The following is a 144,179-nucleotide window of genomic DNA, read 5'->3' on the forward strand; positions in this document are numbered from 1 at the left end:
TATCACAATGCTCCCAAAAATCAGAGAAAAGTGATGACATTACAAGAAAAAGCTGATTGCTTGATAGGTATCATGTTGAGGTCTGCAGCTATGGTTGCCTGCCACTCCAGACAGACAATTCATTTTATAAACAGATGATATACACTTATAGTATGGATAAATACAGTAAATGTATTTTCTCTTATGATTTTCTAAGTAACATTTTCTTTTAAGAATACAGTATACAATATATATATAATACATCAGTAAGGCTCCCAGTCAGTAACAGGCTACTAGTAATTAAGACTTCGGGGAATCACAAGTTATATGCAGATTTTTGACTGTGCGAGGGGCGGGTCAGCACCCCATCACCTGCATTGTTCAAGCGTCAACTATATATGTACCTACACACACACACACACACACACACACACACACACACGTGTATTAATTCCTCAGAAGCCCAGCCAAGCATCTTAGCTTGGCTACTTTTTAATTAGAAACAATTATTTTATTCAGAAAAGTATAAACAGTTATCAATTAGAATCTTCTTATATACAAATATAACTTGCAGAAAGTTAAGTCTGAGGAGGCTATTCTGGGTACTTTTTACAGTCCTTTTTAGTTCTAAGAGTCCATGATACTGCATTTTTATGGCCAGAGAGCAATCAATTATGCACCTGGTTGTCTCAATAGGCAGTAAAACCTAATATAAATAAATGGCAAATTATCTGCCATAAAAAAATAAGAAAAATTTTTGAAATGTTAATTTCAACTCCAATGAAACATATACCTAATTAAAACAATTATTTATTCCCTGCTAGAATATAAAGGGAACAACAAGCTTGAGCTGCAAGGCTCAAGCTTTGAGAGCACAGAAAGATTTTTAAACTAATCATGCATTTTAAGTCCAAGAAATGGAGCCAGCCCATAATCTCATGTTGGAATTCCCCCAGGCAAAGTTGGGAACCACATCCTGACATCGTCTGCAATGTGATCTTCTGTTATTTGGTATTTTTAAGATGACGCCAACTCTTCTGTGCTTAGTTTAGGAGTCCTTTTAAGGAAAAAGTTAAAAAAAAAACCCACCACATTTCACTTCTAAGTCAATGTTAGAATCAGCTTCTCCCTCTTTTTCCTCTTCCTCTTCTTCTCTTCCAAGTGGCTAGTAGCATCAGCAAAAAACATAACTTCACTTTTTGCCTCGCATTCCCTCTTGAGATAATCAAGACCAGCCATATTGAAGCCGATAACATCCTGGAGTGCAATACAAGAAATATTAAACATTTTTCTCCCACTTCAGTTCATCACAGCAGCGTATGAGAGTTAGGGGAACCAAAGCTTCAGGTGTTGTTACTTATCTTTCCCTCATTAAGAACTTTTCTTGTTTGTTTTTTCTATTCCTACTAATTCCAATGAAAACTATCTCAAATATGAATTTATCGGTGGTAGGTACTGCTAAAGACAAAGCACAGCAAGACTATACTACTTCTTTTTTTTTTTTTTTTTTTTTTTTTTTTTTGAGACGGAGTCTCGCTCCGTTGTCCAGGCTGGAGTGCAGTGGCCGGATCTCAGCTCACTGCAAGCTCTGCCTCCCGAGTTTATGCCATTCTCCTGCCTCAGCCTCCCGTGTAGCTGGGACTACAGGCGCCCGCCACCTGACCCAGCTAGTTTTTTGTATTTTTTAGTAGAGACGGGGTTTCACCATGTTAGCCAGGATGGTCTCGATCTCCTGACCTCGTGATCCGCCCATCTCGGCCTCCCAAAGTGCTGGGATTACAGGCTTGAGCCACCGCGCCCGGCCAGCAATACTATACTACTTCTAAATCACACTAGGAATTTGCCTCATTATTTTATCTCTATACAAAGACACTTACCCGGACTTGGCTGACTTTTGAAATAGTTGTTTCCCTTAATTTTTCTATCACTGGCACAAGCATTTGATTGCTAGTGATCTGTCCAAAGTGAATCCTAATAGAAAAACAAAACACAGTCATGTTGAACCTAACATGGCTAGACACAGTAAACAGATAAAATATCAAAGCAACAACAAAATATACATTATAGAAATGTTTCGAGCAAAAAAAAAAGCCAAAGAAATTTCTTTCTCTACTATTCAGGTCAATTTGATGATAACTTAAAAAATACTGTCCTAAACCTTATGACACATTCAACTCATTTGCAAAGGCTCTTTTCCCAGCCCAGCAACTTGCCAGTGGCTACAGATTTTGAGTGGTACTTTATGGAAAACTCAAAGACAGAATGAGCCTTCTAAGAAATGCTAACTCAAAAAAGTTGCATTAATACTTCTAATAAAGCCATAGCAAAAAAGAGAGACATTCATGAGAGATTCAAACTCTGACCCAGAGTACCGAGATATCCTTGATGACCCTGCTGTACCTGTCAGGTAGCACCCATCTATAATCCTCTGATACGCTATAAGTATTCAGGGTTTCTTGTAGAACCAGCGACCCTAATTCAATAGCACATATGCCATAGCAGTAAAAGAAATTATTAGTAATATGGTTAAATATGAAGTTATGTCTTTACAACTTGCCCCAAATTATGAATATGGCAACAAAACATACTCTTCTTCTTTTCTTGCTACTATCCTGGATAGAGTATAAGAAATGGAGGGTTAAGAATCATAAAACCAGGCCAATTCATCAAATACCTATTTGGTCAATTCACTAAATATACCTGTTTAACTATCTGGCACTGGCTGACCAGTTTTTGTCTTCATAACAGTATTTGAAGGAATATTCAATTTGTCTCCATCTCTGTTCTCTGCTGTAACAGCTTGAGAATGAGGGTGAGAGATGAGTAGAATATCAAGTCTTTGTACATCTATTCTTCTCAACTACCTATTAACAGAATTCTTCATATTTAAGAATACAACCTAATGAACATATTTGCTTTATGTTTCTTAGTTTACCTCTATATATGCCCCTACATTTCCATTTGCACCTGTAGAGACCAAGATAAATAAACTGACTTCCTTAAAATGTTGGTATAAGGACAAAGCAAAACCTGTTAGCTTACACTAAACACTTTAAAACAGGAATGTCCACCCTTTTGGCTCCCCTGGGCCACATTGGAATAATTGTCTCGGGCCACACATAAAATACACTAATGATAGCTGATCAACAACAACAACAAAGAAATCATAAAAAAACATAATGTTTTAATAAAGTTTACAAATTTGCATTGGGCCACATTCAAAGCCGTACTGGGCCACAGGTTAGACAAGCTTGGCTTCAAATAAACAACAAATGAGGCAAATTGGCCAATCGTAATTGGCTTTTGCTAAACTGACTAGAACCAAAGCTATCTTAGATTGTAACACAGAGGCCTATGACTGAGTAAGGATTCCTGAGCAATGTATTACCATGACTTCTTACTTAAAGAGGTGGGTCATCATGATCCTTGTTTTAAAGGCAAGACTGATTGCTTAGGCTGGTAGCAAACTCCTAGGCTCCACCCACCTCGGCCTCCCAAAGTGCTGGGATTACAAGGGTGAGCCACCGAGTTTGGCATACTATTTCTTAATCCCCAAGTGTTGACAGCTTCAGTTAAGGTAGTACTGAAGCAGTTCTGCTGAAAAGACATGGTATTCTTTAGAAAAGGATGTTACCTGAGGAGGAAGAAGAGGCACCTGCATATAAGTTCAACATCAGAGCCCAGCTGAATGAATTCGTTAAAGAGTTTAAGAATGTCTGGGACATAAGAAAAAGGCAGCACAAGTAGAGATTCTTCCAGTTCACTGAAAAAGAAAAAATAGATATAAAAATGCCGCATTTGTTAACATTGTTAAAATGGTCAATTTTTAAATCTTTCCCTTTATTACTTTTTCTACTGATTTTATACTTGAATACACCTTGTGTAGAGTTAAATATTCATCTATAAGCTAGATGACTCCCTTTGTTTTTTGTATTTAACATCTTAATCTATTTGGAATGCATTTTGGTCAATGGCATGATGGGAAAATCTAACTTTTTCCCTCCAGATAAACAATTTCTCCAAAGCCTTTTGTTGAATATTCCATCTTCATATGATATTCTTTTACCATATATTGAGTCCATTAGAGTCTATTATGATGACTTATCCTGACATGATGATTGATCCTGATACCAATCCTACACTATTTTAATTTTGCTAATTTTGTAGCCTTTTAATCTGGGAAAATAGTTCCCTCTAGAACTAGCTCAAGTATTATTTCATCAATTCCAATTTAAAATCTTAAGAGGATATCAAATGGGATTACAAACCTATTAATTAGGAAACATTAAATCTTTAAAACACAGAATCTTCCTATCTTCAAATGTATCATAACCTCCACATTAATCAATTTTCTTTTACATTCCTGTAGTGAAGTTTCATCTTTATCCTAAGACAGGTGTTATTTCTTGTAAAGAATATATATGTTAAAAAAAAAAAAAAAGAATATATATGTAGATATTGTGGTTCATTATGAAAATGATAGCCTTCAGTAGTTCAAACTCATGAATGAAATCAAAAGGAAAATCACCAATAATATAACAATTATTGCAAAAATGTATGACAAAGAAAATAAAGTATGGTGCCCAGGCTGGTCTCAAACTTCTGGTCTCAAGCGTCCTAAAATGTTGAGATTACAGACATGAGCCACTGTGCCCAGCCAGAGTTCTTTAAAAAACAGTAAAATAATACTTAAGAGCAAAAAGAGATAACTAAAAATTCACAAGAAAAAATACAAATGGTCAACAAATATGCTGAAATTTTAACTTCATTAATAGTCAAAAGAAATGAAAATAAACAATATTACCTTTTGCCTCTCACACTGGCAACAAATTTTTTAAAGCCTACTAAAAATCAGTATAATCACCCTGGAAAGTAATTTGGCAATATAAAAAAGCTCATGCCTACTGGTCAGTTATTAGGCTGCTAGGACTCTTAAGAAAAATAATCAATAATGATGACAAAGATATATGTGTAAACATATTCAGTGAAGGCATTGATAATAGCCAAAAAGGAGAAACAAATGCAATATCCAGTAATTATTCATACAATGGAATAATTCTGAATCCAATGAATTTTTTTTTTTTTAACAATATGAACAAACAAATGTTCAGGAAATATGTGAAAAAGAACAGAATATAAAACTTTATATATTATTCCAATTGTGTATGTACATAGAAAAGAAGCCAAAATATAAAAAAAAATTAACAGTTGGTGCTTCTAATTGAATTATATATTATTTCATTGCCTACAACATAAATCACTCCCTTTTATTTGTCCTTAAAAGCATCTCTCTTCATACTTTAGAAGGAACTTCCTAGTTCTAGCACTTGAAAAAGAACATTATAAATTATTTCCCATCAAAACTTTTATATAGTTAAACCTATAAGAAAGATAACCATCAATTATAATTTCTATTTATTTCCCATTCAGATAAGCATTTCATAAATGCTGACAGATTATAAAAATTGTGCACAAGGACTCACTCACCTTGACCTGATGCCTTTAAAAATCTCTAATACATAAGCTGAAGGCTATAAAGGAAGGATTAACACCATTAGTGAGACTCTTGGTTGGTTTCTACTAAAGTTCTCTAATTTCTATCTCCTATAAAACAGGAACCCCTCTTTCTTATTTCAGAAAAAGTATTCTAAAATGGTAAGATCTGCATGAGTTTAGAGTAAGCCAGATCTCGGTTCACAATCAAACTATGTCCCTTACCAACTATGCTACAAGTCAAGCCAGATTCCTTATCTATAAGGTGAAGATACCCTGACTCACAAAATTACTGTGATGAGACATGCAAGTAAAATACTAATTAGAGATTACTAGATAAACATACATTCTCCCATTATTCTTCCCCTCTCTCTTCTTTATCTCATCAGACTGGTTTCTGTCAACTTTCCCTCTGAAGGCTGATTCGAAAGTTAATTTAGATGAACAGAATCTTCACAGGGCTTTGGACACTAAACATAAACAAGCACTAGAAAATAGAAGAATGCCAGTCTAGTCCAATCAAAAAGGCTGGCTTGGGAAGTTACACTAAAGTGGTGCTTTTGAAATACAAAATATCTTAGAGAATGCCAAGATTCAAAAGAGACTTTTAAAGACGAAGTATTCCCAGTAATCCATCCCCAAATCATAATGCCTCTACTTCCTTTCTCGTCCTTGTAAGTAACTTTGAATAACCAAGGGGAAACCATTAGACATTTTACTTACTGAGATACTGCCATAAGCCATTAGGATGGGGTTGGTGGGAAGTGGAACCTATGAAGAAATTATTAAATCAAGTCATTAAAAAAACTGAGACTTGTATAGCATTTGTTATAGACAGAGTGGTAACAGTATTTTATAATTTTGAAAAGAGAAAAAAGAGACCCTAAAAAACTGACAGAGTGTAAAAGAATTATCAAGCCTGTTAGTTTCTATAGTATTCATGAATGAGCTGGAACAATGTATTTTATCTAGAAATCTGAAATGGTTACCCTGCCTCCCAAACCAAAGTAGGAACGTGAGTTTCTACTCAAGACAGTAATCACCTCAATCTGTAATTTCCTTTCCTTCGCTTTCACTAAGACCAAGTGCCCTTCTTCCCACAGTTCCTCAATTTCTTCTAATGTAGTGAGTTGGAAAGATTCTACTCCATTTATTGCATATCCTGATCTTAGCTAATAAATCCCAAAACAATGGTTTTTCTCCTTGGGAAATCCCTTTATTGATACTGTAACTTACTATACTCTCTTATTACCTCTTTCCCTGCAGCTTTACAAATGTCTTTGTGTTCCTTCATTTTTGCAGTTTCTTCTCGGTACAACTCAATAGCCTCCATAATCCTCTCAGCCTACAGATGATGACAAAGGAAAGAAATCATCACAACACACTCCATCATCCCAGGACACTGAAACTGGAAGAGCTGACTAGAAATTTGCCAAATGAAATAGCTTCAATCCGTTTAATAAAGATGTGCCAATAGAGTGCCAAAAAGCGTTTAAAGACATTTTTGGTTTTCTTATTTTTTAATGTACAGGGAGAAGACTAAGTGTCGTGGACTCAGGTGGGATGATACCTAGACACTCTGAATAGGGCAGGTCCCAGGAACACCTGAAAGGAGCACATACTGATCAAAGAGATTCAGGACTACTCCCATCTTTGGTTACAAGAGAAGAAAACAGGTTATAATCCCCATCTTTAAATCTCATGAACTTTTTGCCAAAAAATGGCTTTCGGGTTGATACAGAATAAAACTTTCACTAAAAAGTTGAGATCTTATTAAAAAACGAGAAACCACATTCTATATCAACTTACTGCTTTCACTGTTTCGATAGTTTTTTTTCCAGTAAAGTAACTGTCGCCTTGAGTCTCTCCTGGAACCTGCCAGAAACAAAGAAATCTTTGAACAACACTGTTGACCAGAGTTAAAGAGCTGATAAATTAATCTTACATCCATATAAGAACAGCTATTATTATTTTATGAAAATACTAACAGTGTTACCAGCTACCAGTAACAGTACTTAGCATATGTATTATCATAAGAATATCTTGCACATGTTTAAAAAGAGAATATCCAAATTTTCTAATGTTTATTTTTGCTCTACAGTGAATAAAATAATTCCCTAAAGCCTCAATTGCCAGAATGATAATTATTCAATAGCAAATTTGGTCAATCACTTGAACCACAAAATTGGGATATACAGCTGAAGAGAAAGAATCACACAGATTCTTTATCGGCTGGTGATACCTTCAACTTCTAGCCTCAATTTTAATCCTATTAGAAATTCTGGACATTATAGTCAATTTCAATAAGATAACTATATATGGGGCATAATCTCAAGGTCCCCCAAATTTACTTACTGCTGGTTGGTCTTCTTTGGCCACACTCTCCTCATATTCTGCTTCTCTTTCCTGCCATGAGATAGATATACATTAATTTGAGAGGAAAAAACATGGTCTCTATATAAAGAGAAATGAGGCAGCAAGACGGTGCTTCTTTGACAACATAATCCCCCTAATGGCATCTTTATCTCTGCCTAGCTTCTGAAATGGGTGACAATGGTCTTGAACAGATCTCCTGAAGGTTCTTGGACTTGTAATGAATGAGGTATAACTGCACTACACAGAAAACTTCAACTAGGACAGCCTGTCAGATACCCACTGGCATATTTGTAACCAAGCCTAAAGTTCTTACCATTTCCCTTTCTTCCTCAAGAATAAGAGGCTCCCTTGTTCTCTCCCAAAGTCTCAGAGATTTGTCATGGGACGATGATACAACATAGTCTCCACTGGGGCTTACAGCCAAACACCATATTTCCTGGTGATGCCCCTGGAGGGGAAAAAAAAAAAACAAACAACAACAACAAAAAAAAACACCTCAAGAATATCTCATTCATAGACCACTCTTAGTGGGTAATGTAAATATTCTTAAAAGTATTTTTTAAGTACTGAGCAAGCAAAGCAGGCATGTGGTTACCTCCAGAGTCTGTATGTGTTCAAATTTGTCTGCATCCCACTGTTTAATCTTATGGTCTTTTCCAGCAGTGAAGAAGAGGTGAGACTTGGGTACAAACTGTAGGTACATCACACTGAAAAATGACAGAAATATTAAAATGTCAACAAATTCCAGGTTAGTAAAAAGAGTTTTACACACATAAATAGCTTTTGACTAGCTAGTTCTAGACTGTCTAACTGTATTTTAGAACTTATATCACTGCCTGAGAACACTGAAAAATAGATGCAGATGCTCAAGGAAAGTGATACTTACAGATAACTCAAAGGGAGGCATCTGAAAAGACTATATGTACCTGTCATCATGCGCAAAGAGAGACTTGTGGCAGTCCCCAAAGTCCAAACCCCAGATTTTCACATTCCTATCAGCGGAGCCAGTTGCTATAAGTGCTCCATCCTATGGCAAATAAAAGTAAAATATTACCTTGATTTTTGAATTCTGTATATGAATAAAAAGGTAACCAGAATATTTAACCCATTTCTTTCAAACACATTAAAATGAAGCCAAAAAACTGATTTCATCTCTACTAAAAACACTGAATTCTTTGCTCTTACCTACAGAGATACTTAAAAAGCTTGTTAAGTAAAAGCATGAACACTGTGGCTTACATACTTTCATATTGCCACAGGGCAGTGCTATGCCTTGATGTAGGGTTATCTATTTACTTTTTTAGATAGGAAAAAGATTCTCTAATCTCTGGCAGGGGATTTGGAAAGAAAGTGGGAGAGAGAAACAGAAGAGAAGCCGAGAAAGCCTCTATTAGAATGTTTATGTATCCCACGTTCCCTATCACTATTTCTCTTATCTCTCCTATTTCAATGCCTGGTTCAAATGGTTGTCAATATAAAAAAAAAAGAAAGAAAGAAAGATATTTAACACTGTAACTTAACATTGTTAGTACATGATCACAGACAGCTATGAGGTCAGCTCCTTTCACACAGAATAGACATTATTTTTTTGAGATGGAGTCTCGCTCTGCAGAATAGACATTTTTTTTAATATACATTGCCACTTCTAATCAAAACTAGATATTGGGAAATAAATGATTTTGGTCAAGAGACCAAAAGTTTACATAGTGTAAAATACCATAACTATCCAAATATAAATCCAAGCTCCTCAGCAGCATTATCCTTCAGAACAAAACGGAATGCCTTTTTAAAAGTCTTTCATATTTTAGTGTACTCTACCAATTATAGTATTTTAAACAACAAAGTACTATTTGGGAGAGCTACAAGAAGGATAGAGATAATATTTGCAAAATTATTCTGAAAACATTAAAGTAATATATATAAGACACAATATATATTAATTTGAGACTGTTTTTAAAGAAAGAATGATGATAAAAACAAATAATCTAAAATGAAGATATCAAGCCAGAATTAAGAAAGTATCTGCTTCAGAAAAGACAACTATTACTGAGACACTATTTGAACTTTACTTACATAAGAGATGTCCATGCATATAACAGGTAGTTTGTGTCCATACAGTGAGAGAAAAAACTAAACATTAAAAAAAATAATAATTAATGTCTGTCTATAAAATATGGGTATAATTTATAACATGTAGGTCTAAAATATAACTTTAAACACATTTTTAAATTGCTTTATATTTGTATTTTCAAAGACAACCCACAAAAGACAGCTTTGTAGGAGTACCTGTGTCCACTACACAGATCCTCCATGCACTTGCCAAAAATACTGCAGTATAGTGGAGGCAAGGAGGCCCCCAGAAGCTTACTGCCTCAGTCAGATCTCTGGATCTCTTCACTGAAAAGATTCCAGGGCACTTGTTTCACAAAAAAATTCCCAGGCCCAACCTGGTCCTCTCAACTCTCTGGGTATAGGGCTCAGTAATCTGTATTTTTAAAAGCAATCTAGATGATCCTAATACATAGCCAAGTGTGAAATCACTGCCCAGGACACCTAGCAATGCTCTATGACTACTTAGTATGACAGAATTTTCTGTCCACAAGATTTTTTGAACACATGAAATATAACTTGCTTTAAACAAAATTCATGAACGATAGAATTATTTTAAAATGCTAGCTTCCCTAGTATACTTACATTGCTTTGATTCACACACACATTTTTAGAAATGTACTACTGCTGGGCACAGTCAAGGCCACTTCTTTATAGCCTCAACCCAAATTCTTAAGGTCAGTGAGTCAGAAAGGGAAAATATCCCCGGGCATAACCACTCTACCTTTAAAGTATCAACATAGAAAATTTTCACAGTACAGTCCAGCAAAGACACAGCCAATAGCTTTTGATTGGGAGAGTAACTGACACACAGAACATCTTCATCTAGTTGCAAGGTTCGGGTTTGCTTCACAGAAAGTCTAGCACCACAAAAAACATCAAGAAAAAAATAAATGAGTATACAAATTCAGAAAAATCCTAACTCTTTAGAGCACAACAAACGATACAATATGTCAAAAGGCCATTCAATAGCTCCCAATTTTCACTCCAAAAAATGGGTACAAAAAAATATCTACTCACCTCTTTTGGGTACTATTTTCATCTTTCACTAACTCAAAATCCCAGAATTTGACAGATTTATCTGCACCACCTGTCACAAAGCCACGCTGAAAATCAAATGAAATTTCAATTAAAAACTACTTTAGCATAAAAACTTTGCTATGAAGATACATTTTAAAAGTCTAAGAAAGTATTTTCATTTAATGTCCTGGGATAAAAATTAAGAAAAATGTGGTTCTCCCTAGCTCCTTTCACTGCTCTTTTGGGTCTGCTGCCACAAACCTTATGTGAAAATTCCTACCATCGACTAACATAGGCAGAAATAATAATAACTTATGAAAAGTTCTAGTTATACTATTATCTAGCATCAAGAAGAAAAAAAAACTCTCAGTAAACTAGTTTGAAAAATATACATAGAATGGAAAATCTACGTTTGTTTAAAGTATTCGCCTCAGAAGGATATAAATTTAGTCTGCAATGTCCCTGCTTAAAATATGTTGGAAGCTGTTTTCCATTATCAAGAAAATTAGTCTCGTTACATGGTAGTGTTAGTGTAAAGTACATAGAACACTGGATCTCAAGTGTCTGTTCTGCCACCTCATAGATTTATAACACAAGGAACAACCTTTCCGTAATCCCTAGTTTTGTTGAAAAAAAGACCACACAGTTTATGGAAAAGATAGAACACTCTACAAATGCAAGATTTATTACTATTTTAGACTCACGGCTGTTTTGTTTGGACCCCAAGTGGTATTAAACACTCTAAACTTCAGAGATTTTTTTCCAAAACTAAGATCTACTTTCAATGGATGAAAATTTTCTACCATTGAGAATATTTAAATAAATGGGCAAAATTTCTTAAGGTGTTGTCAAAAATAAAAATCTCAAGATTTTCTTTTTTTTTTTTTTTTTTTGAGACGGAGTCTCGCTGTGTCTCCCAGGCTGGAGTGCAGTGGCGTGATCTCGGCTCACTGCAAACTCCGCCTCCCGGGTTCACGCCATTCTCCCGCCTCAGCCTCCCAGTAGCTGAGACTACAGGCGCCCGCAACCACGCCCGGCTAGTTTTTTGTATTTTTAGTAGAGACGGGGTTTCACCATGTTAGCCAGGATAGTCTCGATCTCCTGACCTCGTGATCCACCCGTCTCGGCCTCCCAAAGTGCTGGGATTACAGGCTTGAGCCACCGCGCCCGGCCTAAAAATCTCAAGATTTTCTAAGCAACAGCCCCATTACTAGAATAAGCATACTTTTGCCAGGAACTGCTCTGAAGGTGAGCACATATTTATTGACTTGTAAGGGCTAACGTACTTGCTAAAATTACTAAATTTGTACAGTCATAGATGTTTGTTTGGGAAAAAAAAGGAGCAGCAAAGTCTACTCAGTTCTCTGCATCATGTTGCCCAAGAGAATATTTCCCCTTAAGAAGTATTACAAAACATTGGCAAAAAAAATCACGAGGGTGAGCGATTGATGTCATGTTGCTGATAAGCAAAAGTAGCCAAACAAGATTTCATTTCATAATGACAGCTAGTCATTTACCAGGTATATAAGAAGGCATCATGTATGAACACTAAAGATTAGACCAAAACAAAAAACAAAAAACAAAAAACAAAACTCAGGCTTTCTTTAAAGAAACCCTGAGAGAAATCTTTCTTAGCAGCAGTAAATCTTGATATAAGAATTGAGAACTGTGGCCAGAGGGCTGAAGTCCAGGGCTTTAAAATCTGGTTTAGTTACCTGATCTGGAGAGAGGGACATGGACCATAAAGCTCCATCATGTGCATCTATTGTCTCCAGCAGATTCCCCGAGGCCAAGTCATAAAGCTGCAGCTTCCCTGTCTGGGAAGACACAAAATGAGCACAGCTCCAGTGAACATACTTACAACCTCCATGATTCATGCCTGCACAATTTAGAAAAGACTTCATAACCAAGCTGCAAAAATGTGATCCATTGCTTAGGAAATGGATTCCACATTCCATGTTCTATATTTCCTATTTGATTAAATACTATTAAATCCCCTACTGATGTGCTGAGTTAACCTTGGCAGGGCTGCCATGTGTATAAGTATGGAATAATACCACTGTGCAGTACTGGACGCATTACTTTCATTGGTTCCACAACTTCAAAAGGAAAATATCATGACCACAGGCAAATCAGAATAAACAAAATAGCAAATGCAAACCTAAAAGCCTTTAAAGTTTAGCCAATCCTTTAAATGGATGATCCTCTACAGTTATTGGCTTAACCAACTCTTTTCCACCTGCTTTTCGTTTCCTCCTCTGCAATACATTGACAATAAGAAATGGGATCTACCTACAACACTGAAGAAGGCAATGAATTTTTAAAAATATCTTAATGGCATGAAAGCAATCACTTTAAAATTCCTATTTAGAGGTCTGTATATGCCATAGTCATGGTGTCGGCATGTATGCTAACACACACACAGAGGCAAAGCCTGCTCTACAATGAGCTTCTTCTACACAATGTGGTACAGACAGCATAAGCGTTTCCATGTCTGCTTATTTCCACGTGGCTGTCTCCCAATCTGACTAGCACCTAGGAATGAGGACTTGATCAGTTTGTCTTTACTGAATGCTTCTGTCTGCCAAGCATGATATTAGGTACATAATAATTATTACCCTTAATATATTTTATCATTCATTAAAACACAATTACATATGTGCTCATAAAAAGATGCATGAAAGGATGATCACCAAATGTTAATGGTAGTTATCTCAGGATCATGATTTTAATTTTCTTCTTCATAATTTTTAACAAAGTAAAACTTCAGTAAACAAAATATGTAATAAACTAACATCCTCCTAGATTACTTAGCTCCAGTACATCTCCAATATGCTAAAAAGAACCAGATTTCTTAATTTTATGAATTTTTAGTAGAAAAGATCCAGATATCCCAGAAAAAGTCTCCATTTACCTTTGTTCCTATGACCACCTGTCTATCACCAGGTACAAAGAATGAGCAAAGTGCATATTCACAGGTCATTGTGCGAATACACTGCAGTGTAGACCTATGAGAAAGAAAAAATAAAGAACTCATGTTAAGAGAATCTGCTTCCCCATTTTAGAGGTCAGTGTGTAGGTTTCGATGCACTTACTCATGTTGACAGATCAACATAGAAGAAGACAAAAGTCTTAAAAACCCTTGACTCACATACAATTATAGTCATGGGAGAAAATACTAAAGAGCACCAAACTTTGTTTACTTTATAAGGCCTCCAAATCCTAAGGAACAGAAATCACACAAAAGCAGGGTAGAAGTGTCTGTTGGGCTCCACAGAGCCCAATCTGCCATTACCAAGAAGTGAGTGAGTCTGAAGGGTTACAAGTCAAATTAGTACATCATTACAAATATCCCTACATTTTTTATAGGACCACAAACATTCATTAATTAAACAAATATATATCAAATGTCCACTTAACACACATTTACTGAATGCCCACTACATACCAGGTACTGTTCTAGGTGCTGGAGATACAACAGTGGATGAAACAGCAGAGGTTCCTAATCTCACAAAGGTTAACATTCTTTGGGAATAATAAATATGTAAATATTTGGTATATCAGATGATAGGTGCTACAAAGAAACATAATGCTGGGAGAAGGGGATGAAGAGTTCAAGGAGTATGGTAAGAATGATAGGACTGTCATCTGATAAGACACAGAAAAAGCTTATGGATAAATGGGGAAGATGGATCCAAGCAGAAAGAACAGGGACATTCTTATTCTGTTGAAGGAATAGCAAGAAGGCCAGTGTGGCTCTAGTGGAGGAGAAAAGGAGAGTAGTAAGAGATAAGGTGTGTAAGGTAGGTAGAGTGAGATGGAACTATCGGAAGTGATCTAACTTCCACTATAAAAAGATTACACTGGCTACTGTGTTGAGAACAGACTATAGAGGGGCAAGCAAGAAAGCAGGGACACCAGTCAGGGGGCTATTACAATAACCCAGATGAGAGATGACAGTGGTTTGAATGGGGCAGTGGCAGTGCAGGTGGTAAGACGAGGCTGGATTCAGGATCAGTTTTGAAGGTAGAGCTGATAGGATCTGCTAATAGATTGGATGAATATGGGATATGAAAATCAACAATGGGCTGGGTGCGGTGGCTCATGCCTGTAATCCCAGCACTTTGGGAGACCGAGATGGGTGGATCACTTGAGGTCAGAAGTTCGAGGCCAACATGGTAAAACTCTGTCTCTACTAAAAATACAAAAATTAGCCAGGTGTGGTGGCACATGCCTGTAATCCCAGCTACTCGGGAGGCTGACACAGGAAAACCACTTGAACCCAGGAGGTGGAGGTTGCAGTGAGGCGAGATCACATCAATGCACTCCAGCCTGGGCGACAGAGCGAGACTCTGTCTCTAAATAAATAAATAAATAAAAGAAAATCAAGAATGGCTACAAGGTTTAGACTACAACAACTGGTAGCAAGTAATCATTTATTAAGATAGGGAAGTCTGAAGGAATAGCAGGTGGGAGGATTTTTGGAGACATGAACATCTAAGCTTGGTTTGGGACACATAAAAGTTTGAAATGCTTAATTAGACATCCAAGTGGTGACACAAAGTATTTGTATACATGAGTTTGATGTTTAGGGAGGAGGTTAAAGCTGGATATAAATGTATGTGTCATCACACAGAGAAAGCTACATGACAGGAGATTACATAAAGTGAGTTTAGATACACAAAAGGCCCAAAGACTCTACCCTAAAGTACTCTAACACTTAGACGTCATAAAGATAAGAAGGATGGAGCGAGGACTGAGAATAAATAGACAGCAAGGGAAGGGGAAATAATGAAAGTCAAAGAAAGTGTTTCAAAGAGAGGAAGTTATCAATTCAAGGAGAGAGCATAAAATAAAGCTTTTAGCTCACTGGACTTGGAAACGTGATCACTGATGACAATGACTGTTTTGCTGAAACAGTGGGGACAAAAGCTTGATGGGAGACAGATGAAGACAGAATGGAAAAAATGGAATCAGAGAATGGGGTAGTAACTGGAGAGCAATGCAGGGTGAGAGGGGGTTATTATTTCCTTTAAGATGGGAGATATGATCATTAGCTTAAAGGTTTTGGAGATATTTGGTTTGACAACAGAAGCAAGGTATAAAACTGTCATCTAGGAAAGTAAAAGAAGGGTGAAAAATTAGGGTACAATTACTGGGCAGCACTAACAGGCTGCTTTTTATTAAGTTTAAAGAGTAGGTAGTATGGTTGTGTGTTTTTCTCTAGCCAAGTACAGTTACAAGCGCTAGACATGGAATAAGCTTGCCTTTTTTTTTTTTTTTGGCACATTTTAAAAGGCAACTTTTTCTTCTCTAAGCTCTACAGGCTAATGGCCCAAACACACTAAAGACAATTGTATTGAGGGCCTTAAGAAGTTAATAACTAACCCTCAAGAGTACCAAAAAAACTTAAAAGTAAAGAAATACTACTAAATACAGCTATATAAAACATGATTTCACAAACCTGTTCCATATTTTAATGGAATCAGCTGCAGCTGAAAGAACAGCAATATTGTCTGAGCTGAATGACAAAGTCCGCACATCACTACGATGACCCCCAATGGTGATTCTGCTTGTCCTGACAGGCTGAGGAGTAGGCAAGGATGGATTCAGTGAATACAGTTCCACCAGGTTGTTCTGCAGCAAGAAGACAGCCTTTAACTCTCCTTGAGGTGAATGAATCAAGTCAAAGGATCTGCATAAGAAAATAATCATAAATGTTCTAGCTACCATCTTAGCTCACAAGGTTAACTTTTTCCAGGAAAAGGCTTTGCAATGTCCTCTATCTATATAAAGCCTGAATAACTATACATAATTTTTCAAATAAGAGTGCTGTAAGGCTGGGTGTGGTGGCTCACACCTGTAATCCCAGCACTTTGATAGACCGAGGTGAGTGGATCACTTGAGGTCAGGAGTTTGAGACCAGCTTGGCCAACATGGCAAAACTCCATCTCCACTAAAAATACAAAAATTAGCTGAGTGTGGTGGCACAAGCCTGTAATCCCAGCTACTGGGGAGGCTGAGGCAGGAGAATTGCTAGAACCTGGGAGACTGAGGTTGCAGTGAGCCGAGATCATGTCACTGCACTCCAGCCTGGGCAACAGAGTAAGACTCCATCTCAAAAAAATTAGGGGAAAAAAAAAAAAGAGTGCTCCGAGTATTGAGTAGGCTTTTAAGTCAAAAAAAAAAAAAAAAAAAAAAAAAACTAGGCTCAGATCCTGGTTCTGATACATACCTTCGTTTTGTGTATGTATTCTTTATAAGTGACTTTATATCCTTTCTGAACGTGGGGCACACTTTTTTTTTTTTTTTTCAATTAGCCACAGGAAAAGACAGTAAATGACTACCTAAAAGGGTACTACAATAATCCAAATACAAGACAAAAAGTGGGCCCATGGTTAGGGCGACAGGAGCACAGTGTGACACAGATGTCTCACGACCACTGTCTCCAAATATATAATTCATAGACAGCTTACAAATAGCATGAAAAAGCCAATAATACTTGGTAGCCGACTATTTCTATGATAACTTCAGATAATTTATTTTTACTTACTTGATTTTGGCAGAAGTTTTGATATTAGTCACCCGCTGGATTTCATCTTGCAGACTCATTTCAACATTAACTTCAGGATCTTCCTCCTCTCCTTTGCAAGAATGTAATCTAGAGGGAAGAAGAAAAGTGTATCATGCTCTTATTTTTCTAGAAGCAGCTTTGCACTTTGAGTTCAAAATCTGGCCCCTCGACCGACAAACTGTGTGATTCTGGAAAAGTCACTTAACCACACAGGATTACCATGAGAATTAAACAATGTAGTATAAGTGGAAATGCTTTGTACACTACAATGTCATAAAGTATTATTTCACTTAATAGCTACCCTTAAGAAATGGATTCTGAATGCAATAGCCCATAAAATTTCTTGTAACAAGGTCCTTGTAATTACAACTATTCCACTGAAACGTCTCTGGTTATTTTTCTAATTTCAGGACTTTTTAGAAAACTCATTAACCTGCACTTAACAATCCAACCATGTTAAATAAACCAGAATAGGTCTCAAAAGATTTGCTGAATCAGATGATTTTCTGTCTCTCTGAGATTTGACAAATTTGGGTTATCGGTACCTCACAAGTTCTTCTTTAACTTTTAACGGTAATTGATAAGAGAGTAAATATTAAAGAAGCCAGTTTTTTTCAGTAACATGGGACCTATCCAGGATATTTCATTATTAATATAAGTATTAAGAAAACATACTTTGCTTTCTTTCTAGCTTTCTTCATCTTCTTGTCCATTTTCTTCTTAATTTCCTCTTTGGAAAGGATACAAAACAATTCTAACACAGAATCAGTTCCCTAGAAAGGCAAAAGGTTAATGTGAGTCAAGGAGAGGTAATCTGTAATTTACCTAATTCTCAAAAGTAAACAACAATATTTATATTTCTTCCCTTAGTTAATCTCTCTGGGTTTGCTATCTCATCTGTAAAATGAGGATATCACTTCCTACTTGTAGCATTGCTCTGAAGGCTAAACAAGAAGTTAAATGCTTTTAAATTGCTTAGAAGAGCAAGCATTTAATAAATGGTTGCTAATAAAAATAATATTGGTGTAAAAGTAATTGCGGGTTTTACCATTACTTTTTAAATTACTTTTCCAATTACTTTTTCACCAACCTAATAGTAATTATTATTTCTGTTGTTATGCTAATAAAGCTAGAGATTATAGGTCCACACAGTGAATTATTAACATGAGTCAAGAAAAAGTCATCTTTACATTGAATATGAAAGAATGAGTATTTGAAAGGAACAGCCTAGTCCTTGTTATTTTCTCCTAAGTATGGTACTCACATGGCAAGCAAGAATCCTGCCTGTCTTCTCGACTGCAAGGTTTACAACTCTGTCTCTTCCTTCCCGCATTATGGAACCAGCTTTTCTACATGAAAGGATTCGCTACAGAAGAAGCAAGAGCAGATGAAGGTTAGATGTAAGTTCTGCTGAACTTCTGAAAAAAATATAATTCTATTAAGTGCAAGTGACAAAAATATTCCCTAAAGTGATGATTCCCTAAAAATCTGCAATTCTTACTTTCCCACTATTCAACACAATTAAACTTAAGAAACGAAAATGAATTACATCCTCAGGGGCTTCATCCATCTCAAAGGTACCATCCTCTGCCTCAAGAGTATCTTGTACTCCAGGAGAAGATCCTTTGATTTTCTTGGGGTCTGGTTCTTCCAGGTCTTCAATCTGTTTTATAAAAATGGGAAAATAAAAGCTGAAATAGTATGTTCCAGGAGGTATTTTGTTGTTGTTGTTGTTGGAGACAGAGTCTTACTCTGTCGCCCAGGCTGGAGTGCAATGGCATGATCATATCTCACTGCAGCCTTGATCTCCTGGGCTCAAGCCATCCTCCCACCTCAGCCTCCCAAATAGCTGAAACCACAGGCACCGCCATGCTTGACTAATTTTTAAATTTTTTGTAGAGACAGGTTCTTGCCATGTTGCCCAGTCTGGTCTCAAACTTGTGTGTGGACTCAAGTGATCCTCCTGTCTCAGCCTCCCAAAGTACTGGGATTACAGGCATGAACTACTGTGCCTGGCCCAAGAGGTAACTCTTAATCCTGAAGACTTAGAAATCTTTCTTATGGCCAATAATAGCTTCTAATCTGTGATCTCCCTTATCAAACCTCTTCAGTAGCAGGGCAGGTATCAGAACTTATTAAAAACTGACTACATAATATACAAACAGAATACTACTCATTATACTATCTCCAAAAACTTTCTATAGCATATGGACTACTGTTTAGTGACAACAGTGAAAAACGACCCCACTCTTCACTAACTTCAAAATTTTCTCTGTATTTAGGTGAAAGGTCGACCATATTGTAGAACAAAAAATTCAAATTGGCATTAGGAACTGCAAAGGCATCGCAAGACAGGTTGATACATTTTCTCCTTAAATAAAAGATAACCCCTAGCCTACTAATGTAACTCCCATCAAAATGGCTGCTGGACACCGCACACACCGAAATTCAGCTAAACCTAAGGTCTGCAAGCTTTTCTTCTATGTAAATTCTTTGAATGTCTAAGAAAAAGTTACAGATCTTTTCAGAATATACATATTTATAAACGTAAAATTCTACATATATGTTTGAGGAGAAAGGTTCACAGATATTCTGAAGGCCATCCAAGGACCCCCAAAGGTCCAAGAATATCTGATTAAGAGTGCCACAAAATAAAACATTAGTATTATAAGAAACTGTAAGCCTAAAGCTAACCTGAGCTCAAATAAATGAGGATAATGAGCATACAAGGAAGAAAAGCTTTTTTAGGTGTTGCAGGTTATTGATGTGATAGAATTCCTTCTAATACTATGTGAAGTACTCAATAATTACATCTGATTCTAAAACCAAGGTGCTTATGAAACTTCTAAACATGACACTGCCCATGATTTTAAAAAGTAATTACCTCTTGCAGATAAGCTATGTCCCATACCCTCAGTTCACTGTCTGAGGCTCCAGTGATGAGTCGCTTTTCTTCTGACACCAGAACCAACCCCCATACCTATAGAATATAAAAAGATTTGAGTAATACAACTTTCAAGAGATTCCAGGTAGTATATGATGTTCCAAAAGTCTAAGTTACCCCGTAGTGAAATGTCTTTAGCACCTTAAAGGCAAAGAAAAGGCATAGCGACAATCCTTTCAAAATGCGCTAAGAGAAATCTCACTATTACAGAGAAAAAAAAATGGCCTGCGGTGAAACTGTTACTTTTGTGATACTACGAGTTTGTCTCTAACCTCCTATAATCAAATTAAGATAATAGCTGTTAAGCATAAATCTTAACTGAAATCCACTCAAATGATGATTTTAAGTCTCTATTTCTTTGCTTTTAGCAGTGTCTAGCAAATAAAAGGTGCCCCGCTAATGTCCATGGCATAACTTTCAGCTTCAAGTATCCAGGAATTAAATAAAGAAAATAATATTGTTGCAAATCAACAAATAATTTAATATTCTTGTCATTAATTCTAGGTATTACCTTCCTGAATGCCTGATATGAATAAAGCACTGAGGATGCAAAGATGTATAAAAAACAGTCCCTGAACTCAACTAATTAGATCTGTGTTCAAGTAACTATTATAACAGCTACCATATGCTGCTTACCTATCAGTAAGCTAGATGCTGCACACATAATATTATTAAACTTCCCTACATTCATAAAAGTGGACACTTATTATTTAGAAATGATGAAACTCAGGAATTAAAAACCATCCAAGGTCAATTTTTACTACATATCAGAGCATCAGTATCTGCTTCAATGGCTGGCATTGCTTCCATCAAACCAGCCTCACTATCCCTCAAGATGGCATGTAATTATTGTGTGCAGTAAAAACAAAGAGCCATGAAAGGGGAAGCGAAGAACACCACCTTTTCCCTTTTGCCTTCCCATTATTTCCCTGGGCCCATGACCCTCCACGTACCTCAGTCCGGTGGCCAACCATTGTTTTAAAGCAGTGCTGAGTATCAAGGTCCCACCATTTCACCATGGTATCTTTCCCACTAGAAGAAGAAACAGGAGAAAAAAAAATATATCCTGTTTAGGAAAACTTATTCAACTAATAGGGAGATCCAAAACTCACTGTTGCTTTAAAAGGAACATATGCTTCAATAATGTCTAAAGTTCCGATTCTCTCTGATCTTTCTTTTGAAAAGCAAAGAATCATAACTTTCCTTGTAGTTATTCCTGTGCAGAAAATAAAATGTTCCACCTACAAGCACAAGAATGACTTTAGATGCAGAGTACCAAAGAATACAGAATTTGATCCATCATGGCTTCCTCCTATCATTTCCATCATCACAGCATTGGCATTCCCTCAGACAATCTACCATGGAAACATCTTAGACTTCTCCCATTCCCTTGTCTTCCTGTCCAGTTAGTCTCTTGTCCTGAAAATGCCTCCTCTGTGAAGTTTCTAAGTATTGACACCTTCTAGTCCGTTTCTGTACACTAACCTGAACTTAAGTCCTACTACCTGGATTATTTTAACAACTTCTCATTTGGTCTCTATCCATTGCTGTTCTTTCATCCCATCCAATGTGCAACTGTCAGATAACCTTAATTTTTAATATTTGCACTCACTCAATGTTCCCTGTAGAATGAAAATCAGGCTCTTTGGCAGCATTCTCAAAATTTCCCATTTATTTGTTCCTAACCCCCTAAATATAAGCCCTCCCAGCCAATGGCCTCTACTACTCCTGCTCAAACACCTCTTCCCTACCTCTTCACTACATAAATCTAATATAATCCTCCTTCATGAGCAAACTGGAAAAAAAAAAAACCCTCAAAAACCTGATTTACAAAGTCCATCCCATATAACCCCACCTTACAGTGTTATTTACTTTCCTTTATATTCCCTAAGCTGTAATATATATATTTTCTATTAGAACTATAGAATCATTCTCTTACAGAACCTGTGTTATCTGAACAAGACACTAATTTACCTGTATCCTATCCCATAGAAACAAATCCACCATTGGTAAAGCATTTAGTGCTCACAGCTTTTTCTGAGTTATTACTATGGTTCCTCTAATTAATGCCTGGCAAACCTTGGTATCCCAGCTTTTCCTAGGTGGCCATTCTTTAGGAATATTCATTATTATGTTAGGTTGAACAATATAAGATTGTTGATATTTGATGATTTTTTATGTACACAAATAAAAATTTCAAATGGTTCATCCTAATAGGTGTTTAGGAGGACTATGAAGTACAGTATATCTCTCCTCAAAAGGCGAGCTGAATTTAACACCTGGTATTCATATCTTCCCTCTGCTCCATATTCTGATTCTTGGCTTTCTAGATATCTAGAAGGTAGACAAAGCTCATTCTATAATGAGCTTCAAAAGGCTAAGAAACATGGAAAAACTGATATCAAGAGAAAAGAATGACAAATTAGAAAAATTATTTTAAAAATAATATAACTTTAGACAGCTCTACAATACTACTTAGAAGAAATGGAAAAAAGGAAAGCAGGAGAACAGGAGAGAACACTAATGCATAAGCATAAGCACACTGCTCATGAGAGAAATGAGTAAGGAAGAAAGCAAATTCTCTCTTCCTAAAAAAGAACTGGAAATTAAACCATTATTTTTTTACCTAGTAACTAGCAGGTTCTTTTCTCGTAGAAACAAGGCTTGTGTGATGGCGTCCTTGTGCCCCTTTAGACGGTAGAGACCACTTTCATTGATCACATCCCATACAATAACATCTGTGTCCTAAAGGGATCAAATAATACAGATGAAAAATAATTTTCTTTAACACATATAGCCTAACTTGACAAACAATGAGACTTAATTATTACAAAGGCAACACATAGTCCTTGCAGAAAATTTGGAAAGCATGGGGAAAGTACAGTGGAATAAACACCAGCCTTATTCCCACCATCCAGAAATAATCCCCAGATATTGTTATTGCTCTAGTTTTTATGTATAATCCAGGTTATTTTCCTATTAGAAATCTGAGATCATGCCATTCCTATCATTTTACAACCTTTTCTTTATTCATTAAATATTATTTCCATTTCTTCCATGTTATTCTAGAGTGTTCACATTTTTAATGCTCACATAATAATAAATTCTAAAACGATAGCACAACTTATTTTAAAATGTTTCTATTTTAGACATTTAGGTAGTTTCCAACTTTCTGCTGTTATAAATATGCAGAAGTGAACATTCTTATACACAAATTTTTGTATGTATATCTGATTAGAAAAAACTGAAATGAAAAGTTCTTGGGTTGTATGATATGTTTATTTTTAAAGTTTTAGATTGATACCATCAAAATGATCTCCAGGTTGGGTAAATCTATAGAACCAGCAGGGATATGTATGACAAGCCCTGTTTCCCATTCACTTAACTCTATTATTAGTTTTCTCAGAAACTACTACCAAACTCATAAGTAAAAAATGTTCAGTCTTAGTATTTATTTTAATTTACATTTATGAATACAAATGAAAAATATTTTACATGCTTTATGATGATTACTGGCCATTAGTATCTCGTTTGAATTGACAATTCATGTGTTTGTCTATCATTCTTTGGGTGTCATCTCTTACTTGACTGTTTGTAAGTTATTAATAGATGAATGATACTAATTCTTTCTTTTTATAGTGAAAATATTAAATATTTTAACTTTTTCAGTTTCCTCTGACTTGTTTTTAATGTACAAATGTTTCAAGTATTCCAATCTACCAAGTTTCCTTTTTATTTCTTTGCTAATACATTTAAAGTCCTTTTCTACCTTGCCATCAGATATTTACTTATATATTTTCTAGTTTACTTTAAAATGCTATTTTTTTATAGTTAAATCTTTAATCTTTGTTTTATTTTGGTATATAGCACAAGGTAAAGCTTTAATTTAAAATTTTCCCCCAAATAGCCAGTTGTCTAAGGACTGTTTTATAAGTAATCCATCATTTTTCTACTTACTAAAAATGTCATCTTTAAAATATACTAATTAGGAATGTAAACGTGGATGTGTTTCTGAGATTTCCATTTGGTTGCAAAAATCTATTTTGCATTGATACTTGCATTGAGGTATCAATATGATACTTCTTAAATTTGGGTTTATACGACATTTTAATATCTGAAACTCCTGTTTTATTATTCTTTTCTTCCCAAATGTTGGTGTTTCCAATTCCTTTGCTTTTCCATATTAGGTCAAGTTCTAAGTAACAACTAAAACCTTTACAATATCTATTTAAATATATCTATATCTATATATAAACATATGTCTAAACATAGCTTTAGCTATATAAATCAATTAGAAAACACTACCATCTTTTCAATGCCTTGTCTTCCCACTCAAGAACATGGATTATATCTCTACAGAAGTCTCCTATTCCATTCTTCAGTAAAGTTTCATGGTATTTTTATGTCTGTTACTTAATCTGTTGTGAATGGAATCTTTTATATTTTCTAACTCATGACTTTTGAGATATAGGAAACCCTACTGACTTTACAGAAAATGGCAAACAATTATTATTTTGTCTCTTCTTTTCCAGTCTTTGTTTTATTTCCTTATTTTACTGTTTTGGGTAGCACTTTCACAATAAGAGTTATCATGGCTATCTTCATCTTATTCTTATACTTAATAGGCTTTTATCAGAGAATATGATAAAATGAACAAAAGGAAACAAAATGAACTTCCCAATTCACACCCATCCTCCTCACTCTATTTCTACCATTATACTACTTTGTATATTGGCAGCCCATTGTTTTACCTGACAATTTTTGTCAACAACTTGCTTCGGCGTAAGCCTTACATTCCTTTAATATACCAAAGTCTGGGTTGATTCAAAGGCTCACCTTGGACCCAGATGCCAGTCTGCCTCCTAGCTGATCATACTTCAAGGTAGTGATAGCTGCTTTGTGACCATTGAAGGTCACATTTCCTTCCCCACTCAGGAGACTGAAGATTCGGATCGACCCATCCTCATACCCAACAGCTAAGTGTAGCCCATCTGGGGAGGGGCACAAGCAAGTAACTTCTTGTTTAAGCCCCTGAAGGATAAGAATCTGAAATTATAAAAATTAAAAACAATATAAAAGAGTTAAGCATGAAATCAAGGGAATAGCATAGGAATACTCAGGCACAGTAAAATTAAGAGCACCAATAATTCCAAATTACTCTTATGAATAAAAATGAAACTCTACAATCCATTTCAAGTTTTTTAATATAGAAATTAGTATTTGTACTAGGCAATTAAATATTTAAGAAAAAGCTTACTTATTTTCTCCAAAGCCCTACATTGGTGTAATACATATAAAAACTCCCTAGGCAATAAAATAAATTTAATACCTTTAATGTAAGTCTTGATCCTAGAACAACACTACGTGATTTTCAATAAAGAGTTGCAAATTCCGGCCGGGCGCGGTGGCTCAAGCCTGTAATCCCAGCACTTTGGGAGGCCGAGACGGGCGGATCACGAGGTCGGGAGATCGAGACCATCCTGGCTAACACGGTGAAACCCCGTCTCTACTAAAAAAATACAAAAAACTAGCCGGGCGCGGTGGCGGGCGCCTGTAGTCCCAGCTACTCGGGAGGCTGAGGCAGGAGAATGGCGTAAACCCGGGAGGCGGAGCTTGCAGTGAGCTGAGATCCGGCCACTGCACTCCAGCCTGGGCGGCAGAGCGAGACTCCGTCTCAAAAAAAAAAAAAAAAAAAGAGTTGCAAATTCCTTTAACTGAGACCCATTTTATAAGAAAACAATCTGCATGGCAATCGAGTACTACAGTGGTTTTCACCACAAAGGACTCTGGGTGGCAACAAGAATCAAAGTAGTAATCTCTTGGGAATCACAAAATGAGTGGACAATATCAAAATGCCTATATTTGGTTTGGCAAAAGTGGTAGGCTTAGGGAATTCAGTCACACAAAGTATTGAAGTCTAGTTTAACAACACTCGGGCCTTATCCACATTAGAAAAACATTCTGCCAACATAGAGTTACCATCCTTTTACATGCCTAATATTTTACAACCAGCTATAAGCATAAGTCGAACTTGAAAAATAGAATTGGTAGAGAAAAAATACATTAGGAATAAATAATTACTACAAATAATGACCTGTAAATATTCCAACAAATAGACATCTAAGAAATAAGTTCCTATTTCTTTGTGGTTTTCAGAATTTAGTGGAGAAGAACACAAAGGAACTTGATGCTTGGCTAGCTAGACCTGAAGGAAAAAGATTTCTCTTCTCTTCTAAGGGCACACACACACCAAAAAAACTCATGATAAATAAATCAGAGCTCCCCCACTCCTACTACCTCTCCATCCTCAAGTACCAATAAATCAATATCAAACTGGTCATTTTGGGCTCACCTTCTCTCCTTTCCTTAAGTCCCAGATGAAAACGTGTTCACAAGCTGGTACTGCCACATAGCGTCCTTTCTCACCACGAAGTGTCACAAAGACAACATTACCTTTTTGGCTGCCAATGACGCCAAAGACGGCACTAGCAACATAGCGTAGGTACTGCTTGGTGAGCCCCATGTTATGATGTCTGATACCACAGGTGAGGCAATCTGTGCACAGAAACAAAGAAAACTCAGCTCCTTGGGTGCCTTGGTTCTACTAGGTTAGTAAACACCAACTGTTTTTTGTTTTTCATTTTTGAGACAGAGTCTCACTCTGTCGCCCAGGGTGGAGTGCAGTGGCGGGATCTGGGCTCACAGCAGACTCTGCCTCCTAGGTTCAAGCGATTCCCCTGTCTCAGCCTCCCGAGTAGCTGGGACTACAGGCATGTGCCACCACACCCGGCTAATTTTTGTCTTTTTTTTTTTTTTAGTAGAGATGGGGTTTCACCATGTTGACCAGGCTGGTCTCGAACGCCTGACCTCAATTGATCCGCCCGCCTCGAAGTGCTGGGATTACAGGTGTGAGCCACTGCGCCCAAACAACACCAACTGTTTATCATGTCATTAAAAGCATGTAACTTGTGACTTCTTAATCTTTATTTACTCTGAATAATTCATTGACCTAAAATACCTAGACATCTTCATTTTATTCCTGTTGACTCAATATAATCCCTCTTCCTCAAGTTCCAGATTAGTCATATTGTCATCCCCAACTCATGCATATCTGACATTATAGGCTCAATGCAGCTAAACTAATTTACTTCTGCCCATTCAACCAGCATCAAAGCTTTTACATAGAGATTGGTAGTCTGAGACTGAACATATTTTTCAGTGACTATTTATTGAAAACCTACCAATTAGATAGGCACCGTTCTAGACACTGGATATACACTATTAATAAGACAAAATCCCTAACCTCATATTACTTAACCTTCTTGTACAGTGGTTCTCTAACTCTAGTATACATCCAAATTACCTGGAGGGCTTATGAAAACACTGCTAGAAAACACCATCTCATCTCTTCTCCCAGCACCTGTTTCTGATTTCATAAGTCTGGGGTAGGGCCTAGAATTTTTCATTTCTAACAAGTTTCCAAGTGATGCTGCTGTTGCAGTTCTTGGACCACACTTTGAGAACTATTAGTCCATGAAAGTCTGTCCTTCATTTCAAAATCAGAGCAGTCACTTACCCTTGGCATAGAAAATGGGTGAGCAACTTGGCACACTATTTTTGGAAAGATGCCATAATTTCTGCACTTTTATTAAATTCACTGAAAATCCATAATCCACTGGTTATGTATAAAAGGGACAAGAGGTGAATGAAGGAGATAACAGATCAGTCCCATCTGTTCTTTACATGAAGAGTAAAAAATATACCCAAAAAACACCCATGCAACTTAAAACACACAAAAATAAAGAAGTTACAGTCTTTTATGAGGAGCTGTTTCTTTTTGCTATTGTTTTTTGTTTCTTTGTTTGGTTGATTTAACTCTACAGGGTCTTTCTAATTATCAAATGCTGTTTTAGTCTACTTCAACAAAAAAAAATTCAATCTCAACTCTCTGATAATATTTTCTGTTAATAATCACTTACTGGCCTCATTGTTTCTCTCACAGGAACCAACATAAAGCCAATTTAAAATCAAGGAAAGATAATGTTAACAGGATAATAATGCTCTTAGCCTAGGCCATTTGATTAATTCCTTCGCAATTCCTCTTATTCCTCCAGACTCTGTAGTTGTTCCTTATGTTTGCCTGTCTTTGTACATCTACCACCTCCTTCTATAGTATCTTCCTTGGAGAATTCATATAGCATGCCTAGGTCCACAGACTCCCATATGTCTATTTCCAGTCCTGCCCACCTACATGAATACTAATTATAGAGTTTCCAATATTTACTGAACATCTCCACTTGAATATCTTAGAGTTTCACATTTAACATGTCTATAACCAAACCTACCTTACTTCTGGTATCCCTCTCTTTTTTTCAGACACTAAGACACAATTTTCCCAGTTACTCAGGCTCAAAACCATTTAATAACCTTTGAATCATTAATAAAAAATATTATTATAGCAGCCAAGATTTAGCGAGTGCTTATGCTATAGTAACTGATAACATTAAATGTATATAACTTCGTAAACATATGCAACTGTTTAATTACATACAGCAATTAAGCAATTAATGAAATGAGTTAACATATGCAAAGCACTTAGAAAAGCCTCTAGCACATTGTAAATGTAAGTATAAAAAAATTATCCTCAAGCCTGTAATCCCAGCACTTTGGGAGGCCGAGACGGGCGGATCACGAGGTCAGGAGATGGAGACCATCCTGGCTATCACGGTGAAACCCCGTCTCTATTAAAAAAAATACAAAAAACTAGCCGGGCGAGGTGGCAGGCGCCTGTAGTCCCAGCTACTCGGGAGGCTGAGGCAGGAGAATGACGTGAATCCAGGAGGCGGAGCTTGCAGTGAGCTGAGATTACGCCACTGTACTCCAGCTTGGGCGACAGAGCGAGACTCCGTCTCAAAAAAAAAAAAAAAAAAAAAAAAAAAAAATTATCCATAAGGACCTGGTGTGGTAGCTCATGCCTGTAATCCCAGCACTTTAGGAGGCCAAGGCCTGGAAGTCAAGAGTTTCAGACCAACATGGGCAACACAGCAAGATCCTATCTCTACAAAACGTTTTTTTAAAAATTAACCATGCATGGTGATGCACTCGGGAGGCTGAGGCAGAAAGATCACTTGAGTCCATAAGTTCGAGGTTGCAGTGAGCTATGATCACGCCACTGCACTCCAGCCTGGGTGACAGTGAGACTCTATCTCTAAAAATAAATAAACAAATTCTCCACAATAACACTACAAGGGAAGTCACTCTTCCTATCTCTATTTTACAGACAAGGAACTCAGACCCAGAGATGGTAAACTGCTAACCCAAAGTCATTCAGCAGCTAAGTGCCAAAGTCAGATCCCAATCCAGCCAGTCTAACTCCAAAATTTCTGCTTTTAACCACTATGCTAAACTGCTTCTATTTGCCTCTTTCTCTGTAGTCAACTCCACCTGACTGTTAGTCTGACACAGGATGCCTTTCCCTCCAGCACTTTCAGTTCCAGCTCTTTATCACTGGGTTACTGCACTGACTTTCCACCTAGCACCTCCGCCTCCATGTTTTTCACTCTTTTCATTTAAAAGTCATAATACTACCGACTAATCTTTTCAAATGAGCTTTCCCATCCTAAAGCCTTGAAAAGGCTGAATCGTTTGCCAGTTTTCAAAAACTCATCCTGTCTAACCTCCGTATTTCTCGAATAAACGTTCCTGTCGGGCTGGCTAGTTTCCTTCCTCGTCCTGCGACCTTGTATTCTTCATAGTATTCGTTTTACTCAGAATAAATGCATTTTCTCCTCTACTTATTTTAATCAATGTTATCCTCTGAGGCCCACTTCTTTTCGAGTAAACCCAATTCTCGCAGCCTTTTTTCATACCCTCGATATTTAAACTACCTCCCAAACAACTTGCACTGTTCACTTTGTTCCACGTGCACAGCTTTCGCCTCCTTTCGGACAGTTCATGACCAAACCTTCTTCCGAGACCCCATCATCTCCGCTTCCTAATCCACAGCCCCCAAAACGATGTTTTCACGATGCACTGAGGGCCTGGACCGTGGTAACAGACCTGCCACACATTCCTAAACTAGTCTTCGGTCAGGAAAGGGTGACGGAGGGTTCCACACATCGAACACACGGTCAGATCATCCTCAGGCAAGCCCGTTCATACGCACGGTCAGGCAGCTCTGCTCAGCACACGCAACCTCGCCGAGTAGCTGAGGGGCTTCCAAGTACTGCTGTGGGGACGCCCGTAGTTACCTGAGTTCCCCCAGCCCTAACAACAGGCCCTAAATACGCCCGCCTCGGCTGCTGCTGACATCACGAACGCCTCAGACAGAATCTGCAAAATCGGAGCCGCACAGAAGGCTCTCAGCTCCAAACTTGAACCTCCAGGACTCACCTCAGCCTCCACGAGGCTCCCAGCCGACTGGGCCCGCCCACAAGACCTGCCCCTTCCGGGAACGTTCCGGAAGCCTCTTTCTCCAGAGGTTCCCTTTGCCTTCCAGGAGGAAATGACGGAGAGAGCCAGGCGCTGATTGGCGAGCTCTGGCCGGGAGCGGAAGCCGGTGTTTCGCAGCCGAGAGCATTTGCAGCTGGTCACTCCAGCCTCCTGGGACTTTGACTCGCCCTACTCGGTGCGCTCCTGCTGAGGGTCGTCGGAGATGTCGCTCGGCCGCCTTCTACCGGGAGCCTGATCCGTCCCGCCCGCCGCCCGGATGGGACCGCCGGAGTGCTGTGAGAGGCGGGGCGGAGACCGGGAGGGAAGGCGGGGCGGAGGGGGCCGGGGGCGCGGCCCGAGGCGCACGGGACCCGGCCCTGGTCGGGATTGCAGGCTGAGGTTTTAGTTCTGTCACTTCTCTGGAAGAATGAGGCTGGCACCACTTCCTCGCCTGTTGGTTAGGTTCTCGCCCGAGGCGTTGTCGGGGACGCCGTGTTGACGAGGAGTGAAGGGGTAGGCAGTCGGCGGGCACTAGGGACAGTGGTGCCCTAGCCAAGAAGGCGCGCGCCCTAGGGTGCAAGTGTATAGGGCCGGCGGGAGCCCTTGCTGGTTGTAGCCCCAAAGACAAGTCCATGTTGCCGCTCCTGTGGACTGGACATTCCACGAACCGAGAGCACCTCGGGTGAGGGGTAGGTAGACGCTGAGCCCAGGATGGTGCGTTGTCTAGGTCCCCGCAATCCCTGGAGTGACACTGGCCTGGCTTTGTGTTTCCGCTCTCTGGCCGCTTGAAGGGGAAGTGACCAAGGCTGACTCCTCCTTGTTTGCTCCCTGAGATTTAAGTGCTCTGTCACCAAGTGGGAATTAGCTGTTCTCTCTTGCATTTCTACTACTTTATTCTTGAGCTGCATAGAAGTGTTTAGAAATGAGTTCTGATGTCTAGAGCTGTGCAAAATTAAAGCTAACATAGCGGTACAAAAGAAGATCCTACCAGCGCTTCTTGAACAAGGTATCTAAAGCCAGCCTAGAAATTAGACCTTTGTCTACATAATCTGATTTTGTTCAGAGTTTCTTGAGCTTAAGGCATGTTCAGCTAATCTTTCGTATTCAAGAAAATTGCAATAGCAAAGAATGCGTATGATGAGACTGTGGACAGCTGTAGCAGCATAGGAGTTTTGAAACAAGATTGCCGTGTATTGGATGAATGACAAAGGAAGAAATTGTGGCCACAAACTATTATTTTAATAAGTTGGGTGGGAAAGGGAGCGTTTGAGTGGGTGTGTATGGTTAATATCCCTGACAGGTGCTGTGCATTATATTATTATGGGGGAAAGCGTGTGCTTCAATGGAAAACTGCATAGTTTCGAGTCTATCTTACCCCTTGGATTAGCTAATTCTAAAAAAGCCATTTTTCAGTTATGTAAACTAGGTAACTGACATCAATGCTAGATAATTTTTGTCAAGACATGCGAATTCGCTCTCTGAGAGGTTCAGTGGAAGTTTTGCCTCCTTTTGCATGTTTATTTCAATATTCCTGCTCTAAGGTGTCTAATTCTGGGATTTTCTTTATCTTCTGCCTGGTTCCCTTTTGAGTTAAATAAAATCTTGAACACGGGTTTGGTTTTATATTTGAAGGAGTCATGATTTTACCTTTTCTTTAAAAATTATATTAATATTATTAAATATTATGGGATGGGACAACCACAGATGGAAAAAAAATGATTTTAATAAGAGTTGGTATCAGAGCAACTGTGAGTGGTAAGATAATGCATCTTATAAAATTCCCTATACAGTGTTTCAAGGATATAACTCTACCTCCTTATTTAAGTTTCAAAATGCTCAATATATCAATACTTACAATTAAAACATAGTGCAGTTCATTTAATATGAAGGGGTACTACTAATTCACTGTGAGGATATGTTCTTTGGGTGCTTTTGAGTGATGATGTTAAATTTGACCCAAGCCGTTGACAAGCTTAGGAATGTTCTTGTTATACTGTGTTTATTGTTGACATACTTGACTACTTCAGTTAGTCTTCCAATCTGAGAATCTTTTTAAAAAACTGTGATTCTCACTGATGGCATAAAATGATTCTTAAGTATGGTGTTGGATGGTGGCATAGAATGATTCTTAAGTATGGTATGCACACAAATCTTAGTGTACTCTGAACTGTTAAATATTGAAATACAAAGTCATAAAGAATGGTAAACCTGGGAATTAATGGCCGTCAAGTGCATGTACCAGCTGTCTTTGTACTGTTGTTGTCCAGGCTGGTCTGATCAATGTAAGCATTTTGAAAGACAGGTAAACAGGTCAAAAGTTACCATTTTTCATTCTTAAATGATATCATTTTCTTTTTATCCAGACAAAAAGGTTTTTTTGAGATGGTGATCCAAGGTATTATGCCCAATTTTTCCCAGTTTTGAACAATAAAATCTGATCTCTCTAGCCAGTCCAGTTATTCATATTAAGCAGTATTTAAAGGACTTCTTAAACTAAAAGATGACAGGATTTGAGAAAGAAAAAAAAAAAAAACAGAAGTTGCAGTGTAATGAGAGCTGTTTACTCTGTACTGTTTGAATTATAAAGGATACATAGTGGGTTATCTTTGTCTTTAGGTCCTCTTCACTAAAGTACTGAAAAGCATATGGCTATGGAAATAGATCTGATTCATTATGGAATCTTCTGTTTGTCCCATGTAGGCTTTTTGATCCTTGGAAATTAATGTCTTGCTTCAAGAACCTTTTTTGTTTTTTTAAACTAGGGCTTAGTGTTTATGAATTTATTCAAAGTACAGAGCTGATCAACTGATTTTCAGTGGACAGTCTTGCTCTCCTTTAATGTTATCAAAAATTCTGGCTGTGACTATAGATTACTGGGTATAGAAGCCTTCTCCTCCCTTCATCACTTGAGCAATCTGTTTGCATTCTATCACTGAGATTGTAATTCAAATTTATTTACAAATCTGCTTGTATGAGCTCATACACAAACATTTTGGGGAGTGAAAGGATCTGTATCTTTCATGTGATTCTCAAAGGGGCCTGTGACCTTGAGAATGTTAAAAACCACTGTTCTCTTAGGGATCAGGTTTTCCTGCCTAGCTTGGGTTTGTGGCTCCAGTTACTGTATGTATTACTAAGGTGTATGTGTGTTTAGGGGAGGGAGAGATTCGAACCTCTTTTTGGTGAAAAACATCAATGTTTGTTTAGAGATGGAGTTGAAAAAGAATTCAACCTTTGCTAAACACTGTGACACTTCATAAAATGCCATTAAATTTTGTCCTAAAATAAGAGCTATGAGCATTACTTTTACTTATTTAACATCCAAATCTTGTGAGTCACAATTACTTAAAAGCTGGGAAAAGGATCCAACAAACCCTACTGACCAGGTCTGATCAGGGATATAGGAGAACCACCAGGGTGTACTGTCAAAGACGGTAATAGAGTTTTGAGGAGGAAATGATCAGTAATAAATGTGGATAAAATTGGATTAGTTCTTGGATTTGACATTTGGGAAGTTATTGTTGACCTTGATAAAGCAGTTTTAGCATAGCTATAGAGCGGAAGCAAAACTGCAGTAGATTGAGCAAATGTATGAAGAGAAAACAGAGCTACAAAACAAATTACTCTTAAAAAGTCAAGTGGAAAAAAAAGAGGAGTTTAATATTCTGAAGAAGAAATGAAGTAGAAGAAATAAAGGAGGAAAACCTTTTTGAGAACAGGAGGATTGAGAGGAAGGAAAAAGTAATATGTAATTGTAAAAGGAGAATTTGTGTTGTAACACTCACTTAAGAGGAGAAATGGTCAAATGAAGGAAATTGCTTAAATTAAGGTGATTTAGCAGGCTTAAAAGTATGGAATATACCCTCAAATCATCACTTGGAAGTTGGAAACAGTGAATGATTTTGAATTGGAGGGAAGTTAAGGTAATTGTTCTCCTATGCAGTTTTGACACCAATTATCTCATTTAATGCTCACAATAATCTTAGGAGACTTACTCTTATTTTAGAAATAAAAAATCTGGTTTAGAGTCAAGGATAACACAACTATTGGATGATCCAAACTCAGACCCTGTGATAACAGAGTCCAAACTCTCACATTGAAACATACTGTCTCTGCCTCACTGTGTAATTGCACATGGAAATATTTACCTTAAAATACTAAAGAAGCTGGATTCAAAATTGTATCAGTATGATTTTACCTATCACAGAAAAATGTAGTAACTACATCAAAAGTTGAGGAATTTTTTCCTCCCCCTTAATTTTGGTTTCTTTTCTTTTCCTTCTTTTCGTTTCTTTTCTTTTTTGAGATAGGGTTTTGCTCTGTCACCCATGCTGGAGTGTGGTGGCACAATCTTGGCTCACTGCAACCTCCACCTCTTGGGCTCAAGCAATCCTTCTACCTCAGCCACCTGAGTAGCTTGGACTACAGAAGCATGCCACCACACCTGGCTAATTTTTTGTATTCTTGTAGAAATGGGGTCTCACTGTGTTGCCCGAGCTGGTCTTGAACTCCTGCGCTCAAGTGATCTCCCCGCCTCAGCCTCCCAAAGTGCTGGGATTACAGGTGTGAGCCACCGCGTTCGACCAATTTGATATTTTTCAAATGTTCTGTAAACATGTATTACTTAGAGTCAGAAAGAAAAGTTATCTTAGAAAAGCAATTTTGTCCTGAAAGTTGGCCTTCAAGTTTACAAACTGAAAACTGTTTGTGTTTAATGGATTTGTTTTTAGATTATAGTTAAGAACTTTCAATATTAGTCATTGTCATAAAAAATCTGCAGATAATTTTTTGAAATTATGAACTTTTGCTAAGTGTCATTCCATTGAGCATGAGGCAATTTAACCGTGGTTGATGAGTATAGTCTTCATTTGTCCTCTGTTCAGCTTGTCTATTGCAAGTCTGAATGCTTATGAACAGATAACAAAACTTGTGGAAAGGCCAGTTTGATGGAATAAACACCGACTTTTAGGTAAAATTAATTTCTTTATTTCAAAGTAATTTCAAAGGTGTATTTAGTATCAATAAGAATAGTCTTCTCATACAAATTTATCACTGTGTAACCTACAAGGCCTTTCTGAAATTATTATATAAATGATTATATTTCCTGTTCCACAGCATTGATTTAGGCATTAGCATATTCACTGGATCCACGTTTTGTTCCAATTAGCATCCCATGTATCTCAGCAGGAAACATCACGGAATGTATTGTGGAAGGGCATGCTTGTTTTATTTAATAACAAACATGAAAACCATACTGAAAAACTCAAAAAACTTCATGAGATCATGTCCTTTGCAGTAACATAGATGGAGCTGGAGGCCATTATCCTAAGCAAACTAATGCAGGAACAGAAAACCACCTACTGCATGGTCTCACTTATAAGTGGGAGCTACACAGTGAGAACACATGGACACAAAGAAGGGAACAACAGACACTGGGACCTACCTGAGGGTGAAAGGTGGAAGGAGGGAGAGGATCAAAAAACTACCCATCAGGTACTATGCTTATTACTGGGGAGATGTAATAATCTGTACACCAAACCCCGTGACGTGCAGTTTACCTACATAACTAACCTGCACATGTACCTCTGAACCTAAAAGTTAAGAAAGAGAAAGAACTAAGAGAAAAGAAGAGAGAATCTGAAATTACGTGCCTCCTGATGAAAGACACACCATCTCATATAATCTTGCCAGAACTGACTACTAACAAGAAGTTTTCAAATAACAGAGAAACTTATTGAACCATACATGAATATGCAAGCAACAAAATCCAGACTGTGGAACACTACAGTTTCAGGATATAAATTTTACAGAAAAGGAAATGTTGGATGGGGGACTTGTAGATTAAAAGAGATTTAAGATATACACTAAAATGTTTTAAATGGCTAATATTAAACTATGGTTTCTGGGGATGCACAGTTAGGTGAAAAGGCCATATGAGTATATAAGAAAGTGATTAAAAGTTCTGATAGTAGTTACTTTGGGGGACAGGAAGGGGTTGAGATCATGACAGATCACATGCAGGTACTTTTGGGTGCCTGCACAGTTCTATCTCCTGACTTTGGTGGTGGTTCCAGGGGTGTTTCCTTCATAATAGCTCATTAAACTGCACATTTATTTGGGGAGAAAGAAGTTCACATGCTGACTTTCTTTCCCTGATCATCTATCTGCCCTTATTTATTTCATGTTACCAACAGCCTCCAACTTACCAAACCTGTTAATCAGTTCTTAGTCCTGTTACTCAACCTCTCAGTAGCATTTAACTGATACGTCTCAAGTATTGCTTGAAATGTTTTCTTCACTTGGCTTTTAGGCTACCACGCTTCCCTGGTTTACCTTCCTTTCTTAGCATTCCTTCTCTATCTCACTTTCTAACTTGTCCTCTTTCCCACCTCTAAGTTTTGTTGTAGGACTCAGTCCTTGGATCTGTTTTCTCTATTTGCATTTACTCTCTAGGCTCGTCCAGTTCCCATAGCTTTAAATACCATCCATATGCTGAGAATTCCAAATTTATATTTTTAGCCCCATCTTCTGTGAGCTCTAGCCTCATATAACCAATTTGCATGTTTGACATAAACACTTGGTCATAGAATGAGCATCTCAAACTTAGCGCACCCAAAAAGACATAAGAAAAAGAAAATCCATTGGTTATCACTCTACCCTACGACCTACTCCAATTTTTCTCTTCTCTGTAAATAGCATAACATTTACTCAATTGTGTAAGCAAGTAATCCAGAAGTTATCTTTGGTTCTGCTCTTTCTCCCTACTGTCTATATTCTTAAGTAAGTCTTGTTGACACCACTTGCAAAATACATTCCAAGTCTAACATTTCTCATCACTACCATCTCACCTAAATTATTGCAGTCATTTTCTATTGATCTCTGCACCTACTCTTGCCCCTTCTCAGTTTCACTGTAGCTACAGTAGTCTTTTCAAATATTTATATTTAATCATTACCATGATCAAGATCCTCTAATAGCATCCCCTCATATTTAGAATAAGATCTAAACTTCTTACCATAGTTTACAAACTGTATCCTCTGGCCTTTCCCTCTCTTACCAACCTCATCACCTACCACTCATTACCTAGCTTATTCTGCTTTTCCTAAACTGACCTCCTTGCTCCTCCTGTAGTATACCAAGATCCTTCCTGCCTGTTTGTCCTTTGCACTTGCCATTTCCTTTGCCTGAAACATCTCCCAGAGCTTCACGTGGCTTGCTCTTTCATTGTATCTTTCTACTGAGATGTTACCTGTTCTCTCATAGTACTTACTTCCTCTAGTCATTCTGTTAGATCCCTGCTTGTTTCTTTATCATGTATCATCTTCTGTCTTCTCCATGGAATTATATGCTCCGGAAGGGCAGGGACTTGCTCTTATTCACCAGTGTGTACCCAGTGCCTAGAATAGTATCTAACACATGGTAGATGCTTGCAAATATTTTTTTTTTTTTAGACGGAGTTTTGCTCTCGTTGCCCAGGCTGGAGTGCAATGGCGCAGTACAAAGATTTATTCGATGAATGAATATACCATTTTACTGAAATAGATGTTTGACTCATAGGCAAATTGATTCTCCTTTTCTCTAGCAACAAATAATTTCCCATTACTTCTCTCTAGTACTTGACACTGTGTGTCTTCCAACACCCTCCTCTTCTAATGTTGGTATTTCAGTACAACCAGCCACCTACCATATCACTGTCTCACACACCATATCCTATAAATTGTCAACTCTTGTTCATCCTTCTTTTGTATTTTGCTTCTTAAATGTGTGCCTCCTTCTGTATCTCCTTTCCTAGTTGAAACCTTTATCATCTCTTACTACTTGATTGCAGTAACCTCCCAGCTTCTCATTTTGTCTTAGTACATCCTCCACATTATCATCAGACTTTAAATTATACATATGATTTATCTTTGTATCCCTTGCAGCATCTATCACTTTTTGTTTTTTCAATAGTAGGCACTCAGTGAATGTTGAATGAATAGTCCTGTTTCTGGAAAATAGAATTGGTGGGCCATGTGATTACTTTAATGGCTATAATTCTTTGAAAAGAATTTATGCTTAAATAATCACTCTTTAATCCTGTTTTAGAAATGCTGTAGCAATTCTTTGTTGTCCATTGTTTTTAATGGACTTGTAAAGTGACTATAATCACACAATATATTATTGGGTTGTTTCACAGTGGAATTTTCTTTACTGCTTTAATAGAATTCAAGTAATATCTGTACTTCTCTATTAAAATGATTCTTTCTTTTCTCTTAAGCTAAAGTCTCCAGTGAATATTGAATTGCTGAGGAATTTGGGAAAAGACAAATCAAAGTTCCCATTCCATGGATCCCTTAGGTGCGCCTTCCCAGTTTGTGGATGTGGATGCACTACCAAGCTGGGGTGACTCATGCCGAGATGAATTAAATTCCTCTGATACTACAGCTGAAATATTTCAGGAAGATACTGTTCGATCACCTTTTCTTTATAATAAGGACATCAATGGAAAAGTAGTTCTTTGGTAATTATTTGATTACATCATATCCTGAGGAGATAACACTTTCTCATAATTTATTCTGACCTCTTTGTAAGCTCTAGCATTGTTGAAATACAGCTTTACATATACATATATGATTTTATTGAGGTATAATTGACATTTAATAAACTACATATTTAAAGTACACAATATAAGTTTTGACTTGTTAACACATCCATGAAGCTATCACCACAATCAAGATAGTGAATATACCCATCACCTCCAAAAGTTTTTTTTTCTGTTCCTTTGTAATTCTTCCTTCCTGCGCTTCCCTGCCTCCCCATCTCCAAGCAACCACTGATCTTCTTGTCACTATAGGTTAGTTTGCATTTTCTAGGGTTTTATTTAAATTGAACTGTGTGCTTTTTGGTCTGTTTTCAGCAGAATGATTTAAGTTCATCTGTGTTTTGTGTATCAGTAGTAGTTCATTGCTTTAAAAAACTGCTTCACTGAGATACAATTCATATACAATATAATTCATCAGTTCAAATTGCACAGCCCAGTGATTTTTAACATAGAGTTGCATAACCTTCACTACAGTCAATTTTAGAACATGTTCATCAGCCCAAAGCCCCATTAGCAGTCACTCCTCATTTTTCCTTAATCTCCCTAGGCAACCACTAATCTACTTTCTTGTCTCTATAGATTTGCCAATTCTGAACATTTCATATAAATGGAATGAATACAATAAAGTTTGTGGTTTTTTGTGACTTAGCATAATGTTTTCAAGGTTCATCCATATTGTACAAATCAATACTTTACTCTTTTTTTTTTTTTTTTTTTTTTTTGAGATGGAGTCTCGCTCTGTCACTCAGGCTGCAGTTCAGTGGCGCGATCTCAGCTCACTGCAAGCCCCGCCTCCCAGGTTCATGCCATTCTCCTGCCTCAGCCTCCCAAGTAGCTGGGACTACAGGTGCCCGCCACCACGCCCAGCTAATTTTTTGTATTTTTAATGGAGACAGGGTTTCACCATGTTAGCCAGGATGGTCTCGATCTCCTGACCTCGCAATCCACCTGCCTCGGCCTCCCAAAGTACTGGGATCACAGGCGTGACCCACCATGCCCAGCCAGTACTTTATTCTTTATTAGGATTGAATAATATTCCCTTGTATGGATATACCACATTTATTAGTTCATTAGTTGATGGATATTTGGTTTGCTTCTACTCTCTGGCCGTTATAAATAATGCTGCTATTTCTAAACATGATGGTTTTGTGAGTTTCAGGGTTATAACAATTGCATTAAAGATCTAAGATGCCAGATTGTTTTTTAAGTCAGAAATTTCTTTTCTACTATTACTTAGCTTGTGAGCTAGCAAGACCAACATTTTGAAAAAGACAAGGATAAAATGTTTTGAAATAATTAGAAACTAGATTTCTTTTCTTCTTCTTCCCCACATTTGTTCGTTCTTTACTGTTTCTTCAGGAAAGGAGATGTGGCATTACTGAACTGTACAGCCATTGTGAATACCAGCAATGAAAGTCTCACAGATAAGAATCCCGTGTCAGAAAGTATCTTCATGCTTGCAGGGCCTGATCTGAAGGAAGATCTCCAGAAACTTAAAGGTGAGTGAATTTTCTTTCATATGTTATCATTTAAGGAAACATTCATTTTGATGTCCTCTACCTTGAAGAGGCATGTTTTGTGGGAAAATTATATAGATGTAGCTGTTTTTCTTTTGTTGAAACTAAATAAAAACTGCTTTTGAAAGCTCCATTTTAACAAAATTTATTAAATTTTGAAATGTGTTAAAAACTGAGTCCTGAGAATTTACTAGCAGTAAAACTTCTTTGTCCTGTCCTGGATTTTAAATGACAATCACTGTAGCTGATTAGATCTTTGGTAGCATTTTCTTGGCTGCATATTTTCTTGCACAAAACATGCAAGAAAAGCCTTATGAGATGACTATCCTCCTGAACTGAAAAGCTGTTAAATTACCAACTTTGCAGCCCTTTGTTATTTGAGCCCAAATGAAATACTGTGAAATTCAATCTTCCCATTGTATAAAAACTATTTATGAAATATAGCAATGTTGCTTAAAATGTAAACAGCAAAGTTAACCTGTATAAAATCTTGCTTCCCTTCCCTTCTATCATTTAACACTGACAACTGGTTTCTAACCTAATAAAAATATTAGAACTTGATCAGGAATACTGATAAGTGCTGACTCTATGAAGGAAGGGATAGAATGGGAAGAATTGCATTTTTTGATCCAGAAACTGAATTTTGACTGTAAGGACAGAGTGGGGGAAATGATCGTAACTAAACTGCAAAACAAGATACCATGAAGAACATGTAGAAACTAGAAAAGATATTGAAGATAATACTGAGAAGTTCTTTGCTAAAAGGAACAGAGAAGTTGGTCTGGAAAAATTCCTAATGGCATGTGTGTGTATGCTTACATACACCTTAGAGCTAGACTTATGAATAATAAAGAAAATAAGAAAATTTAACACAAATATACAAGTAAAACCTCCATATTAAACTGCGTGTTTGAGCATCTCCAAGCTGAGATTCATATTATATAACTCTGCCCTTTACTAACTGTGTGACGTAAGACCGGTTACTTCACCTCTGAGTCTGAGTTTCCTCATCTCTAAAATGGGGATGGTAATGGTAGTTCCTACCTCAGTTCCTGACATATAGCAAGAGCTTAAAATTTAGAGATGGAAAAAACTAATATCTTGAAGACTAAATTAAATAATGGACATTAGGTGCTAAGCACATCCTAAGTGTTCAACAAGTATTATTTCTGGTGTTAGTTATTAGGCCCCAGTTGTGTGTTTAATGAATCGGTGCCAACCTTTAGGTTATTACTAAAGGGCTGCATACTTAATCCTATCCCCTTTTTACATTTTTATTAATGACTTAATAAAAACAAGCATGACTTACCAAATTTGTAGATGATAGAAAGCTAAAAGAGTAACAGGACATACTGGATGATAGACTAAAGATTTTCATGTGACTAGAAGTATAAGCCAAAAAATGAAAAAATTAACGGAGATGAATATTAAAGTTTTGCAGTAAGTTTAAAATGATGGGGAAACATCATTTGTTTAACACTTTATGTCTCAGTAAAATGGCATTATTTTCCATTCCATTTTTCTTTTTCTTTCTTTCTTTCTTTTTTTTTTTTTTTTTTTTTTTTTCCTGAGACAGAGTCTCACTCTGTCACCCAGGCTAGAGTGCAGTGGTATGATCTTGGCTCACCACAACCTCCACCTCCCAGGTTCAAGTGATTCTCCTGCCTCACCCTCCCGAGTAGCCGGGACTACAGGTGTGTGCCACCATACCTGGCTGATTTTTGTATTTTTATTGGAGATGGGGTTTCACCATGCTGGCCAGGCGGTCTTGAACTCCTGACCTCAAGTGATCTGCCTGCTTCAGCCTCCCAAAATGCTGGGATTATAGGCGTAAGCCACCATGTCCAGCCTCCCATTCCATTTTTCTTTTCTAGGAACCCTAGTGTTAACACTTCCCTCTTTCTTATCCCTCACATAAAGTCTATCGTCATGCCCTAAATTAATCTTAAATCTATTTCTGTCTGTCACCACTGTCTCCAGCAGCTAGCATATGCAACCATCATTCCCCGCCTAGACTACAGCCATATCCTCTGTCCCAACTGGTCTTGCTACATGTATTCTTCGTTTCTTAAATCCATTGTCCACACACAACCAGTAAGTGTAAACCCCTTCTTATTGTTCCTTTACTTCAAACTATTTAGTGACCTCTCATTAAACTTAAATTCTAAACTCCTTAAACTGATCCCCATGTCCTTGCAAGATTTCACTCACTTTTCTCCAGGCTTATCCCATGCCCCCTTTTCCCTTCCTTACCATGCTTAAGCCAAACTGATCTCTTCTCACTACCTTGCCATCCAAGCTCCTTTCCAGTTTTGCACTTGCTGTTGTTCTTTCTCTCAGTTGTCAACCTTTATTCTTAAGTCTTGGCTCGTCTCTCTTCCTCAAAGCACTATTTCTTTTTACTTCAGAATAGATCAGACCACCCATAGTATATGCTCCCAGCCTGCAGTACTTCTCTCTTGTTTGCTTATCACAGTTGTAATCTTGTAAATTGTCTTGTGATAACTGTATCCCCATTAAACTGTAAACTCCGTATGGACAAGAACTGTGTGTCTTTTATTACTACTTTTTAGGAGTAATAAATTGGAGTACACTTAACAGAAAATTACTAACATTGTGGAAACCACATTATTTAAAGAGCTAGGATTAGCATAGAGAAGAGAATATTTGGGGGAAACAGTACTTATTCTCAAATACTTGAAAAAGGATCATATTGAAGAGGGAGAATGATAATCATAGTGGGTACCTAGAATCCTTGATAAGAAGATACATAAAACTGTATGTCAGTTCAGTTAGTATCTAAGCATCAATACTAAAATCAGAATAGGCAGAGTTGGCTTATTGTGCCCAAATTTCCCCCCTGAAAAAAAAAAATCAGTCTTATATTCACTTTGTGAATTTAGAAATTTTATGAAACTAAACCTATGTGAGGTTTGTTTGTTGTTTGAACCTGTATGTGGGTGTGGATGTATACATACACTCTTATATCTTTTCATACCAAAATAAAGTAATTATGTGTATGCTATTCTCAAAATAAGGTAATCATGTACGTATTCTGCAATTTGCCTTCTTCAGCAAATGAATTCCACCTTTTAATTTCAGAAATTACATCCACTACCCAAACCATATTTAAAATTTCCAGCTGATCCAAAAATGTCCTTTGTAGCAGCTATTTTATCCAAACCAGCATCCAATGCAGGACCACACATTGCATCTTTTTTGTTATGTTTATTAATTTGTCTCTGTGTGTGTGGTATTTTGTAATCCAGTACGGTCTCCTGTCTATGACACTGACTTGTTGACTGAACAAGGCCAATTATTTTTAACAGTATTCCTCCTTCTAGATTTGTCTGATTTACTTGAAGTGCCATTTAGTTTGTATTTCCTATAAACTTGACATTATGTCTAATGGAGTCAAGTTTTGCCTAAAATATTACATAGGTGATGTTGTGTTGTCTACTTAATGTTGTATCGTGTTAGACCTGTTAGTGGGCCATTACTCATACGAAGATGGCTCTCTTAATTGGAGTGAAGACAACAGTTTGATCCTTCCATTTTTTTCTTGCCAAGGTCCCTCCTGGAACCCTCCATCCTCCCTTTCCTCTCTAGACTGTTCTCTATGCCTGCTGCGCAGTGTCTGTTCTGGAACTTTTTTTTAACATCATCCTGGGAAATCCTTTTTTCTGTTTGATAGATTAGATCTCTTATTTTATTTTATTTTATTTTATTTTTGATGGAGTCTTGCTCTGTTGCCCAGGCTGGAGTGCAGTGGCACGATCTCGGCAAGCTCCGCCTCCTGGGTTCACGCCATTCTCCTGCCTCAGCCTCCCGAGTAGCTGGGACTACAGGCGCCCGCCACCACGCCCAGCTAACTTTTTGTATTTTTAGTAGAGATGGGGTTTCACCGTGTTAGCCAGGATGGTCTCCATCTCCTGACCTTGTGATCCACCTGCCTCGGCCTCCCAAAGTGCTGGGATTACATGCGTGAGCCACCGCATCTGGCCTGGATCTCTCATTTTTGTGAGTAAATCTACCAGGAGATTTTAAAGAAGGATACAATATGGCAAAACTACTGAGATTTTACTTCCACCTTCGTACTTAGTTGGTAATTTGCTTAGAAATAGAATTCTAGTTTGGAAATCATTTTCTAGAAATTTGAAGGCACTACTCCTTTGTTTTCTACTTTGATTAGTGCTGTTAAGAAGTCTCATGCTGTTCTTATCCCTGATTGTATGCTACTGGTTTCTTTCTGGAAAGCTTATGATCTCATCTGTGTTTCTTAGTGCTCTTAAATTTTACAGGGATGTGCCTTCATATGGTTTGGGTGTTTTATGGGCTCTTTGAATCTAGAAACTCATGTCTTTCCATCCTGGTAAATTTTTTTGTTTTATTTCATTAATAATTTCCTTCCTTCTTTATTCTCTGTTCTCTCTGAAGAAATCCTGTTGGATGTTGTATTTTCTTATTTAATTTTTCAGTTTTCTCATCTGTTATCTCTTATTTTCAATTTATTTTTGTTTTATTTTCTGGATTTGTTCAAGTTTAATTTTAACCCTTCTATTGAACTTTTCATTTCTGCTGTCATATTTTTCACTTGGCTATAGGTAAGTGCCATTTCCTGTTCTCTGAATAGTCTGTTTTTATGACATTCTGATTTTGTTTAAAGTTTTCTTTCCCTGTGTTGTCTATTTCTTGAGCATGTGTTTAGTCTCCCCTTTTAGTTTTTGTTAGAGGCTTTTCTCTCTTTCTGGTGGTCCTTAAGTGTTAGCTGTATTTAAGATGGAAGAACTGAAAAGTTCATGGGAAACTTTGTACACATGGGTGTCTAAGTCAGTTCAGGCTGCTATAACAAAGTATCATAGACTGAGTGGCTTAGGAAGAACAGAAATTTCTGGAGACTAAAATCCAAGATCAGGGTGCCAGCATGGTCAGGTTCTGCTAAGGGCTGTCTTCCTGGCTGCAGACTGCTGAGTTTTCATTGTGTTTTCATGTGGCAGAGAGAGGGAGCAGACTTTCTGGAGACTCTTACAAGGATTCAAATCTCATGATTTGAATCTCTGCCCTCATGAGCTTATCTAATTCTAATTACCTCCCAAAGACCCTACCTCCTAACACCATCACATTAGGGGGTAGGGTTTTAACATACAAATTTTGAGGGAACCCACGCATTCAGTTCACAACAGTGGGCAAAGGTTATTGCCTGGTGGGTCTTGAAGCATATGACAGAATGGGACTCCTGCCTGTTATTTTATTGGGGAACTTTCCCCGTTTATCATAATCTGTAGGTCCTTTAGGTTTGGGCCTCTCAATTTCTTGGAAAGGAATCCTCCATGAGCGCAAGCCTAGATGTCTGTTTTGAAAGCCATTTGGGGGCTGAGGGCTAGACCTTTCACTGTTAAGTATAACACTTTAACTAAATCCCCTCTTTTCAGCTGTGCCTGGGGTTCTGGAATCCAGAAACTCTCTAGTTGAGCATCTCCAGAGAATAAACTTCTTCCCTGCTGCTCTGGTGGTAAAAAAAAAAAAAAACCTAGCCTTACTGTGCTGGCTGGGGGAGGGGTTGTTGCAGATTTGACTGTCTTTATACAAACTTTTAACCGGGCCTCCTCTTTTTAGCGCCACATCCCACTTCACAGCATAGCCTTTACAAGTACTTGGGCTCCAATTTCTGAGCCTTTTTAGCTTTCTCTAGTAATAATAACAATAATTGCTAATGCATGTACACACTTTGCATATACTCGTTTAATCCTGTGAAGTAAGTACTACTAGATCCCTCTTAAATAGGAAATTGAGTTGTGACGAGGCCAAGCCCCTGCCCAGAGTGTCTTGACAGGAACGTGGTAGACTCAGGATTTGAATCAAAGCTGTCTGTCATGTATCCAACACTGCTCTTTAGTACAGATCAACTTGCCTCGTATTAGTTATCTCATTTCTACAAGCAGTTAGGTTTCTCTGCTCTGTTGAGTCAGTTACTAGTCAGTTGACATTCTACCTTCCAAAATTTTGATGATGCTTATCTGCTTCATGTTCTTTCTCATTCTTTTTATCTGTCGCTGTGCTTATACCTGTTGTACTGCTTCACTGTCATTATCCAACAGAAGGAACAGAGATAAATGCTTATGTTCAGTCTGTATTTTTAACTGAAATTTCTCAAAGTTCTCAGTACTTTCTCTGTTTCATGCTTTCATTTGTTTTTGTTTTTGTTTTCCTAACACGTCCAAACTTAGGTATGTTTCCATTGTTTCCAGGTTGCCGAACAGGTGAAGCAAAATTGACAAAAGGATTCAATCTAGCTGCCCGGTTCATCATTCACACAGTGGGACCTAAGTATAAGAGCCGCTATCGCACAGCAGCTGAGAGTTCCCTTTATAGCTGCTACAGAAACGTACTTCAACTAGCAAAGTATGGTCTACTCATTTTCTGGACATAGCATATCAGACATTGTTAAAGGCCCCAGTTTTTTAAAGACAAAAGCCCCAGTTTTTAAAGATTAAAAACCTAGCAGTGGAAGTCAAATTGTAGGTGATTTAGGAGGACCCTGACAATAGAATTATCTTTTCAAACTTAGCAGGATAAATGGGATAGATTTGAGTGACTTGAGAATTTAACCTTTTCCCATTTTTTATTCAGTTTTTATGTGAAATATGTGTCCTCCAAAGAGTGCAATTAAATTGTATATTAATATAATTTTTGAGTAGTACAGTTGGGTTAGCTTTTATAGTAGATTTGTTGAAGAGGGAGAAAAGGAGAAGTTGAGCTAGATTTTGAAATTAGTTATGTATTGTGTATGTATTACAGATGTTTGTAGTGCAATTTTTGTGTTTTCCCTGTGGTTGCAGAGAGCAGTCAATGTCTTCTGTTGGCTTCTGTGTCATCAATTCTGCAAAACGTGGTTATCCTTTAGAGGATGCAACACACATAGCACTTCGTAAGTAATGTTGGAGAAGCTGTACATGAATTGAATCTTTAAAATTTTTAAAATTCTGGGCATGGTGGCTGACACCTGTAATTCCAGCAACTTGGGAGGCTGAGGCAGGGGGATCACTTGAGGCCAGAAGTTTAAGGCTGCAGCGAGCTGTGATTGCATCTATGAATAGCCACTGCACTCCAGTCCGAGCAACATGTAGTGAGACCTCATCTCAAAAAAAAAAAAAAGGGTTTTTTTTTTAAATCATTAAATAGTTATAGCCAAAGAATATTCATTGATTAAATGATTGTAGCACCCTGGAGGGAAGTTTTTATTGGCAAGCTGCAGAGCTCTCAATTTACTTTTTTAGGTTGACATTTTTCTCCATTTGAATAAAGGGTTAGAAGACTTGCCTATTAGTTTTTTTAATTTAACAGAATTTGATTGAGCAAAGAACGAGTCTGGAGTTGGGCAGCCCCCAAAACCTGTATAGGTTCAGAACAGCTAGCCTCTTGAATTTGAAAGTGATGCTAAGTTAGAAAGTATGGCTAATGCATTGAGTAGTTAAATCACAATTTAGAATAATCTTAACAGTGTAATAAATGCAGTCCGATTTCATGATATCATATTTGTATAACACTTGGCAGTTTAAATAGCCACATTCACACATGCTGTTTGAATGTAAAACTACATTTAGGTTTTCAAAGACTGGGCTCAATCAATGTGAGCCAAATGTCTGTATGTGACATAAAAATATGGCATTCAGCTAAAGAGAGTCCATGATCTCACTGTATATATGCAGATTTAGACCACATCTCAAGTTTTATATTTATTTCTGTGTGTCATATTTCCATGATCTCACTGAATATATGCAGTTTTAGACCACATCTCAAGTTTTATATTTATTTCTGTGTGTCATATTTCATGAGACACTGACAAACAGGAGGGCAAACAGTTTGAAACGGTAGTGGTGTTTCTTCTAAAGAAGAGCATGCTTTTAGAAAATATGATGTCCATCTTCAAATATCTGAAGGAGTCTCATTGTGAACTTATTCTGTGCTACATTTTTCAGGCAGCAGTTCTTTCGGGTGTTGTCATAAACTACAATGAGCATCTGGTGAAAGAACACTGTGAACCCATTGTCCAAGAAAAATGTGCATAAATACAGAATTTGCATGTTATTTCAGGAAGTTTACAGATCCTCATCAGGATTATAGATAAGAACTCCAACATTACAAGGCAAGGTCTAAGACCAAGTTATAAGGAAGAAAATGTTTTTGGTAGTACTAACTGTAACAGAAAAGTATTTTAGCAATCTTCTTGTCACTAGGAACATTCATGCAGAGGTTACATGACCATTTGTTGCAGCTATTATAGAAAACACTTCTCATTTCAAAGACAAATGATACTAAATGATCTTTAAGACCCTCTGTTATCTCTAGAATTTAAAGTTGAAGAGCTGAAAGCCTTATATCCACAAATACCACAAAGATATTTGAATGTATAAATTATTATTATGTAGCCTGGAGTTTAGGGTGAGGCTCTGTTCAGTCTTAGTCTTATTTAATTATAAACTATTTTAAAAACCAATATTCTAATTACTCAAGGATTTTATAGTAAATTTGTATATTTTATAATTAAGCTTATATACATTATACTAGACTGAGCTTGGGGGGCAGGAATCTTACCTTTTTATCTTGAATGCTTGACATATGGTACTTGCTCAAGAAATAAGTATTTTAAAAAAGGACAAGTAAATTCCACTTACTTTACTTAACAACCCCGTGTTTTAGGTAGTATGGTGTCCGTTGTACAAATAAAGAGGCTCAGAAATTTCTCCTATTGTGAGAGTTATGCAGACTTGGAGCATATATCCAGACCTTCTGACTCCCAAGTCTAGTAACCTGTCTGCTATACTAGATGATTCATTATGCTTGAGTTAGAACTGCTTCAGTGGAAGACTACTCTGTTATTACATGCCTGTCTTCTAAATGGTACCTAACCAAAGCAAAATTCCTGCCTTGATATCATTGCTCCTGACAAGGCTTTTGACTGGTCTCTGCATTCTCTGACAGCTATGTCCTGTCATCTCATAGCTTCTTTTATATATCTATTTTTTATGAAGGTAATCGTAAGGATTGTATTTTAAAGAGGCAGCATTATTTTGTATAAAAGGTTCTTAATAGGGAGTTAAGAAGACTGGTTTTTAGTTGTAATTCTACCAGTCCAACTCTAGCTCTGTGGCCCCAGACAAATCACTTGATACAGTACTATAAGAGACGTCAACTTTGAGAGTAGCAGCAGATAAAGATCGATAATGGGTATAAGGGAGTTTGATGAAGCAATTTCTAGAAATATGATTAGCAAAAAGGAAATGTACAACTCTTAAAAAGTGGGCACATTTGACTTATTAGGCCTTAAATCTAGTGGCAAAACTGTAGCATCTCATTCAAACACACAGAAGATAATGCCTTTTGCTTGAATATTTTATCAGGCATTTGGAAAACAAATGACTTGTACACTTTAGTAACATATATGGGCCAAGAACAGATCTAATGATATAACTCTAAGTACTTGGTATCAAAAGCTTTCTTATTAAACTCTTATCAAAATTTATTTCATTTGAAGCCTAAGTAATGTTTTTGATAGATATATTAAGACTTGTGCTTTTTTTTTCTTAGTTCATGTGCAGTTTGTTTTTCCCCAGAAGAAGTATCTGCATTGAAATAAATTTATCAGGTTATTTATTCATCCAATAAAAATTTGAGTGACTACTATGTACTGTATACAAAATAATACAGTGGCGAGAAATAAGATGAAGGTGTTTGTTCTTGCGGTGTTTCCAGATGGAGAATTATAATGTCCTAGATATCATTCTTACAATTTATAGAGTATTCACTAGATGTTTAAGCACAGGACATCATGATTGGTTGCAGAGATAGATGAAATTCTGAAAGGAGGAGCGTGGTCTGACCTTTAGTACTAAAACCATAGAGTCATGACATCATTCTTCTTCACTGCTTTTGCAGAGTTAATTTTCTACATGAGTTCCACTGAGAGAATTCAGTTTGGTTGCTATTTGGTATTGTATTTTATCTTCCAAAGGAAATAATATAATTATATTCTGGGAAACTATTATGCATGAACATTAAAACTTGATGTCAAAGTAAATAGGAAACAGAAAATCCTTATGTTTTGTTTTGTTTTGTTTTGTTTTTTGAAATAGAGTCATACAGTGTCACCCAGGCTGCAGTGCAGTGGGGCAAACACAGCTCAATGCAGCCTCAACCTCCTGGGCTCAAGTGATCTTCCCTTGTTAGCCTCCTAGGTAGCTAGGACTACAGGCATGTGCCACCATACCTAGCTAATTTTAAAAAAAAATGTGGTAAACACAGGGTCTCACTGTGTTCCCAAACTAGTCTTGAACTCAGGCTCAAGTAATCGTCTTGCCCTCACCTTCCAAAGTGCTGGGATTATAGCCATGAGCCCCACACCTGCTGAAAATCTTTTTTTGAAAGTTCATTTTGAAGAAGCTTTAAAGCAGAATAGAGGGAAAAATGAAAAGTATATTTGTTATCCAACAGGAGGAGAGTTATGAGTGTTTGTTTAATCCTTTAACAAATGGGTTTGCTTTGTCAGGTTCTTGACCTACAATGTTGAACAAAGCAGGCAATATGTAACTGAGCCATAAATTGTTAATTCAGTTACAAGTTACTTTTGAATGATTGTATATCACATCTGTAAGGTGTGCTAGGCCCCAAATTAAAGTAATATTAATATAAAATATGCTTGGTCTTCAAAAAGCTTAGTCTAGCTATAAAATGTGAGAAATTCTTTAAAATGAAGGGTGTTCAAAAGATTCTAGAGGGGACACAAGGAAGGGTGGAGATGGCTCTCGGCTGGGTCTTGAAAAATGAGTAGGAGTTCACCAAAAGAAGAGAATGGTGGATGAGTGGTATTCTAGTCAAAGGTAGGCATGCAAGCAGAGGCAGGGCATCAAGTAAGTGGTATGTTTTGAATACAGCAAAGTAGATTTGGCTAAAGCATAAGATGTGGGAGGAATAATTGAAAATAGGACTAAAGAGCTGAGTGGGGAAAAGTGGATAGTTGGGGTTGGAGTATAGAGAGTCATGCTAGGGTTTTTGAATCTTAACCTGTAAGCAGTGCAGAGCATCACCAGTGTTTAGTAAAGAGGGTAACATGAGAAGATAACTCAGGCAACAGTGAGTATGTAGACTTGGGGAAGAAAGACACAAGGAGAGCAGTTAAGAGCTTGTTACCAAAGTCTGTGTGAGCCTTGAGAACCTGAAAGCAGCCAAAAGAAATGAATAAATGTTAGAAATATTAGCAATAGAATTAAAAGCCATAGGAACTATTTGAAAATGCAGTGTGGAGGAAGAGGTAAAGGAAGCATCAAAGACAATTCAGGATTCTAGCTTGGATGATTGGTTGGATGTTGATATGTAACCAAAATAAGGAATATAGGTAAAAAGGACCAGGCTTGTTGAGAAAAAGATGGTGGTCAGGATTTAGACCTGTTGGGGTCAGGTTTGGCTACACTGAATTTGAGGTCTCTGTGAGTTATCTGATCAGATATACCCAATAGGCGTCAGGTAATTCGGGTCTTTTCCTCAGAAAAAAGAATATAAAGATTTGGGAGCCATCAGCATTTGAGGTAATACCTATCCAGCACATTCGTGAGCCAAGGAGAATAAGTATATCAAAAAAATAAAAAATATTGAAGGCAGAACCCTGGAGGACAACATTTTTAAAAGGTGAGGGCATGTGTGTTAAGGATTAAAGCTAGGGAGAGATCCAATGAGTTAAGAACTGAAGAAAAGGCCAGTAGGTCTTGTTATTAGGAAGCTGATAAAGAAGAATTAGGATAACATAGAAATTAAGAAAAAAATAATTGAGCTTTGGTTTTGTGGAGTTTTTTCAGGGTCTGAAGGGCTGGGTAGGATATCTAATACTGTAACTGAATGAATGGAAAGACACTTGTGCTAGATCATTCTGGCCGAGAGAGGCCCCAGGGAATAAGAATATACTGGATAAGAGAGAATTATCTGGAGTCAGCATCTTCTACGACCAGTCATTGTTCTTGGCATTGGAAGTAGAGCAAGAAATACAATAAAGTGTCTTCTGTTATGGAGCTTTCATTCTAGTGAATGAGGTGGAGAGGGCAGGGAGGATAACAATACACAAGTAACTTCATAAAATGTCTATCACAGTTGCTCTGGAGGAAAGCAAATCAGAGAAGAGTTTTTATACAAGTAGTCTGAGCAGGCTTCACTGATAGGGTATTACTAAGCAGAGTCCTGAATGAAGTGAGAAGTGATCCATTACAAAAATAAAACATTGAGGAGTTTGATTTTTCTTTATGTATAAGTAGTTTTTTATTTATTAAGTAATCTTTCTATTCTTTTCCTTAGGCACTGTAAGGAGATTCCTAGAGATTCATGGGGAAACCATTGAAAAAGTAGTATTTGCTGTCTCTGATCTTGAAGAGGTATTTTGCTAATTGTTACATTATTTAAATCTTATTTCTACCTTTAAGCATTTGCCTTTGGCTTATCGCTATATATTTACTGAGTTTCCAGCAGACAAATCCTAATGATCTATGTATGTATTTGAGAGTGGGTCTTACCATCATTCATTGAAAAAGACTATATTGGAAACTAAAAACAAGTCAAGAAGGAGCATTTTGTTCATATTTTTTATAGCTAAACTGTTGTCGCTGTGAGTGAAATCTTACAAAGTGGAGTTGTTTTGCTTGGCCCCTGTGTTAGCTCTCAAAGCAACACCTTCTAAGCACTGAGTGTTTGGGGAGCATAACTGGAAACTACTATGCCAGAAAAGCTTTGGTGTGTGCCTGAGCAGGTGACAGCCTAGCCCTGTGGCTGGTACTGTGAGGTTTATATGTTTTGTTATATGTAGTTCAGTTTAATATATTTCAATGTAATGTCAAGCCATTTTAGAAAATCAGTTTATTCTTATCTCATTACACTTTAATTTTAGAGTGATTTGTCTAGTTCAGCTTCTAATATTTCCCAGTTTTGTATTATTGAGCAAGTTAACCTCTCTGCTTCAGTAAAATAGAAATACTGATAGTACCTCTATCAGGTTTTTCTTGATAATAAAATGAGCTAGTATATTCATATTAGCTATCTATTAGTGAAGTATCTATTCAAGGCATATATAGCTACATATATAATATATATGTACCTTTGAATTTGCTGTAAAAAAGGCACATTTACTTTATCTCTTGTTTCATCTGGTTTATTTATACATAGAATCTTCCAGTGATCTTTTACTGAGTGTTTGCATATATCGGGTTTACTATATTAGGTCCTGGGAATATACCAGTGAAAAAAGCATGGTTGTTTCCTCAAGGAGCCTTTATCCTTTTATGGAAATAGATAATTCAGATACATTCAGATAATTGTGATAAGTGCATTAATGGAGGTATGGGAAGGATAGGACATAACTTTAACCTGGCACGGGGTTAGGAAATGCTTCCCATAGGAAGTGATACATAAGTTGAAATAATTGTAAAAGGTACATAAGATTTGCCAAGGGAGAGAGGCAAGTGGCAACAGTCCTACAAGCCTGAGCAAAGACATGGAAATAAGACATAGCATCGAGTGTTTAGTATTGGTGTTGCATAAAATGTGAGGCTGAGAGTGGCAAAAATGAAAGTTAGATAGGGATAAGATCATTCAAGGCCTTGTGTCACATCCTGTAAAATTTAGACTTTATTAATTACGCAATGGGAAACAGAAGAGCTTTACACAAACAAATGATGTCATCTAATTTCTGTTTTAGCTGTGTGAAGGATGGTTTGGAAAGAGAAAGACTAATGGCAAGAAGAGATAACAGGTGCTTGCAGTACTCCACATGAGAAATGATCAGGCCTGAACAAGGGTACTGGTAGTGTTAAAATTTTAAACATTTAGTAAATAAATTCAACTGGAGTTGGTGGTTGATTAAATACATACGGGAAAAGGAGTTACACATGACTTCTAGGTTTTTGGCTTGAGTGACTAGGTAATGATGCCGCCATTGAGATAGCAAATAGAAAGTGGGAAAAGTTTTGGAGATGGGATGAAGACAAATTATTTTCTGAACACGTTGAGTCTTAGAGGATCAGTGGATCATCAGGGCAGAGGCTCAGCAAACCATTGTGCTTATCAGTTTGAAGCTGAGGAGTGAAGTCTAGGTTAGAGATTTGTCCATTTTCATAGGATAGGATACAAATGAGATATGGCTCTTGCTCTCAGGGAGTTGGCAGACTAATGCTGAGACAACCAGATAAACAAAGATCACCCTACAGTGTGGCAAATGCTCCTCTAAGGCATGCACCACAGTGCCCTGGCAACTTGACACCTGACTCAGATTTAGAGGAACAGACTTTGCCCTCAGTATACCTGGGAAAGTAATCAACATTTACCATCTTTTTCTCAAGTCATTTGTGAATAATTTATAGAAGAATAAAGGGATAATGAAAAGCAAGTTTATTAGACATTTTAGTAAGAATTTAAACATAACAAACCTCTTTGTATCAAGTAAATACTGTTGCACAAACATAAAAAATGAAAGAATACTGTCACACATCCTTTTAGTAAAATGAGATTGTCCAGGTTCCTATCACAAAATAGTATGTGATTAAGTTCTTCCTGTTAAATGACGGAATGAGAATACCATATTTTCTTTTGTCCTTGGAAATACACAGTGGCTCTTGCCTGTAATCCCAGTACTTTGGGAGGCTGAGGCAGGTGGATCACCTGAGGTCAGGAGTTCAAGGCAGGGCAGGACTTATAGTTTAGGACTGGCTAGTTTGGATAATTCCAGCAGACTCTGGACTATAGGAGTAATCTCTAGATTCCTGATACCTGGCCCTTGATTATTTAGACCAAGAGAAATATTTGCATAGTATGTAAGAGTTAGATAAGAAAATGATTAGAACTGTAGATTTGGGATTGGTTGGTTGGCATATGCAAGATGTGCTTTTTACTATCTTTAGGAATTAGTTATCCCTTACAAGGACAGTCTTCCCAGGCCAGAAAGCTTTTTAAGATGTGAAAAACATCATAAAATAGAAAAAAAAAAAAAATGAAACGTAATTAACATACATTTATTTAAAGATACAGATAGCCAGTAAACACTGCAAAAGTGCTCCACACCATTAACCATTAGAGAAATACAAGTAAAAACCACAGTGGATACCACTTCACACCCACTAACATGGCTATAATTATGAAGGGAGACAATAACAAGTGCTGGTGAGGATGTGGAGAAATTGGAACCCTCATAGGTAGTTAATTGGAATGTAAAAATGGCACAGCTACTTTGGAAAACAGTCTGGCAGTTCATGAAAAAGTTAAACATAGAGTTACCCTATAATGCAGCAGTTTGACTCGTAGTTGTATACAGAAGAGAGTTGAAAACATTTATGTCCACACAAAAATTTGTACACAAATATCTGTAGTAGCATACTTTATAATAGCCAAAAAATAGAAACAACTGAAATGTCATCAAGTAATGAATTGATATAAAAAAAAGTGGTGTGTGTATGTGTGCGTGCATGTGTGTTAGAATATTATTCAGCCATAAAAAAGGAATGAAGTATTGATACATGCTACAACATGGGTGAACCTTGAAAACATCATGCTAAGTGAAAGAAGCCAGACACAAAATGCCACATACTGTATTCCATTTTTATTTTTATTTATTTATTTATTTATTTATTTTTTGAGACAGAGTCTCGCCCTGTCGCCCAGGCTGGAGTGCAGTGGCACGATCTCGGCTCACTACAACCTCCAAATCCCAGGTTCAAGTGATTCTCCTGCCTCAGCCTCCCAAGTAGCTGGGACTATAGGCGCATGCCACCACACCTGGCTAGTTTTTTGTATGTTTAGTAGAGATGGGATTTCACTGTGTTAGCCAGGATGGTCTCCATCTCCTTACTTCATGATCTGTCCGCCTCAGCCTCCCAAAGTGCTGGGATTACAGGCGTGAGCCACCGAGCCTGGCCTTTTTTATTTTATTTTATTTTATTTTATTTTTTGAGACAGAGTCTTACCCTGTCACTAGGCTGGAGTGCAATGGTGCAATCTTGGCTCACTGCAACCTCCACCTCCTGAGTTCCAGTGATTGCCCTGCCTCAGCCTCTCGAGTAGCTGGAACTACAGGCGTGTGCCACCATGCCCGGCTAATTTTTTTGTATTTTAGTAGAGATGGGGTCTCACCATATTGGTCAGGTAGATATCGATCTGACCTGGTGATCCCCCTGCTTCGGCCTCCCAGAATGCTGGGATTACAGGTGTGAGCCACCGTGCCAGGCCCTGTATTCTATTTTTATGAAATGTCCAAAAATAGGCAAATGCATAGTGACAGAAAGAAGATTAGTAATTGCCAGGGGTGGGAGAGGAAGGAATGGTGAATGATTGCTGATGGGTTTTAGAGTGATCAAAATGTTCTGGAATTAAATAGTGGTGGTGATTGTACCTCCTTTGTGAATATTGTGTATGAAAAAATCACTGAAACTGGGTTTGGTGGTGTACACCTGTAATCCCAGCTACTTGGGAAGTTGAGATGGGAAAAATACTTGAGCCCAGGAGTTTGAGAACAACCTGGGCAGCATAGCAACACTCATCTCAAAAAAGAAAACAAAAACAAACACTGAATTGTATACTTGTATACTTTAAAAGGGTGAATTTTATAGTATGTGAATTCTATCTCAGTTTTTTGCTACGGGCAACACAATATGAAACTGAAAGATAATGATTTCTTGAATGAGTTCATTGTCCTAGGTGATTCCATAATTTTTTTCTTTTTATTTTGTTTGTCTTTTTTAGTATAGTTTGTAATAATTGATGAGTAATTCTAGGTAATGAGAAAACGATTCCTAGGAAGATGAAAAAGCAAAATGCTTCAAGATGTAGGACAAATAAGAGCATACATGCCTTTAATGTATTGCAGATTTATTAGTCCAGTGGACCAATCAATATGGGAATTACAAGATAAGATGAGTTTTATTGTTTTTTTTTTAAGTACATCTTTGTTCTTTGAAAAAATTTTTAAGAAAGAATAAATATCATGAAAGAGAAATCCTTCACAAACAACTCAGAAGCTAAACCTGGTTGAATGGACCCTGATGGCACAATGAGGGTTAAGGAAGTAGCTAGCATCTGAGCCAAATCTTGAGACTGGTATCGTCAGGAAGTGAAGGTACGGATAGGGACAGGAGTGGCAGGACTTATGCATTCCAGGTTCAGTGACCTGAAATTGTTAGGATGGGCAGGCATCACATTTAACTTGACTAGATAACAATATCCTTATCTTTAACACAAAAGCTGATTGAGGGTTCCGGACAGTATCTAGTCTGAGCTCAGAAGTCGTAAAGTCTTTATTCTTGATGGAGGTTGTCTTCACAGTGTATGAACAGCTCAGCTAAGTACTGCTGAGGTCTTCTGTGTTTTGTGCTATTTTTCACAGAATGTCTTGCTTTTCTGACACAGGCTACTTACCAAAAGCTGCTACCTCTGTACTTCCCAAGGTCATTAAAAGAGGAGAATCGATCATTGCCGTACCTACCTGCAGATATTGGAAATGCAGAAGGGGAGCCTGTGGTACCCGAACGACAGATTAGAATAAGCGAGAAACCTGGCGCTCCAGAAGGTGAGCTCTAGAGCTCTAACTTTTTAAATCTCCCCCTTAAGGAGCAAAGATAAGGCACCAATCACCAAAGAAGTAAGAGATTCAGCTTGACCTTTGGAAAGCTCTCTGTTACCATGACACTACTATCAAGACCAGAGTAGAAGTTTTTGAGTTCTATTCTTGAAATTACAAATACAATTTAGATGGATGGATGGATGGATGGATGGATGGATGGATGGATGGATGGATGGATGGATGGATGGATGGATGGATGGATGGATGGATGGGTGGGTGGGTGGGTGGATGGATGTCAAGTCTGTGTTAGACAGTGGAGATTAAGAGGTGGCTATAACAACATTCTCACCCTGATGGAGGTTATAGTTTCATGCAGGACACTGCTGAGATAGTGAAGTACGTTATTGTCTAACATTTTGAACAGCTTTCAGTATCCTCTAAAAATCATACCTAACATTAAATACTAAGACAAGAATATTATAACCATTCATTTTGTTTCTTCGGGTTATGTACTGTCGTAGGTTGGAGCAGTAGGTAGAATGTGTTAGGATGGGGACCTTCTGAATCTACTCTGCGTGACATCTTGTAGTGATGGTCGTGTGTACATGTTTAAGGTCTTAAGTCCCTTCTGTGGAGATATGCCTCACACGCTTCAGTGCTGGGACTGAATCGTGTAATCCAGCAGTTTAGGGAATTACTATGAAATTCCTAGGGTGAATATTTCTTTTAAAAATGAGCACCAAGCCAAAATTGGTAGGAAGCGACTCAAGATTTTATCACAAGTACATAGACTTTCATCAAGTGGAGAGAATTATAAGTGGTCTAGCATCAGAAAATGAGAAATATCTGGAAACCAAGCTTTGCTGAAGGGGTGCCCATGCACTTTGGGTGAGCGTCCAGTATAGTATATCCTTGAAATAATGCAAAGAGTTGTTTTGAAATCCTCATGCCTGTGACTACCGTAAAATTTTTCTTTCATAAAATGCATTTAGTGTGATAATGAGTGGTGAACAGCAAAACCACTTTGAGTGCTGGACAGTAGATAAGACTCATTGATTTGCTAAAAGATTCTCTTCTATCCACCATTCCCAGAGTGTTTGATTTGCATTCATATTTCAGAAAATACTTTTTGTGATAGATGTACACCTTAGCATTCTTATTTTCAAGTAGAATGTTAAATCTGTTAAAATATGTGTAACCAAGCTTTACTTGAAGGGTGTTTTTAATGAAAGCGGGCCTTTCCAATCTATTGGCCTGTCAGTTTGAGGAGCAGTGAAGTAGACGTGGGGAAACTCCAGCTGATTGTCTACCAGGTTGGAATTCAAGTGCTGTCATTGCCTTGGGAATGTCCCCCATGGTACAAGGTTTGTTTTGTTTTGTTTTGTTTTTGCGTAACATCTACCAAGGCAGTGAATACCACACTAAGAGATAATCTGTTCCCAAGAGACTGATTTCTACTCATCCAATTCACAGTGGTTGTGTGGACAGATTAGAAAGTTAATTTATTAATTTGTAGTGAGAACTGTAACTCTTATGGATCAAAATAACTAGGTTTGTATGACAGTGTAGAAAACCAGGATGCTAAATTATAACTGAAATATTTCTTAAGGAATGTGGATCATACTCTGTGATCCTGGTACATCCATCTTGGGATGTTACCTCACAGAACAGCTGAGGTTTATGCAATCAAATGCTTCCTCTTTCAACAGTGCCATATAAACCTTCCTAAATGCTTGTTTTTTATACTTCTTTTTTGTCAGATGCTGTGCAATGAGCCATCGTTAAACCCAGATACAATCTAGTTACTTCCGTCTTTTTGTGTGTGATTACATTCTACTCTTTTCTTCCTAGGGTTACACCCAGGTCACCCTGATTGGATCTCACATATTGCTAAACCTTTGTCACACATGGACAGGCAGTTTCTTTCATTATTTCAGTTTTACAGATGCCTAAATCTGATTACAGTTTCATTCTCAAAAATAACCTTGACCCCAGTTTTTTGAGTTACCTCACTGTCATCCTTACTACAGCATTCACAATCTGTTTCATTTACTGTCTAGTTTTAGCATAAGCTCTCTGTTGATAGTAGCATTTTTGTTACAGATAACCAAGAAGAGGAGGATGAAGGCTTGGGAGTTGATCTCTCTTTCATTGGCTCTCATGCTTTTGCTCGAATGGAAGGAGATATTGACAAGCAAAGAAAACTGATCCTTCAGGGACAATTATCAGAGGCAGCTCTGCAGAAGCAGCATCAAAGAAAGTAAGACAACCCTTCAGGACTGTTAGATACATAAGGACATCAGAAGCAGGAAAGGGACCTTACATCTGATGCATGAGCTACGTGTATACATAATGTATTCCAATGTATTTTTCATGACAATCAGTGAGGAAGAGATCGTCCTCACTTCGGAGGTGCAAAAACTCAAAAGTTAAGAAAACTATCAGTGGCCACAGTTAATATGTGGTGAAACCAGTGTTCAGATACATGTCTGATTTCAGAGCTCCTACCCTGTCTACTATAATTGTAGTGCCTCCATAATACAGGTTTATTTTCTAAAAGGAGAAATTAGGAAAAGGGAAAGGGAGTTATAAAGCTTTTATTTAGCTCTACTATGTTTATAATTAAAGCATAATCTACAGTTTAATTAAATTTAAAAGAGCTTTATTTCTCCCTGACTTATCCCAAGGACCTTATAAGACATCCAAACCATTCCATTTCTTCCATATGTCTTCCAAAGCAATTTTGAATAAATCCTTTTAAAAACATAGAAGCAGCTTTGTACTTTTGGGTAAGCTTTCCTAAAGATCCAGTCTTTGTAAAGCTAGCTGCTTTTAAAAAAGTCTAAAGAAAATTAAAAAAAAAAAAAACTATAAATATCTACTATCCATTACCTTATAGGGTTGATTGAGGGTTAGCACCTCATAGGGTTTTTGTGAGCATTAAATGAGGTAATGTAATGAGCTTTAGCACAGAACCTGGTACTTGTCAAGCTCTTAAAATTGTTCACTGTTGTACTGAGCAAATCATGGCTTGTTTTATCTTTGAACTTTGGTACTTGCCATTCCTTTTGAATGGGCTACTCTCATCCTTCAATTTCTATCCAGATTTCAAAAGCAATTGCCTCTGGAGACCTACCTCCAAAGTCTGGAGTAGATGCCACCTCCTGTATGCTTTTTTTCCTACCCTGTTCTCACCCAAAGCATAGCATAGCATTTTTCACGCTGTATTATAATGATGTCTCCATGCTCTCTGTCTCCACTGATAAAGTGGGAGTTGGACTACATGATCTCTCGAGTCCCTTACAGAATTAGTATTTTGTGTCTCCTCAATCCTAGGTCTTCCTTTATTCTGATTTTAATTTAAACAACAAAAGCATATAAGCCACTAGGGGGCACCAAGGAACAGCTTTTCCAAGTGAAGTAGTCACAGTCAAATGATACTTTCAGTGGTTTCTAAACTTGGCCATATGTTTAAGATTCATCTGATGGACATTTTTCACTAAATGCGGTGCCTGGTCTCCTCACATTACTGGGATCTGGGATTCTTTAGTATCGAGTCTCTTTTGCACTCAGAAATTGTTGAAGACCCCAGAGAGCTTTTGTTTTTATGGGTTATATCTATCAATATTTATCACATGAGAAATTATTTATTTATTTTAAAATAACTGTTTTTTAATGAGAAAGATAGTGATTTTTTTTTTTAGTCTTGCAAATTGTTTAATGTTTGACTTAATCGAAGACAGCCGGATTCTTATATCAGCATTCAAACTGCTGCAATAAGTTGTTTTGACTAATGTATATGAAGAAAATCTGACCTCACTGAGATTATAATTGGAAAATAGAGGAGTATTTTAATAGCCTTTTAAAATAATTGGAATATTCTTTGATACCATACCAGAATTTGATAAACAGTAGTGTTTTAAAATATAATTGTAATGCAGAATCTCAAACTGTATCCATGAATTTTTGAATTCTATTATATTAAAATGTGTTGTTCTGTACTTTGAACAGATTTTATAATAGGAATGTATAGCATGGCTTTATAACATGATACATTAGCTTTTTGGAAAGTATCGATTCATTGAATTATTCAGAGCTCCAAATATTGACACATTTCATTACACAGTATCAAAAAATTATATTTGTTAGTATTAATTTTACAGTATCACCAATCTCATCAGAAAAGTATTTAATATTAGGAACTGCCAAGCTTCTGATGACAATAAAAATGTTTCAAATATATATATATTTAAAGCTTTAAAGCTCGAGTTTTATCATTGGCAACAAATACTGTTGGTTATTTTTCTTGAAATGTCAGGGTCACTTTATTCATTTTTGGGAGAAAACCTGCCAAATGTTCATGTTGAATAACTATAGTTTGCCAGTCATTCTTTCAAGTAAAAATGGTGCTGCATGAAAAAAAGCAACTAGTCCAGCTCACAACTCAATCACATAGCAACTTTCTTCAAGGCAGCCTCACACTTCAATATGCAAAAGTGCTTTATGTGTTCTTCACATTTTGTCTTGCATTAATTTAAAAAGATGAGGTCTCAAGAACTGATTTAATAAAATTAATAATCTTTACTCCTCCTTCGAAGGCATTCTTAAATGCAGCTGGCCTTTTTTGTTTATTGGTGCCACTGCCTTGATTTGTGGTAAGGCTATTACCAGCTGTTTTTACCCATCAGTTGCTTTTGCACTATCAATGTAAATGTTCATGCATTGAAAAACTCTAACAATGTTATTGCAAAAATAGTTTTGATCTTACAACCTCCTAAAGGCACGTCAGGATCTCTTTAGGAGTCTACAGACTACACTTTGAAAATCACTGGTCTGTGATCTCTCACCAGTACTTTATAGTTAGAAGGAATTTTGATGATCATTTGTTAATAGTTTTCCAAAATGGGGTCCACAGTCTATCAGCATTAGAATCACTAAGAGTGCTTGTTAAAAATCTGTGCCCCACACCAAACTTCCTATATCAAACTTCCTGTCCTCCATGGAAAGGACTCAGAAATCTTCTTTCTAAAGTGTCTTAGATGATCCTTTTGGGCCCTAAATCACTGACCTAGTGTGACACCTTTATGTTACATGAAGTAAATTGATCCCACGGAGTGGCTTGCCCACAGTTACAGCTACTTAAGGAAGATCCTTCAACGTTGCCTCTGTAGCATATCTCCCTTCTCTACTCACCTTCAACCCACTTACACAAGCCAATGTTAGAGCAGTTGGAAAAGGACTAGAGACTTTTTATATTCACATACAAAGAACCACATAATTATCACCTTTCTCAAATCAGTCAACCTGTTCTCTTCTGTCCATTTTCTCTTTCTCTCTCTCTCGCTCACACACACACACACAAATACACACAAACTTAGTACATACCTAACTCATTTTTCCATGAAATGGTACAGATATCTGGAAGTTTTAAGTTTATCTTTGGGCTGGTTGCTGGTTTTGTTGTTGTTGTTGTTGTTGTTGTTTTTCTAAGTGAGTTGATTAGTTTTACTTAGTAACTTAGTTTAAGCCAGTATTAAAATACATTTATATTCACTGATCCCACACTTTCTGGAAAGGAATCCTATAGCATGTAAAGCATTATCCTTTGTATTGGTAGAGGACCTTGATCTTGAGAGTCACATTTGTAACACAGTTGACTTTTTCCATTTTGTTTAGGAAACAATGAACACTTATTCTACAAGAAAATATTCTAGTTGCAAGTACACAGAGATAAAGTACTCCCCATCTTCTGGAAGTCCATGAATGAGCCACACTACCTTGAGATGTCAGAGGTATTGAGACAGAAGTTCAGAACTGCAGTCAGGTTGTGTGTGTGAAGTCAACACATAGTTGCAGGCTTGGAGAAGAGCATAACCTATGGCTCCCAAAGCTATTTGCTTGAGTAAGGAGCTATGTCTGACCAAAAGATTTTTCTGATTTCCCATTTATGTGCCCAGTGTCTGTGATGATTGAAGATGAGGTCTTCTCTTGTATCTGTAAAGCAGACTACTTCAGAGTGATGTTAAAAACTTGAGAAAAAAATAAACTTAATGGAGTTTATTTGAGCATAGTAGTATTCATGAATCAGACAGCACTCAAAACCAGAAGCAGTTCAGAGAACTTCACTATAGCAGCATGAGCAGCAGACTTTTATAGGCTGATTGCAGAAGCAAAGTAGAGAAATTACTTGATTGGCTACAGCTAGGCATTTGCCTTATTTGGGTATGATCCAGCTAGTTTGCCATTTGTGATTGGCTGAAACTCAGTTTAGTTGCTTTTTGTTTGTTTGTTTCTAAAATTAATCAGTTACAAGGGATTCTTCTAAGTTAAGTTGTGATATGGTTATGTAAGGGTTCCTGGTATAGAAACAACCCTAAGCTAATTGGTCTGTTGCTATTTTGTTTTAACAGTGATAACCAATTCTCAAAAGTATGGTCCAGGGAGGAACCTGCTACTCTGTTTTCTTCTCAAAAGTGTGATCCAGGGAACCTGAAAAACTATTTTTATAATGTGGCCAGGCGTGGTGGCTCATGCCTGTAATTCCAGCACATTGGGAGGCCAAGGAGGTTAGATTGCTTGAGTCCAGTTCATGAAACCCTGTCTCTTAAGAAAAAAAAAAATGGCCAGACATGGTGGCGCATGCCTCTGTTCCCATCTACGCAGGAGGCTGAGGAGCCTAGGAGGTGGTGGAGGTTGCAGTGAGCTGTGATCACACCACTGTACTCCTGCCTGGGCGAAAGAGAGAGACCTTGTCTCAAAAAAACAAAAAGAAAAGAAAAAATCATAATGTTACTGAGGCGTATTTTTCTTTTTCATTCACATTCTCTCGCAGTGTTCAATGGAGTTTTCTGGAGGCCACTCAGTGTGTGATATTGCAGTAATTTAAATGCAAACGCACATATGAGAATCTAGCAGAAATTAAAGAGATTTGCAAGTTAAAAAATACAACTCTTTTCTCTAAATACAACTTTTTAAAAAAAGTTATGTTCACAAAATAGGTTTTTCATTGTTTTTAAATTAATGAATATTTTTAAAATTTCTCTTTTTATTTCTAATGTGAGAACTGGTAGATATAAATGACACAAACAAAAGATGTTTAAGGTCCTCAATAATTTATAAAAACATAAAAATGTCTGTGTTTTATATAGATATATTTTGGTCCTGAGACCAAAAAGTTTTTGATGGCTGTTTGTTGAGGAGTTTATGATATAACTAAGCTATATAGTCATCTGTTTGCATGCTCAGCTGTATTTGAGATTGTAGGTTGTAGTTTAAAAAATTTCTTTCTCTTGATATCTCTGAATCAGGCTTTTATTTTCACATATTGAGTCTGGCTTCTGTTGATTATGTTAATTACTTAGGTTGAACAAATGTAAAAGTAAGTAGGTTTTTAGTTAGTAAATATCTTTTTGAAAGCCTTCAGTTCTTCCATCAGTAACAAAACTAAAGGTCACATGGATTGGCAATAGTTTTATGTCACTCCTTTCGTAACACTGCCTTGCCATCTCAGTGTCTCTTCAAAATAATTGTTTTTAACATGTGAAAAATTAGATGTGTTTTCTAATCCAGGTCTGTCATCCAGTTGTGATTCTGATTTGGGTGTATCATAAGGTAGACATTAGTTTACTTACCAAAATTAGGAATCAACCTAGATATTCTTTTTCAAAAATACTGCTTTTGAAACTCTTCAAGTTATTTTACAGGAATATTTTATTTCCTTTTTTATTAGTATTACTTGACTGACTTAAGATTCAATTGCCTGTGACCCTTATGTCATTTTTCTCAACAAAATCATTATCTTGTTCATTATTAAATACTTAATAGGCTTTTACTAATGTGCCAAATGTTGTGCTGGATACTACTAGTAATAAAGTGACAAGCAAGACAGATACAGCACCCTCCTGCATGGAGCTTAGGGTCTTGCAGAGGAGAAAAATGTTAAACTAATTAGTTATATGAATAATTGTTTAAATTACTGTACAGGGTCAATAAGAGGATACAACAAGGATCTTAACTAAATCTAGGATGGGTCAGTTGTATAAGATCTGGGAAAGCCTGTGTTAATTCCAAAGACAGAATTTTTCCTGGGCTATGATTTTACACAGATGGGTTGGTTATTAGTCTTTTAAGAATGATATAGTTTAAAAATTTTTTGTCATTCAGCTGTTGGCTCTACAGGTGGATGGTAATTTATTAACTGGAAAATAATTGGCTTATATTAGCTTTGTGAGAACAGTGTCCAACCTCAGTCGGTTGCAACCCATTGAGAAACTAATTAGTATTTCTGCCTTTAGAGCACTCTAGTGGCTACTTTTTTCTGCCATTTTGACATATTTTGTATTATTATTTATCCATGATTATTATGTTTACCCATAAAATAATAGAAAAGTTTGTTTATTTGGAATAAGAAAATATTCTATATAGGATATTTGGGAAATATCCTGTAGGAAACCCAGAAACTATTTTGAGTTCATATTTTCCTTTTAGCTTTGTTTTGATTTTTGGATTGGAACAAAAGATTCCATGTCTTTATTTAAACAAAACAAAACACTATAGCAAAAAGTGAGGTGCTGTTTATAAGAAACCAGAACAGGACCAGTGTCTCAGCAGTGATTCTAACCTTTTAAAAATCATGACCCCTTTAAGAATCTGATGTAAACTATAAACTTCTCCCCATGAATATGTTCATAGAGGTTTTGTCAACTAAAATCTATCTTTAGATCTCAAGTTGTTAATCATCAATCAAGGTTTAGAACATTTTAGAGTTTATACTATTTCTGTGTTCACACTATGGACAAATCCCAAACTTTAGATAGATTAAGGACTTAAATTTTAAAAAATTTTGAAACCTGTGGAAGAAGTTAAGTTAGTATCCTTCAAACCTTAGAGAAAGGGAAGATTTTTTTAAGCACATGAAAAGCATTGACTACCAAAGAAAAAATAATTTTGACTATATTAAAATTAAGAACTTTAGAAGTAGAGCCAAGCTTAAACAAAGTGAAAAGCAAGTTACAGAATGGGGGCAGATACTCACAAAACACACAACAAATGATTAGCATCAAGAATGTATAAAGAACTACAACTTGGTGAGAAACAATCAAATAACCCAATAAAAAATGGAAAAATGGCAGGAACAGGCATCTCATAGAAAGAATCAAGTCAACATGAGCAGAATCTCAGCCTCGTTACTGACTGGAGAAATGCTTTACCATTTGTAACCTGTCCAACTGGAAAACACTAAAGCATCTAACACTAAAGCATCTCTGTTGGCAAGGACAGAGATTCACAGAATCTCATATGCTGCTAATAGAAGTATAATTTGGTGCAATGCTTTGGAAAAGAGGTTTGTCCTTATCTCCTAAAATTAAACATTCCCTGTAACCTAGCACTTTCACTCATTGGTATCTACTCAAGATAAATCATGCACATGTATACCAGGAGACACGCAAAATAAGTTGATCGTAGCCGTCTTCACAATAGCAAAACCCTGGAAATGGCCCAAGTGCCCATCAGTGAGAGAGTGAATGAAAAACATCTATAGTTTTTGTCTAGTATGAATACATGATACATACAGATTAAGTATGCCATATCCAAAATCCTTGGAACCAGAAGTGTTTCAGATTTCTGATTTGTTTGGATTTTGAAATATTTGTATTATACTTAGCAGTTGAACATCCCAAATCCCCAAAATCTGAAATGTTCCATTGAGCATTTTTTTTTTTAATTGTCATGTTGGCACTCAGAAAGTTTTGGATTTTGGAGCATTTCAGATTTTGTGTTTTTGAATTTGGGATGTTCAACCTGTAAGTGTCCAAATCAGTCAACAACATTGAAATCCAATGATATGGATGAATGTTAGCAATATGGTAAGTCAAAAATGTAAGACCCAAGAGATTATATACAGTATGATAAGCTTTTTTAAATAGTTAAAAACAAACAAACAATGTCTTACATTGACTATATGTAGTTGAATTTAAAATGATATAAAAAGGAAAGCAATAAGTGATTAACCTGGAATTCTAGATAACGGTGGGAAGTAGCACATGATTAGATGAAGGTTATTGTGAAAGTCCTGATTTTTGTTACAGTGGTAGATTTTAGGGTGCTTATTACTTCATTAAAGATGAATAATTATATAACTAGTCTTCTAAGTGGACCATGCATATACCAGCTATGCGAATGTTATCAATTAAGGATCATGTATTCCATTTTGTACACCTGAGTTCCAGTTTAAAAAAATTTTTTTTCAGAGTTCATTGAATATAGATAGATAGAGATAGAGATAGAAATAGAGATATAGAGATATAGAGATTGAGTGTCAGGAACTACCCTAGGGATTGGCTGGAAATACAGAGACAAATATGACATGTTCTCTATCTGGTGGTCTAATGTGATAGAAATAGCCATTCCAATAAGTGTGTAAAGTCTTGCACTGAACATGGTAGAAGTCTTTGGGGATACCAAGAAGGGAGCATTTGTTTCTACAACATATCTAGAATTTGCCTCCACTCTACTCCTTCTCATTACACTTCCTACCTCACCACCAGTCCCCTTCTCAGCATACATATTTGATTGATGGAGTATTTAGACTTCTGGTTGCGGTGTCTTGTTCTTATTACAAAGTTCGTTTTCTTTGTACTGTAATATGTCTGTCTCACATATGCAACTTTAAACTCAAGAGCCTTTTTTTATTCATCTCAGGCCCGAAAATATCTTGCATATACTCATGTTTATTATTTCATTTAGCAAAGAATTTAGTACCTACTATGATGCAAACACTGCATTTATTCAATAAATCTTTGAAAAATGAGCCAATGGATACATGAACAGAGTATAGAAGTTAATAGGTATTAATTGAATTCCTGTTTTGTGCTTTGTGCTAGGATCTGTGGTGCCCATAGGATGTAATATATATTTTGCTGTTTAGTCTCATTATAAACAATTGGAAAGTATATAATAGAATGATTTTTAAAAACGTGATAAACTCTATACTTTTATTCTTCACTCCCACATTTTTGATGTCATAATTTACATTTTTGTATTATTTTTGTCTCAACAAATTATTGTTGCTATTATTTTTAATAGTTTTGTCTGTTAACCTTCATACTAATGATATAAGACAGTATATTAAGTGAAATAAGTCTAGCACAGAAAAACAAATACAGCATGATCTCACATGTGGAACCTAAAATAACTGAACTCAGAAAAACAGAATAAAGTGGTTATCAGGTGTGCTGGTGGGATTGGGGTGGGATTGGGGAGATGTTGGTCAAAGAATACAAAATTTCAGTTAGACGAGAGGAGTAAGAGATTTATTATACAATATGGTGACTGTAGTTAATAAGAATGTGTTATATACCCAAAAATTGATAATAGAATACATTTCAACTATTCTTACCAAAAAAAAAAAAATGATAAATATGTGAGGCAATGGATGTGTTAATTAGCTTGATTCAGCCATTTTACAATGTATCCATATATCAAACATTATGTACATTATTTGTCAAAGAAAATATTTTAAGTAAAGAAATAAAATTTTGATTTAGTGTAAATAGGAAATGATGGTGTGAAAATAGGGAATAGTGCATATGATTTAGAGAGAACTACAATAAACATAGGCGTTTTCTTGACTTTGAAATTATATTTTGAAACAAAATTAAAAGCTACTGTCTTTGACTTTTCAATTTGCATAGATTGGTAAATCACAAATTTGAGAAGGCAGTCTGTAGAAGTAATGCAGTACCACTATGTTTTTCATAAGCAGTAACAATATCTGTGTAACTAACAGGCATGTCGCTTGTTGATTTCAGTCTGTATGTGATAGACTTCCCATTAAATATTTTTAGCTGTGCAATTGTACTTTATAGCTGAAAGGTGCCCCTCCCATATGAACACCATTTTGCAGGTGAGGAAACTGAATTCCATAAAGGTAAATGACTTCAGTAAGTTTGCACCAAAAGCGGTAGGATTAGAAGCCACATCTCCCCTCTCTTAGTTAAGCTTTTTGATGTTGTTGTTACTGGATATTGCCATATGTGATCTAGACACTTCAGAGTTTCTTTTCATACATTTAGGTGTCTTGAAAGCTTGTTCACAATCAAGTAAGTGGCACTTTTAATTTCAAGAAATTAGTATGATACAGTAGAAAAAGCACTGACCTTTCCGGAAATCTAGAGACCTGAGTGTAACTTCACATTCAACTCTACCATTTAATAGGCTGGGAAGTCTGAGATGAACTTGACCATTAATCTTTTGCATGTCATTTCCCTCTGCAAGGTCTTTTAATGTCTCTTCCAGCTTTAACATCCTCTTAGCCAAAGCCAAAGCCAAACTGCAGTCCATATGATTTGGTCTGTGGGATATCACTACAACTAGTTCGTTTAACTGATGATTAAATATGCCAGAACTTCCCAGATAAATTTACCCAACTCCTTTGTGATCCCACATAACATGTACAGCACTTGCCTGTTTTTCCCCTGAAAAGTAAACTTCTTAAGGGAGGCAACCATGTCCTTTCATGATAGTATTCTCAGTAACTATCATAGAGTAACCACTCGAATCCTTGTTGAGTGAGTGAGCATCTGTTTTGGAGCTCTGCCATTGGTTTAGACTTTCTCTATGCATGTTTTTAGTAAAGGAAAACAATAGTGTTTTAAAACAAGGTTAGTTTGGATACTTGGTATCTTAGCCATTTACCTGTACAATCTTCATTTAATCATAAGGATTTTTAAAATAATGAACACCTTCCTTTCTCAATAATTCATTTGTGTTTATTTTATCAATAACATGTAGTAGAGATTCTACATGGTTTAATGCTTCTTTAACTCCTTCCCAATTATAATGAAATATATACTTGAAAATTTTTAGGGTCAGGGAAAGGTATCAAAAATTGGTCCCATTTGTAAATTTAATTTCCAAGGGTTTATTATAATGATTATATCATTTATTTCCCTAGTTATAATCGCTGGTTATGTCAAGCAAGATCTGAGGATCTGTCTGATATTGCTTCTCTAAAAGCCTTATACCAAACAGGTGAGCTTAAATATATGGTAACTTATTCTTTCACTAATTTAGAGCCCTACCAATCATGCTATTTGAGAATTCATTTTTCTCTGATTTCATTTATTGTATCTATGAACAAAATGGTTTTGTACTAATGAAGATAGTTTTGCCTGTCATCAAGATCTTAAAAATAACATCCCAATCTATAAAATTTTCAACTTATAGTTCTGCATTAGCCAACTTGATTTCATGCTAGTGTCCCTTTTCTTTTAAAAAATGTTTCTGCTTTTAAAAGTACCATATACTTGCTACTACAAAATTCAAACCTTACATAAATATATGATGGAGAGAGTGAAAGTTCCCAGATTCCCACCCTTTCTCCATTCTATTTCTTTTACAGACAGTACTTTTTAGTAATTTTCAGATTTGAGTGCTATTTAGTTTTTCCTGGATCACTAATGTTATTAAAAGTTGTAATGAGCGTAAGCAAAAAGCTGTTTATAAAAGGTTTTGGGGGCTGGGCATGGTGACTCATATCTGTAATCGCAGCACTTTGGGAGGTGGAGACAGGAGGATCATTTTAGGCTAGGAGTTCAATACCAGACTGGGCAATATAGCGAGACCCCCATCTCTACAAAAAAAATGAAAAAATTAGCCAGGCGTGGTGGTGCATGCCTGTAGTCCCAGCTGCTTTGGAGGCTGAGATAGGAGGATTGCTTGAGCCCAGGAGTTGGAGATAGAGGCTGCAGTAAACTATGATCACTCCACTGTACTCCAGCCTAGAGACATAGCAAGATCCTGTCTCTAGAAAATAATAAAACATTTTAAAAGATCTTTGGCTGTTCTTGATTTAAAATCTTTAAGAGGTCTTCTCTTAAAAGGGCAGTGATCAAAACCCTCATAAAGCTTTAAAAAAAGGGTGTTGTCATCTGCAGAGTAGAAAAATTGGAAGATAAAATTTGAGCAACTTATACTTCCTTGTTTTCAATCTTTTAAGTTCACATAGAATATTTTATAAAGTCAGAGCCTAAGACAAATAATATTCTTGGAATGAAGTTTCTGGGTGCTGATTACATTTCCTGTTTATAGGTGTTGATAACTGTGGTCGAACAGTGATGGTGGTAGTTGGAAGAAACATTCCTGTAACATTAATAGATATGGACAAGGTAAGCCATAAAAAGGCTCTGTTTTACAAATAATGTTGATTGAAAAAATAAGTTGTATATGAATTTGGAATCAAGGCCTACAATGTGAATCACGGCTGAATTGTGTATCACTGACAGAGGAGCAGACCTGGTTCTGTGAGTGGACCTGTATCATTTCAGTTCAATTAGGGGTTTGATTTTTCTCTGTCCAAGAAATAAAAATACTGGAGTACCATAATATGATCTCCAAAACCACTGCTGCTTTGTTTTGGATATGATGTAACTAGTAAGTGGTTGGAATCATTCTGTATTATAATTGTGTAATCAAATTCTTTTTTGAAAAAAGAAAAATTAATTTTTGAGTATCTATTAGAAGAGAAAAAAACAGAAATGTAGTTTACCCAAGATAGCGTAATTCTATAATCCCTTCATTTGGAGGCAAAGAACAGAAATAGATGATTCATAAAAGAAAAATGGAACTGGTAGATAAAAATAAGAAAATATTCAGCGTGATTAGTAGTCCAAAAAAGGTGAATTAAAATGAGGTACCTTAACTCTTAAATAATTATTGTCATCAAAGATGAAACTATAAAAGTGATCACACCCATTGATCCATTAATTCCATTTCTGAAAACTTATACTAAGGAAATAACCCAAAGTATGGAAGTAGCTATAGGCCCTGACATTATTCAAATCAGAATACTCATACAAGGAACAGTTGAACCCACAAGATAAATATATAGAGAATCTTAGAATATCAGTTTTGTTAGGAACTGACTTCAAAGGATAATAACCTGAACTGATCAGTAATTATTAACCATAGTAAAAAAAATTGTATACTTAAAAATGCAGAATTACACAGAATTTCAGATAAACCAGTTGGACAAAAGCTGATAATTACTTCAGGCTAAGTCCTCAGACTCTCAGTCACTGTTGTTTGGGTAAAAAAACTGTGAAAGCACTGAACCTGGCATATTATTCGCAGGGTCATTTGTAGCAACAAGTAAAACTTAAATTCCTCACAGATAATTACAGTGCATTCAAATAGGATATTCTGTGACCCTTATAAATTATGGTTATAGAGGCAAGTACTGTAGAGAAGTGTTTAGAATACAATTTAATAGGAGAAACAGTGATACATTAATTTGTATCTACATTGACCTTCACTGGGTTGTTTATTTGTTTGTTTTTAAGCACAGAAACAAGGAAAATAAGGAAAGGGATTTCGTGGTTTGGGGGAGAATTTGTCTTTCACATTTTTTCGTCATATATAGTGATACAGTGATATGGTTATATAGTGAAAAAACTTAAGTTGAATTCAAAGCCAAAAAGGAGTATCCTAATTGCCCTAGGGTGGGGGTTGGAGAATGGACAGAAAGGATGAAGCAGCAATCTGGTAAGAGGAGAAAAAAGAATAATAAAGAATAATAAAAATATGCACATAGCCAGGTGTGGTAGCTCATGCTATAATCCCAGAACTTTGGGAGACTGAGGCAGGCATATTGCTTGAGTCCAGGAGTTCAAGACCAGCCTGGGCACATGGTGAAATCCTATCTGTACGAAAAATACAAAAATTAGCTAGGCATGGTGGGCAATTCCTGTAGTCCCAGCTACTTGGGAGACTGAGGCAGGAGGATCATTTGAGCCCAGGATGCAGAGGTTGCAAGATCTCCAAAACCAAGATCATGCCATTGCACTCCAGCCTGGGTGACAGAGAGCGACCCTGTCTCGAACAAACAAAACACACACACACACACACACACACACACACACACACACGGAGGGAATAACTGATGAAAATTATACCGTTAGTATGTTTCTATCTGTAATCATTTATGTTCTTAATAATCAGTGTGACATTCATTTTCATAATCAATAATTTGATTAATACCAATAAAGCCATAAATCCTTGCATTTGATTTTGGTGTGTACTTGCCTGGAGTTCTGGATATTCATGATATATCATTTCCTGTAAAATACTGGAATAGATGATGATAATAATCATTGTTACCAAAGTAGGTAATGAATGGAAAGATACTGTGTTTTCTTAATACCCTTCTCTGTCTGCTCTGGTAGCAGTTAGATCCTAGTCCATGTTAATCCAACCATGTTAATGTCAAGGACTCACCTGAAGAGGAATTGGAAAACTGTTTGTTTTATAGTAATCCCTTAGTTGTTACCTCTTAGCTTTTTCTATGTGAATGTTTACAGCTAAACCACTGGGTCATACTGGCCCTGCCTATATTGTATCTCTGTTTTGCTTTTAGTGTTTCTCTTAAATTCATCATTTTTGTAATGGAATATTTCTATAACCGATCTGGGTCACATTGAATTTGAATCTTTCAGAGCTCTAGAAATGCTTCCCAACCTATTGCCATCTACTGATTCAACCTGCTCTCAATGTCCTCCCTCAGATTGGCACTAAAGATCTAAAAATACTAGCTCTCAACGTGAATCATGTGAGGCATCACTCATTATATCTTTCTATAGTAATTCTTGGTTATGTGCAGGCCATGAGTCTATTTCTGAGTACAGACTGCAAAGACTTTGATTGAATTCAAGCAGAAACTTCAAAAATTATTAAAAGTTTAGAAATTCTACTTCTAATGATTTTGATATTGTTTTCCTAGAGAAGGAAAACCTGATCGTTGATCCAAGAACTTTTTCCAGTATATGAAGAATTGTTTTAGAGGATAGAGACTGATTGTTCTGCTCTATCACTTAGAACAAGACAGAAAGGAATTGTACTGTAGCACTTATGAGAATTATTAAAACACTGGGATGATTCACTTTCCTGGAGATCTTTTTAAAGAGAATGGATACTTATCACTCTGAGTTATCCATCTGTAATGACTAGGGCAAAGAGTAGGTTAATTTTCTGTTTTGTTTTGTTTTTTTCTTGGCCTCTGTGAAATAGACTACTGTTCAAAATGATCTTCACCTTTATTCCCCCTTTTTTCTTTTAGGCTCTCTTATACTTCATTCATGTGATGGATCACATTGCTGTGAAGGAGTATGTATTAGTGTATTTTCACACACTGACCAGCGAATACAATCATCTGGACTCTGACTTCCTGAAGAAACTCTACGATGTTGTTGATGTCAAGTTAGTTATTTTTGCAAATTATGAAGGGGAAATAGTTTCTTTCTTTTCTAATACTAAGCAGTGGCAAACATTGCTTTGTATTCTGTGAAAGGATATTTCATTTAAGAAAGACTTTTATCACACATAGATTAGATATTTCAATCATAGGAGACCCTCCCTAACTGAAACCTATTTTGCATTAAAGTAAATTCATATGTAAACTTTTTACATTACCAATCTTTGTGTATAAAATAACAAAAATACTACCTTCTATTTATATGATGTATTATACTTATCAAAATACATTTATAAACGTTATTTACTTTGATCCTTTAACCCAGGAGTTGGTTAGGAGAGATACTATCTGTATTTGAAAAATGGAAGATATTGACATTCTGCAAAGTGAAGTATGTGCCCAAAGTCTCACAACAGTAAATGCAGAATTTGGACTTGAACCCAGGTTACTGACTTGGAGCTAGAAAATTATTTTCATTAAAGCATATTTCCCTTGAAATGATAATGGAAATTTTTTTTTTTGAGACGGAGTGTCACTCTGTCACCCAGGCTGGAGTGCAGTGGCTGGATCTCTGCTCACTGCAAGCTCCGCCCCCCGGGTTTACGCCATTCTCCTGCCTCAGCCTCCCGAGTAGCTGGGACTACAGGCGCTCGCCACCACAACCGGCTAGTTTTTTGTATTTTTTTAGTAGAGACGGGATTTCACCTTGTTAGCCAGGATGGTCTCGATCTCCTGACCTCGTGGTCCACCTGTCTCGGCCTCCCAAAGTGCTGGGATTACAGGCTTGAGCCACCGCGCCTGGCCAATAATGGAAATTTTAACCAGAAAATATATGATACCCGACTGTAGCAAAGATGAAATGTAGTGTTTTACATTTTTTCTTATTAACATTTTTTTCTGAATAAAAAGTGGCACTCAACCGTCCTGTTAGCTGTTTTGTTATTTGTAGCATCACAATGTCTGTGTGGATTGCATTGAGAAGCCCATTTTACAGTTAGGGTACAAAGAAGGCAAGTTACTGTAAATTTCCAGCTATCCTACTTCTCCCATTAAATTTCATCTTATTTAGGAATATTAAAGCTTTCATTACCCAATAGACACCTTTTTAGCTTTCTCTGAATGTGGATTGTATATATGAAAGGAAGCTTCACTCCACTGTAGTTCTGTTTCTACCACTAACCAGTTCTTTAATGTGGAACAGGCCTCAGCTGTGAAATAGTTTGTACTATTTCTCTGAAGTCCTTTCCAATTAACCTCACATGACCCGATGTTGATTATTGAACTGTTGAAAAAAGTCTCAGGCACACATAGAGAGGCCAGATGGAATAGTGGATAGGAGTATGATTCTGGAGCGGTATTGCCTGGGTTCAGTTCCTGGCTCTGCCATTTGATGGCTGGGTGACTTTGGGAGGGCTAAAATACCCGCAGTAATAGTACTGCGCTCATAGAATTGTTAGGAGAATTTAAGTAGGCCTCTATAATTTCTGGGACACAGCAGATTCTGCTAGTTGTTGTGATATGACCATTGAAACTTTTAGTTTAAATTTTTGCTCTAATTTTAAGTGATTTAGCTGCTGTTTGATCCCAGAGATTCTAGCATCATATTAAAAAATGACACACAATAAATTTGTCAAATACAAATGTGCTTAACTTTATCCTACCTATAGGTGGCTCTAGCTCAGCTGACAGAAGCACTTAATATCTCCTATAAAACAGATACTTTAAAAAATGAAATGTTCTCTGGTTTGTTTTTGACTCTCACCTAAAATTCAATCTGTAAATTATAACTGCCTTTATTTTTCTCTGATTATGTTTATATACCTAGGCAAGTAGTTAATAGTCTATGATAGTAGTTGGTTTTAGGCATGAACTTATACTAATTTTTTTGTCATTTTATTTTTGGATCAGGTACAAGAGGAATTTGAAGGCTGTTTATTTTGTTCATCCCACATTTCGTTCAAAGGTACAGTATTTTTCTCTTTGTCTAAATCTAGAATTTATGTGTCCTACATGCCCAGAGTATTAAGATAATAGCTCAGCAACTTAATTGTTGCTGTCACCATTGTGACTGCTAATTTCCTGGTTTCTAAGTGACCTTGAGTTGTGGTCCTGATGTTTTGGTTGTATGTGACTCCAACGCCTTTGTGGGCAACCCTTATAAGCCATTAGCCCATCAGTCTCTGCCTCTTTTCTTGCTCTTTGTTCATCTGGGCCTTGTTTATGCTGTTGTTACAGAATATTTTACCTCCTCTGCCCATGGCCACCTCCTGCTTGACCTTCAGGTCTCAGCTCTACTTTCTATAGAAATCCTTCCCTGACCAATCCTGCAGCTAGTAGCTGTTCTTGCATTGTAACCCCTTTAGATTCTGTAGTCTTATATCATTGTTATGTTTTTATTTTAGTTGCATGTTTAATTTTCTTCCTTGTACATGAGCCAGCAAGATCCATGAGGGCTAGAATATAGCAGTCTTGCTCACAATTATATTCCCACTACCTAAGCCTACATCTTGACTTCATCAAGACATCTAGTCTCTTGGTCTTTTTACTCTTTCTGAAAATATCATCTTGCCTTTATTTTCTTCTCTGTCAAGCTAAAAACTGACATTTCATCACTTCATCCACTCTTGTCAGTCACCCTAAATTAACCTAGGACCTGTTACCCTTTCATCGCACCTGACCATCAAAACCTAAACTTGAAATAATCCATTGTACTGCTTTCTTCACTCATAGAAGTCATCAGTAAGGAGCTCTTTATCTTTACCTTCCCACTCCAAACCTGCTTGCTAACTGTTCTTATCATTGCCCCCTTTTTCTCTGTCACAAAAATGTGTTCCATCTTAATGAACACATTTCATTAATGTCCTTCTTAATGAAGGACAGCCCCTCTCCCTGTGCTGTGGATCCCGTAGTAATGACATTAGCTTAAGTTTTCTGAGCACTTGCTATCTGCCCATTCCTCCTGTGAATTATCTTGCCTAAGCTTTGTAGTATACCTGTGAAATAGTTAGCAGTAGTTGTCCCACTATACTGGTAAAGAAATTGATGCTTAGAGAGATTAAGGAACCAAGATAACCAACAGTTAGTAGCAAAGGCTAGATTTGAATCTAGGCATTTTTTCCCAGACCGTAAACTACAGAGTATATTTCCATTTCCTTAGAAAACTCTCTTCAACGGTTAGCGTCTTTCTCCTCTCCCGCTTTGCTGGATCCAAATTATCAACTTTTAAAAATGCTAAGATCTATTTTTCTCTCCTCTACTTTACAACCAAAATTGTTTAGTATAATCTTTGTTCTATGCTCACCATCTCCATTTCTCATGTACCTTTTAAATTACTCCAGTGTGGTTATCCTGCTGTGCCAGCTGAAGCTTTTCACACCAAAATCATTCATAATTTCTGGGTCACTAAATCTAATGGACACTTTTCTCTCTCTATGTTACCTGCATTCCCTACAGCCTTAAGCACAGTTGATCACTTCTTCCTTGACACACTTTGTCTTGGCTTCTTTGAAATTTACCTTGCCTGGTATCTCTCCTACTTCTAGCTGCTGCTTGTCAGTCTCATTTGTCGGCCTCTCTTTCTCTTCTCATCTCTTTTTAGAGACGGTCTCACTCTGTCACCCACACTGGAGTGCAGTGGTATGATTATAGCTCTCTGTAACCTAGAACTCCCGGCGTCAAGGGATCCTCCCACATTCGCCTCCAGAGTAGCTAGGACTGCAGACATGCACCATCATGCCTGGCTAATTTTTTTTATTTTGTACTTTTATAGAGATGGGGTCTTGCTGTGTTGCCAAGGCTGGGCTCACACTTTTGGCCTCAAGTAATCCTCCCACCTTCGCCTCCCAAAGTACTGGGATTACTGGCATGAGCCACTGCCCCTGGCTTCCTGCTTGCATCCTTTGAGTGTTAGTGTTTCCGTGTTTCTCCACCCTCATCTTTAATTCTATACCTTTTTTATTCCCATTTCTTCAGTGACCCTCCAAAATATATGCAATCTTCAAACATATATCTGGGGAGGCAATAAAGCCTAATGTTTAGAACTATGGTTTCAAGATTCAGATGACCTGGGTTCTAATCCCAGCTCTACCAGTTACCAATTTGTCATCTCAGGCAAGTAGTATAATTTCTCTATGCTTTAATTTTATCCCCTATAAAATGGGAATAATAATAGCGCCTATCTTTTAGGGTTATTGAAAGATGAAATGAGTTAATACATGTAAAATACTTAAAACATTACTGACATATAATAAGTGCTCAGTAAATGTAAGCTATCATCATCATTTTCATTATTATCATCATCATCATCATCATTATCGTTCTTAGGCTTTGACCTTGGTATTGAACTACTGATTAGATATCTCTACTTAGGTATCTTATAGGACCCTGAAGTTCAACATTTTTAAACAGAACTCCTCATGTACTCCTCTTCCACCTATTCCCGAACTGCTGTTTGTGTTCTCTGTGTTAGTAAATGGGACTACCGCCTACCCAAGTGCCTAAGCCAGAAACCAGAGAGCCTTTCTGGAGCACTTTCTCTACCTCATCTCCTAGCACATTGCATCAGTTCTGTGTGTTTACAATTGCTCAAATTTATGTCTGTGTCTTTATTCCCACTGCCTCTACATTAGTTCATCCCACTGTCAGCTTTTACTTGAAATGACACAGCAGCCTCCTGATTAATTTTCATGTTGTCCTGCCTCCAATATTGCTGCTCCAAGGGCCTTCAGGCATGCCTTGTGAACAATTTTCTGATAATGTTGTTATAAGAAGCCTGCACTATTTACTATAATGGTCCTTTTCAAAAAAGTTTGCTATTTCCTACATACATTACCTTCTTCTGTAAGTAAAATGGGGTTAGCAACAGTATCATACCTGCCTCATAGGACTATTGTATAGTATGTTGATAAACATGGACTGATTTGTGATTGCCAATTTAGATAAACAATAATTTTTAAGTTCAAGCCATTACTAGTTTATGTCAGTATTGTTTGGTATCAAGAATTTTTTATCCTTTTTTGGGGAACCAACAAATTTTGCATACTAGCTTTTAGAGAGGGATTGCATGTTGTCAGGTGAAATGAACAAAGATGACATCACATCTACAAGTGATTTACTTTGATGGACTTCGAGAAAGAAACTCATGCCAAGCATCAGCTGAAAATATATAAGTCCCAAATATTGGCACAAATTTTCTTTTCAGTCTCATTTGAAAAATTCACAGTGTGAGATTTGGAGATAATTAACCATTTTCAGAAGACTGGAACACCAATTGTTCTACCAAATAATGCAACGGTTTTGACTACAACCCACAGTAAGAAGCATGTAGTACAGCACTAACACACTGCACGCATGGGAACTTATATACATGTAATGGAAACAAAAGCTTCATGAAACAAAGCTCATTCTTCTTATAGTCTCTAGTCAGTGTTATCCTTGTTTCTTCTTTTTAATGTTATTAATAATCAACTAAACTGATGATTGCACAACTCAAATTGCACTTTGAAAAACACTAGTTATTTTAAGATTTTGAAATATAGTTTTTATCTACTATAAATTTTCCAAATTGTGTTTATGTTTCTAACTATGGCAACTAGCTTAAATTATTTTTTCTCTTCTATTAATCAGGTGTCAACATGGTTTTTTACCACCTTTTCTGTCTCAGGACTGAAGGACAAAATCCACCATGTGGACAGCCTCCACCAGCTGTTTTCTGCCATATCACCAGAACAGATCGACTTTCCTCCTTTTGTCCTTGAATATGATGCCAGGGTAAGAAGTACCAGAAGTTCTCCCTCACCTGGTATGGTATACTAACTGTTCTATAGAGCAGCACTTATGAGCACAACATCCTGTCATTACCGGATATTAATGTAAATTAGTGAATCTTAGTAAACTTGGTAATATCATTTAACATCCTTTCCCCATGATAACGTTAGGAAAAGGGTTTGTCCCAAGAGAGACATTTTCCCCATATAAACATTTCAGTGGGAGATCTCTCTGCTGTGAATTCGGAACCAATTTCATTTGTATTGTAAGTTTTCTACTATATTTAAAACAGGTACCTCTACCTAATTTTCTTAAGATTGAATGGCTTTCCATCCACACAGAGCCAGAAGAATTTATTGGTGATCACTTTTAGAATTAATTGTAAATCATGTAGCCTATCTCAGTAGTCTTTACCCTGCCAAAAGTTTCATTTTTCTTAAAGTTTGTATAATGTTTTTAAGAGCATCATCTGATAATATTATTTATAGATGCGTTTATGGATCTGTTACATAAGCACTAGTCAAAGGACTATTCGTGAATTTCATCAATTTATTCTATTGTGTTTATTCATGGTTTCACCTTAGTAATTTTTGGAAAAAAAAAAAAGTAACACACTTGGCCAAAAGCTCATCAAGCTCATTGTTTAACTGTTGTTGATTGCATATCTTTATTCATGAACCAGGGGATATATTTGAAAGTTATATTCAGTTTGAAATAAATTATTCTTCCCTAATTATTGTGCAATGTGTATACAGCAAAATAAAAATTCTGCAACACAATTTCTCTCTAACATTTTTCTAACTTTAGCTATAATTTTTTTTCCCTTATGTGCAGAGTAAAGTGTATAATGTGATCTAATGGCTAATAAAATTTCATGTTTGACTGTTATACAGAGAGGATTTGTAATTGGAGCAGCTGGATCATAGATACAAAAATTGTTGAATACAGGGAAGGGAAAAGAGTACATTAGTTTGTATTTACTGCAGATTGCTGGAGTAAATGATCTTAGTGTTTTTTCTTTGAACTCTACATCACTCATCTTAATGCTTAAAAAAATGGATAGCAGAAAATGTGAAAGACACTAGGAAACATTTTTATACTTAAAATTTCTAATGACAATTCATAGCTAGTATCTGGATTTATCATTTATTTTCTGGGATAGAAACATACAAGTTGGGTGTTGATTAGAAAACCTAAAGGACTGTATTTTAAGCCAAAGCATTTTCTATATACTTACGGGCCTATAAAGCAGGCTTTCATTAAATATTAAATATAGCTCCACCACACTCAAGCCTCGTTTTGTTTTTTTTGTTTGGCTGTGTATTTTAGCTGTTATATTTTTATATAAATACAAGCATAATAATGTAATTAATCAAAATTAAGTAGACTAACTTACAATCTAACACTTGGCTCATTGGATTGCTCTCTGTACCTATGCTAGAGCTTTCTAAAATTGAGATGTTAGATCAAAGAGAGGCATAAAAATGGGGAAGAAACAAAAGACGGTTTCTTAGTCCATTTCTTTGTTGCTATAAGGGAGTACCTGAGGCTAAGTATAAAGAACAGATTTATTTGGTTCATGGTTCTGCAGGCTGTATGAGAAGAAGGGCACCAGCATCTGCTTCTGGTGAGGGACTCAGGCTGCTTCCACTCATAGCAGAAGTGTAAGGGGAGCCAGTGTGCACAGAGGTCACATGGTGGGAAGGGAAACGAGAGAGGGAAGGGAGGTGTCAGGCTCTTTTTAACAACCAGCTTTCACAGGAACTAATAGAGCAAGGACTTACTTATTACCACAAGGTCAGCACCAAGCCATTTATGAGAGATCCACCCCACACCATGACTCAAACACCTGGCATTAGACCCCACCTCCAACACTGGGGATCAAATTTTAACATGAGGTTTAGAGGGTCAAATATCCAAAATGTAGCATTTCGCCCTTAGCCACCCAAACCTCATGTTCTTCACACATGCAAAATATAATCATTCCATCCCAGCAGTCCCCAATAGTCTTAACTTGTTCCAGCACCAACTCAGAAATCCAGTCTCATCTGAGACTCAAGGCAAGTTCCTCACAGCTGTAAATCTGTAAAATCAAAATCAAGTTATTTGCTTCCAAGATATAATGATTGTACAGGCATTGAGTAAACATTCCCATTCCAAAAGGGTGGAATAAGAGGAAAAGGCCAAAAGAAAGGGGTAACTGGCCCCTTGTAAGTCCAAAACCTATCAGGGCAGACATTAAATCTTAAATCTCCAAAATAATCTCCTTTGGCTTCATGTTCTGCATACCAGGCACACTGGTACAAAGGGTGGGCTCCCAAGGCCTTGGGCACCCCTACCCCCATGGCTATGCCAGTTGCCACCCACATGTCTTGCTCTCACAGGTTGAAGCTGAATGCCAGAGGTTTTTCCAGGATGATTCTGGGGTCTGGATGGGAGCAACACAACCCCACAGCTCCACTAGGCAGTGCCCCAGTGAGGACTACCTGGAGGTGCTCCACCACTGGAGCAGACTTCTGCCTGAGAACCCAGGCTTTCTGATATATCCTCTGAAATCTAGTTACAAGCTGCCAAGCCTCCACCACTCTTGCATGCTGCATGCAGACTTAACACCACATGGAAGCCACCAAAGCTTACAGCTTGCACCCTCCAGAGCTGTTGCCCGAGCAGTACCTGGAATCCTTTGAGCCATCGCTGGAACCAGAAGGGGCTGGGATGCAGAGAGCAGCATCCTGAAGTGTTAAAGCCTTGTCGCTCCCAAACCATTCTGTCTTCCTAGTCCTCTGGGCCTGTGATGTGAGGAGCTACCTCAAAGATTTATCCTTGCTAATCTCTCTAGCAAGTGGTTGCTCCACAGCATCCTTAGATTCCTCTCTTGAAAATGTTCTTTCCTTCTCTACCACATGCCTAGGCTGAGAGTTTCTAAAATTTTATGTTCTGCATCCTTTTTTTTTTTTTTTGAGATGGAGTCTCGCTCTGTCGCCCAGGCTGGAGTGCAGTGGCTAGATCTCAGCTCACTGCAAGCTCCACCTCCTGGGTTTACGCCATTCCCCTGCCTCAGCCTCCTGAGTAGCTGGGACTACAGGCGCCCGCCACCTCGCCCAGCTAGTTTTTTGTATTTTTTAGTAGAGATGGGGTTTCACCGTGTTAGCCAGGATGGTCTTGATCTCCTGACCTCATGATCCACCCGTCTCGGCCTCCCAAAGTGCTGGGATTACAGGCTTGAGCCACCGCGCCCAGCCTTCTGCATCCTTTTAATTATAAATTCCAACTTTATGTCATTTCTTTGCTCTCATATCTGATTATAAGCTGTTAAAAGCAGCCACACCACTTCTTGAATGCTTTACTGCTTAGAAATATCTTCCGCCAGATACCATAGGGTACCAGTATTGTTTGTCCTTCCATAAAACTCTAGGGGATGGACACAGTGCGGCCAAGTTCTTTGCTAGGGTGTAACAAGGATGACCTTTGCTCTAATTCTTAAGTTCCCCATTTCCATCTGAGACCTTATCAGCGTGGCCTTTACTGACTGTATTTCTATCAGCATTTTGGTCACAACAACTTAACCAATCTCTAAGAAGTTTCAAACTTTCCCTAAGTCTTTCTGTCATCTTCTGATCCTTGCAAACTCTTTCAGCCTCTGCCCATTACCCGGTTCCAAAGCTGCTTCCATATTTTCAGGTCTCTTTATAGCAACACCCCACCCCTCAGTACCAATTTTCTGTTTTCATCCATTTTTATGTTGCCATAAAGGAATACCTGAGGCTGGGTAATTTATAAAGAAAAGAGGTTTATTTGGCTCACATTTCTGCAGGCTGTACAAGAAGCATGACACCAGCATCTACTTCAGGTGAGGGACTCAGGCTGCTTCCACTCATGGTCGAAGGGTAAGGGGAGCCAGTGGGTGTAGAGATCACATGGCAAAAGAGAAAGCAAGAGAGAGAAGGAAGGGGCATGCCAGTCCCTTTTTAACAACAAGCTTTCATAGGAACTAACAGAGTGAGAACTTACTACCACCAGGACAGCACCAAGACATTTATGAGGGATCTGCCCCATGACCCAAACACCTCCCACTAGGCCCTACCTCCCGCATGGGGATCACATTTCAACATGAGGTTTGGAAGGTCGGATATTCAAACTATAGCAGAAGATATCAGGAGATGATGTGGAAGGGGCAGGCAGAGAGCACATCACTGAATACAGTAACTTTACATATTAGTGCTACAGGTCTTTGGCTTTGTAGTCCGTGAAGAGTGTTCTGCAAGGGAGAATTGCCATTGCATTGCTGTTTAGACAATGACTATAGAAACAGTATAGAGAATGACTAGAGGGGGAAGGGTAAGTCCATGGGGGAAAAGATGAGATTCTATTAGTAAAGCCTGGAGGAGAAACGAGACTATATTGTTAGGGCAGTAATAGTGATAATGGCAGAGATTTGAAGATTTTAGAGAGATTTAGAAATAGACATTTTAGGAAATAAAATTCACAGCATTTGGTGACTGAGTAGCTGCTAAGGATGAAGCAGAAAGTAAGTTTCTGCTTTGGGAGACTTGGTGGATGGTGTTGCTATCACCACAGAGAAGCAATTTGGAGGAAAAAGGTTCAAAGATTGTGGGGGGCGGGACAGGTACTGTGTTCAGTTTGTGACATAATAGGTTTGAGCCCGTCAGACATTGAAATGGAGATACCAGTAGGTAGCTGCATGTTACTTTGTAAGGAAACATTTTCCTTTGTTAGGAAAAATTAAAAGTATGATCAGAGAAAAGAAATGAGTATAGAGTTGGTTAATTTCATTATCATGTTCAATTTGTGCCTTGCATATAGAAGGTTCTTTATTTGGTTAAGGAGTGAAGTGATTAGTATCTGTTTAAAAAAAAATAATAAAAACCCATTTCAGTGGGCTTCTATTTTTCTGGGATTTCTGTGACTTGGAATAGCAACATAAATTTTATAGGATTAAAAGGGACCTTTGAAGGCAATCAGAAGCTATTGTTTAATCTATCTAGGTAACAGTGATACTGAGACCATTTCAGAAAGAGAGTTAGTTGGCATTCTTAAAAAAACACACAGCAGAGAATATACAGTTTTTCCTGGCAACAATTCTTTAAATTTCTCTGATTGTTTCCAGAAATAGAAAAAATATTTGATTGCTCAGCAGTCTCTTGCCCAGTGTGAAATTAATAATGGAAATTCTATTTCATGGCATTAAGTATTGAACTTGCTCTTCTTAGTTTGTCATAATTTAATGTAGATGTGAGAAACTTAGAAAAAAAGTGGTAATAGAATAGAATAGAGAACTCTTAAAGACAGTGAACTTTTCAGATGAAACTCAGAATAGATTCATCTCTTCAGGGCATGTTTCTGTAAGTGTAGCTTCCATGCATATTGAAGATAAAGGATTTGGTTAATGAAACATTTTTATTGGGATTTCTTTTTTATATAAAAGTATTTTTTTTAGTTTTTTAAGTTCTGAGGTACATGTGTAGGATGTGCAGGTTTGTTACATAGGTAAACATGTGCCATGGTGGTTTGCTGTGCCTATCAACCTTACCACTCAGGCATGTCACCTGGGTATTAAGCCCAGCATGCATTAGCTTGTTTCCCCAATTCTCTCCCCTTCCCCCCACCCCAACAGGCCCCAGTAAGTGTTCCGCTCCCTGTGTCCATGTGTTCTCATTGTTCAGCTCCTACTTACAAGTGAGAACATGTGGTGTTTGGGTTTCTGTTCCTGCATTAGTTTGCTGAGAATAATGGCTTCCACCTTCATCTATGTCTCTGCAAAGGACATGATCTCATTCCTTTTTATGGCTGCATAGTATTCCATGGCATATATGTACCACATTTTCTTTATCTGGTTTATCATTGATGGGCATTTGGGTTGATTCCATGTCTTTGCTATTGGGAATAGTACTGCAGTAAACATACACGTGCATATATCTTTATAATAGGATGATTTGTATTCCTTTGAGTATATACCCAGTAATGGGATTGCTGTGTGAAATGATATTTCTGGTTCTAAATCTTTGAGAAATCACCACACTGTCCTCCACAATGATTGAACTAATTTACATTCCCACCAACAGTGTAAAAGTGTTCCTATTTCTCCACAGCCTCACCAGCATTTGTTGTTTCTTGACTTTTTAGTAATCGCCATTCTGACTGGCATAAGATGGTATCTCATTGTGGTTTTGATTTGCATTTCTCTGATGATCAGTGATGTTGAGCTGTTTTTTTTAAATGTTCATTGCCACATATATGTCTTTTTTTGAGAAGTTTTTGTTCATATCTTTTGCCCACTTTTTAATGGGGTTTTTTTTTTCTTATAAATTTACAGAAGTTCCTTGTAGATTCTGGATATTAGCCCTTTGTCAGATAGATAGATTGCAGAAATTTTCTCCCATTCTGTAGGTTGTCTGTTCACTCTGATGATAATTTTGTTTGCTGTGCAGAAGCTCTTTAGTTTAGTTAGATCTGATTTTTCAGTTTTAAAAAAGGTTTTGTTAACGTTTTTCAAGTTTTTAGAAATGTAGCCTATCCTAGGATTTGTTTCTACCTATTTTTTTGTTGTTGTTGTTGTTTAATACATGGTTAGGTTTATAATCGGAAGGTAAGTTTTCCTAGATGTCTTGTTATCCTGGTTATGGCCCAAGATCAAGTCTTGCTCCAAAGCATTTGTGCTGAAGAATGGCAGAGTACCTGATTTAGTCTCAAACAATTTCACTGCCTACTATGTTCAAGACCTGGTAGGTTTAATGCTCTATAATAGCTATAATGTAAATGTACCATGAAGAAATGCTATTTCATTCTACTTACTCTTCATTTCAAACTATTGTCTTATACTAGCGCTAAGCATTATCTGTTTGTGATTTGCTGAAAAACAAATTGTTTGTCAAAGAAATACTTTCCTTAAAAATGAGAAACCAGTCTTAAGTCTCATAAATCTAATTGAGGATCCTTCTATCATGAACCTGTCTTGATTTTTATTGAGATTAGCCAAAATAAGAGCCAAAAAATCCCCCCTTACACTAATTTGTTGCCCTTACATTGACATTAAAGGTTTGGCATTTAATTCTCCATCTTGATCTTGAACTAAATTTCCTGAGAACTGTAATGGTTACAAGCCTTGCCACTCAAGCATATCATGAAGACTCACTTCTGCCAAAATAGTTATAGCTATTAAATTCCTCTGTGATAGCTTCTTTGTTTTCATAACTCTAAATTAAGATTTGGCACACAGTAAGACAACACAGTCTAACAAAAAAGAATCTGGATGTTAGATTCAAATAGATTTGAATTTACATTTAGGCTGTGCTGGTTACTAACTAGGTAACTTTAGGTAAATTCTGCAATCTGTGTGATCCTCACTTTCCTCTTCTGTAAAGTGAGGATGTTACCTACTTCATGGCATTACGTGAAGATTTAAAGGGATGACTAAAAGTGCCTATAAATTGTCTGGCATATAAAATATTCAATAAGTGGTATTATTCTTTAAAAATATTATTATTCTATTGCCTTTGCCTACCTTATACTCTGAGTGATACTAGTTGAACTACCTAATGGGTGAGGGCCTGCTTAGTGCCAGACATGTGCTAGACATTTTATCTCACTACCTCAATGACTGTAAATCCCTTTTTTTCACACTTCCGGTTAAATTGGTTCTGTTACTTAAATGTTCTTGTGCTTTTTTCTTTCCACAGGAAAACGGGCCTTACTATACATCATATCCCCCATCACCAGATTTGTGACCTGCCATCTTTCAGTGCTTCTGGGTTCCCAGGATGCCACTTCCTCCACGAATAGCTACCTGTTGAAGTGATACTCATTTTTGCTGTACAGATCCAGAGAGCCTTTTGTCCCCACCTCTCTGGTATTTTTTTATTGACTGTATATTTTCGGGCACATAAGCAATCTAAAAATGGTAGGCCATTATGAACTGCACACATTTTAAATTTGTATATTTATATCAAATGGAAATGTTCATTTTTAGATTGTTAATAGAAATTGGGGAGCAACTTTTGAGTATCTTTAGTTTCCTGAAGGACACCGAATTCTCCATTAGATAAACCACCAAGACTGTTCACGTCATCTCTCTAACATTGCACGCTTCCTTTGTGTACTTAAGTGATTCTCGAAATACACAGAACCAATGTATGCTAACCAGATGCATTGTTTGCTTCAGATCCATGGTGTTAATACCATGTACGTTTTATAAAGATAATTCGGCTATGTTGAAAGAGAATTATCTGGGACCAAGAATGTGGAAATGTATCTGACAAAAACATCAAAATCATTAGCAAAATATAGGACTTAGAATGTTAATGCACAAGTTAAGACTAAAGTTTAAGGACTAAGGTTCCTTGGATTATATGATTTGTTAAGATTGCCACAGTTCTGATCTCAACAGTGTGGGGAAACAAGAAGACTGTATCCTCAGCCTTTTTCCTATAATCATGGATGATTTGGTCTTATTCACAAGGACTGCACATATTAGTACTCTTAAGAACATCTTCCAAGACTCCAGCAGTGAGCATTTAGAGAGTGTGTTGTCTTCCAGAGTCATGATTGATTTTGTTTAGCTATCAGGTCTACTACCTCTAAGGACATTTCATAGCAGCATCTTTTGAGTTGCCTGCATCAGTGTGGAGGAAGTGTGTCACAGTGAATAAATCCAGGGAGCTGATAATTGGCAAAAGACCACTTTTACCACTCAGGCTCTATTTGTGCCTTAGCTTGCTTATGAGTAAGAATTATTATGCTGCCTACCTCACAGAGGTATCATGAAGATAGCATTTAGAAAGGGCTTTGTTGTGGTGGGGTATCTTCAGTTAGTTTTTAAATGGGAATAAATATATATGACGGAATGCTACACAGCACTCCTCTTGTCCTTGATACCATTTGAGTGATTTTTCTTTTTGTGGGGCAAGACCTGTTAGTCTAAAATTCCAACCCTGATGACCTCCTTCCTCTTTTGTCCAGAATCTCTTCTGGCCTGCTCATCCCCCGATGCTATACTTCAATGAGAGGCATCTGTTGGCCATTTTAAACATTTCTTCTTGAATTAAGGTCAAACCATTATTATTCCCATCTGGGTAGCTTTGTACTTTTTTTTGATACCTGCAGCCACCTCCCGATGGCCCCATCTTCCTCAACCTATCACATAAATTGGCAGTTCAGAGAAAAAAAAAAAAAAAGAAAACAGAACCTTTCTGTTCTATCATGTGCTCCAGATCAGTACTTCCAAGAGTCCCATTCTTTTCTGCCCAAACTAATTCTTCATTGGAGATCAAAGAGACATATTCTCTTCATTTATGATAGAGAAATCTCCCTGTAGTTGCATTAAATTCATCCTGTATTTTCCCATATAAACAAGAAGGGACTTTACATTTTTTAGATAAAGGTTCTTATCTTTTGCATGTATTGAAAACATTTTCTTTGTGTCAGACTTCAAAATTACTCGATCCTTATATATACATCTATGTTAAGGTCCTCTCTTATGTCCCCTAGGTCATCGCATCCAGGCAGCCAGTCAGATGTCAGAGTTAAGCTTTCTCTCAAATAGTACTTTTTTTTAACCCCTTGGGCCCTGTACCTTAAAAGTCTGAAACTCTTAACTTCATCTTCTACAGTCAATTGTGAGATCATATTTGAGGTATCTTCTTCACAAGGAGCAGCTATGAAAGTCTGCCAACTTTTCCTTATTAAAGGGGAACTTGGCTACCTCAAGAATCTGGCCCAAACCATTTTCTGTATAGATAATAGAGGCCATAAGCTACTTTGCCAGTTTGAAAGGAAGCAAATTTATATATACAATTTCTTACAGGCAGTAGTAATTTTGAAAGGATGTTCCTTTGCTATATTCATACCAGTATATTAATGTTTAGTAACACAAGCAGGATTCTACATATGCTAAGATTTTAGTACAATTGATGTCTTAGGGTTTAAAGGTGGTACAGAACTATATACATATCAACTGTGTTTTATGATTCAATAATGTCTAAAGAAAGATAAAGACCACTTTTCTCACTGAAACTAAATTTGATGCTTTTACAGATGTCTATAGTGTTATAGAATGAAGTTGCTTCAAAGTATCAAATCCTAGAGGAGAAACATAGTGACCTTGACATTGAAATAATTAAGCAACATTTGGTATACCAGTCTGCCTTTATGAAAAGGTTTAGCCTGAATAATACATGCCATTTTCAAGGACATATTAGAAGATAAAGGGGAGAGTGGAGATGACCACCAGCGTCTGATGTTAATTCAAAGCATCGCCAAGTCTTTAATTTAATTAAACTTTGGTCATGCTAAATGCTAATTGAATTATTGAAGACACAAATTATAAAATTTTTATTAATCATGCAAGGCCTAATATGATTTTTAAAACAAGTACACTTCTTGTTTCCACAGGTATTTGGGTTCTTAATTCATCTATATCCAAGTTTCTTGATAGTGAAAATTACCTCTTAAAAAAAATTCAACCTTTATTAGACCCGTGAGGGCAAATGGTACATATTTTAAAGATTTTTTTCCTTTAATATATATTACATATCATTGGTGGATGCTTTATATTTCTTTTTTCTTTTCCTTTTCTTTTTTTTTTTTTTTTTTTTTTGGAGACAGAGTCTTGCTCTGTCACCTAGGCTGGAGTGCAATGGTGTGATCTCAGCTCACTGCAGCCTCTGCCTCCCAGGTTTAAGCAGTTCTGCCTCAGCCTCCCTAGTAGCTGGGACTACAGGTTTGTGTCACCATGCCTGGCTAATTTTTTGTATTTTTTTTTTCAGTAGAGACAGGGTTTCACCATGTTGGCCAGACTGGTCTCAAACTCCTGACCTCAAGTGATCCACCCACCTTGGCCTCCCAAAGTGTTGGGTTTACCAGTATGAGCCACCATGTCCATCCTATATTTCCTTTTCCAAAGGAATACATCTGCAGTATTTTGAGAGTAATTAGCAGAGGATTTTTAGAGTATTTTTGGTAGGAAAAATAAATGTCGAGTTTTTATCAAATTTCTGAAATTGAAAAGAAAATATCACTTCTTTCTAAAGAGGGATAAGTGTAGTCACTCCAGTAGAAAAATATGGCTTGCCTATTTTCTTCCTCTTTTCTGTTTACTTGGATGTTGTTTAATGATTTCAAACTGTAGGTTTAGTCTTGTCTTTATAAGTTAATGGAGAAGTGATAAAATTAGGTATTCAGCATAAACTAAAGATCACTCTTTGTATTTCCTATGATACATTGACTGTATGTATGTATATAGAGTTTAAATTGCTTAATATATGAGCAGAAATGATTAGAATTTGAAGTACTTGATAGAGGAGAGTTATATGGTTCTAGTGGCAGTGAATTGATTGTATTAAGGACCAAAAGAACTACAAGATAATATAAAAACACCTTGAAAACTGGAGTGAGTTAGGTTGTTTTTTTTTTTTTAAGGGCCTTACTATACCTTTTTTTTTTTTTTTTTTTTTTTTGTCGCCCAGGCTGTAGTGCAATGGCATGATCTCAGCTCACTGTAATCTCTGTCTCCTGGGTTCAAGCGATTCTCCTGTCTCAGCCTCCCCAGTAAGTGAGATTACAGGCATGCACCACCACACCCAGCTAATTTTTGTATTTTTAGTAGAGACAGGGTTTCACCATGTTGGCCAGCTCTCGAATTCATCTGCCCACCTCGGCCTCCCAAAGTGCCGGATTACAGGCGTAAGCCACCGTGCCTGGCCAGGTTTCTGATTATAGTTTTCTTAAGTTGTAATCATCATAATTAACATGTGCTAGAGTGTTTTCACTGTGCTGGCACTAATACTTCTTGGCATATAATTAACTCTTGTTTTGCAATTGCCTGAGACCATGAAGAATGGAGGGCTTTACCTTACCTTAGTCATTTTGAGTGAATACCGTAAACTAGGTGGCATAACAACATACATTCATTTCTCACAGTTGGAGGCTGAGAAACCCCAAGATCAAGGTGCCATCCAATGCAATTCCTGATGAAGGCCCTCTTCTGGTTTGTGGATGATCTGCTTCTTGCTATATTCTCACTTGGCAGAGAGAGAGAGAGACATCGTTACTTTCCTGTCTCTTCTTGTAAGGCCACTAATCCCATTCGTGAGGGCTCCACCCTCATGACATGATTAGCACCCAGAGGCCCCACCTCCATATGCCATCATTTTGTATGTTAGAGTTTCAGCATATGAATTTGCAGGCGAGAGAGAACATAAGCATTGAGTTCATAACATACCTATAATCTAGGTCATATCATAAACCCAGAGATGATAAGGATTGCCTGGTAGGCCTAACCATATATACATATACATACATGCACACACACATATATGCATAATCTGCCTTTACATTGTTTGAGTCTGACTTCTGTGGTCCATATGTAAAGAACATAGAGCAATCAATAAACTAGTTCAAGCTTTGAGTCTTACTGAACTAGTCCTTAAACAGATGGTATCAAGATCATTTTAGATATTAGTGACTCTCTTGTTTATTAGTTATTATTTTTTACACTTTCAAGAAGAGCATCTTTGAATCTTTTCAAGTACAGTATGCCTTAAATGTATAGGACCACTGAGTTCAGGAAGAAAAGCATAGGTATTCTCTAGGTGAATTACACTAACAAAGTCACAACTGCAGAATGTGATCTGATACTTTTGTTAGACAGTAAAGCTAATACATTTTGTATACAGTCACCATTTTTTTGATAATGTGTTTGGTTAATGTAAGCACACAGTCATCACAGACTGAGACAGGACTTTGTTAGACCAGATCTTGTGAGCTAAATATTTAAGAGCTTAACATATATAAATGATTTTAATTGCTGTTGGGTGAAGGAAACCTAAAAATGCTTAAATTGGCAGATCTTACAATTTGCTTACTGAAAATTCAGAAAGCTTTTATGAAAACTTTGCGTTTTAAACTTTTTTTCTCATTCTGAATTAGAAGTTAGATCCCTTTTAAAGAGGGTCTCACTTTATACAAATATAGCCTATGAAGAACCAATAGTGAAATAATAGTGTTTATATTGAACCCCAGGATGAGACATTATTTTTTGACCATTTACCTCAGGTCTTTCTCTAATTACCAGAGTTAACCTGGAGAGTAGTTAAAAACTCAGTGAATGTTAGTCAGCATTCTCTGTGGAGACCTGGACTAGTGATTCCCAGACTTTCATGTGCATGTAACACATCAGCTGACTATATTGTTAAATGGAGATTCCAATTCAGTAGTTCTGGAGTGGCCTCTGGGATTATCAGTTTCTAACAAGCTCTTAGGTGTTATCAATTTTCCTGGTCCCCAGACCATAGTTAGAGTAAAGGAGCGTAGATGGCATTTAGCTTGCAGATTTTCTCCTTCAAGGAAAGGAGACAGAACTATCATTGTAATTCCTCCTGTGGTCCAGGCACTCTAAAGTTCATCATCTCTTCTAATCCTCTTACAAATCCTGTGAGGTTGGTGATAATAGAGGTTACCTGCTGAAGATGATACTCACAAGTGGTACTGACCGTGTAGACCGGTTTTCTCAAACATGAATAATGTACTTCATTTTTTAATAAGGTAAAAAATCTCTTAGCTCAGTTTTTGCTTAATTTATATTTATTATAATGTTATCTAAATATATATAAACATAAAACTAGGAATAAATGCTTTATGTTCATACATCTTGCACAAGTATAAAACCAAAACAAGTTTATGGGTTAATACAAGCAAAACTATAAAACTAATAAAATTTAAAATAGTATTAAATAGTGATGTTTTGACAAAATGAAATCGTCACTTGTAATGTGATTATGGTACTGAGTGCTACAGTACAAGCTCTTTTCAGTTCAACAGGCATGTGCTGTGTGCTATGTGATGACCCAATTCACCCTGTTTTTTTTTCTATTCAGACTGTTACTTTAATTTGTTCAGCACATAGTGATGTTATTTGGTCCTCATCTAGCCTGAATGCATCATTCCCCTATTAAAACAACCTCTGTACTCCATAAACCTTCCACCACTAATGTAGAACTGGGCCTTAACAGGGAAGTCAATACAGATGCAAACCTAAGCACTGAAATGGTTCTGCCAGTATTTGGTTTTAATACAATTATCCAAATAATTCAGAACATGAATATTATTTTAAAATGTTTCATCAACACGAATAATGCTTAATTCTCATAGTAAGTTCATGGGCACTTTCCTACACCCAACACATACATGCTCCACAAGGATTTCTCATGGACCCGTTTAAGAAGCAACAATTTAGTAGTCAGTAGCATTGGCTCTTTGGCTTCTGACACACTCAGACCTTGGGCCTGTTTCTCAACTTTTTCCAAACCCCAGTGTTTTCATGTATTCAACAGAGATAATACTAATTGAATAATTAGGAGGAACAAATGCAATAATGTACATAAAGCTTGCATAGTTGTGTTTATAAATAGCCACCACTGCTTTGATTAGAAATAATAACAGCTAACAGTTGAGGATTTACCATGTGCCTTGAACGTTGCTAAGCTCTTTATATATATTACATATTGAGTGGTAGAATCAGGATTCAAATCCAGATCTGATCCAAAGCTCATGCTTTTATAAAAAATAATTTAAATATAGAATATCAATGTAAATTGCTTATTTAGAAAGTTTTTGTCTTGGCCGGGCGCGGTGGCTCAAGCCTGTAATCCCAGCACTTTGGGAGGCCGAGATGGGCGGATCACGAGGTCAGGAGATCGAGACCATCCTGGCTAACCCAGTGAAACCCCATCTCTACTTAAAAATGCAAAAAAAATTAGCCGGGCGAGGTGGCGGGCGCCTGTAGTCCCAGCTACTCGGGAGGCTGAGGCAGGAGAATGGCGTAAACCCGGGAGGCGGAGCTTGCAGTGAGCTGAGATCGGCCACTGCACTCCAGCCTGGGCGACAGAGCGAGACTCCCTCTCAAAAAAAAAAAAAAAAAAAAGAAAGTTTTTGTCTTATATTTTCTCAAAAATATTTATTATCAAATTAGTGATTCTGTAGGGGGTAAATAGCTAAATTTCCTTTTACAAATTTTATGATGTGCTGATTTCAAATTGACATGAAGTATAGATTTCATTTAAAGGCAGTCATGCCAGATTGTGCTACAGTAAAGGAATATTTGGACCATTGGGCTCAACTTAGCATTATTATTCTCTTGCATATTTATGATCAGTAACTAATAACATGAGATTCTCCCTGAATTGCGATATAGTTTTTTTTGCAGAAGAAGCATTCCCCTCCATCAGTATTATTCTGATATTCCATGTCAGTTTTTGCAAACATCTTAATGTTCATATGTAAAACATCTTTCAAAACTTTAGTTTCTAGTCAGTTTTCTCTTAGTTTGCTAAGGTAAAGTCTGCAGTTCTGTAAAAATGGAGAAACATAACTGTAGGCTGGATTTTTGTTTGTTTTGCTTTATCTCTGTTTGGGTAATGGGAGAAAGTACTGAGAGAGAGTTGCAAAAGGAACTACTCCAGTAATTATTTATTAATGAAGATGGTAGGTATCAAATTTAAAAATTTTCTCTACTTACTAAAACATAAATTTGCACAAATTATTAAAATAGTGGGAACATGAAATATGAGGCTGTTATTGAATTTCATTAATTAAGATTATTTTTAAAATGTGTCCGTTTATCCCATTCTAGATAACAACACAATAATAATAATCTATTTTGTGGAAATTATTGATTCTTTTCCATTGCAGCCTCTTTTCTACATCTCCAGAGTCTTCAAGTTTAATGAATGAATTTCTCTGCATATGTGTGGGTTATCAAGATAGAACATATGTTTTCTGTAATACTTCATCACTGCCTCAACATGTAATACCATAAGAAAATTGCTTGGCCGGGCACAGTGACTCACACCTGTAATCGCAGCATTTTGGGAGGCCGAGGCAGGTGGATCACCTGAGGTCAGGAGTTTGAGACCAGCCTGGCCAACATGGTGAAACCCTGTCTCTACAAAAATTAGCCGGGCGTGGTGGTGCACGCCTGTAGTCCCAGCTACTCAGGAGGCTGAGGCAGGAAAATCGCTTGAACCTAGGAGGCAGAGGTTACAGTAGCCAAGATCATGCCACTGCACTCTAGCCTGAATGACAGAGTGGGAGACTGTCTCCAAACAAAAAAAGAAAAAATTGCTCTGGCATAACATTTATAGATACAGCCCAGTCTTCCTAATTTTCTTCATTTCAACAATGTTATTTGACTTGAACTGTAAACCTAGTTCAGTTAAGTTATGTTCCGCTTTCTCTTATTGAATACAAATAAGACATTTTTATATAACTCTTCCTTTACTAATTGAATGGGATGGCCTCTAGTCTTTTGTTTCTTTAAAATCCAAACTTATTGTTTATTAGTAGGTTTATAAAGCATTTGACTATTTCTTTATGTTTTCTAGTTTAGATGCGTCTGGTATTTACATTTTGAAATAATATAAATTATAAAATGTATTTTTTGAAATAGGTGGGTTATCGATTTTATTTCTAATAGTAAATTAGGTGTTAAAATGTATTATGAAAGGGGATACTGGTTCTCAGACAGTTAGGAATCACTGAAACCTCTAATTTTACAAATGAAGAAATGGAGGCTCCGGCAGTTTAAACCAAATTGGACTAATAGCCAAATCATGTAGGTTCTAGGTAGTGTCAGGGTGACATTGCCACTGATAGCTTGAGCTGTTTAGTTGATAACTACATTTGCACAGCTGTTAGATTTTAACATTCCCTCTTATGTCCTCTAAAGAAGAGGGGGTTTTAAAAATTCATTATTTATTTTTTGTTTACATGACACTTGCTTAGCCAAGTTCCAGGGGAGGACCAGAGTTCAGGAACTAGCAGCAGAGGTTAGCAATCATCATTCTGGGACTGTGAAAATATTTTGAGGTGGGCTTAATGTTAAGTTAAATTTAAACATTTGGGATTTTTTTTTTTTAACACAAATGTTCATTTACTGTCTCATCCCTTAAATAGAAATTCCTCCTTTCAGCAAAGTTAAACAGAGAAGCAGCATTTAGAACCACCTCTTGGGCAACCAAGTAACACTAAGAAAATGTTCATCTGAATATCATAAACTTACGCCACCTAGAAAACTGTGCAGACTTTGGCAGTGATACTATCAAGTGCCAAGAGTGTGCCAAGATAAGCTTCATAATAAAATTGTGGAGGCTCTCACAGGAGAAACTGAATTCTTACCTGTGAACTCATTTTTCTGACGTTAATTTGATAGCATGGAAATTCTGGCTTGTTCCTGCCTGAAATGGGCAAGATCACAATACAGAGAAACTCTATACTTCTTCCACTCATTCAGCAAATCATTACTAAGGATCTATATGTTGAAGTAATGCTAGCTGCTATAACAAACAATCTGAAAATGCATAATGACTTACCCACAATAGAAGTATATTTTTCACATAGCCTAAACAGATGTTCCTGATGAGCAAGCAGCTCTTCTCCAAGTCCCGATTCAGAGACCTAAGTGTCTTCAATATTGGGGCCCCGCCAGCTTCAACATGTGGCTCCCAAAGGATTTGTGCTTTTCTACTTCAAGCTGGCAGATGGGAAAACAGCATGGAGGACCTGCCTACAAAGTTTTTATATGTCAGAACTGGAGGTGGCACATACCACTTCTGTTCAAATGCCATTATGTAGAACTCAGTCACTTGGCTACACTTAAGTGCAAGTTTAGGAGGCTAGGAAATGCAGTCTGTGGGCCCAGGAAGAAGAGAATAAGAGTTTGGTGCTCAGCTTTCTGCAATAAACTTTTGGGCTGTCTGTTGGTGCTGGAAACATAAAATTATAAAAGAGATATTCCAGCTAAGTGGAAATAAATTGCAACATAGTGAAAGAAATGCCTCACTAGAGATATATCAAATGTCATTTCACAGAGTAAGTCAAATGACTCATGATCACAGTTTTGCCTCAAACAAAATCCCATGGCATAACTTGGGACACTGAACTGAAGCTCTTAGTTTCTTGAATCCCTATCACCATATGTGCACACACAGGCTAATAGCTTGTAAGTATCCTGTGTTCCGTTTCAGGTAACTGCAGTAAAGTGAATGTTGCAATAAAGCAAGTCACCAGAATTTTTTAATTTCCCAGTGCATATAAAAGTTATGTTTATACTGTAGCATATTAAGTGTGCAATAGCATTATGTTTTTTAAAAGCCAATGTACATACCTTAATTTAAAAATTCTTTGTTGTGAAAAAATGCTAACGATCATCTGAGCCTTCAGTGAGGTGTAATGTTTTTGCTGGTGGAGGGTCCTGACTTGATGTCGGTGGCTGCTGACTGCTCAAGGTGGTGGCTACTAAAGGTTGGAGTGACTGTGACAATTTCTTAAAATAAAACAGCAATGAAGTTTTCCGCATCCATTGACTGTTCCTTTCACAAACGATTTCTCTGTAGCATGCAGTGCTGTCCTATAGCATTTTACTCAGAGTAGAACTTCTTTCAAAATTGGAATCAGTCCTCTCAAACCCTGCCAGTGCTTTACCAACTAAGTTTGTGAAATTTTCTAAATCCTTGTTGTCATTCCAGCAATGTTCACAGCATCTTCAATATATTCCATCTCAAGAACTCATTCTGTTTGCTCATCCATAAGAAACATCTCCTTATGCATTAAAGTTTTCTCATGAGATTGCAGCAATTCAGTCACATCTTCAGGCTTCACTTCTAATTCAAGTTCTCTTGCTATTTCAACCACGTCTGCAGTTACTTTTTCCATGGAAGCATTGAACTCCTCAAAGTCATCCGTAAGGGTTGGGATCTACTCCCAAACTCCTATTAATATTGGTATGTTGACCTCTTCCCATGAATCACAAATGTTCTCAATGGCATCTAGAATGGTTAGTCTTTCACAGAAGGCTTTCAATGGACTTTGTCCAGATCCATCAGAGGGATTACTATCTATTGCAGCTATTGCCTTACAAAAAAAATGTATTTCATAAGTAATAAGACTTGAAAGTTGAATTCACTCGTTGATTCATGGGCTGCAGAATGGATGTATAACAAGCATGAAAATTTCATCTTGTAAATCTCCATTAGAGACTTTGGGTGACCAGGTGAATTACCAATGAGCAGTAATATTTTAAAAGAACTCTTCTTTTCTAAGAGGTAGATCTCAACAATGGCTTAAAATATTCAGTAAACCAGCCGGTCACGGTGGCTCACACCTGTAATCTCAGCACTTTTGGGAGGCTGAGGCAGGTGGATCATGAGGTCAGGAGTTCGAGACCAGCCTAGCCAACATGGTGAAACCTCGTCTCTACTAAAAATACAAAAATTATCCAAGCGTGGTGGTGCACACCTGTAGTCCCAGCTACTCTGGAGGCTGAGGCAGGAGAATTGCTTGAACCTGGGAGGCAGAGGCTGCAGTGAGCCGAGATTGCACCACTGCACTTCAGCCTGGGCAACAAAGTGAGACTATGTCTCAAAAAAATAATAATAATATTCAATAAACCATGCTGTAAACAGGCTGTCATCTGGGCTTTGTTGTTCCCTTTATAGAGCACAAGTAGAGTATATTTAGCATAATTCTTAAGGGCCATAGAATTTCTGGAATGGCAAATGAACATTGGCTTCAGCTTAAAGTCACCAGCTGCATTAGCCCCTAATGAGAGAGTCAGACTTTTCCTTTGAACCTTTGAAGCCAGGTATTAACTTATCTCTAGCTATGAATGTCCTAGAGTCATCTTCTTCCAATAGAAGTCTATATTGTCTACTTTGAAAATCTATTGTTCAGTGTAGCTACCTTCATCAGTTAGCTAGATCTTCTGGATAACTTGCTGCAGCTTCTACATCAATACTTGCTGCTTTACCTTGCACTTTTATGTTATGGAGGTGGCTTATTTGCTTAAACCTCATGAACCAGCCTCTGCAAGTGTCAGACTTTTCTTCTGCAGCTTTCTCACTTCTCTCAGCCTTCATAGAACTGAAGAGAGTTAGGGTCTTGCTGTAGATTAAGCTTTGGCTTAAGGGAGTGTCATAGCTGGTTTAATCTTATATTCAGACCACTAAAACTTTGTCCCTATCAGTAAGAAGACTGTTTCAATTTCATCACATTTTGTGCTCACTGGAGTGCACTTTTAATTTTCCTTAAGAACTTTTTTTTTTTTCCGCATTCACAGCTTAGTTGTTCGGAGCAAGAAACCTAGCTTTCAGCCTGTCGGCTTTTGACATGCCTTTCTCCCTAAGCTTAATCATTTCTAGCTTTTGATTTGAAGTGACAAACATGTGACTCTTCCTTTCAGATGAATACTTAGAAGGCATTGTAAGGTTATTAATTGGCCTAATTTCAGTATTGCTGTGTCTCAGGGAATAGGGAAGCCCAGAGAGGGCCAGATACAGTGGAACAGCCAGTCAGCGGAGCAGTCAGAACACAAAACATTCATTGATTAGGTTTTCCATCTTATATGGGTGCAGTTTGTGGCCCCGAAATGATTACAATAGCAACATCAAAGATCACCATATTAGTGTAGTAATAATGAAAAAAATTGAAATAGTCTTACAATATTGACACATCAGTATTGCAATGTCTTGCATGTCTTGCAAAATGTGACAGAGACATGAATTGAGCACATGCTGTTGGGAAAAAATGGCACTGATAGACGTGCTTGGTGCAGAATTGCCACAGACCTTCAATTAAAAAAAATTATTTTTGCCAAGCACAATAAAGCAAAACACGATAATATGATGTATGCCAATACTCCAAACGGGATGGAGGAGCATCTAGACATTCTTTACTGAACCTTGTAATAATCTTAGTACTCAAAGGAAGGTCTGTGGATCAGGAACATTGACATGTTAGGAATATAGACCCTCAACCCCAACCCCAGCACTACAGAATCAGGTTCCATTTTATCAAGATGCCCCAGGCAATTTACATTCACATCAAGGTTTAAGAGTCCTTGTAATCCTGGCTCTGACATTTACTAGCAGTGTGATGTTAGATTGCATAATCTCTGTCTCCACTTTGTCAACTGTAAAACAGAGGGTGGAGTGCAGGCAGACAGGGTGCATGTAATTGGATATTGGGGTATCTCTCTAGAGATAATGTACACAAATGTTAAATAACACCTCTTGCTTGGTAAGCATTGGTTATTTCACATGCTAAGTACTTTCAAAAACAACTGTAAGGGGATACAGCTTTCAAATTCTAAGTATTCAAACTCATCCTCTTTGAACCCTTACCCTTATTTTTGTCATATTAAGGATTTTTAGTCTATTGAAATGTTGGGGAGGATTTTTATTCATATGGTTTAGTCTTTGTTCCTTAGAGATGAGTAAGCACAGGAAAAATAAACGTTTCTGAAGTCAGCAAATAGTGTTTGTCCTAATAAGCCCTAATACAGACAAATGGCCATAACTTCAATCAATGAATTATCAAGTTATAAACTTAAAAATGTACACAGAAACAATCTACTAATTTGTCAAACCTTGAAGGACACTGGCTGCTTAATGGACTTTAGTCATAATATGTTGTAACCCTAGATTAGCTGAAATGGGTGAAATGGATATTTATATATAGAATAATTTTGTGCAAAGAGAAGATAACCTGGTTTTCAACTTTCTTGAAAACATGTTTTAGTATATATAATCTTTGTGCGTCGTTTAGTAAGTATAATGTATTAAGTTTCATGTTTGTCTTATGTAATGATTTGGAAAGCACATCCAGGTCTTTCAGTGTCTCGGGCTCATCCTTCTCATACTGTTTCACTTCATCGTGTGTGGTCAGTGTAGAAGGTTATCAGATAGAGCAGAATCTGTACTGCCCTAAGAACACAGTCTGGGACTTCCAGAGCATCTTTAAAGTAAGTTCCTACTATAAGCTTACTTGGCTTTTGCCTCTTTTTCTAAAAGTAAATTATAATGTTAAAATTCCAGTTTAATTATGGTATGTTTACTGATGTGATGGGATGGCTTACTTTAGGCTCATCAAATTCTGTAAAACTGGAAAAGAAATTGAAAGGCCTTAATTCTTACAGCTTTTACTCAAGGAAAGGAGCAAATCTAGCACCATTTACATTTGAGTTCAAATAGGAATAAGGTACAAACTTTAACCTCAACTGTTGAATTGTACCATTGATTGGTTGGAATCATGAATCAGTGGGAACTTTTCATATTAATAGGGAACTCTTTTCTGTTCCCATCTATGTCAAAATTTTTATATATTCCTATGCATTCAGACCCTGCTTCTCAATTTACAGAGAAATGAACTTAAAGTTTGGAAAGGAAGCATGAGCATGCTTCACAGTTGTTTTCTTTGTAAAGCTTTTAGTACAAGATCGGAACTAAGAGGTGATCAATGCTTTCTTATTAAATGTATCTTTTTGGAAATAAGGTGTCCTAGCAATGGAAAAAGGTGTCCTAGCAAACCTATTTTTTTTATTTCTATTTATTTATGTATTTATGTATTTATTTATTTATTTATTTATTTTGTAGAGTCTGGGTCTCGCTATGTTGCCTGGGCTAGTCTCAAAACTCCAGACCTCAAGCGATCCTTCTGCCTAAGCTTCCCAAAATGCTGGGATTGCAGCATGAGCCACCACACCTGGGCAGCAAACCTAATTTTGAGCCTAACATAACACCTGTGGGAGTTACACACGAAAAAATTAAGAATCCCTTTTTTTTTTTTTTTTTTTTTGAGACAGAGTCTCACTTTGTTACCCAGGCTGGAGTGCAGTGGCATAATGATAGCTCACTGCAGCTTCGACCTCCCGGATTGAAGCAACTGAAGCAATTCTCCCACCCCAGCCTCCTGAGTAGCTGGGACTATAGGCATGCCTCACCACACCTGGCTAATTTTTTTATTTTGTAGAGACAGAGTCTCGCTGTGTCGCCCAGACTGGCCTCAAACTCCTGGGCTCAAGTGATCCTCCTGCCCCCACCTACCTCCCCAAGTGTTGGGATTCTAGGCATGAGCCATTGCATCTGGCTGTACCTGGGGTTTTTTATTTATTTGTTTTGTTCTTATGTTTATAATCATTTATTGTGGCATGTACCAAAATCAAACTATAATATAATCCTGTGCAGTATCCTCTTTTGATATAAAGACTCATATGACATATGCCTATTTCTATTCTAATCTTATGGAGTATATCCTTTCTTGGTATATTTATTTTTATTTTCTTCTTTTTTAGCAGATTTATTGAGATATAATTTACATATTAGAAATATCCATTTAAAGTGTACAGTCCAATCATTTGTAGTAAACTCCAAGAGTTGTATAACCATCACCACAATCTACTTTTAGAACAGTTTCAACATACTAAAAAACTCCATACCCATTTGCAGTCATTCCTCATTCCCACTGTCCTCCATGCTTCCTCCCATGTCTGGATTTTACTGCAGTGTGTGCTCCCTCTTAAGACACTTCTTCGTGATGTGTCTCATAAGTATTTGTTTAATGAACTAACAAATTAACACATGGGGCTACCTGTGATATTTTGATACGTATAGGGCATTATATCCACATAGAACACTAGCCATGAGTGGTAGCTAAGGATTAGTTGAAAGCGCAGTGGAATAGGTGTCAAAAGACTTGATTCAATCCTAACTCTGATTCTTACCAGCAGTGTTGGGCCAGGTTCAGCGTCACTTGCCCCTTCCAAGTCTGTTTTCACATCTATAAAATGGAGATATCAACATCTACTTCACAGGGTAGTTGTGAGAATCAGTTGAGGAGATCTGATCACAGTACTTGGCAACAGTGCCTGGCCCGCACTAGGAAGGTAATTATTGTTTGTTCATCAATGGAAGATAAACTCCTAGCTTCATGACCAGGGGGAAGTATCTGCTACCAGATTAGAGATTAAGGAAATCTTGTAGCAGGTATTTCCCCTGCTAGGGGTTTAAAGTAATGTCACAGCATGTTTCAGTGCCTCAGTCTCTCTAGTTTCCTTTTTCGAAGAAGAGAATTCTAAAGTAAAAATTACAACTACTGTACTTACCTTTCCTCACAACTGCTGCCTCTCCTATTTCTACATAATAGCTGTTTCTTCTCCACATGCTAATGTTGATTCTTCCTGTAGAGCACACACTTTCTTATAGGCAGACACCATCCATCAACTATGAAGAACTGACCTAGGATGGATTACTAGCTCCTCATCCCAACCTCAGCAGTATTTGTCACTCCTTTACTTTACCGTGGGTGCAGAAACTGCTCCTTGAGGAGGAGAAGCTGTCTAACAAGCACTGAAAGCCTGGGAATGATTTCTAGGCCTTCTTTCAGGGACTAAGGAACATATTTAATTGTCTTTGCAATTATTACAGCTGCCACCTCCCTCTGCCCCCAGAGTTGGCTTAGCAGATTTGCTATGCATGTGCATCCTAAGAAAATATCTCCTATACAATAGTAATGAAATAGTAGCAGCTATCATTTATCGTATGCCAGGCATTGTAAAATATATTTTTTGCATTGTAATATATATATATAATATAGTATCCAGGCATTGTAATATACATATGCATGTGTGTATGTATATATACACACACATACTAGTTTATTGAGGTTTCTATGTGACCTAATATATGATCATTTTTGATTGATTCATAATAATTGCACAAAATTTGGGGGTACATGTGATATATTGATACATGTAGGACATTGTAAATATATTAAGTCTTTACAGTAACCTGGCAATTATATTGACTATTATGAAAAAAAAAATGAGAATGAAAACCAAAAAACGAATGAAAAAATTTCTCAAGTTAGGTATTTTTCTCATTTTACAGAAGGAAAAAAGTATCTTAGAGAAGTAATGAAACTAGCTATAAGGTAATATCAGGGAATAGATTTTGGAAAGGCAGAGATTAGGTAAGGCTGCCTATACATAGCTTCTTACTGTTGGGCTATCCATTATGTGATATTGGTCCGATAGATAGAAGTATAGGCTTCAATTCAAATTGCAGCCCAGCTATTTAATAGCTTTGTGGCCTCTGATATATTTCCCAACCTTGTTGAGTTTCACTTCTCTCAGATGTAAAAAGTACTTGCTTCTTAGGGTTGTTGTGAAACTCAGATGACTTAATACTTCTAAAATACTCATACATATTTATTGTCTCATTTAAATATTCCAATTGCTGTGATCAAAATGTTTCACTCTGCATACTTATCAGATACACTGGATTTTTTAATTTTAAGGTATATTCATTACTCATTTAGAAGATGTATATTTGGTATATCTGTCCTACAAGAGAAAATGACATTTTAAATCAGGGTTGGCGTACTTTTTTAGTAAAGGGCCAGAGAGTAAATATTTTAAGCCTTGCAGGCCATATGGTCTCTTGTCACAACTACTCAAATATGCTGTTGTAGCATGAAAGCCATTATAGAACGGTACATTAACAAATGGTTGTGCAATGTTCCAGTAAGACTTTATTTATGGAGACTGGAGCTTAGATTTCTAATACTTTTCAGGTATAAACAAAATACTATTTTTTGTGTGTGTGTTCAACCACTTAAAAATGTAGAAACCACACTTAACTTGAGGGCCATATAAAAACAAGCAGCATGTCATAGTTTGCCAATTCCTGTTTTAAATAATTCAATGGTTCTTTAAAGCTGATGAATCCAGCAGAGCCCTAATTAGGGAAAAGCATTGTGGAAGAGAGAAATCAAGAGCCAGCCAATCTATCAGCTAGTTAGCCCAGAGCACAGCTATATAAATCACTCCCTTGCCTAACACAATTCATGCAACCCCTCTGAGCTTACCCTTTTCATCTATAAAAATGGAGTAATGATATATCTCCAACCCATACCTACTTTTTCCTGGTGAAGGGAGTTTAATAATAATTAATAATTAAATTACTGAATTTTTATCCCTATGCTAGATATTTAAATCATTTTAATTCTAGTCTTTTTATTCCTACTTTATAGAGTAAGAAATGGAAGTTCAGGGAGCCAAAAAAAACCTGTTCCAGGTTGCCACACCAGTGTCTAAGCCCAAATGCGTTTGACTCAAACTCTCATAAACTCTTCCAACCTCCTTAATAGAATGGAAATTCCATGAGAATGAAGACCTCACTGGACTTGCTCTGCATTACCCCAGTGCTCAGACTAGTACCTGGCATATAGTAGGCACTGAATAAATACTTGTTGAATAAATGAATGAATTTATGCCATTGGTTCTTAATCTTAGGTTAGGGATGGCTTTGAAAAAATCTTAAAGTTATGGATCATCCTTCCAGATAAATCAGATCTCAAACTGAGAAACTTTGCATTTAGGATTTGGCAGACTATTGAAAGAAGATGCTATTCACCACACTCTGAATAACATTGATTAGAATTCTTTTCATAGGCATGGAAACAGGATTTTTAGATGTCTTGTTTCTTTCTTTTTCCTGTGTTTATGTTAAGGGCATTACATAGGCCTAGGCCTAAAAGGCCTAAAATGTTTTTTTCTCTGTCTATAGTCTGCCCATAGCTCTTGGTCATACTTTTAAAACTCTTGAGTCTCTTTTTTCTTTTCTTTTTTTTTTTTTTTTTTTGAGACAGAGTTGCTCTGTCGCCCAGGCTGGAGTGCAGTGGCGCGATCTCAGCTCACTGCAAGCTCCACCTTCTGGGTTCGCGCCATTCTCCTGCCTCAGCCTCCCGAATAGCTGGGACTACAGGGGCCCGCCACCACGCCCAGCTAATTTTTTGTATTTTTTTAGTAGAGACGGGGTTTCACTGTGTTAGCCAGGGTGGTCTCGATCTCCTGACCTCGTGATCTGCCACCTCGGCCTCCCAAAATGCTGGGATTACAGTAAAACTCTTGAGTCTCTTAAATGTCACCTTCTCAAAAACCAATACTTAAAAATGACTTTTGTTGGATCCAAACTACTTCAAAATGAAAAGTGAGAAGCCTATTAAGCCTAACATGCAATTTTTTGTCTTCAGAAATAGAGCTGTTAGAGAAATATCCACCCTTCAATGCCTGAAGGCCAACCAAGTCTGAAGCTAGTATGTTGCTCAGAACAGACCTGCTGCTTCTGCTTCTTGTCATGACTTATAGCTTTATTTTCTACTCCATTGCTTCCTGTTACATCAATGAGAGGAAGTTATCAATATTCAAATGTTACTAAGTTCAGGTGTTACTGGTTTATATTTGTTCTCCTGTAAAGCATCTGTTGTTTTCGTACCCTTATCATTTACATCAGGACCTTGAGATCATGATGCACTCCAGGTAAATAAGATTAAGGGTGTTTTGTTTTCACAGAATGGTATAAAAACAAAATCTATTGCTTAGAAAAAATTAAAGTACTGCTCTCACCTACTCCCCCTTTCCAACTTTATTTTACTGCATTCCTCTAAAAAGTTCCATTGTAAAACCTAAGTATTTTCTTTCACTGTCCCTGGGATAAGTCATTCTCTTCACATTTTGTTCATTCTGTGCCATCATTTTCCCCATGACACTTCTCACCAGGCTCCTATTCAGCCACATCAATTGTTAAAAATGCTGAAATACTTCCTTACGTATAAGCTGATAAATAGCTGCTGTCCTGAGCTAAGTACCTTTTGCTTCCCATCCCCCTTCCTCCAGATTCCATGGATCTCCCCACAATCCAACAATCAAAAAGTTAATACCTCCTGTCCTTCCAGGACCCCACTCCAAAACTATGGCCAACATCTCTTCTGATTGGTCAGTGCCAGTGCCATGCCAGTTTAGATATCATACCTATTTATCACCATATATATATAAAATATATATATCTCTCACCATATATATACACATATATATATCACCATATATATATTCATATATATATATGAATGACTAGAGGCATAGACTTCTCTGTTTTGTTCATTGCATTATCCCCAATGTCTCCTTGAACAGTTTCTGACATATAGTGGGCTCTCAAATAATTATTGAAAAAATAAATGACGTGTGCTTTTGCATATGGTACCAAAAAAGATCTAAGACAAGAGAACCACTTGATCAATCAGGATTTGGAAACCACTGGGTGAGTCATAAGAGCAAGGAAGCCATACAAGTTAAGTTAGGATACCTTTTTGGAGACAACCAAATGGTCTTGCCCTCAGTTTGGAGCCTTGCTTCACAGCGTGAACCCTTAAAGCTTTTGTTTTTCCCATTAATTGCCTCATTAATGACCAGATACTAGGCCAGGAGATAGTTGGCTTACACTTTAAACCTACAAGGCATGGAGGCCTATGGTAAGGCTGTGAGGTGATGATGAGGCAATCTTGCCAAGGAGTTTGAGCAGCCTTCTGTAATTGTGGAGAGTCAATCACCCAAAATAGCTGAAATGAGTCATTAAGCCTAACTGGCCAGAGCTGTTCCTGTCCTTCCTGACAGCTGGGCCTCTGCACATGCACAAGAGAAAGAATGAGCACCAGTGGGTGCTTAATATCTACTTGTGGAGCTACCCATAGATGAAGCTCACCTACACAAACCTGGGCACCATCATCAACATGTCTCCTTTCCTAGGCTAGGAAACAAAGAAGAAACACATGCATTTCACCTCACCTTAGCAGAATCCAAAGAATTTAGTGTGGCATGTTATTAAAAAGTTATCTGATACTTCCTGCCTTTTCTTAATAGCCACCTGTGACTGTCCCTGAACTTCTTCTGAACATATTTCTAGCCCGTTCTACCCCTTCTTTATTTTTACTTGTTGATGTATAACCTATTTGTTCTAAATATGCCTTTTTAAACGTTCTAGTAGTACCTGCTAAACATGGCATTTTACATTTTGGTGTTCATTTAGTTCCATGATCATCTTCCTAATGTGTCCTTTATGTAGCCGTCCAAAGATAAAAATAACCCTTAATCAGGCCCCATTTTCTTGGGGAACTGCTGAGCATGTGGATGGTCACCACAGACTATTTTTTGGATCCATTTCTACCCCTAATTGCACCAAAGAGTTTCTGTTTTGTCTTTCTCAGGACAGCAAAATAACTCAGGTAGAACAAGGTGATGCTCTGCCCTCTTGTTCCAGCTCTCATCAATAAGTTTCCTTTGCATGGTCTATTTAGTGCCATGATTTTTGGTTTTTTGTTTGTTTGTTTGTTTGTTTGTTTTTTGCTCCTTTTTTGGTAATTTTGCTGTTTAAAATGGTCCCAAGTATAGTGCTGAAGTGCTGTCTGGTCTTCCTAAGTGCTTTGATGTGCTTTTACAGAGAAAAGACATGTTAGATAAGCTTTGTTTAGGCATGAGTTTAGTGCTGTTGAGTTCAATGTTAATGAATCAACAATATTTGTTAAATAAGATGTCTTCAAACAGAAACACACATAAAACAATATTATGTATTAACCAGTTGATGAAAATGTTGTGACCAGAGGCTCACAGGAACCTCTCTCTGTATTTCCCCTAGGAGCAGTGTTTCAGTATTCACTACTTCAGTGTTTATGAGACTTTATAAAACATGACTGCAAATAATGAGAATCAATTATAGCTGTCAGTAACTGAACCCACACTACTGTGTCCAACTAAATAGCAGGTTTGCTCAAAAATACTTCTTAGTCCTTAGCTTTATGTATCTTATAGCTTGATGGTGATGTTACATTTTTAAAATACCTTACACATATCTGCACTAAAATGTAATCAGCCACCTGAGAGCTCCTCTTCACTTGGTCCTCCATCCAATGAGAATCTTGATAGGCAACATATTAATATATCTTTCCCCACTCATAAGAGAGGTGTAGAAAAAGCCTACTCCAGGTATTGCAGAAAGGTTATTTTGAATGCTAACTGATCACAGCTGCTTGTATCACTCTGTTGAAAATGACCATCACAACATCCTGTATTGAACAGAAAAAGGTACTGAGATCTTATAGTAACAGCTTATATGCCTTGTATTTGTCGAATTCTGTATGGCTTCCCTATGTTTGATGTTTCAGTGTTTGGAAGCAGATGGAGTCATTGGTCCACATACAGCATGGTGATATAGACTTTCTGCTTTATCAAGTCTCGACTGTGATTCTAGACTCTCTTGCTGTGCATTTAAACAGCCTTTCCTATGATTCTGAAAATCATCCTTGTACAGAACTTTTTATTCTGTAATCCTGTATGAACATCTGCCCTTTGAACTTGTTTTGCGACCACATTCTCATCCTCAGAAGGGGAGCCACCAACTTCCTACTTGTATTTATGATGATTCCTTCTCTGCTTACCACTCCCCCTTCCAACAATCAAGAGGCTAACGTATGATTTATGAAAGCCTCATTTCCTTTTAGGTCCTCTCCCTTTCATCATGCTGGTTTGTATCATTCAGCTGCTTGTGTGATCCAAGTTGGTGTGGGATCCCTCTGGTTCACTGGAGACCGGTGACCTTCTCGTGAATGTAGCAATTAATTTCAGTTGTCACTCTGACAACTGCTCTAATTTCAGGCTTCACAGTACAGAATCTTAGCAGCTGTATTTCTATTACTGCAGCCATTTCTCTACCTATTTACTACTTGGGCAATCCTTGCAGTCATTAGATTTGCCAGTCTTCTCCAAATCTGCAAATAGGTTATTGAGTTATGCTACAAAATATTTTCTTTGAATTGCTACAGTAATAAGAGGAGTTTTATTAATCCTCTAGATGGGTTTTGGTGAAAGACAGCAACTTCCCACCTAGATGGTGAACTTCAGTAGGGCAAACTATGCAGTGTCTGTTTCAAACACTATCCAGTGCTGAGCAGAATACTGGCATTTAATATGTGGATTTTTTTTCACTAGCTGATAGGGCTAAGGACCACCTTGGATTCTCACATTTATTGAAAGCCCTGCTTTTTATAGTTACTTCTTGTATGGTATGTAAATATGTCATCCTTTACTACATTACTTTTTTAATGACTTATTCATTGCCAGTATACATGCGAGTGGTGTTTAACTGTTTCACACCCATTTTTTAGGTTTTGTTTGACTTTATATAGTATATAATATTGAAAGTTATCAATTTTCTTATGAAAAGCCACGCATTATAAAGCCATCTCTTACAATTATGTGGTGAAGGTAGGAAGAAGAGAAGACAAGAAAATCAATGTCTTGCCCTTGTCTAAATATTTAAATATAAGGTTAATATAATTTCTTGTATTGAATGAGTTATTTGTAAAGAAGATTGAAAGGGTGGATATATTCTCACTAAAAATTCATTATTTGGTGAATGAAAGAGTGTCCCATTTTGGAAAGAATGCCTTAATATTGTGCTGTGTTTCAGGGCTTGAAGATTTTTTCTTCTACTGCTACCACTCCTTGGTTTGCTTGTTTATAGCACTTACCTTGATTGAGTCTTTCAGTAAGAATACATGCTCTAAAATCAGAAGACCCTAGCTTCTCAGCGTTTTTTTGTTTTGTTTTGTTTTGTTTTTTGTTTTTTATGTAGCCTTTATCTCTGGACTTTGTTCTCTTCTTATCCCCTTAAAATATAGCTGCAGGTAAATTGTAAACTATGAAGCACTATATCCAACTATCTAAGTCTCATTGTCATCATCACCATCACATCCTTTGCAAATCAAGACCAACCCCATCACCCTAGATATTTTAAGAAATTGCCAGAATTATATCTTTGAGGAATGGCCTCTGTCAGCCCAAATCTAATATAATAAATGCAAGGACTTTGCCCAGGCAAATTCCTGAAAAGAACACAGTGCCACAGAAACAGTTCAGAAAGTCCTCTGAGTCTTGGCCAATGACTACATCCTGTTGGAGTTAACATGGTTTGGCAACTGACCTGGAGGTGGGAGATGGAGAAAAGAAGTGACAAAAGCATCAAGATTCCTCAAGTAGATACGTCATGAAATGAGTTGGAGTAGACTCAGATACTGCGTTCAGAATAAAAGCCAGAAGATTTGACTATCTCCATACCAGATTATTGCTGTCTTATTTGAAGAATCTTATTTTGCTATGAAGTATTGAAAATAAACATTCCTGCAGAGAACTGTTAGTCCTGACCTTTGCTAAGTGCATAATATTCTGGGTGAACTATGGACAGAAATATTATACTATACTTTCTTGTCTTATAGTTAGAAAAGTTTTCAAATTAAAATTTTGCACGTGTGGTATGACAGTTGCAAGTGAGCATTTGAGGAGACTAGAACTTTATTGCATTTGAGGCTATTCCGGGGAGATTATGTAGTTATCACTCTACATAGGATGCCTTTGTTTGGTCAAAATTCTAGTGAGGCGTGACCTTGCAAAGATTTTTCCAGAGTATTTCCGGAGGATGCGGAACTTGAGTGAATTTTTAACATGTCTAAAAGTATTCCTGTGGTCACTCCTGAATTGAATTTTTAACTATGTTAGCTCCAGACGTGAGGAAAGTATTTAATAATAGAAAATGACTGTTCTCCATCTTTTATACAGAAAATTTTGTTAATAAAAATTTCCTCAGGCCCTCCCACTACATGGTCCCCAAAGCACTTTCTCCTGAGTAAATCAATAGGCTCTGACTCTTTTTCAACCTCTTAGGATTAAAAACTGTTTTGATGTGCTGTTGGATTCAGTTTGCCAGTATTTTGTTGAGGATTTTTACATCGATGTTCATAAATGATATTGGCCTGAAGTTTTCTTCTTTTATTGTGTGTCTGCCAGGTTTTAATATCAGGACAATGCTGGCCTCATAGAATGAGTTAGGGAGGAGTCCCTCCTACTCAATTTTTTGGAATAGTTTCAGCAGGAATGGTACTAGCTCTTCTTTTGTAGAATTCAGCTGTGAATCTATCTGGTTCTGGGCTTTTTATGTTTGGCAAGCTATTTATTACTGACGCAGTTTCAGAGCTCGTTATTAGTCTGTTCAGGATTTAATTTCTCCCTGGTTCACTGTTGGGAGGGTGTATGTGTCCAGGAATTTATCCATTTCTTCTAGATTTTCTAGTTTATGTGCATAAAAGTGTTCATAATATACTCTGATCCTATTCGTATTTCTGTGGGGTCAGTGGTAATATCCCCCTTGTTGTTTCTGATTGTGTTTATTTGAATCTTTTTTCTTCTTTATTAATCTAGCTAGTGGTCTATCTGTTTTATGAATTTTTTTCAGAAAACCAGCTCCTGGATTTGTTGATCTTTTGAATGGCTTTTCGTGCCTCAATCTCCTTCAGTTCAGCTCTGATTTTGGTTATTTATTGTCTTTTGCTAGTTTTGGGATTGGTTTACTCTTGGTTCTCTGGTTGTGATGTTAGGTTATTAAATTGAGATCTTTCTAACTTTTTTGATGTGGGCATTTAGTGCCATAAATTTCCCTCTTAACACTGCCTTAGCTGTGTTCCAGAGATTCTGGTGTGTTATATCATTGTTCTCCTTAGTTTCATAGGACTTCTTGATTTCTTTCTTTTTGAGATGGAGTTTCGCCCTTGTGGCCCAGGCTGGAATGCAATGGCACAATCTTGGCTCACTGCAACCTCCATCGCCAGGGTTCAAGCAATTCTTTTGCCTCAGCCTCCTGAGTAGCTGAGATTACAGGCACCCGTCATCACACCCAGCTAATTTTTGTATTTTTAGTAGAGACAGGGTTTCAACATGTTGGCCAGGCTGGTCTCAAACTCCTGAGCTGAGGTGATCCACCCACCTTGGCCTCCCGAAGCATGGGGATTATAGGCGTGAGCCACCGCACCCAGCCAGGACTTCTTGATTTCTGTCTTAATTTCATTATTTACCCAAAAGTCATTCAGAAGCAGATTATTCAGTGTCCATGTACTTGTATGGTTTTGAGTGCAATTGCATTGTCTTGATTTCTAATTTGATTGTGCTGTCATCCAAGAGATTGTAATGATTTCATTTCTTTTGCATATGCTGAGGAGTGTTTTACTGCTGATTATGTGATCAGTTTTCAAATATATGCCATGTGGCAATAAGAAGAATGTACATTCTGTTTCTTGGGGATGGAGAATTTGGTAGATTTCTATCAGGTCCATTTGATCCAGTGCTGAGTTCAGGTCCTGAATATCTTTGTTAATTTTCTGTCTTGATTATCTGTCTAATATTGTCAGTGGGTGTTAGACTCCCACACAATAATAGTGGGAGACTTTATGTCTCTTTGAAGGTCTCTAAGAAGTTACTTTATGAATCTGGATGCTCTTGTGTTGCATACATTTATATTTAGGATAGTTAGATCTTCTTGATGAATTGAACCCTTACCATTACTAATGCGATTCCTTGTCTTTTTTTCATCTTTGTTGGTTTAAAGACTGTTTTGTCTGAAACTAGAATTGCAACACCTGCATTTTTTCTGTTTTCCATTTGCTTGGTAGATTTTTCTTCATCCCTTTATTTTGAGCCTATATATGTCATTACATGTGAGGTGGAACTGTTGAAGACAGCATACCAATGGGCCTTGTTTCTTTATCCAGGTTGCTACACTCTGTGTCTCTTAATTGATGCATTTAAATCATTTACATTCAAGGTTAGTATTAATATGTATGGATTTGATCCTGTCATCATGCAGTTAGCTGGTTATTTTGCAGACTTATTTATATGGTTGCTTTGTAGTGTCACCAGTCTGTGTACTTCAGTGTGTTTTTGTAGTGCCTGGTAATGGTCTTTCCTTTCCATATTTAGTGCTTCTTTCAGAAGCTTTGGTAAGACAGATCAGGTGGTAACAAATTTCCTAAGTATTTGCTTGTCTGAAAAGTATCTTATTTCTCCTTCATTTATGAAGCTTAGTTTGGCTGGATATGAAATTCTGGGTCAGAATCTCTTTTCTATAAGAATGTTGAATATTGGCCCCCAATCTGTTCTGACTTGTAGGGTTTCTGTTGACAGGTCTGCTGTTAGTCTGATGAGCATCGCTTTGTAGGTGACCTGACCTTTCTCTCTACCTGCCTTTAATATTTTTTCTTTCATTTTGACCTTGGAGAATCTGCTAATTATGTGTCTTGGGGATAATCTTCTTGCAAAGTAACTTTGGGGGTTCTCTGCATTTCCTGAATTTGAATGTTGACCTCTCTAGCTAGATTAGGGAAGTTCTCATGGTGGATATCATGAAAAATGTTTTCCAAGTTGGTTCAATTCTCCCCATCTCTTTCAGGAACACGAGTGAGTCATAGATTTGGTCTCTTTATATAATTTCATATTTCTCAGAGGTTTTGTTTATTCATTTTCATTCTTTTTTCTCCATTCTTCTCTGTGTTATTTGAGAAGCCAGTCTTCGAGCTCTTGAGATTCTTTCCTCACTTGGTCTATTCTGCTATTAATACTTGTGATTCCATTATGAAATTCTTGTAGAGTGTTTTTAAGCTCTATCAGGTTGGTTACATTCTTTTCTATACTGGCTATTTTGTCTGTTGGTTACTACATTGTTTTATTATGATTTTTAGCTTCCTTGGATTGGATTTTAACATATTCCTGTAGCTCAATGATCTTTGTTCCTATCCATATTCTGAATTGTATTTCTGTCATTTCAGCCATCTCAGCTTGGTTCAGCACCCTTGCTGGAGAGGAGATATCATCATTTGAAAGAAATAAGGCACTCTGGTTTTTTGAGTTGTCAGCGTTCTTGCACTAATTCTTTCTTTATTTTTGTGGATGTATCTTATTTCGGTCTTTGAGGTTGCTGACCTTTGGATGGGTTTATTTTATTTGAATGGGTATCCTATTTGATTACCTTGATTGTTATCAAATTGTGATAGTGATATAAGGTGGATTCAGCTGACTGACTTCAATTCTGGAAGATTTTAGGCGGTCAGTGCTCAGCTCCCACCTCCTGGCCTCTGTGTTCTAACTCTGGGGAACTTGTATTGGGGCCTTGACTTTGTTGTCTGGCTCCTTAAGGTTAAAAATCAACTGTGCTGGGGGTGACCAAGGTGCTCCCAGACTGCTTGTCACTACACTTCAATGGGTGGTGTCATCCAAAGCATTTTATACTGCAGTGACAGCAGGATCCATCCTCATTCACACATGTCAGCAGCAGTGGTAGCAGCAGCAGGGTGCCTGCCTCCCTGTATAGTGGTAGAGGTAATGCAGCTGTTGGGGAAGACAGCCAGAGGGGCCCCTGCTGCTAACTGTGTGCATGTCATGTTGGAGGTGGTGTTGACGCAGGAGCAGGACACTAGTGGACACAAGTCTAGGTGCCTTCTCTGTGCTCTGCAAGCAGGAGTGGTTGCTCAGGGTGGGGGAGGATCTGCTGTTCTCTGCACAGTGTTAGCACAAGGGTGGGGTACTGTAAGGGGTGGGGCTGGCTGGCTTTGTGCCCACCAAGGCTCCATCTGCAATGGCAGTCAGCAGAATGAGGTGAGGCAGACTGCACTCTCATGTGCTAGCAGGGCAATGAAAGCAAAACCCACTCATGCAAACACACACCAGCAAAACAATTTGGAGAATTGCCATGGGCCCTGTGGGGGAAGCCGCAGTATGAGGAGGAAGCATGTGGGCTGGTATGTGGCAGTAGGAGCCACCCTGTTGGAGCTCTCTGCCAGTCAGGCATGGTCTGCCACCACAAAAACCATGGTGTGGGCCCTAAGGGCACCTGAGACTGTCCTGGGAGCAGGTGTGGCCAGGCTGGGGCCCCAGGAGAGGCCACCAGACCAAGGGTTGCTCAGGTCACACTGGCCCCATCTGATGGGCAAGATCGCCCTGCAGAATTCGGGACCGATAGTTCCCCTAGGGCTAAAGTCTCCTATAGGAACAGGTCAAGCCTAGGGGGATAGCTGTCCCTGACTGTGCTCTGCTGCAGACACTCCCACACCAAACCCTCTGGGCTCCACTTCAGCTGGCTGTCTCTACCACTTCTCTAAGCAGCTCTCTCTGCCAATTCGAGTGTCCATGGTGGTTGAGAGGTCTCTTCCTGCCAGGGTTCCAGAAGCCCATGGTGAGAGTGGGTTGCTACTTGTCAGTTCAACTCATTCATTCCCCCAAAGCCATTGGGAATCAGGAGCGAGTCCAGGTGTGCTGTATCCCCATGTAGGGTTTCCAGCTTTCTCCCCTTTCAGCCCAGCTTCTATGTCTTCCCTTCATTCCCAGTGTCTTCCCTCTGAAGGTCTGTTAGGAGCACATAGTCGTCTCAGTCCCTTGGTGCGAACGATTCCACCTGGCTGTGTCTAGTTGGCCATCTTGCCCTCTCCCTCTACTTTGCTTAATTTTACCTCAAAACAAATTAGACTGAATTTAACCCAGAGCTTCTTCATCTCTTTGAATGCATACTGTTCCTTCAAGTATCCTTTAAGTCCCATCATAAGCACTACCCTCCATAAAGCTTTGCTCAGTTCTTCTAACCTCATTGATCTGCCTCTGCTGCTCTGCTCTGAACTTGATCCCTATTTTTAGGTCCTTATCCTTCACCTTGTAGAAGAGTTGCTTGTGTTCCTGTCTTGGATCCCCCTTTGTTTCCACAGGCAGAGAACAGCATGCCTTATCCATTCCTCCACTCCCTATGGTGCCTAGCCTGGCATCTTCGTAACACAGGCTAGATGGGCTCTGTCTCTTGCCACATATGCACATTGTGAAGCAATATGTCATAGATGTCAGATGTTAACCATGGAAGGGACCTCAGAGATTAACTAGCATCATCTCTTCATTTTAACATGAGGAAACTGAAATGTGCAAAGGCCAGCCACCCAAGGTCATTGGTGAGATGGTGGCAGAGCTAGGTCACCTGACTCCCTGTAAATTACCGCCTTCTAAAATGTGGAGGGAAATATGATGTCAGGGGAGAGTATTTGGTGGTCATGAAATAGTGTAGATTGCCTATGTCCTGATGGAAATAATAGAGCAGAGGGGAAAATCGATGATGCATTGATTGTAAGAGGGAAGTTATTGAGTAGGTAAAAGGGGGTACAATCCAGTACACAAATAGAGGACTTAGAAACTAGCCTAGACAATTTACCTATTGTAACAGGATGGGACACTGAGTGTGTGGGTATAGATGTAGGTAGACTATCAAGAGCATGTGGAAGTTTTCTTCTGAACTTTTCTATTTTTCTATTGAATAAGAAGTATGGTTTACAGATAAAAATGGTTTACGGGTAAAAATGAGGAGGAGGCAGAAGACATTGTAGGTTTGAAGAGAGAAGAGATACAAGTTTTTCTAGGAGAGTGGGAAAGGGAATTGATGAGAGAATCATAGTATGATTTCGGACAGCTGTGACCACTAAGGTTTGTGGTCAAGCAATGTTTTTCAGTGGAGAGGCTGTCAGTGTTTCAGGCAGGCATGTTCCTTGGCATTTAGCATCCCTGGCCCTTGGTAGTACCCCTCAATCATTGTGCTGATCAAAATATTCTCTGCCCCACTTCCAAACACTTCCCAGAGAACTGAACCTTTCCTGGTTGAGGACCACAAAGAGACTAATCACAAAGTTGCATAGTTTTCTTCAGTCACGTTCAAATGTTGGCAGGGACTATGTAAAATCTGGGTTTATGAGTGTTAGGGTTAGACAGAAAAGGACAGTGAAAAGAGAGAGAGTCAAAGGAATTGAAAGTGTATGTAATGCAGTAATTATAACAGATTTTGTGAACAGCAAAATACCTCTGCTGGCCTGAGGCAACTCAGGACACCACAGTGGGAAGTGAATCCCTGGCTACCATTGATGAACATTTGGACATGTGTCCAATTTTGAGCTATTATTAATAAACCTTATATGAATATTTTTATACATATCTTTGGGTGGACATATGCATTTATTTCTCTTAGGAATATACACAGAGAAATAGAGTTCTCTTGGGACTTGCTTGATCAAAGGGAATATGTATCTTTAGCTTTATTTAAAATTGCTGTATATTTCCTTAAAACTTACACATACACATACTATGACTCATTCCATTTCTGGTATTTATCCAAGAGAAAATAAAGCATACATCCGCACACACACAGACTTGCAAATTAATATTTATAGCAGCTTTATTTGTAACAGCAAAGAACCAGAAACAACCCAAATGTTCACCAGCAGGTGAATGGATAAACAAATTAATGTGTAGCCATACGACAGAATAACATTCAATAAAAAACAAAGCAAACAAAACAACTACTGATACACACAATTGAATGAATCTCAAAATAATTGTTTTGGGTAAAAGAAGCTAGACACAAAGAGTACATACTATGTGATTTCATGTATATAAAATTCTAAACAATACAAGCTAATTCATAGTGCTAGAAAGCAGATCAGTGGTTACCTGGGTATAGTGCGGATTGATTAGAGAGAAAGGGAAGAATTGCAAAAGGCACGAGGAAACTTCTGGGAATGTGGACATGTTCATTTTTTTTGGCATGGTAGTGGATTCATGGGTATGTACGTGTGTGTGTGTATATGTGTGTGTGGGTGTGTGTGTGTATATATATGTTAAAATAAAAATGTATCAAATTGTACACGTTAAGAATGTGCAGTTGGGCGGGCATGGTGGCTCATACCTGTAATTCCAGCACTTTGGGAGGCTGAGATGGGCAGATCACAAGGTCAGGAGATCGAGACCATCCTGGCTAACACAGTAAAACCCCATCTCTACTAAAAATACAAAAAAAAAAAAAATTAGCCAGGCATGGTGGCAGGCCCCTGTAGTCCCAGCTACTCGAGAGGCTGAGGCAGGAGAATGGCAGGAATCCAGGAGGTGGAGCTTGCAGTGAGCCGAGATCGCGCGACTGCACTCCAGCCTGGGTGACAGAGTGACACTCTGTTTCAAAAAAAAAAAAAAAAAAAAAAGAATGTGCAATTGATTGTATATGAATTATACTGAAAGCTGTTAAAAAATTTTTTTAAATGACTGAAGTTTTCCAAAGTGGTTGAACTATTTTAAATTCCTATCAGCAATGTGTGAGAATTCTAGTTGTCTACCACATCTTTACCAAAAATTGATCTTAATTAGTGCCTTTAATTTTAACCATTTGATGGTAGTGTAGTGGTGTCACAATGTGGTTTTCATTTGTATTTTTCTGATGTCTAATGATATAAACTTCCTTTTTCATATGCTTATCAGTCATTTGAAAACACTCTTTTGTTATGTGTCTATTTCCAGTATTTCCCCCTTTTTATTGAATTCTTTAAATTTGTAGTTCTGACTATAAATCCCTTGTCATATGTATTACATATCTTCCAAAAATTTTCTCACAGTCTGTGGCTTGCCATTTCATTCTCTTGTCTTTTGTTGAATAGTTCTTAATGAAATCCAATTTATTAAGCTTTTCTCTTTAGCACTTTTTATATCTTGTTTAAAGTGTTTTAACCTGTCTAAAATCATGAAGATTTTTTTTCTAGAAGATTCATAGCTTTAGTTTTCATATGTAAGCTATCACAATTTTTATTTTGGTATGATGTGAAATAGAGGATTAATGCTTCTTTTTATTTTAATGGATTCCAATTGACCCAATACTGTTCAGTGAGAAGACTGGCTTCTCTTGCACTCAATTGCAATGGCACCCTTGTCACAAATCAAGTGACTAAATAAAAACCATTTCTTATACTTCATTTGTAATTTTTCTTTGCCATGTTTATAGGTTTTATATAAAGATTGTGCTGATCTCATAAAATAAGTAGAGACCAGAGGGTCTCCTTTATATGCTCTGAAACATTTGTACTTTGGAAATTATATGTTCTTTAAAATTTTGAAATCCTCAACCCTTAGTTCTACATGGGGGATAAGGTAAAAATCAAATGAAATACTTAACCTTAAAGCTGTCTTTATCCAGTCAGTGTCCAATCAAGGAAACAGAAACCACTTGAGTATTTTTAAAAAAGGTGATATGGTTAGGCTTTGTGTCCCCACCCAAATCTCATCTTGAATTGTAATCCCCATAATCCCCGTGTGTCAAGGGGGAGACCAGGTGGAGGTAATTGAATCATGGGGACAGTTCCCCCATGCTGTTCTTGTGACAGTGAGTGAGTTCTCATGAGATCTGATGGTTTAATAAGGGGCTATTCCCCCTTCGCTTGACACTTGTCCTTCCTGCTGCCTTATGAAGAAGGTCCCTTGCTTCCCCTTCATCTTCCGCCATGATTGTAAGTTTCCTGAGGTCTCCCCAGCCATGCAGAACTGTGAGTCAATTAAACCTCTTTCTTTTATAAACTACCCAGTCTTGAACAGTTTTTTTATAGCAGTATGAAAATGGACTAATACAGAAGGAATTTAATGCAGGGAATTAATTATACACTCGATGGAAGGAGCTGAAAAGCCAACCAAATGGAATTTGCAATAGCAGATGCCCTGCCACTTCTAACCAGGAGGGAACAAAAGGAGGAGGTGATATAAGGTTGAAGTCATCAGGTGGAAGCTGGAACCATGCTGATGTGACTAGAAGAAGCTGAAACTAAGAAAGGAGGTAACCAGTGTGGGAGTCTCCACCAGAGGCAGAGTAGAATGGGACAAAAACAAACAAACAAACAAAAACCCAAAACCCTGGCTTACCCCCTCCCCTGGTTTCCAGCCTCTTGCTGTTACCTCCCAATTCCTGAATATACCAGAAGCTAGCTGACACAGGAGCCTTGGAAGCATGCCATGCAAGGGCCAGCCTCAGGAGGATAATGCCTAGATGGAGAAGGTTACAGAGTGATCTAGGGACAGAAGGCCCAGGACTAATACCATATCTAAGCCCAGACCCTTTCTCTGGAGTTAGTAAACAGTTTTTCTTCTAATTCTTGAGTCAGTTTTGGTTATCTCTATTTTCCAAGGAAATCATCTATTTTACTGAGGTTTTTAAATTATTAGTGTAAAATTATATTTTATCATATAAAATCTCTATAGTTAATTTCTTTTTCTTATTCTAATTTTGTATATGCATAAGCTTAAATATTTTTCTGCATTTGTGACAATTGCCAAGGGACAGGCAATTTTATTTATTTATTTATTTATTTATTTTTTATTATACTCTAAGCTCTAGGGTATATGTGCACAACGTGCAGGTTTGTTACATATGTATACTTGTGCCATGTTGGTGTGCTGCACCCATCAATTCATCAGCACCCATTAACTCATCATTTATATCAGGTATAACTCCCAATGCCATCCCTCCCCCCTCCCCATAATAGGCCCCAGTGTGTGATGTTCCTCTTCCAGAGTCCAAGAGATCTCATTGTTCAATTCCCACCTATGAGTGAGAACATGTGGTGTTTGGTTTTCTGTTCTTGCAATAGTTTGCTGAGAATGATGGTTTCCAGCTGCATCCATGTCCCTGCAAAGGACACAAACTCATCCTTTTTTATGGCTGCATAGTATTCCAAGGTGTATATGTGCCACATTTTCTTAATCCAGTCTGTCACTGATGGACATTTGGGTTGATTCCAAGTCTTCACTATTGTGAATAGTGCCGCAATAAACATACGTGTGCATGTGTCTTTATAGCAGCATGATTTATAATCCTTCGGGTATATACCCAGTAATGGGATGGCTGGGTCATATGGTATTTCTAGTTCTAGATCCTTGAGGAATCACCATACTGTTTTCCATAATGGTTGAACCAGTTTACAATCCCACCAACAGTGTAAAAGTGTTCCTATTTCTCCACATCCTCTCCAGCACCTGTTGTTTCCTGACTTTTTAATGATTGCCATTCTAACTGGTGTGAGATGGCATCTCATTGTGGTTTTGATTTGCATTTCTCTGATGGCCAGTGATGACGAGCATTTTTTCATGTGCCTGTTGGCTATATGCACGTCTTCTTTTGAGAAATGTCTGTTCATATCCTTTGCCCACTTTTTGATGGGGTTGTTTGTTTTTTTCTTGTAAATTTGTTTGAGTTCTTTGTAGGTTCTGGATATTAGCCCTTTGTCAGATGAGTAGATTGCAAAAATTTTCTCCCATTCTGTAGGTTGCCTGTTCACTCTGATGGTAGTTTCTTTTGCTGTGCAGAAGCTCTTTAGTTTAATTAGATCCCATTTGTCAATTTTGGCTTTTGCTGCTGTTGCTTTTGATGTTTTAGACATGAAGTCCTTGCCCATGCATGCCTATGTCCTGAATGGTATTACCTAGGTTTTCTTCTAGGGTTTTTATGGTTTTAGGTCTAACATTTAAGTCTTTAATCCATCTTGAATTAATTTTTGTATACGGAGTAAGGAAAGGATCCAGTTTCAGCTTTCTACTTATGGCTAGCCAATTTTCCCAGCACCATTTATTAAATAGGGAATCCTTTCCCCATTTCTTGTTTTTCTCAGGTTTGTCAAAGATCAGATGGCTGTAGATGTGTGGTATTATTTCTGCGGGCTCTGTTCTGTTCCACTGGTCTATATCTCTGTTTTGGTACCAGTACCATGCTGTTTTGCTTACTGTAGCCTTGTAGTACAGTTTGAAGTCAGGTAGCGTGATGCCTCCAGCTTTGTTCTTTTGAATTAGGATTGTCTTGGCAATGCGGGGTCTTTTTTGGTTCCATATGAACTTTAAAGCAGTTTTGTCCAATTCTGTGAAGAAAGTCATTGGTAGCTTGATGGGAATGGCATTGAATCTATAAATTACCTTGGGCGGTATGGCCATTTTCATAATACTGATTCTTCCTATCCATGAGCATGGTATGTTCTTCCATTTCTTTGTGTCCTCTTTTATTTCACTGAGCAGTGGTTTGTAGTTCTCCTTGAAAAGGTCCTTTACTTCCCTTGTAAGTTGGATTCCTAGGTATTTTATTCTCTTTGAAGCAATTGTGAATGGAAGTTCATTCATGATTTGGCTCTCCATTTGTCTGTTACTGGTGTATAAGAATGCTTGTGATTTTTGCACATTGATTTTGTATCCTGAGACTTTGCTGAAGTTGCTTATCAGCTTAAGGAGATTTTGGGCTGAGATGATGGGGTCTTCTAAATATACAATCATGTCATCTGCAAACAGGGACAGTTTGACTTCTTCTTTTCCTAACTGAATACCCTTTATTTCTTTCTCTTGCCTGATTGCCCTAGCCAGAACTTCCAACACTATGTTGAATAGGAGTGGTAAGAGAGGGCATCCCTGTCTTGTGCCAGTTTTCAAAGGGAATGCTTCCAGTTTTTGCCCATTCAGTATGATATTGGCTGTGGGTTTGTTATAAATAGCTCTTATTATTTTGAGATACTTTCCATCAATACCAAATTTATTGAGAGTTTTTAGCATGAAGGGCTGTTGAATTTTGTCAAAGGCCTTTTCTGCATCTATTGAGATAATCATGTGGTTTTTGTCTTTGGTTCTGTTTATATGCTGGATTACGTTTATTGATTTGCATATGTTGAACCAGCCTTGCATCCCAGAGATGAAGCCCACTTGATCATGATGGATAAGCTTTTTGATGTGCTGCTGGATTTGGTTTGCCAGCCTCCCAAAGCGCTGGGATTATAGGCTTCAGACACCGCGCCCGGCCTTGGAGGATAATTTTTTTAAGTGCTGGCTTCCTCCGACTCTGAGCTACACAATGCATTATGTAACTCTTTGATCATTTCCAATCTGATAGTTGAAAACATTGAATTTCTTTGCAGTCTTAATTTTTTACACTGCTCTTTTGTTTAAGAGTTGTCATATTTTCTTTTCTGTGAACTCTGTGCTTATATTCTTCACCCTGTCTGTTGCACTACTGGCTTTTTTTTTTTTTTTTCAATGGAGTCTCACTCTGTTGCCCAGGTTGGAGTGCAGTGGCACGATCTCTGCTCACTGCAAGCATTACTGACTTTTTTTATAGACGATTTGTAGGAGGCCTTTATATATTAAAGTTAGCCTTTTGTTGGATGTATTATAACATTTTTTAGCTGGAAATAACCCTACAATAATCTAGTTCAGCACTATCATGTTCCAAGTTTTAAAATTGACTTAAGGCTGTTAAATGACTTAAAAATGTTAGAACACAGCCCAGGATTTTTGACTTCTAATTTAATAATTTTTTGAAATGCACCATGCCAGCTCTAAAGCAGAAAGAACCAATACCCATCCTCTCAAAACATGTAAGCATTGAGATTTCAAGATTTTCCCCCTCTCAGTGTCCCCATTTATCCTTGCCAATCCACTTAGGGACACAGCTGCCTTTCCAACTTAATGTATACTTTCTGCATTCACCAGACCTCAGTCTTCATCAAATGTCTTACACCCCATGAACAAAACAACTTCTTGACTTCCTACAATTTCTTATTCTTGAGTCAGTTGTTCAACCTGGACTTACTGAGCTCCTGTTAAATGAAGATTCCTGCATTAGGCATGATAAAAGGATATAAAAGAAATAGAAAATTCATTCCCTGCCTTGCTGAACAGTCCATTTGAGAAAACAAAGCAAACACCAAATTTGTTTGAAAATAAGCTCAAAATTACTTGCTAATGCTCAAGGCAAACAAACAAGTGATTAAATGGGTTTGTATTAATCAGAACAGGATTCCCGCAAGTTTTTACTGTAGATTTAGAAAGAAGCAATGTATATAGATTTTAACAATATTAGCTAATGCATTCAGTACTGTCAAGTCCTCAGCATCACAGACATCATGTCTTTTAATCTGAATGTTGGTACTTTTCTTCTTTTCCTCATTTTATACATAAATAAACTGTAGAATAATAGACTAAATGACTTGTTCAGACAGCTTGGAAAGGGTCCAGGGTTTCTCTCTCCAGGATGTCTGGTCTATCCACTATGCCATGCTGCTTCAGTTTGGCAAAGAAATGCCCAGAAATGGGGCCGGGTTTTGGGTAGAATGAATTAGTACAGAGTCAGCAGATTTGACTTCCATTAAGAAGCCCTGTAGTAAAGTGAGAAGACTATAATTTTGGATTCAGACTAGGTTTGAATATATCTTGCTACTTACAAATTGTGACCTTGGCAGGTTACTTATCATCTGAACTTCAATTTTCTCAAATGCAAAACACAGTTAATAATATCTACTCTTTAGAGTTATCTGACATATAGTAGATGTCTGATAAATGCTAGCTATCTTAACAAATAGTGGGCTAGAATGAGAAATAGATTTTTTTTTCTTTCATGTGTTGTTGATTGACCTGGTTGTTGCAAAGAGAGTAAGGGACAAAAGACACACAAACCCCAAAAAGGTTTAGAGTACTAGGAAAAAGCACCATGATTATTTCCTCAGACTCTTAACTTCTCTTCTTCCCCACTGTCCTAGCAGGAAGTTTTTGTAGGTGTAAGGAAAAATTTCCAGGGAAGAATTGAGAAACTCTTTCTCTCAAAAGGCCAGATTGCTCAGGATTCAGTCCTACTTGGTATAGCAAATGAGATGAAGTGCATACAAAGTGCACTGCAGTTGTTAAAGTAAGTTCTGGACTTGATGAGAGAGTGGGCTCAACATAGCGTTTTCAGCTGTATATTCTTAAACAAATAAGCTCACAGCCTTGCTCCAGAGACACCTGCAAAGTGGGCTAGAAATTCCTACCTCATGGGATTTCCAATGATCAAATTAGATAATTCAGTGAACAAACACTTACAGGATACTCAGTGTGATGGTTAATTTTATGTCAACTTGGAGAGTGTTTTTGCATGAGATTAATGTTTAAATCAGTGAACTCTGAGGAAGAAGATTGCCCTCCAGATGTAGGTGAGTCTCATCAAATCAGCAGACTGCCATCAGCTCTCCGGGTCTCTGCCTCCTGGCCACTCTCCTGGGTCTCCAGCATGCTGCAGATTTTTGACTTGCCATCCTCCATAACTGCATGAACCAATTCCTATCATACATTTCTTTCCATATGCTCAGCCCTCCATAGCCATGGGTTTCACATCTGTGAATTCAACCATGAATCAAAAATATTTGAAAAAAAGTGCATCTATACTGAACATGTAGAGACTTTTTTGGTCATTATTTTCTAAACAATACAGTATAACAATTATTTACATAGTATTTCCATTGTATTAGGTATTACAAGTAATGCCATATCTAGAGGTAATTTAAAGTATATGGGAGAATATGTATAGGTTATATGCAAATACTATGCCATTTTATGTCAGGGACTTGAATAGCTGCAGATTTTCATTTCTGAGGGAGGTTCTAGAGCCAAACCCCTGTGGATACCAAGGGATGACTATATATATATGTGTGTGTGTGTGTGTGTGTGTGTGTATATGTATATGTATACACACACACATACACAGTGGAGGCTATACTCCTATTGGTTCTGTTTCTCTGGAGAACCTTGACTAATACACTTACTATGAGTCAGGCACTGTTCTAGGCCCTGGGGATGCACTGAATCAGACAAGGTCTCTCAGGGAACAGATATTTTTGTGGAGAGGGAGTCAAACAATAAATAAGCAAATAAGGCAATATCAGGTAGTGACATGAATAAAATAAGATGAGGTACTAATAGTGAGTAGGGAAGCTTCTTTGGATTGATTGGGCCTGGATGAAGCATATTAAAGACAGGAAATTGCAATGGTTTTTAGGAACAAGTTCAACAGCTTGCAGCTTGAGCACCTGCAGCTTCTCCAGGTACAAGGTGCTTGAACGGAGAGGAAGACAGTGTGCCTGGGAACAGTGCAGGTGAGAGAAAGTGTGATAGGAGATGAGGGAGGTAATGTTGCAAGGTCTACATCAAGTAGGCCTAGTGTTCTCGTGGTAAAGAATTTACATTGTATTCTAAGTGCAATTGGAAACCACTGAAGGATTTGGTGCCATGCTGTCTTCTCTCTTTTTCTCTCTCTGAGATAGATAGACAGATATTGTGTTAAGTTGTTCCTGCATTATTATAAAGAACTACCTGAGACTGGGTAATTTGTAATGAAAAGAAGTTCAATTGGCTCATGATTCTGCAGGCTGAACAAGTATGGGATCAGCATCTGCTCAGCTTCTGTGGAGGCCTCAGGGACATTTTACTCATGGCAGAAGGCAAAGCAGGAGCTTGTACATCACATGGTGAAAACAAGAGGAAGGGGGAGGTGCCACAAACTTTTAAACAACCAGATCTTGTGGTTGTTTAACCAGATCCTCACTATTGTGAGGACAGCACCAAACCATGAGGGATGTGCCCCCATGATCCAATCACCTCCTACCAGGCCCCACCTCCAACACCAAGGATTACATTTTAACATGAGATTTAGGTGGGATGAATATCTAAACCATATCATTCCACACCTGGTCCCCAAATCTCATGTCCTTCTCACATTGAGTCATACAATTATGCCTTCCTAATGGTCCCCCTAAGTCCTAACTCATTTCAACATCAACTCAGAAGTCCTAAGTGCCAAGTCCAAATCCAAAGTCTCATCTGGAGATGAGTTTCTTCCACTTATAAACCTGTAAAATTAAAACAAATTATTTGCTTCTAAGATACAATGGGGTATAGGCCTTGGGTAAACATTCCCATTTCAAATAGTGGAAATTGGCTAAAAGGAAGAAGCTGCACACTCCATGCAAGTCTGGAACCCAGCAGGGCAGTCATTAAATCTTAAAACTCCAAAATAATCTCCATTGACTCCATGCCCCACATTCAGGACACTGGTGTGAGGGATGGTCTTCCAAGACCTTGGGCAGCTCCATTCCTCTGTTTCCCTTAGCCACAGCCTCTGTGGGTTGGAGTTGAGTGCCTGTAGCTTCTCCAGGTACAAGGTGCAAGCTGCTAGTAAGCCTATAATTCTGTGGTCTGGGGTATAATGGCCCCCTTCCCACAGCTCCATTAGGCAGTGCCCCAGTGGGGACATTGTGTGGTATCTCCAACCCCAAATTTCCCCTCCACATTGCCCTAGTTGAGGTTCTCTGTGAGGGCTCCACCCATGCAGCAGGCTTCCACCTGGACAACCAGGCTTACTCATATATCCTCTAAAATCTAGGTGAAGGCTGCCAAACCTTCTTTACTCTTGCATTCTCCACACCTACAGGCCTACCACCACATAGAAACCACCAAGCCTTGTGGCTTGTGCCCTCCATCACAGAGTCCCAAGCTGTGCTTGGGCCTTTTTGAGGCATGGCTGAAGCTAAAGTGACCAAGATGTGGGGAGCAGTGTCCTGAGGCTGCACAGGGCAGTGGGTTTCTGGAGCCATTTTTTCCTCCTAGGCCTCTGGACCTGTGATGGGCAGGGCTGCCTCGAAGATCTCGGAAATATATTCCAGGCCTTCTTCTCATTGTCTTGGCTATCAGTCCCTGACTCTTTTTAATCATGAAAATCTTTCTAACAAGTAGTCACTCCACAACCTGCTTGGATTCTTCCCCTATAGAAGCCTTTTCTTTCTTTGCTATGGGCTAGGCTGCAAATTTTCCAAATTTTTATGCTCTGCTTCTCTTTTAAATATCAATTCCAACTTTAGGTAATTTCTTTGCTCCTGCATCTGAGTTAGGCTGTTAAAAGCAGCCACGCCACATCTTGAATGCTTTGCTGCTTAGAGATTTCTTTCACCAGATACCCTAAATCATTAATCTTAAGTTCAAATTTCCACAGATCCCCAGGGCATGAACACAGTATAGCTGAGTTCTTTGCTAAGGCATAACAAAGGTGACTTTTGCTCCAGTTCTCAATAAGTTCCTCATTTCCATCTGAGACGTTGTCAGCCTGAACTTCACTGTCCATATCACTATCACCAATTTGATCACAACCATTTAACCAGTCTCAAAGATGTTCCAAACTTTCCCTTATCTTCCTGTCTTCTTTTGAGTCTCCTCACTCTTCCAACCTCTGCCCATTACCCAGTTCCAAAGGTGCTTCCACGTTATCAGTGTTCTTTATAGCAAGACCCCACTCCTGTTACAAATGTTCTGTGTTAGCCTGTTCGTACATTTCTATAAAGAAATACCTGTGGCTGGGCAGGGTGGCTAATGCCTGAAATCACAGCAGTTTGGGAGGCCAAGGCAGGCAGTCACCTGAGGTCAGGAGTTCGAGACCAGCCTGGCAGTGAAACCTCATCTCTACTAAAAATACAAAAAGTAGCTGGGCGTGGTGGCACATGCCCATAATCGCAGCTACTCGGGAGGCTGAGGCAGGAGAATCACTTGAATCTGGAAGGTGGAGGTTGCAGTGAGTTGAGATCATGCCACTGCACTCCAGCCTGGGTGACAGGGTGAGACTCCATCTTAAAACAAAACAAAACAAAACAAGACAGAAAAGAAAAGAAATACCTGAGATTGGTACAAGTCAAAATGAACTCTAAGTAAAAAAACAAAAACAACCAACCAACCACTCAAATCTGAGACTGGGTAATGTATGAAGAAAAGAGGTTTCATTTGGCTTACAGTTCCATTTTATAGGAAGCATGGTGCTGGTTTCTGCTCAGCTTCTGGGGAGGCATCAGGGAGCTTTTACTGATGGCAGAAGGCATAGTGGAAACCCACACATTACATGGCAAAAGCAGGAGCAAGGGGCAGGGAGGAGGTGACACACACTTTTAAACAATCAAATCTCACAAGTACTCACTATTGTGAGGACAGCTCCAAGGCAGGAGGGATCTGCCCCCATGATCCAATTATCTCCCACTAGGCCCCACTTCCAACACTGGGGATTATATTTCAACATGTAATGTAGGCTATAGGCAGGACAAATAACTAAACCATATCACACATAGATATATTAAATTGAAGTGAAATTTACATAACGTAAAATTAACCATTTTGAAGTAAACATTTTCAGTGACACTTAGTGCATTCATAATGTTGTGCAACTGCCACTGATTTATATTTTAAAAACATCCCTCTGGTTGCTATGTGGAAAAGGGATAGTGGGGTGGTCCTATAGTCTGAATGTCTGTGTCCCACCCAAGTTCATATGAAAATCTTAATGTCCAATGTGATGGTGTTAGGATGGAGATCTTTTGGGAGGTGATCAGGTCAGGAACCCTAGTGAATGGAATTTGTGCCCTAATAAAAGAAACTCCAGAGTACTGCCTTCCTCTCTCATTTTTTCTTTCTTTTTTAATAAAGATGAGGTGTCATCATATTACCCAGACTGGTCTGGACCTTCTGGATTTAAGTGATCCTCCCACATCAGCATCCCAAAGTGCTGAGATTGCAGGTGTGAGCCACCATGTCCAGCTTGCCTTGCTCTTTCACCATGTAAGGACACAGACAGAAGGTGCTCTCTGTGAACCAGGAAATGGGGCACTGTTTCTGCTGGCATTTTGATCTTGGACTTCCCAGCCTTCAGAACTGTAAGAAACAAATTTCTTCTATTTATAAGCCACCCAGTATATGATGTTTTGTTATAGTAGCCTGAGTGGACTAAGACAGTGGGGGAGCCAGGGAACAAGAGAAGAAACATGTCTGGAGGCCAGCACTGTGTCCAGGCAAGAGATTATGGCGGCTAGGGATAGCAGAAAGGATGAAGAGAAATGGACAGATCTATAGGGCATATTTTTTAGGATAAGTCAACAGGGGTTTCTAACAGATTCAATGGACCACATAAGAAAAATGTGATATATATGAAAGCACTCTGTAAACTTTATACACTTGAAATGTTAGCATCATTACAAAGAACAGGCCTTCATGATTATTAAAGAGAAAGAGCTGGACTGGATGGTCTCTCAAGATCCCTCTGAGTCCTGAAATCATCTGATGCTTTAAAGATGGGTAAACTGCCTTTGGTACAAAGGGGAAGAATTATTTAAAGATTTTCTTGATCCCATGCAGTGTCCGAGTGCTTTCAGAGGACAGTCCAGGGCATTATCCAACCACACACTCGGTGAGAACAGGCAAAGCCTGCCTTCCTCTAGCCAGCAGGGCTACGTCATGGCCTGGAGGCGAGCATGGGAACTGGCAGGCCTGGGCTCAGCATCCCAGACACTACACTCCTAAGAGGGAAGTGCCCTGACGCCTGGGCTCTCAGACCTCAGCAATGTCCAGTAAAAACACACTGGGTGGTGAGGCCTGGGGCCAGAGAAGGGAAAGTGCTTCCAGCAGCACAGCCCTGTGTGGATGACTTTTGCTGGCAATGAGCATGCCTTAAAGGCTATAGCACAGCTCCCAGAGTCTCCAGGGGCTGGAGACTGAGATCTTTTGCACAAGCGAGGCTCGTATCAGACCCTGTCAGCATCCAGATCATGTTCAGGTGGCAAGGGTCTTCAAGAAAGACACTCTCCAAAAGACACTTTTTCCCCTCCCTCCTTTCTTCTTCTTCGAAGAGTTTGCCATTAATCAAACTCTATGCGGTTTATAATCTTTGCTACCTCCTCTGGAAAAAGTGACCTCTTTTTCACATAAGATTTAGCTTTAGATAGTTTGGTTTCAACTGGGCTGGAAAAAGTTTTCTTAACAGAGAGTTTCTCACTAAGCAAATAAAGAAGCTGAATTAACTATTTAAAGTCCCTGAGTAAAAATACCGCTGCTATTATAACTTGTGATATGGTCCTTCTTCCATCAGAGAGAACAAACAGCTCTTAGATACCACTGAAACTATGGTTTTTGAAGTGTGGACCCCAGACTAACAGCACTGCCATCTGCGTCTCCTGGCACCTGTTAGAAATACAAATTCTAGGGCAACATTCCTGATCTACTGAATGATCAACTCTGAAGGTGGGGCCCAGAAATCTGTTTTAAAATGCCTTTAAAGTGGTTTTAATATATACTCAAGTTTGAGAACCACTGCGTTAGAGAAACAGAGAAATGTGGAGCCACAGAAAGTCTGAATAGAAGAATTAGATATGCACCTGATCACATGATGGATGGAGAAAGAAAGGCCCAGAGAGAGAAGGTGACTTGTCCCAGAAGACACGGAGAACAGGTCACCTTTTGGTCTCTCTGGATCCTCCCTTCCTTCCCAAAGGAAGACTCAGATTTTTCTCTTGAATTGTATTTTTCCCAGATGTTTTAGCTGTTCACTTGCCCATTAACTTTTAACAATTTACTCCATGTGTTTACGTAAATCTGGTCATTTTGTACTGTAGAAAGTATATGACGCTAAAATGCTCAAGAGACATCAAAGAGAGTGTGGCTTAGGTTGGGTTCCCTGAGAGCAGACTTGGTGACAGAGACTAGCAAGCAGAAGGTTTATTGGGTATGTTTCCAGAGATACATTTACAAAGATTGGTGAGAGGGAGAAATTGACCCTTCATATGTTGTAACTGAGGCCTTACCAATGCTACAGGGAGTGCTGGAGCTGAGATGAGCCTTCAGAATTGTCTCCTACTAAAGCCAAGGGGCCCAACCATTGTATCTCCGCATCAGGCAGTCATTGGCTATTGAGCCAACCCTGGGAGAGGCCTTAGTCTGCAGCCAGATAGTTCTCTGCCAAGGTCATTGCCTAGGAAGGGACACAGCTGTGAGCCATCAGCAACTGGAGGCTGGTGCTTCAGCCCTGAAGTGGGAATCTGGACATAATATGAGGGTATTGTCCACAGAAGGCATTCCAGATTTGGGATGGTGGGGGCAGGGTCAGAAAAATTCACCTGCTGAAAGTAGAGACAGAAAACCTTAAGACACAATATCAAAAGAATCTGATCCTAAGAGAAAATGTGTTGCTGACAAGACTAGAATATTTATCATCTCTGCTAAATGCTCCAAAATCTAGTAAAGAAGACCATGGTATGTGCCAGAGTTTTCCAACAGATCTGTCAGGGCCAACTGATGAGCAACAATGAGTCACAGATGTGTGGGGATTTTTACTTCCTATAGATCTCAGGGTGGCAGGACAGGACCTGGGATGGCTAGAGTCCTTCTGTCAATTCATATGAGTATTGTTGCATGAGTGCATTATTTACAAAAAATTAGAAAGCCCTAGCTTATAAAAGTTGTCATCTACCCAATTGTGCCCTATTATATCTGGCATCACAGATGGTCTGCATGAATACTCTCTAAACTGGTGGGTGTCCTCAAGCACTGTGCAGGGTGAGAGCCCTCAAATTCTGAGAACCAGTACTTTTTATTCAGAAATGTCTCCAGAGTGCAGAGAGGCAGTGAATCCACTCTAGAATGATGAAATAGCCTTATAAACGAGAACACTCTTGAATCTTTGCTCTGCTTTTGTCTATATCAATATCTCCTTTATATTTCAGCATCCCAAGTAAGATTATTTATCCTCAGAAGCACTCTCAGAACAGGTTGGGCACTTATGATCTTACCTCATACCCTCATTGATAAGTCTGTATTCATTTGTCAATCAGGCTCTTATTTAGAGAATCAGCTACCCATAGCCTGCTTATCTCTGAGGAACTTATGGAATTAAGTTCCCAACCCAGCAAACCTGAGGGCCAACTCCTGGATCATGGTGACCTTAGGCAATTTACTTTCCTGGCAGCATCATTTAATGAGTTCCCTAAAGGAAACATCTCACACAGAAGGGACTAGCCACAGGGAGACCACTGTTTTGCCACTGGGCACCTGAAAACTCCATCTGTCCAGGTCTAGGCAGGATAAAAAGGAGTTTGGTGTCAGACATCTGGTCAGTGAGGCTTTTGCTGGCTCCCTGTGGGAATAGCTGAATCCCTGGGGCACAAACACTTAGGTAGCATGCTCTGCAATCACTGGTCCCGGGGACAGACTAAGGGAAACGCTGAAAGCATACTCAGAGGGTCAGTTGAGATGGGAAAAATAACTTTCCTAAGGTTGTAGGGGACAAAGGCTGCTTCCCACAGAGCCTGCTTCAGGGGTTTGGAACCAGCCAGGGCAACAGGCCAGGCACTTCAAGCCTGCTTGCAAGACCATCTGGGGAGACTGGATGGAGTTGGGATTTTGTTCCTCCACCCCATCCTCCCATTCTATCTCTCATCATTTTGTAGGGAAGAAACACTATGTCTTCCCTGTGTGGTTGTGACTTTTGACCCAAACCCTTGAGCTACCTGGCCCCAGAGCTGCCCCAGGATTAGATCTTAGGCGTATTTCAAACTGTTTTTGTCTTCCCACTGGGCTATGGGAAACATGGTCCTCTCGATTTATTTTCTGAGGAGAAAACTGAGAAGTAGTAGCGGCCTGAATACCTAGCATCTCTACCAGAGGTTCCCACTTAGTGGCAGGAGAATTACCCATGACCTAACACACATACAACAGTTTCATTCTGTAACACTAGAGAAAGGTGTGCTGGCCTCCTCTCATGTGACACCATGGGGTTTTCTCTGACAGAGCACCTCTGGGAAGGTCTGACCAATGTTTTACCTGCCCTGCTGGACCAAGGCCACTGAACTGAGGGAAAAAGAAGTGGAAAGGGGAGAGAGCCAGATCTAAATATTGAAATTTAGCCCCAGTGCCTGTCTCCAAGGAAGGATTCTACTGGGACTGTTCAGCCAACTTCAGAGAGAGAGGTGTTGTCCCTATCTGGAGTCAGTCAGAGCCCACTCCCTAGTGCTTTGGAGCAGCCAACTGAACTCTGGCATTTGCTTCTCACTGTGCTTTTATACTTTGCCAATCGGCTCCACCCTAGTCCTGCTGGGAGACAGAGCAGCCACTGCCAAAGACTTTGTCTTTCTTAACCACAGTCCCCATAACATCCAAGGACCTCTGGCTCTTAGGTCCCACCAAATCCCTGGCCTCCCTGGGACAATGCCAGAGGAATGCTACCACTGGCTTTGACACTGACATCACCGCAAGTTGTTGCTCTCAGTAAAGGCAAAACTAGCTTCTATAACAATCTTCCAACTCTCAGTAGCATAAACAGAGTAGATTTGTTTCTTCCTCATGTTAATCCCAATCAGGTACTCAATGGGTGGCCTCTCATGTGATAATTTGTGGACCATGGGCCCAACCTCCTCCTGGTTGGAGGGTTAGCTATTTTCTTGAGTCTTGGAGTCCTTTGCTTTTAGCTGGAAGACAAGAAGAGAGAAGCTAGAGGAGACATACCCACTTCTTAATCACTTTGGTCTGGAAGTGACACTCATCATTTCTGCTCACCTCCCTGTGGTGGGGACTATTCTACTTAGTCCATGTGGCTCTACCCAGACACAAGGGGAGTTAAAGAGTGTAGCTCCTGGCCAGAGCGCCCTCTGCAAGACCTTCTCAGTATGAGAATGGAGCACAGACCTCAGAGCACAGAGAAGTGATGTCTGGCAGTGGCAAACCAAAGAAACTGAGGAAATAGGATACGTTACTGAGTGTGAGAAAAGACGTGGAACTATAGGGAAGCTAGACTTACAAAAGCTCCAAGAGAAGGGACAAGGATGAGGAGAGCCACCCAAGTTGGAGTTCTGGAAGAAAGAGAAAAGGTTTGAGCAGCTGCTATAAGATGTGAGACTTTAGAAAGAGACTACGTGCAATTATTGCTAAGTGTTGTATGATATGATTTCTCCCCGTCAAGCTCCAGTGAAGGTTTTGGGATATGGAAGGACAGAGGCCAACCTAGGGTTATTGAATTTAAATAGTTTAAAATCAATAGCTATTTTAAAATTAGATAGTGGTGGTGATTGAACAACTTTGCGAATATACTAAAAACTACTAAATTATACATTTTAAAGGATGAATTTTATGGCGTGTGGATTATATATGAATAAAAAATGATATGAGAAAATGATAGCTACCATTTCTTGAGACTTCTTTTGTGCCAGGTACTTTACACATTTTGATAATCTCAAATTCTTAGTTTAACTTGAAAGGTAGGTATGAATGTCTCTGTTTTATAGATGAAGAAACTGAGATTCACTGAGGTTAAATGACCCAATGTCACACAAGTGGTAGAGCCAGAATTCACATCCAACTCTGCCTGACTCTGAAGTGGCTGGCATTCTCTCCACTGCCCCTTGAGGCTCCCCAACAATAATCACTGTCTGTATTGAGCACCATATACTGAGCACTTTGACTATAAAACTCAAATTCCCTCAGCAATCCTGGGAAGTTAACAGTATTCTTGACTTTATAAATGAGGTTACCAAGGCTTGAAATAGTCAATAATTGCCACAAACTCAGCTGCTAAGTGGCAATGCCAGTAGCTGATTTCAAATCCTTTCTGATTTCAAAGCCCTTCAACATGCTTTCTCTTGGGAGTCAATCAGCACTCCTCTAGTTACAGTGGCACACACACTTCTCTCTATCTTCTTAACAAATAAACCTTGCTTTTCACTGCCTGATTCAATTCAGCTCGCTTTATTGAGTGGTAAGTATTGGGCTACGATGGCTAGTCATTACTTCTTCACTAGTCGAGGTCCATCTCCTTTTTCAAAGTTGGATTCAAAGGTTCTTTCTCTATGAAGTTTATACCACTTACTTTTACCCAACTGTGTTCACATTTCTTCCTTAAACAGGAAGATGATTGATTTGATTATACCCATGCTACTCAAAGTGTAGTTTTTGAATGAGTCTAGTCTGAGATGGTTGTTGTCAGTTCATGCAAGATAAGTAAAGAAATTGAGTGTAAGTATTTAGAAATATCATAGCAATTTAATATTGCTATAACATCCAACTGCATAAGCAGTAGGCTCATATTTTGTCTTTTTCATTTCATTTTTCTGGTAATTTATTTTTATTGTATTTTACATAAGAATCAATCTGCCACAGATTGGAAATTCTTTTAAAAAATGATTCTGTACCACAAATAATTTGAGAAGCACTTATCTACAAATGGCAAACACAGGCCAAGTCTGGCCCACCACTTAATTTTGCAAATAAAATCTTATTAAAACACAGTCACAGCCACTTATTTACATATGGTCTATGATTGCTTCCAAGCTATAATGGCAGTATTGAGTAGTTGTGACAGAGACCACATAGCCCACAAAGTCTAAAATATTTATTTTCTGGACCTTTAAGCAAAAGGTTTGCTGATATCTGATCTAGATCACTTGTTCTCAATCATGATTACACTTTAGGAACTCCTGGGAGACATTTTAAAAATATCGATGGCTGGGTTCTGTTCCCAGGGATTCTAATTTCATTGGTTTATGGTGCAGCCAGTGCAGGTCATTTTAATGTGCAGCAAAATTTTAAACCACTGATTTAGATCAGTAACTTTCAACTTTGGCTGGGAATCAGAATCACTGAGGATGCCAGGGATTCACTCTGAACCTACTGTATCAGAATTCTGGGAAGCGGGACCCAGGCATGCTTGAATGTGTTTTTGTTAAGTAAATCCTCTGCAGGTAATTGAGGTGTTTAATAGGGATTGAGAGCCACTGGTCTTGACCCAAGAGCAATGATTTTTAAACTGTTACATATATCTAAATTGCATGAAGAGGGTGCTAAGAATACAGATTACCAAGCCCCACATCGAGTGAGTCTAATTCAGCAGGTCTCAGATGTGACCCAGGAATGTGTATTTTTAGCAAGCTGTAAGAAAGATGGCTGTGCTGCAGCCAAGCAGGCATAGACTGAGGTAAACACCCTTCATGACTCAGCAGGATTGGAGTGCAGGTGCACATTCCTATGCCTTATATAATCACAGCTATCAAAACATAACGTAGAGAAGCTCATGACCTGGCTCTCAGCCACTATTGTTTGTAAGGTGTATAAATGTAACACTGACACTGTGAAAGAGCTGCTAAATAAAGCCATGTCTCATCTACCTGCTGTCTCTCAAGTGTTCTTCCAGCTTCCTGCCCCCTATCCAACCACTCCCCTCAGACCTCAGCTGGGGCTTGAACCTGACAATTGGCGTAGTCGGCAGGATGAGGTGAGTGGGTCTTCATTCCCTGAGGCTCCCAGGTCAGCTCTGTGGCCACAGCATGGGCTGTGGTACCCAGTGGCAGAGGTGCTGCTTGGATGGGCCCCATTGGAAATGTAGGAGGCAGTGGATGGGTCTCCCACAAGTGTGGAGAAGACACTGGTGCAGCTGGAAGCACACAGCTCCAAGAAGGAATGCACCTTTGCCGGCAGAGTCGATGGGCATTTCTGACTGCGCTGTGTGAAGTACATACTCAGTCCTTGCAGGACACAGTACAGGTAAGGGATCTTCAGGCACAAGCTGAGTGCCTGGGGGCCCAAACCCACAGATTGGAGCACAGCCTGGGGATGAAGGACTTCCAGGCTCAAGCAGGGTGCTTAGAGGCCCAAATAAACAGCCTGGAATAGGAGTTAGCAACAGCTGTTAGCGCGAGCTTGAGCCCATCCTCCCAGCTGGACACTCTCATTTGGTCTGATGCCAAGGAGGAGGAGGCTCTTCTGCTGCTGGCTCGCCCCATGATCCATCAGAAGGTACAACATGAGCAGCCAGTGGAACCCCAGGGGAGAGCCCAGGGAATCCCCACAGTGGTGGAACACACCTCTTATAGTGCTTCTACCCCCACTGAGTTGTGGTAGTTAGGTAAACAGTGCCAGCAGCCCCTCCCTGCCTGGTTACTCCATCTTTGGAACAAAAGAGCTGACAACATTCCCTGCTCCATCTCTGAGATAGAGAAGCTGGCTTCTATCACAACTCACCCCTCCCTTCATCAGTGGCTGCAGCTGTGCCAATGGTCAGCATAGAGACAAGATGACCACACTTTAATTGAGTGGCTAATGGCAGCCATATGGACTCTTTGGAATGATGCCAGAGAAATACCAGAAACTGTGAGTAAATGGCAATCATACACTGATTTGGTGCAGATACTCTAGGAGATGGGTATGTAGCAGGCTGCGTTTGATCTGAATACCTGGGGACCAGATGATGAATGCTTTACCTCCCACATAAGGGATCTTGTGTTGGGCTCAGCACCCCCAAACTCTCTTGGCTCTCTGGCCTCTGTCGTCACCCCATATGTGGCACACTGTATCCATGAAGTTACTACTGCTATGGCAGTCCTTGGGGAGGCAGAAGGCCATTGACAGGACCAGGGAGTCCATGCCATAAAGAAGAGGAAGGTGCCCCCTCCACAGGTAACTACCCCAGGAGATAACAATGGGCCCAGTGGGTGACCCACAAGCAAATGTGGTCTGATTTACTTTCAGCTAGGGTTGCTCAAGAGACAATTGACAGGCAACCCAGTGAAATGCTGTTGGCTCTGTGGAGGCAATTGTCCCCAGAGCAACAATTCTGGAAAATGCCCAAGAAGGGGCAAAACACTGTTGTTCAACCTAATCCTGTCTAGACGCTACAACTCAACGGCTATTTGCAGACAGGGGAAGATATGGAATCTTTCTTGTTTGACTAGGGAACTGGCCAAGATGCCTAGCTTTGTGGGGGTGGGGGGTGGATGACCAGAGGCCACATGTGGAGCTGGCAATCCACTTCTCCCCAACTAATGTACAGCGGGTCTTGGCGCTGGTAGATACTGGTGCAGACTGCAGTCTAGTTTTTGGGAACCCGGGTAAGTTTCTGGGCAAAACTGCATTCATTGACAGTTATGGGGACCGATCAGTGAAGGTGAAACCTGTCTCTGCATCTTGGCATTGGCCACTTGGATCCCCACCTATATGCTGTGTATGTCTCTCCTATACGTGAATATTTTCTGGGGGTGGACATTTTGCATGATCTTGATTTACACATCACGGCCACAGAATTCAGACTCCAAGTTTGTATAGTAAAGCTGGTACTGCATGGACATACACATCACCAGTCCCGAGCTCTGCCACAGCCCTGACGGGTTACCTCCACTCATCAATACCATTTGCCAGGGGGACATACAGAGATAACTGAGACTACTAAGAAGTTAGAGGAGGTGTAGTGTGTAGCACTGATAGCCCCTACAATTCCCTGGTATGGCCAGTCAGAAAGCCAGATGGAACTTGGCGGATGACAGTGGATGATCAGAAACTGAATAAGGTGACACCTCCTCTGCATGCAGCTGTACCCTCCATCATGGATTTGATGGACCACTTGACAATGGAACTAGGACAGTATCACTTTGTGGTGAACTTAGCTAATGCATTCTTCTTCATTGACATTGCTCCAGAGAGCCAGGAACAATTCGCCTTCACATGGGAAGGATGACAATGGACTTTTACCATGCTGCCACAGGGCTATGTGCATAACCCCACCGTTTGTCATGGTCTTGTTGCCATGGAATTAGCTGCCTGGAAATGTCCAAAAGGGGTCCTCCTGTTTCATTACATTGATGATATTATATTAACCTCTGGTTCTCTTGCAGATTTAGAAGGGGCAGTGCCCCTCTCGTGGCAACATTTGGCAGCATGTGGTTGGGCCATCAATGAATCCAAGGTCCAGGGGCCTGGATTGTCTGCCAAATTCTTGGGAGTTATTTGAGTAAGACAAAGGCCATACCAGAGGCCATCATTGATAAAATCCAGGCATACCCCCAACCCACCATGGTGAAGCAGCTGCAGACTCTTGTAGGCCTGAATTGGTGGCCATTTGTGTCCCATCTGGCTCAAATGATAAAACCATTGTACAGGTTATCAAAAAAGGGGGCTACCTGGGATTGGGATAATGAGGCTGAAACAGCCTTTCTGGCTGCCAAGTGGGCCATTCAGCAAACACAGGTCTTACAAGTAATTGATCAGGGGCACATATTTGAACTTGATGTACATGTAACCAGAGATGGTTTTGGCTGGGTCCTAATGGCAGCACACAGAGTGCTTTAGAACACCAGTAGGTTTTTGGTCCTGGCTGTGGAAGGGAGCTGAGCTCGAGTATTCATTAATAGAGAAGCAATTAGCTGTTGCATATGCTGTTCTTCAGGCTTATGAGAGTGTGACAGGATGGGCTACAATCATCATGCAGATGACTTACCCAATAGTGGGGTGAGTACATTCCTGAGTAATGAACCCCCAGACTGGGACAGTACAGACATCCACTTTAGCAAAGTGGGGTGACTACTTGGAACAGCAGAGTATGCTGAGTACAAGTCCCTTAGCAGCAGAGTTACAAGAAGTCTTGGGACCTATAGTTCTAATGGAAGATAAGGCCATGGGGCCTGAGGCACCCCTAGACTCTGAGCCATCACTGTTAAAGAAAGGGTATCCTCCCATTCCTGATGGCGCATGATATACAGATGGGTCCAGCCAGGGTGTTATGGCTGCGCAGTACTGTGGCAATCCAGCCTGCACTGACACCATATAGTTTGATACCGGATGTGGACAAAGCAGTCAATGGGCTGAACTCAGAGTGGTGTGGATGGTGATTCCCAGAGAGGAGTCATCTATGGGTACTTTGCACCAATAGCTAGGCAGTCTATCGAGGTTTAACCTTATGTTTGACTCCCTGGAAGTCACAGAATTGGCTTGTAGGCCATCGGCCCATTTGGGGCCAAACTACGTGGCAAGACCTCTGTGAAACAGGTCATCAGAAATATGTAACTATCATGTGTCAGGCCATATGTCTTTGGCCCCCCACCCCGTAATGATGAGGCAGATGCCTTCGCCAAGGTCTAGTGGTTAGAGTTGGCACCTACATGAGATGTAGCCTTGTGACTACTCAGGAAACTGGGATAAGTGGAAGTTAACTGATGCAACAGGTCAATAGGTGCTCGTGTCTATCTTTGCCTTCACAGGACATTTTGGAGGCCTGCCAGAAGTGCCCAGCATGTGCTCCGGCATACCCAAGACAGAGACAACTGCCCAATGTAACACAACAAGTGACAGTAGGGCAGATGCCTTTGTCCAGATGGCAAATAGATTACACTGAGCCACTGCCAAACTTGCAGGGCTACACATATGCACTGATGGCTATAGACATAGCCACCGGCTTGTTTTTCACCTACCCTTGCAGGGTGGCTGACCACACCATTTGAGTCCTGCAACACTTATGTGCCTTATACAGCCTTCCTCTGGCCACTGAAAGTGATAGGGGAACACATTTTACTGGACATCAAGTACAACAGGGAGCACAACAGATGGACATACAATGGAAGTTCCACGTTCCTTATAACCCACAAGCCACCGGCATGATTGAGCAATATAACGGACTCCTGAAGAACAGGTTATGTTTGCATGTTACTCCCCTGTCTTTAGGAGCTGAAGTTCCAGGTTGGACCTGGTGCTTCAAATCTTGAATAAGTGACCACAGAAAGGCAGCCTGGCCCTGGCAGAGGCACTGTTACAGCAGCCCGCCGCCCCACCATCCTGCTACAGATA

General features: G+C 38.2%; 2 protein-coding genes across 8 annotated transcripts; one reads left to right on the forward strand and one right to left on the reverse strand.

The window, feature by feature from the left end:
* Positions 1-399: 399 nt before the first annotated feature.
* On the reverse strand, positions 400-30,935 carry WDR3 (WD repeat domain 3). 3 transcript variants are annotated; one of them, NM_001265643.1, is given in 27 exon segments: positions 400-1,236; positions 1,857-1,950; positions 3,614-3,742; positions 5,467-5,510; positions 6,196-6,243; positions 6,725-6,817; positions 7,282-7,347; positions 7,828-7,878; positions 8,162-8,296; positions 8,444-8,555; positions 8,775-8,875; positions 9,922-9,978; positions 10,682-10,817; positions 10,978-11,063; positions 12,693-12,794; positions 13,892-13,985; positions 16,442-16,672; positions 17,531-17,638; positions 18,227-18,324; positions 18,816-18,917; positions 19,101-19,214; positions 20,436-20,531; positions 21,449-21,527; positions 23,122-23,240; positions 25,332-25,541; positions 26,848-27,050; positions 30,888-30,915. In NM_001265643.1, coding segments are annotated over 26 exon segments (2,832 nt in total). In that variant the 5' UTR covers positions 27,019-27,050; positions 30,888-30,915; the 3' UTR covers positions 400-1,080.
* A 113-nt stretch (positions 30,936-31,048) lies between these two features.
* On the forward strand, positions 31,049-90,815 carry GDAP2 (ganglioside induced differentiation associated protein 2). Of its 5 annotated transcripts, XM_077987406.1 has the most exons (15): positions 31,049-31,222; positions 36,223-36,419; positions 39,184-39,426; positions 40,867-41,006; positions 47,273-47,426; positions 47,864-47,952; positions 53,364-53,440; positions 58,452-58,611; positions 60,709-60,865; positions 71,561-71,637; positions 72,697-72,773; positions 75,719-75,858; positions 77,762-77,816; positions 81,479-81,622; positions 89,317-90,815. In XM_077987406.1, exons 3-15 carry the CDS (start codon positions 39,251-39,253, stop codon positions 89,362-89,364), a joined length of 1,494 nt encoding a protein of 497 aa, XP_077843532.1. In that variant the 5' UTR covers positions 31,049-31,222; positions 36,223-36,419; positions 39,184-39,250; the 3' UTR covers positions 89,365-90,815. The 5 variants fall into 5 exon arrangements, with proteins under 5 accessions (XP_077843532.1, XP_015004585.1, XP_077843538.1 ...); XM_015149099.3 differs by lacking the exon at positions 36,223-36,419; XM_015149106.3 differs by lacking the exons at positions 31,049-31,222; positions 36,223-36,419 and adding an exon at positions 31,244-31,615.
* The last annotated feature ends 53,364 nt before the right edge of the window (positions 90,816-144,179 follow it).

The sequence above is a fragment of the Macaca mulatta genome, chromosome 1 (genome assembly GCF_049350105.2).
Source record: "Macaca mulatta isolate MMU2019108-1 chromosome 1, T2T-MMU8v2.0, whole genome shotgun sequence".
Classification (NCBI taxonomy): domain Eukaryota; kingdom Metazoa; phylum Chordata; class Mammalia; order Primates; family Cercopithecidae; genus Macaca; species Macaca mulatta.

Coding starts and splice junctions, on each gene's coding strand:
- WDR3 (XM_015147316.3), bottom strand. CDS start 27,018: ATGGGGCTCACCAAGCAGTACCTACGCTATGTTGCTAGTGCCGTCTTT. Junction 18,918..19,100: donor TGGATGAAGCCCCTGAGGAT/GTAATTCATTTT, acceptor CTTCTTCTGTAG/CGAATCCTTTCATGTAGAAA. Junction 5,511..6,195: donor TGGCTTATGGCAGTATCTCA/GTAAGTAAAATG, acceptor CTTCCTTTATAG/CCTTCAGCTTATGTATTAGA.
- GDAP2 (XM_077987406.1), top strand. CDS start 39,251: ATGGATCCCTTAGGTGCGCCTTCCCAGTTTGTGGATGTGGATGCACTA. Junction 58,612..60,708: donor GAAACCTGGCGCTCCAGAAG/GTGAGCTCTAGA, acceptor TTTTTGTTACAG/ATAACCAAGAAGAGGAGGAT. Junction 77,817..81,478: donor ATCCCACATTTCGTTCAAAG/GTACAGTATTTT, acceptor TCTATTAATCAG/GTGTCAACATGGTTTTTTAC.